This window comes from Simochromis diagramma, unplaced genomic scaffold (genome assembly GCF_900408965.1).
Source record: "Simochromis diagramma unplaced genomic scaffold, fSimDia1.1 OVJJ01000361.1, whole genome shotgun sequence".
Lineage (NCBI taxonomy): Eukaryota > Metazoa > Chordata > Actinopteri > Cichliformes > Cichlidae > Simochromis > Simochromis diagramma.
Window position 1 is genome coordinate 16669091 of NW_024386860.1, and position 143812 is coordinate 16812902.

Genomic DNA, 143812 nt, shown 5'->3' on the forward strand with positions numbered 1-143812 from the left:
GCCACCTGGACGGAAAATGCCAGGGCTCTGACACACACTGTCAGTCTATAAACAACAGGGTCTCCCGGCCATACCTCCAGGGATGGCTCGGTGACCTTTTCACATACAATGTGTGTAGTCGCACAAGTAACACAACTTGTTCTGGCAGAACTCTGTGATGGCCTCCAGGCTGGACACCAGCATGAGGTCCATGTGTGACACACACACACACACACACAGACACACACACACACACACACACACACACACACAGACATGCTGTCACTGTCATCTCTGCATCTCTGGCTGACACACTCTGTGACCTTAGAGGAGACCAATGTTAATGCAAAAGACAAGAGATCAATGGGAAACAACTGTCTTAATAACCATGTGCACGAGTCTGAAATGCATAATATCCTTATGCTCATTAGATCTAACTAATATAATGTAATCTACGGTTGTCTAGACCACACAAACCCTTACAGTTTAATTATCTTTGAAATATTGTTGACAAATGTGTGTCTGCTTCTATCTTAGGAACGCAGCCACAGTAATCATTTTGAATTGTTAGGTTTTTATTTTTGTTACTATAATTGTGTCGATGGCAGTAATGTTATTGCACATCTTAGATTTATTTCTCCACTATAGAGAAATATGTGCCATTTATTTGTCTAGTACCATAGATATCTGAAATGCTACACTCTAACAGTAAAGTGTTAGACTTCACAATTTTAAAAATGAAGCCATAAAAATTAATTTCTCATTCCTGGTGGACTCTTATTGCCAATCCTACTTAATTATTCACATTTATTCTTATTTTTTTTAACATATCTTTTCTAAAGTTCTTAATTATCTATACACTGACATTACAAAGATGTGGGATTAAATGATAGGTCAATGTTTTAATGAGAAAAAATGAGGTTTAATCCAGTGTCTGTTCAGGTGTGTGCAGCGAAGTACAACTACTTCACATGTACAAGTAAGACAATGTAATTGAAAGCCATAATTTAATGGATGTTTATGTGTTTTTGACTTCCTTAAAAACATAAAATCAACCTTGCAGGCTGACAGAAGAGGTGAGTACACCAGGAAAACAGCTGACTCAGACTCATCTGTAACAAAAGCATAACAAAAAGCAACATTTTAAAAACAGGTGGCTGGGAATGTAGTTATTTTAAGCTCTTGCACTCTGAGTGCTGTATTTGTGCATGTTAGGCTTCTCTGTTTCATGGGTAGATGTTGAGATGGCAAATACTAGAAAGCTGAAAATGCTCAGCGCTCAGCCATAAAAGCTATAAAAATAAAAGAGTTCTGAGACATTTTACTGAGCGTGAAAGCCCATCATTGTCTTTTGATTTTCCTGCAGAGCTGACCTTATCTGAAGCAGCTGGTATGAACATTAGTTAGTCCTACCCCCGGTTTCGTTAGTCTCGGAGTGATGGCACACAGATGGGATAAAGCCTTGATCGCCATTGGATTATTAAGGTTTAAATTCCAGACAGTTTTTATTTGCCCACAGGGATATTAACTCCGATAAAATTAACTAACTAATAATTTTTTTTCTTTACAAAATAATTTTAAGACTAATCTGCCAAACTTATCTTGTCCTGATTGCCTTTCTTCCTTTTTATCTCCTTTCGAAACACTTTGCTGTGCTGCTGAGTGTTACTATTCAAAGTGCCTCTGCACTATAACCAAGGACATTATTTCTGTCTCTGGAACAGCTCTGCCTCTAAGAAATGTTTGTATAACTGAGATGCCAGTCTGCCCTTCGACAGCCACCATCAGGATGCCCTTGACCTGCCAGCTGCTCAACTGGAGCTGGACACCAGCCTGCAGTCGTGCACTGTGGTTGTACCGAGCAGCTCCCTGGAGTGAATTTGTGTAAATGTACCACTGCCAGGTATAGTGGTCCTTAAAATGAGCATGCATGCTTGAGAAAGCTGTTCTCCGGGTAAGGGTTGAACTTGAATTACCATTTCCTTTTAAGGTCCATTTGTTGGAATATATACCTCCACTTACGTCCTCGAGTTGAACCTCCGGGATATAAAATCTGTCATTAGAGGAAAGTCTTATTTTGCCAGTCAGCTGAATACAAAAGTCAGGTCACTTCTTGTTTCAGAGAGTAAGGTGAGTCACTTGTATGCTGTAAGAGGAACCCTTTGATATATTGCCACATTTTCTTAAAGTTTGCTGTCTGTCAAACAGAGAAAGAGAACATACCACAGAGCACATGTCACAGAGTAATTTTAATTCAAAATATTCAAATCAAAATTATTTAGCATTTATATATTTCTCCTGTACTTCTTATCTAATGTAGCGCCAGCATTAAACATCAAAGATCTGAAAATGGTGGGAAAGAAGATTATTTGTACATATCAGTTTTAATTAAGTAGCAATAATCTGATGCAGAATATGATTTTTACAAGTGTTAAAACGCTACCAACAGGTTTTAATCAAGGAAAACAGAAGGTTTTTTTCTACCCTGAGCTATATTCATCACTCCTCTTCCTCCCTGTCTCTGTCTGTCTGTCTGTGTGCTGGGCAGAAGACAGAAGTGGGATCATTATATGGTGTGGTGGCCTGTCCATGACCCCACAGTGGAGTGCTGTGCCCTACTGGGTGTGCCACGGGGGGTGGTGGTTAAAGAGCCAGCGCAACCTCTGAGATGTCTGGTGGAGTGTTATGTTATATGTGCAAAAATGTGTGTGTGTACTTTTTTTTTTTGTTTACACGTATATTTGTGCGTGCGGATCACACGTCTTTACGTTCAGTGTGTTTCTTTTCTACAAGTTCACAAAGCCCTATGGAATAACATGTACCAGCTAAAGAAAAAGGCATGCAGGGTGAAGGTCACGGCTAACGTGCGTGCAGTGAGGATCAATATGTGGATGTTTGGGGTTGTTTTTGTGCCTGTGTGCAAATTAAGTGGAACTGGAATAGTTTTAAGTGGATTTGTTTACGCTACAATGATGATGAGGATAGAATTATTGCTGGGTAACACTGTAAAGTGTGTGCGCTTATTGTCAGCTTGTACTGGATGTGTGTGACTGTTGTGTTGTGTGTGTGTCTGAGTGAGCATCATTCTGTGGGCTAGCTGCCGCAGTTTGTAGCTCCCAGGGAGATCTGTGATGCTCAAGTTTAGGGTTCATCTTCAGTTCAGAGAGAGGTTCAACTGCCGGTCAGCGGGCCACTGTTAAAGCTTGTTCTCTCTCTCTGCTTTGATTCCCTAATACCAACACCCCCCCCCCCCCCCCCCCCCCCAACCCCAACACCACCACCACTGCATACTTTCTCTCTCCCTTTCTGTACATGCAGCTCTCTGTTTTATTCAAATCCCCCCCTCTCTGTTTCTCTTATCCGATAATTTGCCTTCTGTTTGAACCAGGTTGAGGGCCAATCAGCGGGCAAACTAGCTCAACAAAAACAAGATGATGCATTTTGTTAGGCTACCTTCTTAGCTGAGATCCTAAATGCTGCCAGTTTGCTTCATAAGGCGATAGTCCAGATTTGCCTCGTCTTAATATAGCAAATATGGCTCTTTAAGAAAGCAAATATGTGCGGGTCTCATGCACAAAGTCCTTCACTGCCAAGTTATTTGGTAAATTAAGTGTATCTGTTCATGCCTTAACATGTTTTCACTCTGACTTGCCCTTTTCGGTACATAAAGCATAAGCATAAAAGCAAAGTGCTTTTCACCGAAAGCCAAAGGTTTTGATTTGTTGGCTTGAATTGACTCAGCATTAATCCCTTTTTTCAGGTCATTTATCCACATCATACAAATGGACCTGAAAGCTTTTGTTTTGGTTTTATGATTGGAATTTTGATGAGGACATACAGTCCTTTTCTGCTTCACTAACATGTGCCGTGAGCCCGATGACCGTTATGTCTGCAAAATTTAATCAGAAACCCCTTTGTCTCTCATTACAGGAGCTGACCTCAAACAAAGTGCAGCTGAGAGTGTTGAGACTCGATTTGTGGGCTGAGCCACGTAAAGTGGCTGACCGGAGCTGGCTCACAAGATTAAAGCCAAATGGAGCAAATCACTTTAAAATACTGCGAAACATTAAAATCTATTCAACTATGTGTTCTCTACTTATCTCTACTGATTCTGTTTTTCACTTTGCAGGGTGTGCTTTGTTGGTGTCAGAAGCTGAACAGGTGTTGCCCTTGTTGACTTTATCCTGAACGGTAAAACAGACTGGTTTTCACCTATTTCTCCTCTTGATGTTAACGCAGCTTCTGCCCAAATGCAACCGCTCTATGTGCAATAACCAGGTTCATTATTTCACAGCAGCTGTTTCCAGTCTGAGCAGAAATGTTCGGACAAATGCCGTTATCTCAGACCCGAACACAGAATAAAGATTTAATCAAGACTATTGTTCCAAAGCATATAACATGAGAGCACTTACAGAACAGGACCCAATTAAATCATTTTAATTGGTCAGGTGTTTTAGAGATTACTTAAGACAGATGACCTAGGTGCGTTTGAATGCAAAGCCTTTTGGAGATTATCTATTATGTCCTGACATTTAACCTGTCATCTGGCCTTTTCTTTTGGACAAATTGAGCTCCACTATGTTGCTCTTGGGTGAATTTTGTCACCATCCCTGCAGCTGAAAAAGTACTCAGTGAAGAACAAAAAGGAAAATCTAAATTATGTGTGTATGTTTCTCTTGTCAGTAGAAATGCCTTCCTTCTCTTGAATAGAAGAGAACTAGAGGTCTCTTCTGGTGCTTAACAAGTTTTCTAAAAAAATCCAAAACCTTTGTTGTGAGCAAATTTGCATAGGAACTATTTCCTTTCTATTGAACTACACCTGCCAAAATCCAGAGGTTAAGAGGTCCCTGGTTGTGACAAGATGTTTTAGAAATGTTTCACTGATGCTTTGAGCACAATTTAGGTGCATTATATTCAAAACTCATTCATATCCCTGCCACCCCCAGTTTTTGCCTTTTGAGAAAGGCCAGTGCTGTTTCAGCTTCAGCAAATCACAGCTAGTATCACAGCCAGTATCACAGCAGGCTTTGCCATTACATACAGTGCATATTTGCTTGCTGTGCTCACCCTTCACCTCACCTCTCCACCCCTCCTGCCTCCTGCTTTTCTGCCCTGATGTGGCCTGGCTTGTTAAACCAGCCCACTGGCTTTCATCCAAGAGGGATAATGCCAGATTGAAGGGGTGAGAGGCAGGGTAAGAGTTTACCACATGATACAGCCAAGATGTGACAATGGACAAAACAAACCCAGTCTCACATTATTGGCTTAGTTAAGATGAGATGCTGGACTCTTAATGCAGCGCACTGTGGCACTAGTGTGCAAAACAAAGAGGGAATCATACATAATATTCAATACACTGGTTTATTTTCAAAGGTAAGATATACAAACAACAACAACAATAACAATGCCCACCAAAATATAATATACATTTTGGCATGATTTTGAGTTGACAGTTTTGAATTTTAATGAAGCATAACATTACATCAGCCAGGGCGAAAAGTCATCACAAACCAGCTGATTTCAGTGCATGCCAAAATCAGCTGACGGCTCAGCTACACATTCATTTAGCAACCTAAATGCTAACATTTGGCATTGGTTCAACTTAAGTTGGTTTAATCTGCAAACTGCTTTGCAACCTACACCCACAAGCTAGTTCTGACTTAATGTCAGCTACACCACTGATCATTGATGTTTGGTTTATCCTTTGCTCGTGCTGCAAACGATTTTTAAAATATTGAAAAAAATGATTATTGATAAATTATTTTATGATAATTGTGCGTACAGACATGGAAACTTTATAGGGAGATTTCTTTAAACATACATTTTTAGTTCAGAATGAATATTTCAGAGTTTTAGGCATGCAGATTTTAGACAACATGCAAACATTATTCCAAGTCATTAATTCGACCACCTCTATGCACAGGCAGCATTTTGTGGGGTTGGATCAAACTATGGGCTCAGCATTGGCACCTGGCGATGGCGTTGAAGCCATCTTATCAGAGCGCAACCTCTGCTGCCTCTGCTCTTTGGCTCCCACCGTGATATCGTATTGCTGAGTCTCACTTTGCATGAGAAATCGAAGTGCTGTCCTGTTCTTTATGGCTGCTGCCCGCGACCTTTTTCAGCCCAGCGAATTAACCTAGAGGCGTATCAGCTGCGCTGGCCCTTTTCTCCTACAGCCCGTCCTATTAACTGAGTGAGCTGCACGGTGAGGGTCACACTTAAGTAACCTTATCTTGTAATTGGGTTCAAGGTTAAGTGACCCTGGAGCATGGAGGTCTGGGGGTTAAGGTCACAATGTCAGGCAGAAGGGGGAACTTTTAATCACTGATGGGGCTCCAAATCAAGACCCGGGCTTCTGCTATCTGGGTAAGCCTGACCTGCCACCCCCGTCCCCTCAAGCCTCACCCTCACTCACCCATATCCCACACAAAGATGTCCATGCACACTGGAACAGGATGGAGTTTAGGGGGTCGCACAGAGCAGTTGCCAGGCAACCCATATTTAAACCAAGGTCTCACAAGCTTTTAACCTTAGCGCAAATCGATATAGACAGCAATTGGTCTAATATTCATCGAGCAGATGGGAAAATTAGGTGCAAGTCTGCCTGCAGGAGAGGAGACATGCTGTCCACCCAACGGTCACTGCATCGTTCAGTGTACTCAAACTGAATGTTTCTGCAGCGAAAGAAAAGTTTGAAAAGGATGACAGCATGAAGAAGATGTGCTTTTTACTAACGTGGCATCTCATCGGGTTATTGCATTTTCTTTTTCTCCTAAATTGTCTTTCTTTTCATCATGCATATGACTTTTCTTACATCACCCCTTGTTCCTCCCTCTTCTCTGCTGTTACAGCCTCATTCATTTTGTATTTCAGCTTTCCTGTTGAGATTCTATGAGATATCTAAGTTGTTCTTTTTTTCTCTAGGTGAAATTTTGCTTTTTCACAAAAATTCAGAAAGGATTAGCAATAAATCTGAGACTAATTAATATCTAAAACCCCCTCATTTCTACGTGTTTTAGTTTCGGTTCATTCTGCAAAATTGCTTTGTGAGTATCAGTCAACTGCTCTCTATACAACATTTCACAGCTGTCTTTAAATTTTTCTCAACCACACACTCGTCCCTCCTTCCCTCCCATACCTCTCACTCCCTGTCTTTTAAAAAAGGAGATGGATGACCACTGGTGGAGGGGTTCATGCAGCGTGACCCACAGACCTATCCATTGCCAAGGGCGAGGAAATCGCCCAGATTAAAGAGCTTGTAAATAATGGCCCATAAACATCTGCCTGTTAGTTTGGCCAATCCATCTCCGTCTCCCATCTGGTCCTCTCTTTCTCTCACACTCTCCCGCTTTTGATTTCCTCACTGTGAATGGTCCACAGGGCAAATGCATCATCAGACCAAAGTCAGTCATATTCCAGTACAAACAAACACTGAGACTGACCCCGGGGTCAGGTACAGTTCACATCCCCACCAGTCGATGCACCCGTGACTCAGCCCAAAGATAACAACACAGAGGATTAGCTTTGTTTTCTTTCCTTGGATTTCCTGTGTATGTTGTTTTGTTAGAATAGCTCATATGGTAAACGTGGATGCATGCATGTATTTATGTGCAACTAATTATTACTGCATGATTACAGTTATTTTTTTAGTCCGCCCTACTCTTTGCCAAACCTTGACTGGAGGCCTTGTTAACAGGGTTTCATTAGAACCCCACCCTAATTAGTAATTAGGTATTGTTAATGTCTGGATCCCAAACATCTGCCTCAAGGACTGACCACTTCATTCTCAGTTCACGATGCAATCTGGCTCGAGCTGTGTGAATAAATCCCCAGCACAGATATTAACTACCTCAGATGTGGCCCAACTGCAGGTGGCAAATTAGACCAAACAAAGGGCAGATTGCCCACAGACTGAGGCTGCGTTCCAGCCGAAAACCCAGTAAATGCTTTGCCTTTTCTGTTGCATACAAGTTCTGAACAGTTTCCCAGCTGATTCAAACATTGTGTTTTGTATTTTTGTCAAAACAGGCACAAAACACCAACAGCTATTTGAATTTTTTGTCCAGTCTTTATTGGGCGGGTAAACAGCTCCCTGTGGTACGTGTATGCTAACAGCAGCTGCAAAGGCCATTGATGCTTTAACAAATAAGTCAGCGAGGCTCGCATTATACTGAGCATTTGATTTTGTTTACAGATGTGCCAGTGGGTCTGTGGGGTTGTACTCAAGCACACCACTGACCTAAACGCCAAGGCAATGCTTGGATGTTACAACAATGACAATGATAACATGCTAATCTTTAGCAGGTGTTACATATTTTGGTTTATGGTTTTCTAACATCTGCTGTCTAACACGTAACACAGTATAACTGAGGGCGATTGCAGTTGATGGCATTCATTTTGCAGGTGTTTGTGGATCATAAACCAATGTGGGCAACATGAATGTCTGCTCCAAAGTTCACACTAATCCTAACAGATCATTGTAACACAATGCTGCAAACACACTGTTGTTTTACAGTGATATAGCGTTATCTGATATTACAGTTCAGCCTATTTTAAAAGTGTTTGTTTGTAATCACTTATTGCAAACCACAGTATCCTTTTTGTAAAATGTAAAATAAGTTTCAGTTAGCTGCCACTACAACCTCAGCATTGCAGTGTCACAAAAGAAACTCATTAACATTGGGGGCCACAGAGACACACTGTCATCCTCAGTGGGACCAGTAAAACTCCCCTTTCTGTCGGTGTAAATAGGTTTAGCTGCACATTTAATCTCAGTAACCAAAAGAAGTGCAATTTCAACAGCACGCCTCCGTTTTACTACATGATAACGAAATGCTGCTCTGATGTTCTGGTAATTTACTGCCCAGAGAAAAAAATCTTATCTATTTATTTTACTGTGGACACATCGTAAAACACTGAAAGTTGTGTTGAAAAAACAGAATTTTTTCTGTCATTGTTTATCTATTACACTGTGGAGTTGGAAAAGCTGTTAATTTGATCAAAATACAGTTAAAAGTCCAAAATGTATGCCCTCCACCTTTTCCAAAGGTGTCCAGTTTGCTGGGCTGATTCTGACCTGCAGGCCTTACGCTTGACAACCCTATAATAGAGTAAAATCACATCCAAAGTCCTTTGACAACCATCTATGACTGCATCTGTGTTTGCAACAGTTCATGAGATATTTTATACTGGACCAAATAACCAGCCAATATTTGTTGCTGCTAGTGTGGTTGAAATTAAATACAAAGCTATAAATTAGTGGAAGGTGTGTGAGATAAAATTTGCATAAAATACGTGTCACCTTACATCACAATAACTGCATGTGCGTGCACACACATGCAGTTATTGTGCTTACACTGGCAAAGCAGCTCATTGGCATTGGAGGGGAGTGGTGTGGAAGTAAATGTGATCTGCAACGCATGCAAAATTGAAAATGAGTGAAATGCAAGCTTGGAGAATCATCAAATAATGTATTGATCTCACTGAACTTCTTAATTGTAAAAGAAGCAATCTTTTTTTTTTTTAAATGGCTCAGCAAACGGTGTTCAACTCGGTATTACATGTTAAAGACACTTTTTATCTGTCCTGTGGAAGAACAGTTATCTGACCTAGGCTAAATACATAATCTAGAATTAGATGTTAATTTCTGTTTTACTTCTGTTAAGGAGCTTAACAGGAACCATGAAACCATGTTTCACAAACACCCCTCAGTAGTTTTAAAAGAGCCAGCCACTTATCATTCTGCTCTCTGACAGTCAATGTCACAATTGACAGCACACACTTACCTCAACAAGACTTATAAGTTTGAATGGGAGGCAGATTTTCCAGGCAGGTGAGCTGCAACTAAAGCTTCATGATCTCACATCACTGAGGGGGACACTGTCCTTCACTTCTCAAATGAGCCCTCTAACCTCACACTGTCAAAATGACTGATATGGCATCTTAGCTCTGGGTCTCACCCAAGGTAAGGTGTCCAATGATGACATCTTATGTGTCTTGCCTTTATTCAGCTCAAAAACTGCACAGTATTCTGCTCCAGATAGTTTAACTTTTTTTTTGAAACGTCATCCAATTTTTCATTGTGAAGCCGCTTTCTCCTCCAAAGCCCCATCTTCTCACTTCCCTCTTAAAGTCATGCTTAGCTTCAATTTATGAGGTGCCATTCGTGACCTAGTGAGTGACCCCACACCTTAAACACATTCCAAAGGAGCTAACACATTTATTTGGCAGATAAATCATTGCTTACCCAATGCTGGTTGTGTGCAAGGTCACAGTTGTGGAAGGGGATAAAAATGAAATTATAGAGACAGTAGGTCAAGCTGAGTGCCAATATCAACGTCCTATGTGTTGGTGCTCATAAACAGTTCAGAAAGAGGTTTGATCCTCCCACTCTTTTCTATGGATTTAAACAAATGAAGCTAACAGCGAGCAGGTCATGGTCGGTGTCCTGTTGTAGAACTGAGCCTCATACAATAAACGACTACCGTATTGATCTTGATTTGACTGCATAAAGCAAAATTAACACATTAATTCCTGACACAGGCACATTTTGAATTTTCTCCTGCCCAACAGTCAATGTGACTGAACAATGGACTCTAACAGTAACTCTTTAGTCTGTTTCATATGAGAGCTATATATAGTTGTAATATAAAGACATGTAAAAAAAAAAAAAACTCCAGATATTTTAATTAATGAAATCACAGGAGATATATATTTAATCAGGCACATAACACATAATTTCCAGCTGCAGCTAGGGCTGGCTCTTGAAAACTCCCAGTTTCAGCCTTATTTGCATTTTTCACCTTGGCTCTCTACCATCACCTGTCTTACTGATTAATATTTTTCGCGGTTGCCATAACTCTGGTACTCTGACGATTTTCTAATGCCAGTGCTGTTTCCTGCCGTGACTCAACCACCCCAACTTCTTTCTCAGTCATGAAACAATTTCTGCCCTTCAAGGGAGCTCTGTACTCTATAATTGTTTGTAATAAATGGCTGGTTGTTATAAAGCGTCTCTGACTGAACTGTGGGAGGAGGTGACTAAGAGTTTGATATCTACCACATTACAGTTGCTGTATAAACTACACTGTTTTTCACTTGTTGTTCTTAGGTTTTTCTCACAAGTGAGGCGATTGATCTAAGACGCTGTTCACAGAAGGTGGGCCTGGCCCAAAGCAAACACCTCATTATTATTTATTTGACTCTTAATGTTTACAGAATTTACAAAATGAACACTGTGTTCTATTTAATAACATTTTAAACCAGCGACTGTCGTACATCAAGTGGACAGTAGGGTCTTTCCCCCATAGACTATCTCTTTTATTTGTGTAACCAAAGCCCCCCACCCACCCTGTCTGGCCATTTAAGGCACTTCCATTTTGGCTTATTGGACCTTAAAGTACTCGCTGTATTTAAAGTAAGTCACAAGCTACATAATCATCTAGACTTCTTTCCATAGCATTTTCTTCTTGTCATCATTTCTTCTCTTTAGAAATTTTTGAACTGATACTTGATTGTGAGCTTTACAAGACTGCTATGAAGCAATGCTAATTGAAAAAGACATTGTTTCCTTGTCATAAGCACAGCATTACCCATGATAGTAACTGGTTGCATAATTATTATGCAATACTTTTTTTTTCTCGAAGTCCCATGCTGTGGTTTGCGTGCTGTGGTAAGCTTATTCTGACACTTGTGAAAGTAGATCATCCTCTTCCAGGGACAGAATGACAAAGCGAGTAATCCTATAGCTTTATACATTATCCTGTGCTGGTAAAAACCCTAGACTACAAATACTGTGTTATGTCTGAATGATTGTACCATTCTCGGTAGAGCTACAGATCAAGATCTACATGCATGAATCCACCTCACCTCATTCTTCCTGGGTGGCGGTTTGGGGCGGGATCACCAGTGAATGCTAATTTGATTTGTCTGACCAATCACCCGACAGCATGGCTTATCCATGACCTCTGAACCAGTGAGTTTTCCAGTTGGCTGATCACCCCGACAACCTTCACTTGACCCGCTTTAGCCTGCATGGTAAAATGGTATACTTGGGGGAGGGGCACTGATCAAACTGGGTCAGTGCAGCAGAAGCTGAAGCCCAGTAGCATAACTCAATTTGGGAATGTCCAAGTAACATGATGTCTGAGAAAAGAACACATTTTTATTAATCTGATTAAAAGAATTTCAAAGTGCAAAACTGCAAAACTATAAAATGATTACACATGAGACTAATATTAGTGATTTAAAAACAAATGTTAAAGAAGATTGGACATTTTTGCCATATGACATGCTGCAGACATCATGCAGAAAGTCCTGTTTAAATGCCAGCATGCTTCTAGCTTACGTACAGCCACAAGCAGCAGTTAATGACCAATCTGTAAACTTATCAGCTAATCAGCTGACTCAGCCTCTGGGAGAATGGCTGGAGAACAAAGAGTAAATATCCATTTCAAGACTTTCAGAATGCAAATAAAATGTAATAAAAGGCTAAATTGTTGTCAGACACTAGCTGATGGTTTCCAGATTCAGCAGAGACTCTGGCCAGAGTCATCCCTTGCACCTGATTTGTACTGGCCCTACAAAATGTAGCCTCAAAGCTAAATCCCCACCCTGCATCTGATATTAAATGCATTAATGTAGTTTTTGTTTTCCTTTTTGTTTTACAATTTGTTTTGTTCTTTTTTCATTTGCTCTTTCTGTTTGTTTTCAGTCATTTTTTCACAATAAAAAAAAAGTTTTAAATACGCCCCTTCACAGAGGTCCCTTGCAAACCTCCACATATGATGAACTGGGGGTAGCAGACACCTTTCATCATTGCCACAACTTAATGTACATGTCAGCATCTGCATAAAAAGCAAGAATCTACTGCACAAAATACAGAGATGTCTACTGAGGACTGGAAATGAGAACTGGCTGATGCAGGCTACGGTTAAAGCTACAATATTTTTTCTATTTGCAGAAGACTGTACTGAAATAGGGGAACTGCTGCATCCAACTAAAAAATACCAAAACATAACCATAACAAAAACACATTATATAGGCACACAATTGTAAGCACAGACAAAACAATGGATGTGTTCGAGGATGTGTATAATCCTCTGCCCGGTATCGCTGATGATCGCAGGTATACAGTACGAGGGATTTCCTGGTCATAACTCCAAAGCCCTGAGAAAGCACGCACGGCTTTACATGGAAATGCTGCGATCAGAGTGCTGGCACTCAATTAGCTACTGTTGTGGGTGGGGGTGGAGAGTGAGCAGAGGTCCAAATCCTTTCTTGCAGGCCCAGCTGGGGGGATTAAGAATGGTTCCTGTCCCGTGGCTGACCTCTTCAAAGCCTGTGCAGATGTCTTGATGCCCCCCCACACACACCCACACCGCACTCAAAAAAGCCCTCTTCTTTAAGCTTTCCCTCGACTTCTCAACCAAAACAAAGCACTCAGGTGACACCTCTTATCACCCGGTGTTTGTGTATCTAATATCTCATCTGCTCCCGCATGTATCTTGCTCATCAGTTCAAACCAATTTAATTCAAAGATGCTTTTTTGCCCGGGATGCAGACATTACATTACTAAATTGAGCACATAATATTTTATGTACAATTAAGTAAAATATAACCAAAAATGTAGACTTGCAGTTGAAAGGATGCGAAAAGAAATAATTAAAAACAATATAAACACTGAATATATGGAATTTTTTAGGTATACAAACATATTTAATGATAGGGTTGTTGTTTGTTGTTATTTTTGTGTGTACAGTAAGAATGGTCATGATTGATTTCCACTTCTTAAAGTGGCTGCACATTTCCAGGGTTAAACTGTTGAATAGTTTTTATTTTCATTTCCTATCAGTTGGCCTACCCTGAGCTTTCTCTGCCTGTTTCTGTCACAGCTTGTGTTTGGGAACTTATCACAATATCAACTGGGTAATTAAGTTGGAGACAACAAAGATGGACGGGCTGGGAGGTTTTTTGGGTTTTTTTTTTTGGAAGTTTACTTTACTTACTTATAGGTAACAACAAAGTTCTGTGTGATACAGTAGAGTAATCCAAAACACAATAAAATCCTAAGAGCAAATGAATTGAAAATAAATAAATAGATCTAGCAGCCAAAAACCATAAGAGGAACTCAAGAACAAGAAGCAGCTGACTAAATACACACACCAGGGAGTGGGAAAATAAGATATGGGTGCACTTGAAGTAAAACGGAACAAAGGAAGTAAAAACACAGAAGAAAACAAAAAACTAAGACCTCTACAGAAATCCAAGGAGAGTGAGGAATTTGGACTGAATGTAAGAAGCATGAAAAAAAAAATCAAATATCAAAAACACACAGATGATAAGCACAAGCAGTGGCAGTATTGGGTAGTTTTCCTTGTAACACATGGTTTCACTTCACTCTGAAGAAGTTCTTCTATCTTCTGACTTTTGCTATCTCTGCAGCAGGGGCTAAGGTAAAGGACCAAGCACAAACATATTTGGACACTGCCCCCGGTGGCAGTACACAGCTACAACATTGAGACAATGGTTTGCTAATGTCAGCAAAGGACAACAAACACACAACCATCACAGGCTCTTAAGAGTCTTTCTGCAGGAGGACGATTCTTTTCTTTTCAGTGAGTTAAATTTTAATTCTCTCTTTTGAAAAGGGTATTTAAAAATGTAATGGGAGTCAGAACTTTCAGTGTTCTGGCCCCTCTTCAAGATTAGGGTATAAACTTTCATTACTGATAAAGTTTATTGTTAGGATCGGCTCAGGTGACCCTGAATCCTCCCTTAGTTCAGTTGCTATAGGTTTCAGCTGCTGGGGCTTCCACTCAGAGTGTTTCTTCTTCACTCACATTTCACTTTCACTCACTATGTGTTTATGCACCATTCTGCATTTAATTATTGAATATTATTAATCTCAGGCTTTCTTCCACAGCATGTCTTTGTCCTGTACTCCTCCCCTCACCCCTAACCGGTTGCGAGAGATGGCTGTGCCTCCCTGAGCCTGGTTCTGTGGTTTCTTCTTGTTAAAAGGGAGTTTTTCCTTCCTGCTGTCACCAAAGCGCTTACTCATAGGGAGTCGTATGATTGTTGGGGTTTTCTTCGTATTGTTGTAGGGTCTTTACCTTGCAGTATAAAGCACCTTGAGGTGACTGTTGTCTGGATCTGGTGCTATATAAACAAAACTGACCTGAAATGAACTGAAAATGGAATTGAATCTGTATAACTTGTAGGTATTTTGTAAGTTAGCTTGTGAGCCTCTGACCTTGCCCCCAAAAATGAAGGAAATGGAAACAGGTTCTGTGACTATACTCTAATATCATAAGCTAGTTTGTGATATCCAAACTGATGATCCTTTAATCCAAGGATCAGGTTTTGTTAAAGTAGTACAAACTTTCTTTTTCTTGATCCCTTTTTGTCCCTCTCTTCCCAAAAGAGGTTCCTTCCGGCCTCAGCTGTCCTTTAATACTGAGCATGGTCAGATTTCTCAATGACTGTAGCATGGAAATGAGTCTGTCACTTTCAATACACTGCTGCCCTTTGGTTTAAGTGTGTTTTCAAAAAAGAAGCCAAGGTCAAGAGGCAGTGGCAGAAACACTGAGTGATGCTGAAGGGCACATCTAGGAAATAAACACTTTCTATGAAGGTTGCTGAGTGGCCCGCTGAGATCAGGGGCTACGGTCATATGTTTACTAAGATAATGACCACCCAATCGGAGCGCCATTTAACACTAAGACGGACACAATGAACAATGAATGGATTTAATCCCTTTTGGGTGGCGTGGGGGCACAATCCCAGATTACTTTAATCAAAAGACTCTCACGAATCTGAAAATAATCCAAATGTGAGATTAGTTATGTAGAAAATTATGTTTCGTTTAAGTCCCTGCCTCGATGGGCTGAGACTTTACCCCCAAAGATTCGATAGTTGGCAAATGTCAATACACGATAATTATACAAAATGTCAAATTTTGTGGTAACAGTGAAAAACCTGCAAATAATGTTCACTTTCCGTACTAGTAGTACATGAGATCTGTGGTTAAAGTGAGGGACATATCATGCTTATAGTTGAAAAATGCTGCAGTCAAATCGCATGTCATTACTTAATTGCCACTTGTAGAACTTTAAATTTAATTTAGGTCTTTAGTTTTTATGCTTACACTGAGCTATCTATACTTTTGCATCTATACTTGTTTAATTTAATAATTTGTGCTTTGTTTTTTATGAATTTGGATCTGTTCACTACTGGTAAGCACCAGCGTTCAAGTTAAACAAATATTAGTGAAGTCTGGTCATTGTTTTTAGTTAAGCTGTGTTTAGATTTTGATCGCTGTGAAGTGTGAGTGACTTTGTCACTGAGAACAGTGCTAAGGTTGATCCAAGTGACAGGCATAACTGTAGTTCCTCTAATGGCCACTTGAGAATTGGCCCAAATGTCAGTCATTTATCAATTCATCAATTTAGTATTTAAAAACTGTAACTCTAGATTATCCTTTTATATCCCATTTGGGTGATTTTTTTTAACTGACCCGTTTTTTAATGGTTTAATGTTAGGGTCATGGCCAGTATGACTGACAGGCTGACTTCTGCTAATTTGACCACTTTGGTGGTGTGTTTGTGCGCTTTGGAGTATTTTTTTTTAATATAACTATATGACAAAGATTATGGGTTGCTATAAAGTACAGATCATCCGAGAAATTTACACTTCAGTTTTTGTGAGTGATTGTGGTTTCTGGCTCTAAGAAAAACAAAAACAAGTAAACAAAAAAACATGGAAACAATGGCCCGAGGCTTTAAATTGGTCATCCCATTTTATGTATATAGTCTGTGGGTTTAGCTAACGACTGGCAGCCATGACCAAGATTCTTGTAGTGACCTCTGGCCTGGTTTCCTATTTGTGGCTATAGATCAAAAATTAATTAAAGCATCTCCATCTCACATTATCCCTGACATCCTCCTCTGCCACACCAACCCTCTGCATGTCCTCCGTTGCTACAACCACGAAGTTTCTGTGGTTTCCTGTTTTCCTCCTTCCTGGCAACTCAATGACTTAATAACTCAATGTCCCTCTGCACACGTTCAAACCATCTCAGTAAAGTCAATATTATTTACTTAGTATGTTTAAAACCTTCACATTAAAAACAAAAAGAAAAATAAAGACAACGCTGTAGTCATAGTTTTTAGATGTAGACTACAATACATTAAAAATATTTAGAAAAAACTCTTTGCACCTTTGTCTATTTATGAGCAACGGTTTCTCTGGAGAAAAAGCCCAAATGAAGAGAAAAGACACTGCAGAATGTGGACATGACGGTGAAGGCAAGGATGAGACAAAGTCTGTCCAAAAACAGTGACTCGGCCCCATCTCTAACAAAAAAGATGAAAGCATTAGCATAAGAAACACGAGTTCCTGCTGTAGTTGGCCAGTTTAAAAAGTAACAAGTGGGTTTTAAATAAAAGGTATGCAAACATCTCGTCTTAGTCAACTGCAGTAAGATGGTGAGTCAGATAACATGTTTGCTTTTAGTGTGCACTTCAGAAATCGTGTTGCCCTGAATCCAAATGATTTTTTAAATTTTAGTCTCTCTGTCATTTGTCCAATGTCAGAACAAAATCATCTGAGTTTTTCTCAAGGTTACGATTGACTCAGTCATTTTGATCATTCGCTGTCAGGTGATCACATTCATGCATCATATTAAACGATCATGGCTCAAGAGTTGGGTGTTCGTCTTGTAATCGGAAGGTTGTCAGTTCGAGCCCCGGCTCGGATAGTCTCGGTCGTTGTGTCCTTGGGCAAGACGCTTCACCTACCGCCTACTGGTGATGGCCAGAGGGGCCGATGGCGCGATATGGCGGCCTCGCCTCTGTCAGTCTGCCCCAGGGCAGCTGTGGCTACACCTGTAGCTGCCTCCACCAGTGTGTGAGAGTGAATGAATAGTGGTATTGTAAAGCGCTTTGAGGGGTCCCGAAAAGCGCTATATAAATGCAATCCATTATTATTATTAAACATGTTTCACATCAATAAAAGCTTTTGTGTCTCAGCTCATGAACAAGGTGACGCTGAATCATGTGAGCATGTCATTTTAAGTGGGAGCAGATGGAGTTGGAAACACTTCTAGAATAATTTAGAAGTGCAATATACAGATCTCTTGAGTGCCTGTCTCTTCTCCTTCTGATCAGTCGTCAGCTGCTTGTTTCTCTTCCAATCTATCCATCTTCACTTTCCACTGTCACTTGCGTGTTTGTAGCGTCTGCCGCTCCATCCGTCCATCTCTGCATTTTTCCTCATTCCCTCCATCTCTCCCTCCCACCCCTTCATTACCCCCACCTCAGCACAAGGCTGTCAGAGTTTTAGGGATTCGGTGAGCTGTGAAATCGCACAAATTGCTGTTGCTTTGCGTCTGGCCCAGCAAGAGAGAGAGAGAGAGGGAGAGAGAGAGATTTTATGCTTCAACACTTCTGAACCTGAATCCCCCCTCCCTGGCTGACCCTTCCTCCCCTTATTCACTCAGACATGGACAAGCACACGCACAGCTGCAACACCGCGTTTCTGCCCACTACAACCCAAACACCCTCCCCCGGCACACACACACACACAGTCAACTTCTTCACCCCACCATTACCACCACCTCTGAGCATGTAACAGCACCACCGCCTTTGCCACCCTCACGGTAAAGACACCTCCACCACTTTGCTTTAGTGTGCGGGTCACTTCACAGAACAACTCAACGAGAGCCTGCAGCCCTCGAGAGGGATAAAAAGCCTTCTCAACCTGAGGAGTGCTGTTTCAGCCACCTCGACTAAAAAGAGCAAACTCCCCCTCAACCTCACCCCCCAACACACACACACTGTGCCCCCAGGAGCACCTCTCAGATATGACAAAACTGACAAAGGTCACAAACATACATGTTGTAACTGTTTTTGAACTCTTTTTTAAATGATTTCTTTGGTTTTCTTGTTGCCATTGAGAAGTTTGTGCCACAGAATGTGGACGGGCATAACTTACACTTTTTGGTCTCTGGTATTCTTTTGTTTATTCAAAATACTGTGAGTACTACTTTTAATTTACAGTGTCTTAGTTAGGTTACGTTTGACCTTGTGCAGCAGTGGTAAATAAGACACAATGGGCTCAAAGCAACAAATAACAAACATTACAATTCAAAGTCAAACTAAAGAAGGAACAAAGTCAAACTAAAGAAGGAACAAAGTCAAACTAAAGAAGGAACCAGCAGTTCGTGGATTGTTTTCATTTTTAAAACGTTTTGAATTAAAATAAACACCCCCCATAAAAATACTACATGAAGAACTTTTCTTGTTATTCACTAAAATAAGCACGGCGGTGTGCTGATTAGCACTGTTCCCTCACAGCAAGAAGGTTCTGAGTTCGACTCTCCCACCTGGCCGGGGTCTTTCTGTGTGGAGTCTCCATGTTCCCGCCATGCCTCCGTGGGTTCTCTCAGTGTACTCCAGCTTCCTCCCACAGTCCAAAGACATGCAATTAGTGGGGTTAGGTTAACTGGTGAATCTAAATTGCACATAGGTGTGAATGGTTGTGTGTCTCTTTGTGTTACCCCTGTGACAGACTGGTGACCTGTTCAGGGTGTACCCACCTCTCGCCCTATGGTAGCTGGTATAGGCTCCATGCCCCCTACAACCCTGTTAAGGTGAAGGGGAAGAGAATGGTTGGATGGTAAGTCTTGTTTTCAGTATCCTGTTACTGAAAAGACACTTTTCCTCTGTTTTGGATCCTTTTTCACTATTCTGTGTGAAAAATGAATAAAACCTGAGTAATGAGTCACTGGAGCAAACACAAACTATTAAAATAAACAATTTAATTAATATCTGTGTGTATGCACAAAAAGAAATAAAGCTGTAAAACTACTTGTGGTTTTACTTCCCATAAAACAAAACTGTCTATACTGCCACCCAGTGGAAAAAGTTGTCTACTGCTCCAGGCGGAGATCCTGTCACACGAAACTTTTGCTTTATGGTAGCTCTGAAAGGAAAAGTCTGAAACATTTGAGTTTGAAACACCTATTCTGTCTATTTTTTTTATTATCTATCTTATTAACATTATCATTTATATATGCATGTATAAAATAAGAACTCTGCAGACTTCAGGAAAAAAATTAATGAAACAATGAAGTTGATTAGACTTTCCAGGAGTTTCTCTGACTACTGTTCCGCATTTATCGTCATGAAAATATTTTTAACACCTCCAAATAAAAATATTTCAAGATTTTTTAAGAACTTCATAAACCTGCAAGTTTACATAAGTAAAATTTAAAGGGACGAGCAACGGTAGATGCGGTTATTTGTAAGTAATCACTTTCAGGGACAAATGATGAGCACACATAACATAAACAGAAACATAAAGAGCAAAAGCATTTTAACAGATGGGATGGTGAATCGTTTAAGACATATCTACTACCGAGATGCAATGTTCTTCTTCTTCTCGTGTATTATTAACAGTTTTGTCACATGAAAGTTTGGGGCTATCCAAAAACAAAGGGACAGAGAAGGGGAATAACATCGCCACAAAGGACATGTCACGAGTTTCCCTGTATGACTGGGCATCAATCTTTATTTATACAGGGAAAATTCCCAAACCATATTTAGTTTTCTAGTTTAATCTTTTTTTACTCTCTTTCTTCAGCAGCTCTAAGACTGAGCTCAGCACTTTACCAAAGTGTTTTTGTTTTGTTTTGTTTTTACTATAGATAGAATCATGAAATGGAAAAATAACACAATGACAAAAAGTATATTGCTGATTGGTACACACAGCAAAGAGTGTTGCACCTCCAACGTGGAGGTGCAACACTTGCAAAGTAAGAAGCAAGCTAGAAAGGAAAGGTGCAGCAGAAGGAGGAAGCTGATCTCAAGAGGTGAGGTCTGAGAACCTCTTTACCTCCCAAATACATGTGCAAGAAAAAATACAAATCATGACTAATATATAGTATAATATTATCAATTTTTGCTTCAGCACCACATTAACTTAGTTTAACTGACATATTAATTAAATGTTTAATAGACATTAAATATTAACTTTTACTAGAGTATTTTATATCCGTCTCCAGACATGCCAGAGTCTCCTGAATGTCTCTTACTAATAAAATCAAAGGTTGTCAAGTTGTTGCTGACTTATTTTGGCCCGTTTGTTACGGTGGAATTGGGTAACTTTAAGGAATGTCGTTGCTATAACGAGACTGGACCACACATGGGCGCTGTGTATTTCATATAGGGTCTGTAAACTGATAAACTGATAGGAAGGGGCTGGTACGTGCACCAAAGGTTCTCTTCCACTTTTTGGATTCTCAGTCTCCAAAACAGTTTGGAGTCAAAAACGTCCCAGAGTCTCCCGGTATCGTGTCTGAAAACACGACAGAAGAGGTTCTCTTAAAAAAAAGCTGCTAATAAATTGGTGAGTACATTCAACAGGTAATTACGTGAAATTACATGAATGTCAGGTGGTGGTGACGGGATGGGGGGGGGGGAAGAGAAATTATAGAGCAAAATTTTAAAAAATTAAAAAAGAAAAGAAAAGAAAGAACTGCTGGGACAAAACGAGTCTCAACATGAGTCCACAAAGTGAAAACGAAACGAGGAAAACATCGTTGCGGGCTTCCCCGGTGAGTACATGGACCATATCCAAAATTAGGTCTGCGCGTACTGTAAGAGTGTGTCGCGCGAAAAAAGGCCCGCCAGTAAAGTCACGCATGCATTAAAACAAAACAAAAAGAAAAACAGTTTTACATATTTTATTATTATTATATTTAAACTGTTATAATATGATTAAATGCAATTTAACCGCTGGCTTTTACAGCCGTGGTTTGTGTGCTGCTATTTTCACATCTCTGATAACTAACATGGTGGCTCTTTTAATGTGACTCCTGAACGCCTTTTATAAGCTATAAGCTGAACCTTTTATATTTGTTCGATAAAAACGCAAATGTCCACGTAAAAGCCGGGAAACGCAGCAGAAGCAGATTTCAAGTGTCGAATTATTTTAAAAATAAGCAGTACAAGTCTGAATTCACTGCCTTTGCTTTTTTGCACATTCTCTCTAGTTTCTAAGGAAAGAAGAACCAGAACTCAGTTAATGTGTTGGTCAAATCAGCAGTTCACATTAAAACCTGGGGGGGCAGGGGGGTTTAAAGTGACGCTCATGTACAGCGCCCTCCAGTGACTATGGAGCGTTTGTGCAAGCCTCAGCAGCTGCGTGTAAACATTTCCTGATCAATCATTTTTCAATACAGAACAGCAGAGCAGTTTATTGGATTTAGGTTTTGAAATTTACAACAAGGTAAAATATAATAATTAAAGTATATTTTCTGACAGAGCAAAAATATGAAGAACAACCTTGTGTCTCGTGTTACACTCGGTCACAGCCCAAGAAGAGGCGAGACCAGATAAAGTGGTAACTTCAAAAATGATACTTTATAAAAACATAATTAAATAAAAGAGTGTGTTTGTCAGTGGTGTAAAGCGTACACGTACACATGGCAGAGTGTGTCTAAAACACAGAATCGTGCTGTTGCTAAGCTGGTGAACATCTGAAGGCTGGCTGTCACTGCAGGAAGGAAGACGCTTTTATATTGCTGCTCAGTTACCTGCTGCAAAACAAAGCACAGAACACAACAAACGAAGTGGAGATGCCTCGAGGTCAACACAGCTGTTATATGAATGTGATACTACCCGGCACATCTGTATACTGATGATTTTCTCTTGTATCAAAAACGTAAAGCACTTCTCACTATAATGCAGAGCTCTGGGAAATCTAAAAGGCCAGCAGGCCCACTGCAAAGACAAATCAACTGTCTTTTAGATTCATAAAGAAAGCGATCTATGTGCAAAACACAACAGGATTGTCCTGTGCCGCTGAGCTGGAGTCTGAATTTTTATAAGTAAAAGGTCTAAATATACTATTCGTGTTGTGTGTTAGCAAAGAGGGCTGCACATCAGCTGGAAATTTGTGCCCGGTGTTTTCACTCCCATTTTCTCAGCTGCATGATTTCATAAGATTAAACTTGGTAGATTTTGTCTAATCATGCTGAGAAACATGTGGACAGACAGACAAACCACACAGGAATTACAGGAGCCATCGTCACTTCTTTTCCTATTTACATTTAGGTGTCTAACCGCTAAATGGTGGTTAGTGTTTTGTTTGAGAGTTGCACTTGAGGAAGAGGAAGACGAGCAGTGCTGCTTTCAGTGAATGCTCGGTTTGCTTGTCAAAGCTCCATTTTGCTAATAATTTGGCTTTAGCCCTTACTAACCTTTAGACTCTTCAGACAGAGTAATAAAGAAAGATATATGACTGTGCAAATGTATTGTTTATTGTATTATGCACGACTTCCCTTGCACATCTTTTGCATCTTTCTTTTTTTATTTTATTTGCCTGTCCTGTCCGGCACTGGAGCAATCAGAATTATCGTCTGAAGGCTTTAGAAGAAGTCATGGGGTGAAGTGATATTTTAAGCTTTGCTCTGTTCCACTGACTCTTTGTTATTTTTTTCACTTTTGTCTTTTAACCTAGTTAAAGACACTGCAGATGCTTGGCTTTGTGTAATTGTGTGGTAAAATGGCATTTGGATTTGACTAATATTGATACACTGACATTAAATAGACATGTCTGCACACCCACACGGTAATGTCAATCTGATTACACCCCCTTGATATAAAGCTTGATACTGTGCTCTTTTATATTTAAGATAATAAACTGTTTACACCTGGAATGCGACTCGAGAAAGCTGCTATTAAATGGGTGAGCTGCAAACATTTAGAGCTAATTTGATTACTGAAAGCGAGTGCCGAGGGGCTCAGCATCAGCATTATGACTCATATGGCTAGACGTATTGCAGTTTGCTGGAATCTTCTAAAAAAGCCCCAATTAAGTGTTATTAGGTGGTAAGTAGGTGTGTGTGATGGGGTCTTTTGGAAGGTGTCAAAATTATTACAGGAATGAAACATGTTTTGAACAAATGATGCATTATTAAAGTTATATTATTATATGATATTCTTCTAAGAGTAAAACATTTTACGACAGTCGGTAAAAGAATAAAATGTTCTGGGGTTCTAAATATGCTAAAATGGATTCACCCCTCGGTCTTCAAAAATCTATTTTTGTCCTGCTTTTTGTTAAAATTAGGTGACACAAATATGGCAGCATTGTCTTGATGATAATTTCAGTTTCCTGTTGACGTTTTCTCTCTAGTTATCTGTTGCATATTCATAGTGGTGGGAAGCACCACACTGACTCTGCTCAAAGAGTCTGAAACCACATCCTTAGTCACGCTTGTGACTATGACGCCCGACAGCCTCAGCTTTGTTCCGCTTGGCGTTCTCACACAGACATCAGCGCATCTGTGACTCTGACGCTTCGCTCACCGGTAAAGTTGCTGGAGTTTTAATTAGAATACGGTAAGATCATAATTTATTTTTCTCAGTGAAAAACTGAAAATGCCGAGATTATGATCATCCAGTATTAATTTGATTATTTTTGGATTTTGAATTTGTTAAGAAAAGTATACGGTGTAGTGTTCTTGCTAAACCTGACGCTCATCTCGTCAGATATTCATTTTTAGCCACTTACTCACTTTGTCCAAGTTTAGAAGTCAGTTACAAAAAAGCTATTTATTTATATCTTTTTAAAACACTTTTTTTCTGCCACACAACCACAGCTTTTTCTAAATTCTTCTGTGTTTAATGCAGCTGTTAGCAGCGGGTGGCCCCATGGCTCCCCAACATGTGTTCTTTTTCTTGCTGTGGTGCCTCGCTCTTTTCCTTCATGGAGGTAAGCAAGCTCTTTGTAATCTTTTTGTTTTCTTACTTCATTGATTTCTGTAGTTATTGATCCATTTATTGTATTTCGGATGCGCTGACTGTACGCTGTGGGTTTGTCTTGTCGTGGTTTTTGTGGCTACATTTTTTATTAAAATTAATTTCTTCAATTGAGTAAAACTGCAAAAAAAGAAATGCTTTGGTTTTGAAGAATATTGTTAAACTGGAAAACTAATAAATGTTAATGTTTTTTTTAGCATCTACATCATTTTGCAATGTCACCTGCTGGACAGACTACGATGAGTTGTTGAACTGTTCGTGCGCAGCCTCTGTGCCGATGAATCCCCTTAACATCAGTGTCATTTGCAGGTAAAAGTTGCAGTGTGGCTATTTATGCAAACACTTTGTGGAGGCTTGTTTGAAATGATTGATTGGTTTATGCATTACCAGCTTCAGTAACTTTTTTATGGTATAGATGTGTTGTCAAATCGTCCAGTTTTAGTGCATAAACTGATTTTCATCTATTTGCCATAGTTGGCATGAGGAGCTGATCGACCAGTGTTGCATTTATACCAGTGTTTATGAATTAAATACAACAATAATAGGCTATCTTAGACTTTATTTCTTGGTCAATCTAACCACAAGTGGACACATCAGAACTTTCTTGTGTCTATATCATTTGGGTCCAAAATTCCCTGACTTTTGGTGTCATTTCAACTAGAAGGTCGAGGATCTCCCCTGCACACTTTGCTTAGGGAGAATTATGCAAAAAAGTTTTCCCATCTAATGTGTGTGTAGCCCTACAGGCCACTCCAACTGGTGACACTGACATCGCAATTTGTGACTTGCAATAGGGTGCAGGAGATGCCAATGAAGGACCACCACGTCCTGCACTGATGACGTATTTTGTTGTTGGGGTCTCGTTGGGGACACATCAGGACACATTAGCTGTTAGTCTACAAAGCAACCCTTACTTAGCCTATTGGTGGTTGTTTACACTTGCACGAACAGCCGTCTCCGTGTGAACTGATTGCCCAAGATGGGTTTAAAACAAGTGTAAGCCTTTAATCTTTATCTGTATGTCACAGAAAACAGGTGGCACGAACAAACATTTTTAGATTTATGTCTCATTAAAGAGACAGTATGTAGCATACAGTGTATGTACCAGAGAGACAAACTGCACTCCCTGGCGGCGACACTGTTTCAACACCACTGAAGTTTTAATCGCTTTAGTTCATATTCATTATATTTATTAAATATTTAGCGCTCCTCAGTTGATCAGTTGATGCTTTTCTTTTTCATATATGATAATACAAATAAAAAATGTTTGGGTTTTTAAAAATCACTTTAAATATTTAACAGTGGGCTTCAAAAAATGTTAATGGGCTAATGAATATTTATGTTTTTATTCAGGTGTATTTTGCTTATAGAAATATTAGCGCATGACTGAACCACCTGCAAATCATCAGGACACCATTAAAAACAGTCAGTTTTGTTTTTTTTTAGGGGTGAAGATGAAGACGTTGATGGCAGCTGTGTTATCCGACCGCCTCAGTCCTGGTGTCAAATTTATAAGCCTTTTATTGATGTTGCATCAGTTGGAACAGTCTGCAGCACAACAGTCAGTGAGGAAGGCAGCTCATTCATAAATGAGTCATCCAGCTGGAACCTGAGTGAAGTGGGTAAGTAAAACTGATAACTCCTCAGTCTGACATTTCACTATTTGTCATCTCTGCTGAACACATAAAAAAGTCATCAAAACTGTTACAGAAAACAGCCTGTTGGTCCTCCAGTGACATTTCAGTCGCATCAAAATGTGTGTTAAAGACAAATTAAGGCATGTTAAATATGTTCCCTATTTTGGTTATAGGCGTATGGTTATTGATCACCCTCCATACATTAAACAATTTTCAACACAGATTGAGAGTTCAAAAAATCCAGAAGTTACAAGAATCATTCTGGCAACTTTCCCAATTTACCCGAATTGTTGTTTGCCGGTGAATGCCCACCTGTCTTTTTTATACTCGAAATTAAAACAAAAGCTAAAAATAATGTTCAGCTGCCATTTCTGGGCATGCACACATTTTCATAATATTCCCCTGGGGCTTTGTTTTCACAGTGAAACTTAAGCCTCCTTTAAACGTTCAAGTTGAAAACGCAACGGAATTCTACAACATAACCTGGAGCCATGACAACACTGCCGACTGCCTCAGATACAGAGTCCGCATAAGAACGAGCGAAAACTTGTTGAAGGTAATAGCAATATAAAAACCAATAACTTGGACGTGAGATTGGAAAAAAAACATTACTGTGAAATTTCTCAAAAATTCTCACAAAATTCTGATGTTTTTTTATTTTGTTCCTAACAGGATCCAGTTTTCTCCAAGGAAAGAGTGTCAGAAATGCAAATTCTGATAAACCACAATGAACTACAACCATATACCAATTACACTGTGGATGTTCAAGCCACATTTTGTCCTACATATGCCCTTCAGGGTCCATGGAGTGAATGGAGTTCCACTAAAAACTGGAAAACAGAGGCGTTAAATGTCAAAAGTAGCCTTAATGTTCAAAGTAGCATCAATATTGAAGGTGAAAACTTATCCGAATTTATTTGAAAGTGTTTTATGCGTTTACGTTCTGCATGTGTCTTCGTGCATACACTTCAGTAACAGGAAGGGTGTCATTTGTTTGTCTAAGACTAAAAATTTTAAATGCCTTCTTTCCAGGTACTTGGTTGTACATCTTCCTGCCCATCATCTTGGTCTTCTTTTTTTCCCCGTGTCTGTATCTGTGTTATTTACAGAAAACGTAAGTATTTGAAACACTGTTTTGTTTGTCTTTTCTTTTTTAAACCCCAGCAAACAATCACGATTAAAAACGTAATCGTTTGCATTGTCAGATTTCCGCTGAAACTTCATTAATTGCACAAAAAAGAAATAACTCAGCAGAGTTGAAACAATTTAATACTGGAGGTCAACAGTAACGTTTCCAGTAAATGATTAACAAAGCTTTAATCTGCATTTTCCTGGCATCACCTCCCACATATAGAAAAACCACTGCAGCATGTACGTGTGCAGCTCTTGCACTGAAAAGGCTAGCAGACATAGGAAGTTATGCAGAGCATCAGTGTCAGAGAACCGAGAACACCTCGCTTATCAAGTGCACACGGTTACAAGAAACCTACACAAGTTCACAAAAGCACATGAACTCTGTGCTTACATTTGTTCTGTTTGTTTTTTTGCTTTCTCTTTCTTACCTGTTTCAAATAATGATGATGAAATGTTCTTCTCAGTGGAGTGATCACACCTTTTGATATTGGGTTTTTGAAATTATTCTAACGCATCTCTCTCGGGTACAGATGAATGGCTAACACTGTGCCAGTGGCTAACACAGTGTTAGCCACTGGCACAGTGTTAGCCACAGCTGAAAGTGATTCTACACTGATAAACCTTGAACGATCAGTTTTAGTAGAAACTGTTTCAGGGACAAACTGTTGGATTCAGCTTTGTTTATTTTAAACCTGTGGCTTGTTTTATACCGAAAAATGCTCCAAGTGACACGACATGTGACACTATGTCACATGTCATAATTATTGCAGAGAGCTCTATAATAAAAAAAAAGTCCTTTATTATCATTCCAGCCCAGAGAATCATCTCAGTTTAGGCAACAAACAACGCTGAAACGTGCGTCAAAGTTTTCCTCGTCTTACGGCGGTAAAGAATCCTTTCAAAGAATAAATCTAAATCCAGACAAGGATTAGTCGGGTCAAGTCGCAGCGCTGTTAACAACTTTCAAGTGTTCATTTCATAGAAAGGAAAATTTTCTCCACTACTAATAAACTTATCATTATGTCTTATAGATAACAAATAGTCAAATAGCAAGATGTGACTAATGAATTCTGCTTAACTCTGTACAGTCTTTCACATGAAATCTGTTGTGTTATCAGCATTTCTAGTTTGTAGCTGTTGCCTTTGACCACAGCTTCATAACTGCTCAGCTCACGTACTGAAAACGAAAATCACCTCCATAAGACGTGACACTGAGCTATAAATGTCATTTTCCCTTCTCTGCCTGTTGTTTGGTTTTAAAATCATTTCACATTTGTCTCAGGTGTTGTCAGAGAAAACTTCAGGTGATTATGTACATCCCGAGCCCAGATGAGTTTTTCAAACCCCTGTATCACAACTACGAAGGGAACTTCAAGGTAAGACAGCAAAACAAGGTCACTCATTGCGTTTTGTGTGTAATTTCCAAATTAGGCCAGCAGGTGCTGCCACAGGGGGGACTTTCTGCACATCTGGACCCTGTTTTGTGGGACTTTCCCCAGACTTCACACTAAGGGACTCCGTGATGTGAATGAGTCAGTGTGTAGGGGCTTCAAGAACCTTTTCAGATATCAGTATGAAATCTTGTGGGTTGATATTTGTGTATAAAAGTCAAACCTGTTCCACCCCAGTGGAAAATACCACCGGTGAATCTATTTTGATCTTTGATTTGACATAGTATTAGACTAAAAACAGCCTGCTCTTCACCTGAAAGGCACACAAGTGAAAAGGTTGTGGTTTGCACTTTTGAAATAGTTTTGCTGTTTCTTTATGAATCGCTTCATCTTCTATTACCCTGTGTATTTACCCTAATGTGATTTATGCTATTTTTCTTTCTAAGCTTAGGGAAATGTTGATCGTTATTTCTCCCTTTTCTTTATGTTAACTCATTTCAAATCCAAGCGGATAGAGTCTGCACTGTATTTCTAAATAGCTGGGTTAAAATGTCTCTTACATGAAGCACCTTATCATGTCTGCTTTTGCTTCTCATTTGCTGCTTCTTTAGAATAAAAACAATCCAGTACAGCAGCTTCACCACATCTCGCTTATAAAGGAGTGTAGAGCACATTGAAAGAACCTGCTAGTATAATTTAAACATACCTTTAAAATAGACCTTTTACCGCAGAACGGTTCTTCCATTGCAAATGTTCCACATCCCCAGAAAGTATAAAATTAGCCCCGCAGCAATCTTGGTGACAGACCAAAAAAAAAAACCACACCTCCGCCTCAGTTCTCACTCTAGTTGATGAATTTCACCCGAGTACGAGCAACAAGTTGAATTTATTAGCTTTGGCCATGAATGCAGTTGCACACATTGTTCAGTAGAGTGCGCTGCTGCAGCAAATGTCAGAAACAACATCAGGCAAGAGGAGATTATTCTTACTTGGTTTGATAAACAGTAATTCTTTTATTTAACTTTGAGGAATGTAGCTGATAACATACAAGATATAGTAGTTTAAAATTACAACTTTTAAGTTACTTATTTAAACCTATTTTTACAGTTACTTTTGTTTTGGAAACAGAGTCAATGTTGACTGCATACTGTCCCGCTGTAACTCTTTATTTGGAACCAGTTCTTATCAGAAGGTGGCAGTATTGTTATTGGTAATTGAACCTTTTTCAGGGGGGGGCTTAAAACACACTTTACTGCAAACCACATTCACCTATTCCCACACGCTTTCATATAGAATGCCTAGGGTGCTTTAAGCACCAAACAGAGTTGATTATTTTGCTCAAGGAACATTTGAGGAGTGGGGCTTCGCACTGCTTCCCTTCTAATTGTTGGGTAACCCACTCCACCGCCACTTACCCACTTTAAGTTCTTAAAAACAATCTTTGATTTTAAAGACAGTGTAGTCTTTTTCCTTTCTTTCCGTCCTTCTTTTTTTTGACTCTGTATTACGTCTTTCTCTCAGATATGGTTGTAGTTTGTTTGCAGTGTCTTTCACCCTTGTGGTGCAGAGTGCTTCCTTTCTCTCAGCGATTTTAAAAAGATTGTCGTGCTGAAGAGCTTTTTTTCCAGGATGTGGTGGCCTATGCTTTGAGAAACTGATTCATGCTTATCTGGCCATCAGCTTGCTGCAAGCCAGTGGTAATTGCAGAAAGTTTACACCTCATTGCCACATATGGGTTGCTGTAAAGTAATGTGCATTTTAAGAAAGAGACATACTTTAATAGTGCATTAAAGTAAGAATCACTAATATTTTCTTAGAGGATAGGACATATATGCTCCTTTTGAGCTACTCCTGCAGTCTTTCCACATGCGACTAGTCACAGCTTAATTCCTGTTTGTCTAGTTTGCTAAAAAAATAATGATTTCTAATGGCTAAAATGTCAGATATTCTCAAACTGTATTTGTATTAGTAGGAACAAAAAATTTCAGGACCTGTACCATTTTAACATTTCTGGTCCTGGCACTAACAGTTAAATCTTTTGATCCTGTGAAAGCCCCAGACACTTAGGTACTTGTCCGGATGTCTCAACCACACTTGCAAAAGAACCTAAGATAAGGACAAGGTTCTCAATATTAAAGCAAACTTGTTTTGCTTTTTTAAAAGGTGATTTTTAATTAAGTATTAGTTCTTTGGTAAAACATGGTAACAGTGAAAATACTGAAATCCATTATCTACCACAAAAGTCAAATGAACTGATATTTCCACCAGCAGTCTGGCAGCTTTGCTCTCCTCTGGGACCTCCCCATCCTTCCACATACATACACTGAAAGCTGGAGGTGGGGAGAGAAACGGCAAGACCCCCACACATTAGAGCAATGATAATAGATATGATATTCAAATGCAAACACTTCCTGAGTGGAAAAGTGGATGTAGTGGGTTGTAAAGCAGCTTCTGCACAACCTTTTGGATGTGCAGAAGGGTAGCAGCATGCTTGGCAGGCACTCACACTGCAGCCAGTGAATGACACTGTTAGGAAAGAGAGAAAGACTTTTAATTCTCATGCAAATCTTTTGGTGCAGACTGTTTCCTTGAGAAGATGACAAAGCACACTCTTAAACATTAAGCTGACACTTTTTAGCATTTCTTTAGTCCAGCATGTTGATGTTTTCCCCTTTTTTCTCTTACAGGAATGGGTGAAGCCTGTATTCAGTGAATATGATTACCTGAGGATCAGTCCAAATGTTCAGATGATGAGTGAGAAGCAGCATGACATACTTCACTGGAGCGACGAGAAGCAGCGAGACAATGAGGACAACGAGACGAATCAAGGTGGCGACATCCACCACATGCTGCAGCCTCACAGCAACATGCTGCTGCACTTTCCAGACGGTGACAGTTCACAGGGCAACAGCCACTCCACTGGACACATCTCCATCCATACTGTAACCTTATCTGGAGAAGATTTTGATGAGGAAGTTACATCACAGAGCTCCCTCAGAAGTTACCAAGATGGAGCAAGCTTGGGTTCCTTTGAGGAAGACAACAGAGAGCATGCCAGCTATGATTTAGAGGAGCCTCACATGTCCAGGATGAACAGACAAAGTGGGGTATTACCACAGCATGAAAACCGCATATCCAATGACCTACTAGTGGAAAACCTAAACTTCCAGCCTCATGATCAGTTTAATGAACCAGAGAGGGTATCCCTTGACTCATTTGAGCAGTCAGAAGATGGCTACCCTCATGTGGACCTGGACACAATTGATAGTGGTTTTGGGGAGTGTGGCAGCCCCGGAGCATCAGACTCAAATACAGCAGATCAGATCAACTCTGATTTATTTCATCAGCACACGAACTCAAATTCAAATTATGTCAAGCAGTGGATGATAATGTAGCACTATTCAAGAAGACTCAAGCCACCTGGAGAATGAACTCCATGAATCACAATGATTCAAAGTCGACTGACTGCTACCGTTTCAGATTGTTGGGCTGTGGGGCACACGTTTATTTAAGACTTGGATTTGTTGATGATATTTGAATTAGAAAAAGAACCTAGTTGAGTGGTCATGCTGTAATGTTGTGTATTTTTTATAGTTGAATGTTTTTTTTTCTTGCACTATAGTCTTGTTCCGTTATTTTAAAAGAACAGCTCCAAGGGAGAGGAGAGAGAGAAAGAGACTCTATGCCTGAAAATATCAGTAGATAAAAATAAATGAAATAAATAATATTTAATAAAAATACAGTGATTCTGTGAAATGCAAATTCATTTACATACATACTTATGAGTGTTGATTTAATTTAATAATAAAATGCTGCAAAAGTCTGATTATTTCCATGCTGACTCAACAGAATTTAACAAATCCTCAATCAAAATTCTGCTTTGATTTAGATTGCCTGAACATTTTTTGAAATCCAATTATTTTCTCATGGTCATGCATGCTTTGTTAGTTTGTTACTATCAAAGCATGGTTTGTTAGCATGCATGCTGCCTTATCAAGATATTGATAATGTCTGTTTTCCTTGCAAATGCATTTTGGCAGAAACCACTGAAAGTCCTGCTTTGTGCAATGTCAGACAAAAGTGCAAATTTGGAGCAAAATGTTATCTGAGGATGATTATTTCACTGGTCTTCATCTCATTCATCAGCAGGAAGGAGCCAAATGCGTCAGAAAAACTTCATCTCCTGTTGTAAAGAGTCTGCTTGTGTGTCTTCTTTCTTCAGACATTGTGTTTCACTTGAAAGTGTTAAATGTAACTTCATCCATATTTAAAACAGTTTAAAACATTGATCAGTAAAATAAAAGTGTCAACACAATCAATGAATAATAGATGAGATGTTCTATGGTAAATGTTTTTGCATTGTTACGGAGATGTCATTGCACCTCAAAATTTAATACTGTGTCAATTTTGCATCATACAAAGTTTAAGCATGAAAGTGCAAATTTTCTCAGACGTAAGTCTGAGAAAATTTGTAATACATGTTACTAAATTTTTTAGTATCTTCTGCAAAAATGTATTGGGTTAAAGTAAATATCTAGATAAAGTTGATTAATAGTGCAAATTCATGGTTTGCAAATCACCGTGACATTGTGTAACTTTTAACTGATCAAGACGGAATCAAATAAGTTAGAAAGGATATTTAAAGATGAATTATGCTGCGATCACAATATTGCTTTAGCATGTCATCTTTTAGCATCCATATAATTTTCGCATTCTATCAGTGATAGCCTTGAGGCGCTTTTTACTGTGACATAAAGACCCTGCAATATTAGAGAACAAGCCCCAACCATCAGAAGTTCCCCTATGAGCATCAGTTAGAGACTTTGTGAAATAAGAACTCCTTTTTATTGACAGCATCTCCAGCAGCACCAGGCCAGAAAGGGCCAGCCAGAAAGAAAAACAACTTAAAACTAGAGAGTGAGATTATACAAATGCTACTGGCATGCAATAGTTGCATATAATGGGGCTACAGATGTAAGGTACTTGCAGTCATATAGCTCTTTTCTATTCTTATTGACCACTCAATATTTGGAATGGTAAATGGACAGATTCTTATTTAGCTCTTTTCTACTCTCCCAGAGCACTCAAAGCACTTTATACAACATGCCACATTCACACGCATTCATCAGAGAGCAACTTAGGGTTGCTTAGGTTAGTGACTTGCCCAAGGATATTTGGCATACAGACTTGGGGGAGCCAGGGGTTGAACCACCAGCCAAAGAGAGCTCCCGAGCTACAACCACCCCAGTGGACTGCAAGTCAAGGTGAGAAGGTTCCTGGTTTGACCCCGGCTGGGGTCTTTCTGTGTAGCAGTGGTAGAACATTTTCTACCACCTTGCCACTCGAGAGGGAAGTAGGCATGAGTGGAGTAAGGCTTGGTGCATCATGGTCCCCAGTAACTGAGAAGCATAACTACGGGATGGTTCAGGGTCAGTTGATCCATTTACATATCTACTATTTGCTCGATGATATTCGAATGCAGTTAATAGGCTTGAAAACTAAAATAATACTTTATACACAGAGTTTTGTGTTGGTCATCCCATGAAAAACCTTTACAAGTCAGCTGATTTTTATTTAATGTTTTTGTACAATAGCTTTATTGAGTGTACCCATGTAAACATTTACCTCCACACTAAATATTTTGAGTTACAGGTTCTGAAAGTACATGTGAATGGGTCAAATTTTTAAAACAACTCTTGATAAGTACAGGAGACTTTTCAGGGCTGAGAAACACTCTGTTTAAAAGAAAAACAGTGCAACCAAATTTACACCCACTCCAAGTATCACAATCTGAAGCCAAAATCTTGTTTCTGTTCAGCACGATTATTTCTGTAACCGACACTGAGCATCAACATCATGTATATCATAATAGTTTCAGAATCAAAACATAACCAGTTTTTTAGATTTGTGAGGGGTGGACTAGCAAAGCAAGCACTGGTATTATGATCATTTACTGGAGCCAACTTCAAAAAGTGTATTTCTGAGTATGAGCATGTCGTACTTATATGTTACTGCAATTATATATGAGAGTAATGTTTGGTAAAGTGAGTACAAGAGACACCACCTTTAGCAAAAGGTAAGCCGAGCAGGTAATGAAGCAACAATTGTGAATTCACCATCTAATGGTGCACACTCTTCTGTGTGTTCAAATTGCATTCAGGATTTTCTCTGTGCATTTATCAAATCAGAATGAGTGATGGACATTAAAAGTGAAGTAAGTGAGGGAAAGGAGAAAACATGTGTGACCATAGTCAGTCTAATAGTTGCTTCAACAGGACTTCAACAGTGCTTGCTCAGAGGTGGTCTCATGATTGTTGGGTTTTTCTCTGTATGTATTATTACAATACACAGCCCCTTGAGGTGACTGTTGTGAGTTGGTGCTGTATAAATAAAATTGAATTGAATTGAATTAAACTTTCAACTGAGGCCACAAGTGAGTGAAGGATAATAAAAACAATAAAGATTCTGAGTTATCATTGCCGTAATTGCACGTGTTTTCTTTATCAAAACACCTGGAAAAATATGTGAACTACTGATATTTTTAAAAATGCATTTAAAAGTTGTTCAAACTTTACCCTGGAGGTTTTCTTTTGTTTTTTTTTAAAGAATGTGCTCACAGTATCTTAATTTTTACATTTAGCTGCATTCACACTGTTACTTCTGTTTATTATGAACATTTCTGACTTTTCAATAAATGTTATTTACCTTTTATAACATAATGAATTAACAGCAAGGCAAAGAAGGCAAGAAGAAATTGTTAACAACCATCAATAAACAGCTGCTATAAGAGAGCTGACTTCACATTCTGATTCATGAACCTTTTTCTGAAAGAAAATCAGGAAGGAAAAACTGGGAAAGTGTGACTAATTATTAGTGCCACATTAAGAAAAAAATGTTGTCCCTTTTGAAATTTTAAAGTTAAACATGAAATGGTGTTTTCAGAGAAAAGAGGGGAGGCTATTTTGAGGAAAGAAAGTAAAAATATGGAGATTACAGATTCCTTTCAACCCTAACAAATGCCACGGCTTGAATAACCTCTATAAAAAGACTTGTGTCCATCTTATTGTGTCTTGTGATACATACATCCCCTTTATTTGTTGTTAGCCAGAGGGGCCGATGGTGCGATATGGTAGCCTCGCTTCTGTCAGTCTGCCCCAGGGCAGCTGTGGCTACAACCGTAGCTTTCCTCCACCAGTGTATGAATGCGAGAGTGAATGAATAGTGGCATTGTAAAGCGCTTTGGGTGCCTTGAAAAGCGCTATATAAATCCAATCCATTATTATTATTATTATTATTTATTGCACTAGGGTGTAACCATCAATATTAATGCAACTGTCCATTGCCAGCGACATCAACGCTTTCGTTCAGAACTGAGGAGAAAAAGTCAAAAATATCCACTTTTTGTTTTCTTCCACTGTAGGTCCAGATTTTCTGTTCCAACACATTTACAATGAAGCTGAATTCACTTAACATTACAGGAAGTCTGGTTCAGCGCTCTAATTAAAAAGTCCTATTCTGATTCTATGAATATTATGGCAACACAGAGTTTAGATGGAGCCTAAGGATGGGTGAGGGGATTCACCCAGTACTAACTGCCCCTGTTACCTACCCTGCCACTATGGTAAAAATGAGCAGAGAAAAAGTCAAAAATAATAAAACCAACTTGTAGGTCCACTATGGTTGGGTGGTGGTGGCTCCTCTGGCACTACCTGTTGGCACTACCATTTCTAACTACGGACCTCAGGGACTGAATCTTCAGATGATGTCTTCTGCTCATCGCAAGAACTAGATGAAAAAGCACAGCAAATGCCCATTTGCCTCCCCATCTCTCTTTCCTATCTCGACGGTCACCGATGTCACCTGATATCCAGCCACACTCTATCATCACCTCCATCTTCGACCTTTCACTTCTAACTAAGACAAAGGCTGCTTCATTGATATTACGTCATTACGTTTTACTCTTTTCCATGTTATACTTAATAATTCGTCAAGTCAGTAACTATCAGTCACATATGAATTAGGATTATGTATTATCATTACAACACTTAATACCATTTCTCTTATTCAAAATCATGTATAATGACAGTTTGGCGACAAAGTTCTTATATTTTCACATTCCTGCAGACACACACAAATCTACCAAGGTCAAAGCTGGATCCTGTCCACACACAAGATTAAGACATTAGAACAGTGATTTTCACATTTAACATATTGGCCAAACTTACATTTTGATTATATATTTGATTAAGAATAAAGATGATTTACTATTAACAAATATGGTCGAGGTCGTTTTTAGCATCTGGTATCATTTCAAACATGAAAGTCTGGATGTTGTTTTAGACTCTTAGATGCAGGGAGAGGAAAGCTACAGGGCTTCAGCCACTCTCTGTCCCACCTCTCCCGATGACCTATCTGAAAGTGATACTTAGGTATTTCAGTGATGGAGTGCCTTCAAACAGTGATGTTGATAGCTTTGGTATGACGCTTGACCTTTGATTCTAGTCTAGTGTTTTGATTTTCTGTGGCTCATCTGCATGCATTTGCAAACATGCAAACAAAGCAAAGATTTTTTTTTTACATGTACTGAGCGATGTCTGTTTACTGTGAATGTGTCTTTTCTCACAATCTGATGTCTATCAGTTTCCTCTCCATGTCAAGTTCTCGTTCCTGGTTTGTGAATTGTTCAACAAATGAAAACCTGCTCTTTGTAAAGTGAACATCCAAGTCTAGAAATAATAAGAAATTAAAGGGAAACCAGTGGAGGATCTCAGTCATCTGTCAGGATTATATAATAAATAAAATAAAGTGTCTGATGTAGAGAGGAGCAAGTGTATTTAAACTTTATAGACAGTGAAAAGAGCTTTTGAATAATTTCCTACAGTTGCTTAGTGCAGCTTCTTTAGCTGTGGGGAAGTGTGATCCATTTTATGTGCTTGACAGCTAGAATCTAATTTTTGGAGAATGCAATTTTTGTTTTCTAACTTCTCCTCTCTACACCAGATAGTGCCAGATAAGTATTCCCAAGAAAACTTAACAAGAAATGCATCTTGGGACTTCCTGTTTACTTTTATTTGTGGTTGTGAAACGGGAATGTTGAGGAGTTTAATTGTTGAATTGTTGTTAAATATGCACATAACTCGTTGAAACATATTGGTATAATTGCAGTGCAGTAGTAAAACGTCGGTATTTTAACAAGATGATGTATTTCTGAAATGGATGATACAAAGGACCTGTATATGCAGCGCGGAGCAGCCATTTTCTGGCGAGGTCATCTGTGTGTTCCGGTATTGCAAGTAAACGGAGATTGCTGTGGAATATAAGTGTTTATAGAAAATGTATGTAACACTTCCACATTTTTTAAAGGAGCCTTGTGTGATTTAGCTCTTTGTAATTTGTTCTGCACAGAGAGAGGCCACTGCCGTATTTTTGTGTTTGTATTTTATTTCATTTCCCTTATTCCTCGCACTGGCGCATCTTTTTATTTATCGTTTTTTCCTGTTACTTTGCCACGTTACCTCTCATACTGTTGATGTTCAGTACAAGTCCATATGGCTGCCGTTTCACAAAAGTGAAGGTCAAAGGACATTTTTGTTTATTCAGTTGCCATTGGCAATAAAAACTGCACATTAAGAACCCCAGTAATTGTGTCCTGTGTGGCTAAGCATTTCCCAGGCTACATTTAAAGGACCTTGTAATAAGAATAAAAAAGAATCTAAATCTAAAGTCCCCGCCAAGCTTGTTTTTACAGTTTTTGCAAACAGCTGTGTTGTTGTTCAAAACTTTTTCCACACCAAATGAGATTTAAATCTTGATAAGGAAAAACGTTCAGAGACAGCCATCCTCTCGAGCCTATCTCTATCAACTTGTGGTTGGTAGCTTCACTGAAGTGTGAGAAACCCAGCAAAAGTCACAAGCAAACCAGTGCAGTAGTTCTCAGATTGGTATTTGTGTTCAGAGCTGTGTCCAGGATCTTCACTTGTTCTAGTGCTTAATTATCATTCTAACATGAAGCATTAATTCTTGTTGGGTTTTTTAGTTCCCATTTATGGGTTTGTAATTGTTGAGCTTTGGATGCCCATTACTTTACTGCACCAGCCCTATTTTGGAGTCTTTGAGTATGTTATAGCTCCCTCATGGTTTCCCTCAGTGTTCTCTCTGTCTCATCTTCCTGCTTCCCCTCTGATGTGGTTCATTCATGTTTCATTCCTTGTTTCATTTATCTACGCTGTTATTTTCTTGTTTATTTTCTGATAACTTCTTTCCTCTTGTGCTTTGTTCAGAGTTTTACTGGAGGTCTGTGCCCGTTCCTTAATCACCGTTTGTGTGTACACCGTCCATTGTTTTATCCTGTTGGTTCTGTGTATCTTTTCTGGTTTGCTCTCTATATTTTGCTGAAGTGTTTGACTTGTTTTGTTTTGTTTTTGGACCTTGGACTCATCCTTCAGCTTAATAAAAAGCTTTTTTTTCCTGCATTGGAGTTCCTTATTCTGTAACCTACAGCACACAGAAATTACTTGTTTGGCTCAATATTTGAAACCTTAAACAAGCATAAATTGTAAACTTGTTGCACTACATTATGGAAGACCATCAAACCACCAAAAAGTAAATACATTTAGGAAGAATAATTATCTTTTTTTTCTTTTTTGACAAAATTGATTTTTAAAAAAAGAAACTTGCACGTGCACTAAAGCGAATAAAAATGCAACCCTAAGTGACATAAAACAATGTCTCTTTAGGTTTTGTATCACGGAAAAAAAAACTTTAAAGAACCGGATAATCTTCAGAGACTGAACAGTTTTATTAGTACAATGAAACTAAATCAAAAGCACGTGCCCAAACCAAGAAGGCAAGAGGGGAAAAAAAACCCAATGACGTAAAAAAAAAGACTTCCTGTGATGTGATTGATAAGTTTAAACCTCAGCTCTATGTCTCATTCACCGTCTGAGACATCAGTGGCACCACAGAGCTGAGGTAATGGCACATTTACTAAAATATCACTGAACTCATGTCAGCTGGTGAATTTATTCATTATGAAAAGTTATAAACTTGATGCATTTTATTTTTTTATTTTCCTATGACAAGTGTAGTTTACGAAAAGATAAATTCCAATCTATTGTAATATAGATGAAATGGTACAAATTTCATAATACTGAAGAAGTAGATACATTGTAATGCAAAATTCAAAGAGGCTTTAAACATATATGTTTTATTCATATCCACAGAACGATACCTGTGTTCAAAAAGACATGAAGTGCTGGCAGCTCCTGTTTGGGCTTTGGTGCTACGGCATCCTTGCAGTGACCAGCGGGATCGAAGGTATTGCTCATTTGTATGGAGATGTTTTTCACTTAGCTATGGGAAGTCATTAGTAAGGCAGCTTATGGTTTATCTCATCTTGTGGCTGTATCATATCATCCTTTTCTTCCTACTATGATTAACTGCATAGCTTTTAATGTCATACATTCCAGTTGTCAGTAACAGTAGGAGGTTCAGAGGTTATGTTTAAATGTCAAATAGTCACACATGTTAGCTATCATCATATCACATGTTGTTGGTTTTGAGCTTTGATTAATATTTTGATTATTAAATATGGAAAGTAGCTTGATGTTTATCAAGTAAAATTGATTTTTATTTCTATTGCTGTGGAGAAATGATGTACTTTTTTACTCTGCTACATATTTGACAGCTGGATATGCTGGTTATTTACCAATCAAGGTTTTAAATAAAAAATAAATAGAGTGCCTTCTTAAGGATTGAACCTTTTAAGGGAGTGTGCACATGGGATGACTGAGCTGCTAGCAAGAGATTTACCCGCTAAACTGGTGATTATCAAAATTCAATCAATCAAAATTTATTTATATAGCACATTTTAAAGACCGAAGTACACCAAAGTGCTTTCCAGTAAAAGCATGATACAGATAAAAAAATCACAATATAAAATATAAATTACAGATATAAATAAAATAAATAAAATATAAAATAATTACATAATCTAAATGCAAAGCCAGATGTAAATTACCCTAATTAGCCCTGAATGCCAGGTTAAACAAATAAGTTTTTAGACATGATTTAAAAGACTGAATGGAATCTGATGCGCGAATATGAAGAGGAAGAGTATTCCATAAGCTGGGTGCAGCAACGGCAAAGGCTCCTCTGGTCTTCAGCCGAGACCTAGGTTGCACCAAGAGCAGTTGGCCCGATGATCTTAGTGCTCTCTGAGGGCTATACAGACAGAGGAGATCAGCTAGGTAGTCAGGTGCCATATTGTTTAGGATTTTATAAGTAAACAATAAAATTTTAAAATCAATTCGGTATTTAATAGGAAGCCAATGTAAGTTGGCCAGAACAGGGGTGATAGAATCATACTTTCTAGTGCCGGTCAAGAGACGTGCTGCAGCATTTTGGACCAGCTGCAATCGCTGAAGAAGAGAAGATTGGAGGCCCAAGTAGAGAGAATTACAATAATCCAGTCTTGAAGTGATGAAAGCATGAATGAGTTTCTCCAGATCTTTGCGTGGTATATAAGGTTTAGCCTTAGAAATTAGGCGTAGTTGGTGAAAGCTGGTTTTTACCACAGTAGAAACCTGTTTATCTAGTTTGAAGGAACTATCCATGAAAACTCCAAGATTCCTAGCAGCATCAGTGAGGTGGTTAGCAACAGGCCCGAGTGTGCCGGTCAGTTGTCCCAGAGGCATATTTCTATCAAAAACGATAATTTCTGTCTTCTTTTCATTTAAAGTAAGAAAGTTACGTGATAACCAGTCTTTGACATCCCTCAGACAATCAAACAGAGGATGTAGTGAAGATGAAACATCCCCAGTCAGGTGGAGGTAGATTTGAATATCATCAGCATAGCAGTGAAAAGAGACATTATGTTTTTCAAAAATGGAGCCCAAGGGCAGCATGTACAGAGAAAACAACACAGGACCCAATACCGAGCCCTGGGGCACACCACAGCGAAAAAGGGCAGAAGAAGAGGAATATTTTCCCATCATGACAGAGAACGACCTCTCAGAGAAATATGATTTAAACCATGATAGAACATTTCCAACCTTGCCAAAAGGATATCATGGTCAACCATGTCAAAGGCTGAAGTCAAATCCAATAGAATTAAGACCACAGAGCGCCCAGAGTCAGATGATTACATGGTTAATTGTATAAGGCACAAAAACATAGGAGTATCCAGTGTGTGTTACCTTATCATACACAAGTATAGCATTGAAGTAATCAATACCAGAAACTGTGAAATAATAATTGAATATTTCTTTTCTTCTACTTTTTCTTTTTCTAGCTGATGTACCGTCATGGATGTGTGTGACTGACTATATACACAACATTACTTGTGTCTTCAACAACATCACTGCTATTCCATTGGGAAAGAACAAAACGAACTACAGCCTATATTTCAAGGAGAACTCCGAACACAAGTAAGTTTTTCTTAAATAAATACATAAAATACTTGATTCTTCTTACAGAATTGAAAGTGTGTGTTTCTGCTTCTAAATTCACAAACATGTCCATGTTCTGTTTTTGCTCCAAAAGCCCTTCTTGTCCACTTGTGGTGATGAATCACAGTTACTACTGTGAATGTCAACTCAACAATAAGCTTTGGGCGGATTATAATTCCTATGAAATTGACATTTGTGATGAATCTCAATGCATCAATTTAGAAAATAAATTTTATTTAGCAGATCACAGTAAGTATGAATTACACTTGTAGTTGTTGATTTTGTCTTAATATGTTAATGTGCTTCATTTTTAATGATAGTCTGAAAAAAATATTATGCACCCCCTTGATGCTTAGAGGAACATTTTGATATACCTAAATATGATTTGATTGATATTTCTAATCAGTTCAGCTGAAACCTCCGCCTGAGCTTGTGGTCCAAGAAACAACAGAGACTCTCAACATTACATTTAAAAGTCGATATGATAACCATTTATACCTTGGTGATTACCTCATGTATGAAGTATTACTTCAAACACCTGAAAGCAGTGAGAACAAAGTAAGATGAACTGTTATGTGCAGTATATTTACTAAGAATGTGTTTTATTCTAAAAGAATCAAACAATAATTGTTTCTTTAAACGTTTCCACAGAGTTTTACGGTTCCACCCCAAAAGAAGTTTGAATCTATTAATCGGAAATTGCACCTGAAAAATAGTGAATATTGCATTAAAGCAAGATATAGACCTCAAACATATAGTGAAACTTGGAGTGAATGGAGTCAACCAATATGCTGGGAAAACAAAGCAGAAGAAGGTAAAGGACACATTTTTCATAAGTAAAAAAAGGCCTCTGTTATCTGGAGCTTTCTAAAAATATGCTAACAGTAAAATTCAACTACATTTGCTTTAGCAATTTTATGACAATGATAAAGGAATGGATTTTTAGGTTTATTTAATGCTATTCATAATCATAAACATAGGTGGGACGCTGCTCGTGTGAAGCAGCCTTTTGTTGTCTTGTGAGGTGTTTTCTCTGAACAATGTTTATCAAAAACAAGTGCTGCTCTCTTCCCTTTCTCTCAGCACTTTTGTAAAATAGCACAGATACTTGATAGATAATGGACTTGCTGCCATCTTTGTAGTGTGAGTCAATAATTCTGTGTAATTTCAGAACCAGCAACTTTATTATTATTATTGGCCAAATATCTGTTCCCACTGTGTCTGGTTTTGGGAGCTCTGCTGTTTGTATTCTACAGTCCAGCTGCAAGGTAATTCATCTAAGCTTTGGAATGATTGCATGTCTGATGAGGATAATGTGCCTCTTATTCATATTTTGTGTCTGTGTGGCAGGATGAAGATAAAAACTCTGTCCCACACGCCATCCCCGGCTCCTTTCTTTCAGCCTCTGTATCAGCAACATAAAGGTGATCTCCAGGTGAGGAGATAACATGAGTGATTTCTGAAGAAGCTTAATTTTAACTTCCAGCTTAATTAAGTGCAGGAATCCTAACATAAGGGTCACAATGGAAGCACAGTGCAAAATGACACGTTAGAAATGAGATGTAAGAAGACCACATAATTAATGATAGATGTGTACAAGCTTTATACACATCTATCACATAGTAATGATAACTTCACAGTGAATTGGTCAAGGTCCATGGGTAGGCAGATAATCTGCTGTGGTTACCCCTAACAGGAACATCTCTGGCATCCTTATTTATTTGATGTGTCAGTCAAAGACAGCGTTCATAGTGTTTGTGACACTTTAGTAACATTCTGATGCTGCAAAAAATGTGAATACCAGCATATTGTCAAACTAGAAATGCAAACATGCTGAGTTTAGTGTAAGGATGTGTTCTGTCTATCATGTTGACCATCTGGTAACTGGTGATAAAAGAAAGCATTCAGCAAAATAGGATTTTGACAGTTCATCAGTCTTACTGAAATAAACCCAGTGGCTGGAAAGCAAACCCTCAATCGTGTGACGCAGAGCTCCAGATCTTTCAAAGGATAAATAAACTCTAACTACAAGTGACTTTAGATAAAAAGTCAGCGCATCATTAAAACATTCGTCCTGTGCTACCATATTCATACCAAGTTTTATGGCAAATCGACAATTTTTGCTAACACGATTCAGTTAAAAACAGTTCATGGAAGCACAATACTCAACTCTGCACTAGAAATATGAGTTAAAGAGTTCACGGTAATCCCCTCAGAAGCAGAATGAGACCTTTCAGTCAGAGCAGGAGTGGATGGCCAAATGATAACAAACAGTGCTAAAGCCTCACAAACAAGCATGAGAAGTCTGTTTCTGTTCATGTAGCGGTTCTACAAATGTCCCTCCTTGAGTTAGTTGTTAGACTTTATGATACTGTTTATCTGGCTGCTGTGAGAAAAAGCTTTCCCCGGTCAATAGGACCAGAAATGAACCACTCAAATATGGTTGCAATGACAGATGGTAAAAACTGCAAGTAAAAAAATAAACACCCTAAGTCAAATTTGTAACGGCAGCATGTTACCGTGACAAACCATTAAACATCTATACTGCATTGGTGCTTCATATTCTGAGAGTGCAGGTAGTACACAAGTGTGCTTTTTTCTACTGCGTCACACCTGATGCATCTTCATTTTGTTTAATTTGCAGGAATGGCTTTCTCCGAAAGGTAAAAATGTACTAATGCACAAAGCCGATGAGGGCATGATAAGTGATAGCGTGGCTGTTGTGCCAAAACCCAACACGAAGGACCCAGAAGAGACCCAGACCTTCCTAAACCCTCCAGTGATTCAGCTGGCATTCCCTCAGTGCCAGACCTCCTATGTTGGCCTGCCTGGGATGGATATGGCTCCTGCTCCTATAGCTATGGTCTGTCCAGCTAACACCTCTTATACTCAGCTCCCCTGCTCCGTCTGGGAGAGGGGCAGGGAGGCAGAGATTGCCTCCTCTCCACCTGAAGATGTCCTGGATATCAGCTGTGTTGACTCTGGCTGCAGCTTTGAGGATGTGACACAAAGCCCAGAGTGCAGTTTACCAAGCAGTCCTGTTGTTGAGACTCTAGCACCATGTTACTGTAGTGATTACTGCATTCTTAACAAAACAGCTGAAGGTGTTGTTCCTGTTTTATTGTCTAAAGAGAGCAATGTAAAAGTTTCATCTGATTCCCAGCATGAGCGCGAGAGTTAAAGCAGGAAATGGTTCTGTCAGTTTGTTTGGAGCCAGAAAAATTCATAAGAGTGGTGGCACTGACAGCCACGGCTGTAGACCACATGGCAGGAGAGATTCCATGAAGTGGCTTGAAGCTGGCCAGTTCACTTGTTGCAAGTTGCTGTGTGTTCTTGATAGCAGCGGGTTTGTGCTTGAACTTCATACAACATTTACATCTGTTCAAATGTATGTGATTATCATTTTTTATGACAAAAACATAAAAAAACACCATATAACACATAGAGTAGGCTTCTGCTTTGGCTGATTTGCATATGTTAACACTTGACGCATTCTGACTGCAGAATGTTAAGACGTGAATGTTTGTGAATTCCACTAGAGCTTTGGGTGATATGATTTTCTGTAGCTGTATGGGGAAAGTGTTTTGTTCTGTTTTTTTCAATTTAATCTACCTTATTTGCAATATGTTTATACTTTGCATTTAGCTTTTACTAAGAAATCAACAATAAAAGAGATAAAGATCCATATCTATGCTTAAATCAGTAACTTTGTTCTTGTTTTACTGACTTATGAGAGATGTGTTTGGATCTTTCCTGGATCATTATCCATCTCCAAGTTGTTGTGCAGGTGATGCAAATATTCAGTGGAAACGATTGTTTTGAAATTTTCCTAAGGGAACAATAAAGTGTAACCTCAATACGAAAGTTTTACTATTTATTTCTCCAGTCAACATAACCAGTGCTGTTTTTGTGGGTCTTTTAGTCTAAAGCAGCTTTAATTTTTAGCCTGCAGATGACAGTCACCATGGTGGACTGGGATGCTTTGTAACAGCCATGGAAATTGCTTTTTCATTTTATTCAGCACACATTGGTTTCTTTAACTGTCACTTCTAAGGTGAAGAATGATGTTAAATGTGACAGATTGAGAGGATACTCTTTTCATACACATGCGTACAGCACACGGTGACAAATTTCTCCAGTTTTTCGCACCAAAATGAGATCATTCAGAACAACTTTCTATTGATTTTCAGTTATTTCTACCATTTAATGGGATAAGTGGCCCCAAATAATGCCAGCAAAATTCCCACTCACAGCATAACAGGGCCTCCAGAGTCCCTCATAGTACTGATAGATTTCTCGTCTCTAATTAGTATGTAGCTTGGGCAGCAACACATATGTACCAAAAAAGTCCTTCTAGAAACAAATAATAATCGCACTTGCAGACCATCCAGGGGCAGAATTATTAGTTTTAGTGTATTTTATGTTTGTTTTAACTTTTGTTTTTAAATCACGTTTGTTTCAGTTAGTTTCCAGAGTGGATCTTCTTGTTTCAGTTAAGTTATTTGCTTGAGAATATTTAGTTTTAGTTAGTTCAGTTTAGTCTTCTTAATCATTACTGTATGGAGAATATATGTCAGAGGTAAGATTTAGGAAAATCTGTAGCTATTACAATAAAGAAAAGTCTAACTTTTGAAATCAAGTGAAGGTAGTTTTAATGTTTTAGCTTTTTTTAATTGTATTTTTTAATAAACTAAAATATCATTCACATCTAGTTTTAATTTTCACCTCGGCTTTAATTAACTATTACAACTTTGATGAGAGCATATACAATCCATTTGTAGAATCACCATCAAATTGACTTTAGTCACAAATAAGGTTTTGATTTTTTCCCATCCTGAAATTATATTTCTACCATCATTCACTGATGTTGTGCGAGTGTGTTAAAGATTTAAACTTAAAACTACAGTTCCCTGTGACTCCTTCGGCGGCTGCGGCCGAGCGGACGTTCAAACACCACCGAAGAAGAAGTCATTCGGCAGAATGGGTGATTTAAATGTGGAGGTTTAACTGAGCTTTATATCGTATTTCTGGCCTCTCTAAGAATTTCAACACCAGACTGTGGCTGTAGATACTTTCCTTTCCCCCGGTGCTGCTGTCGGCTCGTTGTGTGAGTAACTTTGGGTAATAACAAGCCCGACTTCTGCGGTTGTACACCATATTTGGCCGAAGAGGAAGCCGCGGCTGTAAACACTGTGACCCACGTTATCTGCGGCACCTGAAACAGCAGGGTGCAGGAGCACCAGAGGATGGTGGCCGAAAGGGACAAAGACATAAGAAAGCTGGGGTCCAAGTCAGACAAAAGTAAAAGTGAGCCGAAGGTGCTGCGGCTTTAGGTGGGCAGAGTGCGGCAGGATGAACTTTCCTGCTCTGTCAGCAGCGCTGAAAACAGCCGAACAACCACTGAGTCAAGTCTGGTGGTAAGTACAATGAGTCGATATTGAATTAGATGGAATCCACCCACTCATTTTTCTATTCATCTATCTTTTCATCACATGTAGGTGCAGCTGCTCCTGCACAAATTTCCCCCAAATGCCATGACACAGTGGCGGCTTTTCCCCGTCAACACGCCCACTCTGGTGAGCCCTCACCTGTTAAACAGGACCCCAGTAGCTATCATTGGTTGCAGGTGTGTGAGGCCAGTTTGCTGGACCAGCAGGGAGGGTAAGCATCAAGCCAAGTAACATTTCTCAAGAAAAACTATAAGAAAAAGATAAGCTGGGGCTGAGTGAGTAATAACACTGACTAGGCAGAACGATGCTTCTCATGCGTGTTTGCAAAGTAAAACCCCCAGATAAGGCTGTTACAGTAGAAATACATTACGTGAGAAACGTGATTCGTGGACAGACGCCTGAAAAAACAGTCAGGTTTTAAAACGAACGAGGTAGTAACAGGTAATTTAGCTTCCCTCCTACACAACTACAGGTTTCAGTCGTGTGTGGTTGGCAAAGTGTGCATAGATTTACCCATGAAGAACCTGGGGCAAAACAGTGAGCTGAGACTGATTTACTGATACTGCAGTTTTAATGCCAGTCTTTAATCAGTCCGAGGAAGGACCTCCAAACACACTAGAACTTATCACATGATTTTCACTACACAATACTGCCCAAAGAACCCTAGAGAAAATCTGCAAAAAAAATTTCTACTAGTCTAAATTATCCATTCATTTATTCTCTTGTGTGTAGATGCACTGTGTCGTTGTGGATGTGGTGCAGGTTATGTATGAGGACGGCAAGAAGGACAGTTGTGCAGCAGAAGTGACAGATGGATTCAAGGTGAGGTGGGATTACATCAGGTTTTCAGGTCTGTAGTCAGATTAGAGAGGAGGTGGAGGTATGCACTGAGGAGAAGAGGAATGAAAGCCAGCAGAAGCATGACAGAATTCATGTGTGCGAATGAGACATGGTGTTAGGGTGAAGCAGCAATGAGTAAAGATAGCGAAGGTGGATGAGTTTAAATACGTGGGGTCAGCTATCCAATGAAACAGACAGCACAAGAAAGGTGAAGAACAGAGTGCAGGCAGGTGGAGCGAGTGGATTTTTGATAAAAGGATAGCTGCAAGAGTGAAAGGGAAGGCTTACAAGATGAGACCTGTTATGATGTTTGGACATGGCCACACTGACAAAACACAAGAGGTGGAGCTAGCAGTGGTAAGATTTTATTGAGTAACCAGGATGGATAAGATTAGAAATGAGTACTTCAGAGGGACAGCTCAGGCTGAAAATTTTCAAGACATTGTTAGAAAGGCAAGGCTGAGATGTTGTTGGACATGTGCAGAGTGGGTGTAGTGGATATAGTGGAGAAAGGATGCTGAAGATGGAGCTGCCAAGGAGGAAGAAGGAGGACATGTAGGGGGTTCAGTAGCGGTTTTTGATACGGGCGGTTGCCCGGGGCGGCATCACGGGCATCGGCAAAAAAAACAAACAAACAAAAAAATTGCTCGTACTCATGCTGCCCCGACATCAGCCAGCGCGTATTGGGAATGGCATAGGCACCGATCGGTTTTCTATCGCCCATTTGCTGGGAGTAAGGGCGCCCTCCGTTTGCGAGGTGCGCCTGCTGCTTGCGGCACAGGAAGGAGAGGCCGGGGCGGCGGGGGATTCTCTGGCTGGCTGGAGCAGCATCTAATAACCAACTCGCAAAATAAAAACAAACATGAAAACACCAGACATCATGATACAGACTTATAATTTGCACCGATGTTTTTTCGAAACGTGAAAAGTGAGCGCGAGAGCCCTCGGTGCGCCTGCTTGCTGCTGAAGTCAAAGTAAACTTTATTGTCATCTCCGCTACATACAGTGAAATATATAGAGAGACGAGACAACGAGGCTCCAGTTACAGCAGTGCAAGTAAACAAACAATGTATATAAGAAGAGTAAGAAAATAATAATGTTTGCCCGGGGCGCCAAACAGGCTAGGACCGCCACTGAGCAGGGTTGGTGTGGCAGAAGAGGATGCTGAGGATTGAGTGAGGTGGAGGCTGAAGAATAAAAATGAGAACTTAATGTATGCAGTACTCATTTTATACAAAAATTATCATGAAGCTAAAAAAGAGCATCGTGACAGATATCTTGAATGCTAGGAAAACAGGGAAGTGGAAAGAAAGGGAAACGAAACATGACTTAAGTGAGCAGCAGTCTCCAGTGCTTCACCTAACGAAGCAACAGCTGAACTGTTTTTCTAGAATTGTCTTATCTCACGTGTAGCAGAAAGGAGGAAATAGTCTGCTCAGACAAACACTTTGCACTACTGGCATCACTGTGCATGGTTTAGGCCAGGGAGCGTTCCCAGTGTGCTGGGAGGGAGCTCAGCAGGGGTCATGGAGGTTAAAATCGGCTAATATCCGATTCAACCGCACTGGGTATTCACGATCTCTCTTCAGGTAATGTTTAGAAGACTTTACGGCTGCAGTGAATGTGTGAAAACTGCTTTCGAGTAACATTATGAAACTTTTGAGGGAAGTACTGAAAGTGGCTTCTTCATTTTAATGATTCATCGCATCGATGCTGAAGCACAGACAGCGCTGTGTGTCTAGGTGGAGGCTTTTCACACCATCTTTGAGTGCGACCTGCCAAAAGAGGTTTTAGCACAAACGACAGCGCTGTTGAAAAAATATTTTTTTAATGTGTTTAGATAAACATTTCATCCTCATAACTGTGCCCATTATTAACGACATTTTTTGATCACTTTAAATACATAAACAGCACATCAGTCAGAAGGAAAACATAAGTACACTTCTAGATTTAAATCGGAGTCATTAGTTCCAGATTAGGTGACACTGTCTAATTTAAATAATGTGCATCTAGGCTTTACTGCCACTTTAAGGTACTGGGGGTAAAAAAGTGTGGGGGCATTTCTTAGAATCTGGTCAAGAGCTAATAACATGTCTAAAATATATGAAACATATCATGACACTGTAAGAAACTCTTTCTTTTGGGCTGGCTTCGTTAACAATGTAAATTTCATTAAAATGTTCCAGGAGGATTTAAACAGCAGGAAGAAAATCCTCAAACATGTTGCAACAGAGACTGGTGCACATTTATGCAAAAAACTTCACAGAAATTAGTGCCGATTGCTTTCGTGGAAATAACCTCTGGTACCAAGAATATACTAAAATGAAAAATGTAACATGTGTTTGTGTTTTTGTTGAAAACAAATTTGAGAATATAAATTTCTCTTGCAGTGCCATTTAACGATCTATAGGCACTGTTTTAAACAGAATTATCAGTTTGCTTTTCTAGTTGTGGTAAAGAAGCCAAATTTAAAGCCGTAGGATTTATTTCTTTTTAACATAGCTGAGTTTCAAACAGCTCAGTTTGTTTAAAGCTTATACGTCTGACACTGTTGATGGCTGTCACTGTAAAATCAGCCTGTGAAATACATCGTCTTTAAGTCCAAACCTCTAGAAATGTAGCTTGAGGAGTTAAGTCACCACATGATTGTAAAACAGTGGTAACAAAGACATTTAAATTATAAACATAATGCACAAAATATACATTTTTAATTCAGTTACTTGTATATTTTTTAACTATCAGCCAGAACTACAAGCACCACTGCAGAATGTGTAGTCTTTAAAGTAATCTTTGTGTGTTATTTTTGCATTTCAGGTATTAGATTGTCAATACAAGTATCTAAAAATAGTCTTTTTTCCTGCATTCCTTGAAGTCCTTCAAACCTTTCATTTCAGTGATGTGTTGTGTCATTAAAAACAGTGATCATGGAGAAGCCTGTCACTGAGAAATGCATCCTTTCTTTTCCCAGTGATGCTAATGACATATCTTTACAGCCTTCTTTCTACAGCCCGGTGCACAATCTTCATTTATTTGAGTTTTCGTCAGGGTTTTCTCTTTATTGTCTCTGAATATTGAGTATTTTTCTTCATCACTTCGATGAATAAGTCACTGTTGCTAACAATCGGGCTATCCTGCCTACTGCCTTTCTAGCTTGAATACTTGGAAAAAGAACGATGATGGGCCCGCTTACTTACCCAACAAAATTTATTCTACCCTTTTGACATTTTCTGAGTCAGAAAGATGTAGGTTGAAACCTCTTTATCAAGATGCCTTTTATAAATTATAAATATTTGATTCATAATTAGCTTTGAAACCAGCTAGTTCACAGAAGATGTTATCACAGTCACTACTTAGAAAACCACCAAGTTACTGTGCCTTAAGAAAGAATTCAGACCCCTGTACTTTAAAAATAAAAATAAAAAAATTCTGTTTTGGTTTTAGTGACAAAGTGAACTCGTGTTTTTAGAAATGTTTTGCAGGTGGCTTTAAAGGTCACAGGTCACATTCTGGTTAAATTCTGGTTAAGTAAATTCAACCAAAAATTAAAAAGACATCATCAAAGCACAGATCTCTGGTGGTTACAACACCATCACAACCAGAGATCTGTGCTTACTGTTAAGAAATAAATCATGATACCACTACTTGTTTAGATTCTCATGAACACTGATCAAGGCCCATTGATCAATGGCCATGACTACCATTCACAGATACTCTGAAGCTCCATTTCATAGATTTTTTTTTTTTTTTACTTACAAAACTTTTTGTATGAGGTCACAGCAAATGAATCCCCCCAAAATGGGCATATATAGATGTGACTGTGAGCACAGCAGCTTGAGCCACGTGCTTTTCAAAGCTTCTGTCTGTCAAAATGCTTCAGAGACGATAAACTGAGGGGCGTGCTAAGCCCAGTATAAAATAAATAAGGATTATTTTGAGCACTGAATAATCAAAAAATACTGCACTGTACAAAAGTCTCGAGTCACCCCTCATTTCTTTATCCTTTGTTTCCAGTAAGTCGGGCTTCCTTGTGATGGTCATAAAGTGGTCTCGAGTGATGGATCTCCAGGTGTTTTGAAGGTCTTTCCAAGTTTTTCCTTTTGACATTGGCTGTTTGTTTGTTTGTTTGTTTTTTTTGGGGGGGGGGGGGGTTGGCTCATTTTAAGCTCAGTTCCTATACCAATACATTTTCAAAGGAATGTTTGTCATCACGTAACAGACGGCTTAGCAGAGATCTATGAAAAATGCCAAAGATAATACAGTATAACAGGCATAAAATAATATTTTGGCATCAACAATGGATTTCAACAGAGCTGCTAATCTCAGCATTGTGTCCGTCGTGTCCTTGGACAAGTGGAGAACAAAAGAAGAAGAGGGCTGGTCTAAAACGCTGTCTAGGAAACAATCCACCAAATATCTGACACAGAACCTGAAAGATCCATCTGACCCTTCAGATCCGGGGTCCCCAATCCCAGTCCACGAGGGCCGGTGTCCCTGCAGGTTTTAGATGTGTCCTTGATCCAACACAGCTGATTTAAATGAATAAATTAACTTCTCAACATGTCTTGAAGTTCTTCAGAGGCCTGGTAACGAACTAATCATGTGATTCAGGTGTGTTGACCCAGGGTGAGATCTAAAACCTGCAGGGACACCGGCCCTCGTGGACTGGGATTGGGGACCCCTGCTTTAGATGATCCATCTGCTGTTCACTAAAGCCTCATCAGTAGAATGATGGTTGTCAAGAAGCCATTTTTAAGAAAGTGGGTTACGTTCCACCCTTAAAGGACTGGGGATAAGGGAAAGTTACAAAAGGTTTCTGTGTTGAAAAAAAGGAGACAGGGAGCCAAAATGGTTCAATTAAAGGGTTTTAGTAATGTTTCTATTAGTAATTAACCTAAAAGAGATAGACAATCCACTATCACCTTTTAAAGAAGGAAAACAAAACCCAGGAGTTGGTCATTAAACTGAGAAGCTAAAAAGGGTTAGTAACCAAAAACGGACTCCTCTCCACAGAGCAAACAGCCACCACGCACAGCTCACTAGCTCAAAAAACCAACAAGGCTCTCCAGTGCTAGAGCGCACCTTTTTCAATTAAGTACTCTTAATTGCCGATTAGTCAGCTGTACAAAAAGGGCATCGCCTAAGGCAGGAGAGACGGTAGGACACGCCCACACGAGTTGTGTCATTTATAATCTTGGCTGTATTCTGTGTGCTGTTGTTATATTTTTAGTTCTAAAATTTTTTATTACCATGAGTTTTCTCAGTTAGTAAAAAAAAATGTTGGTCTTGTTGAGGGTGAAAGGTAAGTTTGTATTCACTGTGTAACCATGAAGACTCTTTGTGTTTCCCTTCTGTAAAACCCTTTGCTTGGCACTCAGACATGATTCTCACCTCCTCGGGAGAGTTTGGATAAGCCATTCTTTAAATAAAGCTGTATAATGTATATCGCTATTGTTGTTTTTTTACATTTTCGATGATCAGGATTCAGTGCAGTAGCAAATTCTTTACTACTGTTTGTTTCAGTTTGATTTTTCTCACAGGGGTCTGAAAGACTGAAACTCCTGAACTTGGTTTAAAGTTTTTCTAAGAAGTGCGAGTAGGTTTGGTTTGCTTCCTCTTCCTCTTCTGAAAAGGTGGTTACTGTGCTTCCTGCCTTTGCACTCAGAATACACCAAGCAAAAGTGACTCAAGGATGTGTACTAATTTCATTCAGAAGTAGTAATAATAATAATAATAGTAATGGTATGGTTACTGTGTTTAACCATGAGTTTGTCATGTCTTATGTTTTTAGGTTTTCTAGAACATGCATATATTCTGTGTTGTCCACAGTTGATTGTCTCTGTTTAATTTATTTGCTTTTTATTCCTCCTTTTTATAATTTTTTGGTAACTTTTAAAAAAAAATTAATGCTGTTTTTAAAAAAAAGTTGAATAAAAATGAAATGTAAAAAACAAAAACAAGCATATTTTGAATGTAAAGTGGTTATTTTTTTCTGAGTTTTCTTTATTGTTTTACTTATTTTACCTAGTGAATAACATTTATTACTAAAGATCACAACCTCTAGATCCTCTCTAGATATGACTAAATGTAACTGCTGGTTCAGATTAGAGTCTGTATATCCTGTAGTTACGCTGTACTGATAGTTACATTAATTGTTAACTACATGTCCATCCATCCATTTTCTTCTGCTTATCCGGGGCCGGGTCGTGGGGCAGCCCAAGCAGAGAAGCCCAGACCTCCCTCTCCCCAGCCGCCACCTCCAACTTGTCCGGGGGAACACCGAGGCGTTCCCAGGCCAGCCGAGAGATATAATCTCGCCAGCGTGTCCTGGGTCTGCCCCGGGGCCTTCTCCCGGTGGGACATGCCGGAAAACCTCACCCAGGAGGCATCCTTGCCAGATGCCTGAACCACCTCAACTGTCTCCTTTCGATGTGGAGGAGCATCTCCCGAATGGCCGAACTTCTCACCCCATCTCTAAGGGAGAGGCCAGCCACGGTTTGGAGGAAGCCCATTTCCACCGCTTGTATCCGCAATCTCGTTCTTTCGGTCACTACCCACAACTCATTAACAGCACAGTTAACAAAATGTAACAAAAATAATCCAGATTAATGTCCTATGGGGGGGGGAATGAAATAAACTGCATAACCATGTGTTTGTGCTAGCAAAATGCTATCAAGTATCAAACCTGGTGATAAATGTCTGTTAAGTAACACTTCTAGCACGTTTTTAAATGTTGACTGCTTATTGGTTCTATATTCTAAATCTAAATAACTTTTTAGACTGACAGACTGAATGTGAAGCAAAAACTCCTCATTCTCAGACAAACAAGTTGATGTGTGAAGGTACTGCTACAAGAGTCCGTCTGAATTATACCGGATCACAACAGCTACGGAGCACAGCTCCAACCGCTCCGTATCATCAAACATTAATGCACAATAGACCTTATCATGTCAGTAGCAGACGTACGTCCCTATGTCAGCTCCACAACCCATGTGTGACCATATCAGTTTATATTATATTTTTGCATCATTATTCTGTATTTTGAAATCATAATGGATTAGAATTGTTGAGATAATCCGTGGTTCTGTTCTTACAGCGTTACTGTAACATCAGGTTTCCTTTTAATTTTCAGGCATGCAGAAGTTGGACCCCAAAGGCCTTCTTCCTTTGAACACAAAGCAGTGGACCTCCACTGCTCACAACAGGGTGGACCCTTGGCTGCTGGTTCTTACCTTCATGCAGTTGCTCTGACCCCTCAAACAGGACCAGTTTGCCTCGAGAGCCCCTGCCATCCTCAAACTCCCTCAGAGAGTGGAGCTCTTTGGATCACCCTGACACTCAAACCCCTCTTAGAGTACAGCTGCTGCTCCGTTTGAGATGGTCTGGGCATCTGCTAAGGTGTAAGTTGTTTCAGGCAAGTCCTGCTGAAAGGAGACAGATCCAGGACAGACTGAATGGATTATGGGGCACATTTACGAACAGTCTGCACCAGAACAAAACCCTCTTTGGCTGTTGAAAATCTACTGTCAATATTTACTAAAGAGCTGCAATGTCACTTTTCCCACGGCAGGATGGTTCAAAGCTCTGAGTGCAGTGCCTTAGCTTTGGCTGTGCCCTGTAGCGCTTCACTAATTCCTCTTCCTGAGTCTTTAGTTTGGTTTCCTTTGTTTAATGCATTGCTTGCTCTCTTGCCCTATCAGTGTTGTGTGAATTTGCCCAGCTTAGTATATCAGGACGTGCATCTTTTGCCTGTGCATTCTGCTACAGAAGCTGAAGTGACAGATAGGCAGAGGGAGGTCAGACTGCTACCTCCATGACTGGACTATTGTTCCACATAATTCACACATAATTATCTACTTTCTCCATAACCAACCAACCAAATATAAGGCTGCTGCTACCTGTCAGTCACAGCTTAATGAAACTGCAGCCAAACAGGAAGGAACATTTACAAATACGTAGTACTTTGGTAGATGCAGCTCCAGTCAGTCTAAGAATAGCACATAAAAGGTTTTCTGGTATCTGACAACACAAGTGATTATGTATCTCTTTTTTAAGCAATACTTCTAGAGGTTCTCGTTTCACTGGAAACCATCAAAAAGCAAAACAGCACTGTTCTAAAAATACTGCGGTCACGAAATTCATCTGCTGTGTGAACCTCCAGATGCTGAGACGCTTCCTCTCCCGCTGCAGTCGGTACAGGATTTAAGAACCTTGGATCACAGACTCTGCACTGAGCCACAGCTGAAGAAGAAAATGGTAAGTATCACCAGATGTTGGAATTTTATCAGTTTTAACTTGTGTCAGTTTTCACTAACGTTTGCATGTGATGGCTGGGAAATGTTTTCTCTTTATAAGGTTTATTGATAATTTTAGAAAACATGATAATTTGGGCCACCTTATAGTGCAAGTCTTAAATTATATTTACTCCTCAGTTGTTTTTGTAGTTGTCCTTCGCTCTTATAAGCCAGTGCTGTTTTTTGGTACTTTAGCATTTTGCTTGGTGAAGTCTGATGACTGGTTGATTCTCATCTTGACTTTCTGGGCTTGGCGGGTCAAACTGAAGATGGTGTAACTTTAATACAAATAAGGTGGACTGTGCCACAAGGAGGGGAGGGAGTTGTAATTAGGGCGGCTGCTGTGTTCGCTTCGTATTACTCCTCACCCCCCACCCAATCCTGTGGCTTGTCATGTCTTTCACAAAGTTGTGCTGTGGACATTTATGTGCTTTTTGTGCAGAGGAGTTTTTTTGTTTCTTGTTCTTATGCTGTCCTACCATGGAAGCACAGCATGAGTAGAGGTCTCTTTTTTTCCTCTTGTACTTTCCCATTGTTGTGTATATTTCAGTGTTTTTCTGTAACGCTGCCGATCTCCGACTTGTATCCCCATGTAATGTCTGTGTTGTGTCTATAAGGTCGGGGGGGTCCCATTTCACTGCAGGGCAACCTGCATGTGGCGAATAAAGCTTTGATTGATTGATTACTGTGAGACTCTTTCTTCCTGTGGTTCTGCATTCTGGGTCTTTGTCAAAATAAACTGAATTTTTACCAATAAACATTTCTCTTTAATTGTAATAACAGTTTAGCGGTTTATGTACTTCTGCAAATGTAAGCAGCTGTTAGATGTATTTGTAATGGTGTGTTGATATGGAGTAGTATTAGTCTTGTCATTTTTTGTCGTATTCTTTCCTGGTTGATATGAACCATGTAGGACCAAAGTTTGTTATTTATAGCAATTATTATATATAGTTTTTTGGGGAGGGGGAATGCCACATGGCGTATATACTAATGAGTTAATGTGCACGTCATTCTTTCTGTGCAGATCTCTTACTTCGACCTGTCTGGAGGTTTGTCCAACAAACATAGTGTGTGGAGGACAATGACAAAGCTTTTTACTAACGCTTTGGCCAAAAACATCAACTGGAGGGGAAGAAATAACAAGCACAAAGTAGAGAACCTCACCATCAAGAGAGTTATCCTCAGTGAGTGTGCTTCTACAGGACACATAAGAAAATATGGTGTATTTTAAACAGTTAAAGCATTTACTTACTTTCATGTGTTCACTTTGCTCCCCTTTTACCCCTGCAGACGCAGTCAGGCAGAACTCGTTCTGTAAGGATGCCGTGGACGAGGAGATAGAGAGGTATATAAAGCGATGGCTGCAGCTGGCAGGAAACCGAGATGGAGGAAGAAAAAGAAGACAGGAAAAGGGAAAGGAAGCGACCAGCATGGGGAACTACTGTGTAGAGTAGCACAAAATGCATCTGCAGCACATGTTATTTTGACTCTTACATCTACAGCATGAGATGAAAAGAAAAATACTATCCCTCCAATGAATGCTCACAAGGCTGGACTCATCATGTCGTGTTTGCCTGTCATGTGATGCTACATGTAAGTTAGGACCTGATGGACACAACCAGAAACACAAACACAGTTACTTTTTAAAATATTATTTAAAAAATGGTTGCACTTTTACTGTTATAGCCATTGTAGTTTGTTCGAGTTCATCATGCATTACACTACTATGCATTTTAATCATATCTCAGCATCAGTTTATAATGCCATTTCCTATAATCATAATCATATTTATTCATTTTACTCTAAAGATTATTAATTTCATGCAGGTAGATCTTGTAGTCATCACTATTAAAACATTTATTGTTTGGGACGTTTAAGGATGCTGTCTGTTTATGTCATGTGTGAGCATGTCAGTCCTAGCCACGAAACGCACTAAAGTGGTGATATCAATAAAATTACATCTTGTTGTTAATTTTTCTACATTATTTGCTAGTTGCTTATATTTTCTTCATAAAAAACGACTTCTCCTTTTGCACTTGGTTTCAAATGTGCACTGTGTGGAAACTAGTGACATCCAGCGGTGGATTCGTGAATTACAACAACCCAAGCATGTGGTAGATTATCTGGTGACTGTTTATAAGTTTCCACTAGTGCCATCCTGGTGTTCTCGATGGGAGAGATTCTGCTCACTGTGCAGATATGAAAGGCTCATTATCAGCTTACAACAAAAAGAAGCTCACCAGTATTTTCAATTATGTTTAATGTGACAGCTGACATAATTGAAAATACTGCAGAATTATTATCACTATATTCCATTTATGCTAATAGAATCCTAAATCTTACACACTGTCTTCTTTTAAAATGATCCAAGTGCCAGTCAGTCTGCATCCATTAAGCCCATATTATCAAATTAAAAATGAAAATTAATTCACCCCACACTTGTAGAGTTTCCAGGTAGAAGCTTTGAAGCTCCCTCACATTGGACAGGAAGTTTCAGCTCTGAGGAGTCTGCTTGTCCCAGCTGCTGAAAAGCATCAGTATAGCACGATGCTGGCTCACAGAGTTTTGCACGTTCGCTCATGCTTGTGCAGATTTTGTCTGGGAGATTTGGCTTCATCCATCATCGGAAAATGTCATAGATTGCTGCTACCCAGGACACTCAGAAGAGATCTCAAGAGTTTCACGTCATGGTAAAATGAATGAAGTTTTATTTTTTATTTTTTTATAAATTCACAAATGTGCCAGGAGGATTTCCAGGACTTATACATCGGGGGAAACCAAACAACCTCTGGCGAAGCGGATGGCACAACACAGAAGAGCCACCTCGTCAGGCCAGGACTCTGCAGTCTATTTACACCAGTGATGAGGATGTAACATCCTGGACAGGGAGGAACGCTGGTTTGAGTGCGGAGTCAAGGAGGCCATTTACGTGAAAAGGGAAAGACCATCTCTGAATCGAGGAGGGGGCCTAAGGGTACATCTTTCGCCATCTTGCAATGCTGTGATTGCAGCCATTCCCCAACTCTCTGTGAATGGTACTCATGGCCATTGATCAGTGGTCATTGATCAGTGGGTTTTGGTCAGTGGTTGTTGATCAATGGTCATGAGAATTTGCATAATTAAGATTAAGGAACTGACCTCCCAGCCCTTTGTTCCTTCAGTGGGCTGGTTTCAGTCATTATGCAAATGTCCTGTTTATAAGATTGGGGAAACCTGCAGTCAGCTGAGACTGAAGAAGTCACTTGGATGAGTGACGAAACGTTTCTCCCACAAAACGCTACGTCCAGATGAACAGAATCAACTTTTGGAGATTTACTTTCCTGGATGATTGAGATTGCATCAAGAAATTCACAAATACTTATAATTTCAGAGTGCATGGATCATTGCAGAATAGTTTGGCCAAATGAAACCAAAAACAAGCGAGGCCTCTGAAGCAATTATTGGCAAAGCAAGGCACATTAATTTATATAGCTCGATTCAAACACAACAATAATTTAAAGTGATTTACAAGAAGAATTAAAACAACTTATTTTCTTTTTAGAAAATAAAATATATAGATTAAGAATAAGTAGAAAAAAAGTTCCATCCATTCTCTTTTGCTCCTTTGCAGTTAAACAACAAACTGATCTGGATGATTTTACTTCAGAAATATTTTAAAGATTGCTGAAAGATTTAAAAAACTTGACAATAGTATGGGTGATGAAATTATGCTAATTCAAAAGGATTAGGACATAGTTTTATCCCCAAAATAAACCAAATAGTGCTGGAAATGTTGATAACCTGTGAGTTTTGGATTGAGTTATTTCCTTAACTATGAATTTAAAAAAAAAAAAACAGTCCGTCAGATAAATCTCTAGGTTAAAGAAAAACAACTTTATTTGCAGTAATGTCATACCATTGCTAATAGTAACTGTTAGTGTAGTTAGTCAAATGACCAGTAGTCGGTGCTATCACCGTCAAGTCAATATTTATTGACCGCCACTTGTAGGCGAAGAAGATAATGATGCCCCTGCTGCTTCTGTTGTTCAGCTAGCGGTAATAGACACGGCATCAGTGACATTAAGAATGTAACACTATCATTTTATATTTTTAATCACTAAAAAAAAAAAAGCTTTAATTGGTGTGTTAATTGTTGTTTTTTTGGAGGGCGCATGCGCGCGGCTTATCGCTTCAGTGAGCCAGCGCATCCTCACATCTAACGCTAGCATCGCCCTCTAGCACAGCCTGTCAGTACAAGTCAGTTAAAGGAAACATGGATTTGGTCAAAAACAGAACTTTGCACCCACATCTCCGCGACGACGAGGCTCTGGTGGTGGAAAACGCCATCCGGCTGGCCATAGACTCTGTGATAAACGTTTTGTACGGCGTAAACAGCTCCAAGAATTACGAGTATGAGCGGATGGTGGCCGACAGGGACAAAGAGATCCAGCGCCTGGAGTGCAGACTGACAGAGATGGAGCACGAACTGCAGGTGCTGCGCCGGCAGGGATGCACTTGCGGGCTGTTCAAGAACGAGCACAGCCTCGGCAGGTCCCGGAGCTCCGGTGACCGGCAGAAGGGAGATCAGAGCGACTTTGATCCGGGATGCGTTGACACCGAGCTGACAGCGGAGCAGCAGGACTGTGAGACGAGTTTATCGTGTAAGTAAACACGAGCGTCACTTCTGGCTTTGCAGGTTTAGGCTGGTGACAAATTACAGCCGGCCAGCTGTTGCCTTGAGTCATCCCTTTGTTAGACCCACTACAGGCCACTAGTTCACAAGAAGATGAGAAGTAATGTCTTTGACAATTCATAATTGCCTGTAAAGTCCTCGGGATCATTGACCCCGAAACGCTTCCAATCCCGACTGTCTGATTGGGATTTGAACTGAGAGAGGTTTTGTTGGAATTGCTCCATGAAGGAAAGTAGTTGAGAATATTAAAATGAAGAAAAAGAAAACTGATCTTCCCAAAGGCCAATGGCCATGTCCTTTTACCCCTGCACTTCATTTGTCAGGGCAGGCTAGAAAAGAGCAGCTAGTGGATGCTGTGCAGATAAATCAATTAAAAAAATTAATCTACTCTGGATGGTATGTGGTGCGCTCCTGCCTCTCTTCGCCTTCACAATCTTCTCTTGCAGTAGGCTGAATATGATATGTTGTTGTCCCCCCCCCCCTCTCATTGCCACCCACCACCTTATTACAGAACATTTCTATAATTTCCTCTAAGATTTTGTCTGCTGTTGGGGACAGGAGTCTGTGACCTCTATGTCAAGCACCGGTTATGCAATCTATATGAGACTTGCTGTAATGTCAAGGGGCCATCCTGGGCTTTCTATTCATGCCATATTCATGGGGGTTAGATTTGCAGTCCATACTTGGAGTGGCTGTAATTCTGGAGGTAGAGCAGGCAGTGTTACTGCTGTTAAGAGAAGGGGTGGAGGAAGGCTAGACATTATAGCAGGAAGGAGAAAGCTCAGAGGAAGGTGTATGAGCTTCTGACCCCCTCTCCATTATATGAAAAATTGTTTAATGTAGGGCTCTGAAGTTTTTAGGCACTATGATAACTAGAAGGGGAAACTAGAACCTTTCCAGTGAAATTCATACACACCCAGTCCCACACACACAAGCTAAGAGTTTGAGTTCTTCCTTTTTGCTGTTGATTTATATAATTAATATATAGAATAGAATTCAACTTTATTTATATACTAAAAGTGCACTAAATCCTATGTCTCCTGTCTTTATCAATTCACTTTCAGCCATACTGAAGTTGGGCAGATATTATTTTATTTATTTATTTTTAGCATGAAACCGAAAAACAGGGCAATGCTAGCCACGGCCACCAACCATGTAGTCAGCCAGATTTTAGAAGAAAAAAAAAAACAGAGCCCACAGACCACAGGGAGGTGCTCATTTCTGAAGGTAGCATTAATACCATACTGAAAATGGGTTGAAATTGTTTTTAATATGACACCTGAAAAAACTACCAGCGGCCACAACTACCAAACAAGTGGTTATAAACTGAAACTAGGCAACCGGGTTTGAGGAAAGGAAAAAACAAAAAATCAGAGCACACAAACAAGTGGGAGGTGCTCATCAACAAGACTGCCATGGAAAGATGATTCCCTTCACAGGCTGGTGTCCTCTCTGACAATTTCAGAGCCCTAGCTTACACATTTTGCCCTTTTCAGGCTCCTCAAAGGCTTGTCCTCCTCTCAGCTCTCATCTTCTCGCTCTCATGTCTGGTCCTCCTCCACCTCGTCTCCTGAAGTATTATTCCACTTCACAGTTTTGAGTAAAACCATTTCTCACTGAGCCCTGAGATTTTTTTTTAAATATATATAGAACATGAAAATCCATTGTAGTGAGTAATGATTTACGAATATCAGAAAATTGAGTGATTTTCTATAGAAGTCTTTTGGAGTATATCAGGGAAAAGGTGCCTGTTATTGTCATTTCAAGCTCTTGTTTTTAATGCTAAACTCTACTCACACTGAGTTGCATGTTTCATAATTTACATGAATCCACAGTTGTGTTATAAGCCCCCCAGTTCATCTTCTGTGTAAAAGAAGCTGTTGTAGCTCCTCCCTCTTTAAGGAGTACTGCCTTTTGATTGGTTGCATCTAGAAAACACAATGTTTGAACGACTTGAGTACATGTGACTGTGGATATTATGGAAATATAACACACAAAATAAGCCTTTGTTTGTTTCCTTTCTTTACAGTGGGTTTTTTCACAAGACCCCCCTCACACGTTTCCTCCCACAGCCAGGAGTCAGCTCTTCCATCTTCCCCCAGCAGAATGGTCCTGGAGCACAGCTGCACCTCCCGCTCCTCCGAGGTTTCGGGTGTAACAGAGTCAGCCAGAAATATGCCGACATCTCCCAGCAGCCTCGTGGTCAAACAAGAGCCATGTGACGTCGACACGGTCTTAATCAAGTGGGAGATGAATGAACATCAGCAGAGCACGGGCAGTCCGTGTCAGGACAAAGAGAGTCTCAGTGTAAAAAGTAATGCACTCTGCATTTAATTTATTCACATTAATATTCTCAGCACTGGAAAAGCAAATCCTCTACTTCTCTTTGTTTTGCTGTTTGCACAAATGAGAAATATTATATAAATATAGGGCATTTTTTCCACCCGGTCCTGTCACATGGTGCCGTTGGGGGAAAATGACTCGTCTGTTTTAACAATGCTAAACTCGTCAGTATCACTGTTTTCTAACTGACCCATCAAACACTGAAGATCTAACATGGAAGTCTGGTTTTGGAATCTAGCAACAGAGAAGCTTGAAAATAAAAACAGCCAAAGGAAAAAACACTGTAATTAAATACAATCATAGTAAAAATAATATCAACATTGGAGTGGTACGACTAAAAATATGTTCATCTCTTCTGATCCATGTAGAAAAAATGGAGACCGGAGAAGGAAGGGACGTTCAGGGAGAAACCACAGGCAGACCCGGGCGGAGCTGCAATGACTGAGGCAGAGCACATGAGGTGAGTTATATCAGAGAAACTAATGAGCTGATGATCCAGCGACGCCTCAGAGGGGATGCTAATACAGAAACATAATAATTATTTACTCGGGGACTTGATGATTTGTTGTATTTTTCTCTATAAAGTGTTGAAACCAAAGTGCTTGTTTTTGTCTAACTAGCAGTCAAAATGCAAAAGATTCAGTTGAATAAAAGAAAGAAAAGCAGCAGATTCTTGATTCATCGTCACTGTGGGAGTGCAGACTGAAGTTCTCTACAACAGCAGTGTGCAGCCATCACCTTTAAACTCATCTGTTACTGAAAGTAACGCTGTCAAGGCTGTAAAGGTGGTTGTGAGAGTTGGGCACCTTTGATGCAATTGATTATAATTTAGTATCCTCTCATTTTGTTGAACTTATGAACTCATTATTATTATTATTATTCCACGTTTCTTATATCTGTTTCAAATGAACATCTCTGTAAGGTTTTACTGGAGACAACCTTTTACTTCTTTATTAGGCTTTTATTGCGATACTTCCAGGAACGTGTTATGCACCCTCTGACCAACTTTATTTGAAGAGATATGGTGCATTAGATCATCTGTGGACCCTCTGACGACAACTTAAATGTTATTCTACCACAACAGAGAACAAATGAGTAAGAGAGCGAGAACTGGGGGAATATAGGGCAACCTCAGCGGTGCAGGAACTTAACACATACAGGGTGTTTCCTGTCTCAAAACGGGACTTAGTGGGATGATTACGCACGTAAGCACAGTTTCTCTGCGGGCTATGAGTCTGTGTTACCCTACTTAACCGAAGTCCGTGCCTCGTATCTTTTTTTCTTTTTTTTGGCTTTCAATTTTAAAAAATGTTTAAAGGTAATTCCTTGAGACACTGATACAGGACTACAGCTTGGAGGCTAACCAAGTAAACGCAGAGCACAAGAATTCCCAGGGTGTTTTTCAGTTGATTAATTTATAACATCTATTAGTTTAGAAGAGTCTAACAGAAATAATTTTGGTGTAAAATCTTTTACCTCCTCAGGAACAAGAAGAAGAGCGTGCCAATGTCGGACCTGCCAGAGGAAGCTCAGAGACTGAAGAGGGCAGCCTGGAGAGCAGCTTCCAGACGATATTATGCTCGAAAGATAGCTCGCCAGCAGGCAAACCCATCACGATCCAGCCCCTTCCCCCACATCGCAAACTCTCAGTATTCACAGCCCAGCTCTTTTGTAGATAAGAGGAGGAGGACACTGATATCGGAGCTACCCGAAGAGTCTCAGACGCTGCAAAGGGAAGCTTGGAGAGCCGCATCCAGGAGGTACTACGCTAGAAAAATCGCTCGGCACCAGACGGAGACGACACAGTACAGAAACCTGCTGGAGAACATAAACCCATCTGGAGACACGCAGGGACCCAACAGGGAAGGACCTCACATGAACACTGGAGGAATAATGTGCAGCTGATAGACAGCAGTTTTACATTTTAGATGTTTCTGTTCAGCAGATTGGAGGGTCCTTTTTACCGCGGTGTGAAGAATAATGAAATCTGACTGTTTGTGTTTTGGTGGCTTTGAATTAATAATGATGGGAATTGTCTCAGGTCTGAATAACATGAACCTGGTGTTTCAAATGAGTCAGCCGTGCATTTCCTCAGTTCATGACCTCTTGATGATGTGTTAGGCAGCAGGATTCATCAGAATCCTAGTACTAGCAACATCGGACCTTCTCATATCACACATTTCAAAAATATATCAAACAAAGAAATATTGGAAGAAATTGTCTTGATGTTCTTTAAAAATTATAAATTAATCCGGCTCCCGTCATCCTTCTGCATCCAGGAATTTTTGGTGGAGTCATGCAGTCTCAGACTGTTATTGAAGTTAACCGTCATGAGATCAACTCTACATTCTGATCTGTCTCCGTTCATGTCAGCAATATTTGCATGTACGAAACTCTTACTGGAAAAGAGCCTGAATAAATGTATCATGAGGCAATATGCATAAATCCATGGCACTAACTAACATGGCAGAACAGCGCCCCTGGAGTGTAACATCTGTAACTACAGTGTGAGTGCATCAATTGTGGCTACAATTTTAGCTCAACATCTTTGACTTCAGTGTCGGGTAAAGAATTATTAGTTCAGACAATGCTGGTAAACTTTAAAGTGTATTTTTGGACTTGGTCAAATATTAAAAACACGATTACAAAAACTGTCCCTCCCCTTTTCCCGTTGAAATGAACTCTCACCAGTTTCTGGGTTACACTTCAGTATTTGAAGCAGGCAAACGGTGAACACAGAAATGTTACATTTCTCATTTTGCAGTAAATGTGTACAATAAAACAAAGTGACAACGTTTCCATGTTTTTTGTATTTATTTATTCTAGAATATTAAACACATCCGCAAACAATATCTGTCTGGTGTCCAGCACACAGAGCTGCAGTAAAGCAGCTTGTTTAATCTAGAACATAAGAATGGTGACACTGTACATGAATATATTTCGGTGTTCTGTAGTCGAGCCTCTGCCCCGGGGCTTCAATATTGTGGCTTTCAACGTGTCAACAAGGCGCTCCTCCTGCCCCCAGCTAAAAAAAAAAAAAACCCCAAAACAAGGTCTTGCAACAGAGGTTTGTCACCGCGGAGCGTAAATATTACGCACAGCTGATCTTGCACAAATGCGGTTACTAGAGTATAGTATATGTCTGCGTGTATTCATCACACAGTCTGAAATGTGAGCCGACTGACAGCTGCGGTGGCAACTGTTCACTGAGGACAGGCGTGCGTCCGGCTGCAGTTCCGCCTGCAGCTGCGGTGCTGAATAAAGGCTGTACTGGCTCACAGACGCGCTACTGTACCACCAGCACGCCCTGAGCGTCGATGCGGACCGTTTTCCCAGCAGATAACTGAAAGCTTTGTCGTTTCTAGTGAACAGTCGGCTTTTATCTCTATTTTTCCCACTTCACAGCGCGGGGAGGACAGGGATTCTCTTGTGTTGCTGCTGCCTGAGGCTGGATGTCTCAGTGAGGGGATGCGGGGTCTCTAACCCACTCGCGGCTTGCTCAGGTCTGGACATGCTGGGAGGCAAACGCCCATCCTAACTGTGGCTGTGTGCTGCTCTAAAAAGCGACGCAAGGAACAGCCGGGTTAAATGAGGAACAAGTCTGTGCTTTAACGCTGTGTCGTGCTGGTCGCTGGCAGCAGGATTTGCATGATGTTTATTTTGGGGGAAACAGCTTCAACCGTCGGCGCAGCAGGCTGATCCTCACACCAAAGGATTCACCGGATTTGGCTGCACGTTTTTTGTGCCTAAGGTTTCCATTTATTCTTATTTAAGGCCGCATGAAGGACCAAATCATAACTATACACGATTACTTTGGCGCACTGAATGGGAGCGCCTATAGCTCAGGCTTTTTGTCTGCTAGATAGCCCTTGTTGGTCAGACAGCTCATCTAAATTTAAAAACATGTTCTACGGTGCTGTTAGTAATAACAAATGTATTTTTCAATAAATTATGTATTTAAATAAGTTAGATTAAAAAAATATTGTCGACAGTGCCATTGCGCATTTTAGAGCATCTTTCTGAATGCCCTTCACCTGTTTTAGTAGACTTTAAATTGGACATTTTTAAAATGCAACTTTTAATTTGTATGTAAATTTGGCAAATGTTGGTTATATTTAGGATTATATTTACCTTTTACGCTGGATACAATTTTCTTTTATACTCCTGTTGCCTCTTGAGAGCTCCCTGAGCATTTGGATACACCTGTGCACTTTTGGAGATGTCCATTTGGATTCGCGGCTCACTTTTGGTTTTGTTGAATTTTATTCACGTGAAAATAGTTTTCTTCGGATTCTTTTGATCTAGTCCATAAGAAAAGGGTCCGTTTTACCAATTAATCCCACCAATGGAGTCTGTGTAGCCTCTCAGAGATGCTCCATGACTTGGCAAACGCACGAAAAGCAGCAGCAAGTTCCTAAGAGTTCAGTTGCGCACTCACGGACAATCCCTCTTCAGTATTAACTGTATGACTACTGAATGGACCAAAATAAGTTGAAACCATAGGGGTAGAACAGTATATTTCTGAGGAGGGGGCTTTACCTTTTAATGCCATTTTTTAAATTATTTTTTAATGGGATATTGGAGGTCATGTTTATTTAGGGCCCAAATGGCCATTTTTAGATTTGGGAGACTTTCTGGGCTTTTTAGAAATGATTTTGTCAAATTTGTTCACCCCCACATGAGCTACAGACATGGAAGTGTCCTTTTTGCAGGGATTGCTGGGAAGAAGAAGGAGGCTGTCGAGGTTGGGACTTTGGAGAGGGAGGTATAGTTAGAGCCACTGTCTGAAAGGTAAGCAATCCTCTGTTCTGATGTGGCCAATGGTGCCTAATGTTGGCTGGAAGGCAAGTAGAGCCTCTATAGTCATTATTTAGACAGAGAAATTTAGGTTTTAAGATGTATTTTGGTGTTTTTACTGTATAATAGATCAGGGAGGGTCAGGGCATTATGGTGTGCAGTAACAAGGAAATATGGAGGGACTGCTAGGGGGAGCCAGAGCTGGGGCAAGAAGGCGGTGTGCCGGGCCTGTGCTGTTAGGAGAGGATGTTATTCTTGTAGAACTACTTACAAACACGGACGAGAACTCCGGATGGCCCTTCATTGTTGTATGTTCCTTATCAAAGTAGTTGTTTGGCTGTGTTGGCCATCAAGGGAGCACTTCCCCAGAGGAAAGCCCCACACAGGCTGAGCTCTGTGAAGGGAAAGTATCCTGTCATTTAACACGAATAAGTAGCACAAAAATAATCAGAATAAGCATTGAAAATGTAAGTGGCGTACATTAGGAATAATATTATTGGAGTTTATTGTGTAAATTTGTGCTAGCCTAGCATTGGTGACGTTATAGAAAACATTCAAGATGGCCTCTCCTCTGCTTGGAAACAGGTGAGAGCCGTCTGACATTTCCTGATTACGTCACAGAGCTGCTTTGGTTACAAGGTGTCGCCAAATGTTTCTTTAAAAGTAAAAATAAATAAATAAATAAATACAATTATTATAATTGTTCCTTTGCTGGTTTCTGCTCAGACACACATTAATGCAGAAGCTGAGTCACAACTACTGAATCACAGCTTTCTGTCAGCTCCTGAGAAGTGTGCAGCCTGCTGGCTGTAAGGCCCACGCTGCCACTCAGCACTGATTGGTTAACCCTTTCAGAAGGCTTTAACCTCAGGAGCTTTAGCTTCTCCACTTTGTTCACATTTAATTAGGAGTTTTATTAATTGTCCTAAACTTATATACTTAAATATGATTGAGTTTCTTCTTCAACTTACTACGAATATCTTAGAATGATGGAGACCACTTGCTAAGAAAAGGTCAAAGGTCAATATAAGATTAATTTCATTAACACAAAGGGTTAATTTAATGCCGCTAATAGAAGCACAGCAGTCGTGCTCTTTAATTGGTGCACAATTCACTGAGTTTGTTATTAATACAGCTCAGATTATACAAATGACTTCACATTTTGCTGTAGTATTAAATAATCAAAGCTTTAAAACTGCAGTTAACCCTTTCATTACCTTCATTGCCTCGTGTAGCTTGTTGTATTATGTTGTGAAATGGGGCATCTTCTCCTCCAGATCACCTTCTGTGAAATTAAGGACACAGGTTGGAGACACAATACGACATCAGTGCAAATTTAGGAGGATTTAATTGCCATCAGATACCAAAAATGAAGCAGAATAGGCCTTTTATCAACGTCATGGTAGGAAAACAGAAAGTGGAGGGACATTTACTGACAGAAAAAAATGTATTTCAGCCAAAAAATGAAAAAAACTAACCACTTAAAAATTGTAAATTCCTGAAAAAATGACATTTAAGAAAGTCTTATGAAGCTCTAAAATCATTCAACGTGATTTTCTAAGTGCAGGTTTCACAAGTACTTAGATTAGTCAATCGTTTCCTGTTATTTTTGTTGATTACAAGCATTTAAACTGAACATTTAAAGTTATCCTAAAGCTAAAGGGTTAAAAGTGAGCGTCAGTGCTTTTAGTCCACAGTGGTGGTGCTGAAATCAGAAGGATGGTTGCTATGGGCGGTGTTTTTATTGTGGGCATATTACCGCCCCCCCCCTGGTGGTCACGGGGATTTACAAAGACAGGAACGAGACCGTGCAGTGAGTGTGGGGCCTGTTTCCACTCGCTCAGCCTTCTGGTCACCACAGCGCCGCTGATGTGATTAGCTATATTAATTTGAGACGCCACGGCACCCAACAGGTCTTTTCTGACAATTACAGGAAAATGAGAGGGCTGAGAGTGCAGTCTTTGTAGAAAACACCCACATATAGTTCTGTTAATAACAACTGGACGTCATCAGCTCTTTACAGCAGTCAGTTTAAACTTTAAACTTCCACAATCTTCCTCTGAACTGAAGACTGAAAGCACTTCCAGAGAAGCTGCTGTTACACAATGAACGGGTTTGTCAGCTCAGTCGGCCGTGCCATGTTTGTTTTTGTTCCTGTACTGCGGCTGAAGAGCGTCTCTGTCCCGCCCTGAAGCTACTCCGGCTGTCTCGGTGCGCGTCCCGTTTGCTTCTGAGGAGCTATCTGCTCGGGCCATAGAAACGCAGAGAGAGGAGCCTGGTGCTGAATGCAGCTGAAAGAGAGAGAAGCTGTTAACTCCTTCACTGCTGAAAACTGTAGCCAGCGAGGGACAAAAATCTGTTTACTTCCTGGTTCAGAATCAGTGACATGAGACGTCTTTGTTGGATCCAAGCGTGCTGTCTGAATCTGTCTCTCTGTCTTTTGTTTCAGGAATCATCTTCATCAGGACCAGCATCCATATTTTCATTGTTCCAGTGTGAACTTGAAGAAAGGAAATTTGATGTAAGCTTCAGCAGCACCTTTGTGTCACTGTCGACACACAACAGTCCTCTGTGACGTTGGAAACTCTGTGAAACTGCCATGAAATGCTTATTTTCTGTGGCTGTCACAGCACAGCGAGCGGCAGCTGTAAATAAATGCTGCTGTTACATCTGCTTTTCTATCAAACAGCTGAGACGTTAGACTTCTGCTACACCCAATTTGCCTGGTGAATCACAGCCAGGGGACATTTATTATTATTATTATTATTATTATGAATGAAGGATCCACACTAGGCTTCTATGACATAAATTATATTTCACTGCATTCTTTTGCACTTTAGCATCACTTAAATGTGTTTATACAGCATTATATTTAATTAGTGTACTACAAATTGTTGACGGGTCAACCAGCATAATATCACCAACCATGATCGGGACATTTTATGTCTTTGCCTCAGACTGAAACAATAAGCTTTTTTCTTTATTAATATATTCATTAAATTTTACATGAATGTCATACATGGGAGCCTAAATATGTTTGTTTTATTAAAAGTAAAACTACTTTAAAAAAATCCATCATAGTGGATATCAGTGAGAGCAGATATCCTTGCTCCACTCAGGTATGCAGCTTTGGTGATAACCACACAAGCACCACCCACTGGCTGTTGGTTTGGGTTGGGGACATAGTTCACAGTCAGTCTAACTGTGAACTGAGGGAGCTACACAAGATAAACACGAACCCTTTAGAACTGTGGATCATGCAAAGCTGCTCTGGTACAGGCTAAGGATAAGACTGAAGTTGGAAATGAGCAGAATAATGAAAACATAATTCCTTATGTTTGCCTTTTTAAATTTTGCATGTTCACCTTTTAGATCCATGGCTCTCTGACTCGTAGCCAGAAACTTCTGCTAATAAAACAAGCACATTATGTCGATAACATCCTCTCATGTCTGTCATATTGTAGTCAGTCTCATTATCAAGTGACACAAAGCCCACTGCAAACCAGGGTCGCTGGCCCTGAGAGGTTTGAAATCCTCTTCTTTAGCTAACTCAACAAAATAGATGGTGTTTTCTTACCTTTGTTTAAGAAAAATATTGAATGTACCAACTACAGATCAGGGAAATCTAAAGCAAAAGCACAAGAGTATATTTATGTCACAGTAAATTCAAAGAATGTAATAATCCAACTCTGAGGTCAAACATGTAATCTAATCTCTGTCACAGATCACGTCCCACTTCTTGACTCTGACCTCAGCACCTGCACCTCAGCCATGATGGATGAGGAGATCATCGAGGAGAAGGCCAAGCTGAAGCAGGGTCTGGTCAAAGTGCTTCAGTGTGTGGCCACCATCTCTTCAGCTGCTGCTGTAGTTAACCCCATCTTTGGTGTTGCCGGTTCCCTGATCCGGGTGGTGCTGCACCACATCGATGATGAAGACATTCGTACTCTGAAGCGCGAGTTTGCGTCAGTCAACCGAGGGCTGGACCAGCTCTCCCAGCTGAACCGCAGCACGCTTGTGCAGATCAAGAAGGAAACGCTGGACGGCCAGTACAATCAGGTTGAAGAGAACCTGAAGCACCAGTTCAGAAAGTTCATGGAGATGGTGGAGGCGCGGCCGCAGCACCGCGAGCGCAAGAAAGACGACTTTGAGGAGAGTTACGCCAACGATCTGGGTGACCAGAACCTGCACACGCTGTACGACGGCGTGGTGGGGAAACGCAAGCTGTTCAGTAGACCCATCCTGGAGGTCTACTTGAAATACTCGCAAGGCGATCGCCAGACAATGGAGCGACTGTGCACGCGCCTTACCTACCTGTTCTGCATCGGGCTCATCGCCCTCATGGGGTACGCGGCCGTCATCGGAGACGACGAGGAGGGCCTGAGCGAGGAGTGGGCTGAGAAGATGGAGCACGTACAGGAGAAAATGCAGGAAGCTCTTAGCAGGTGCAAGTGAAGAACCGTGAAGAGTCGTCGTCTCTGCTTCATCAGTGCTTTTCTTCAGTTTTCGGACTCGCCGGTCCACATTCCTTCTTTCATTTTCTCTCCCAATGACAACGTCTCCCTTCACTGCTTTAAAAGCCTGGTGATTGCTGCACATGTGAGCTGTGTGTGAGACGTGAGCATGGCCCGTTTCCTGCTGCTTTGACATCGACTGGCTGATTCCTCAACTTAAAATGTTACTGCAGTGGTTTCAGCTCATGTCAAGAAAAGATATGTTAATCATCCATGGGTTCAGTATGCTGCGCTAAAGAAATTGCACACACATAATTATACAAAAAACATTAAAAAGTACATTTTCTTTTCATTCCAGGGCATCAAATACTCCCGTTCTCAGTTGCTCACACAAGGTGTGCCAGACTTTGCCAGATAGAAGACTTTAGTTCATGTCCTTCATTGGACATTTTTGCTTGCTGATTAATTTGCACTTGGCTTAGTTTAAGCAAAGTCCCTGTGGTTATTTAACTGGGACCAGTCTAAGCTGATTTAAAAAAAAACACAAAAGACTTTTAAAAAGTTTAACAACTTGACACCAAAATAAGAAAAAGCTTTAAAAAGCTTTCCCTCCATTGAAGTTGCACATATGTCTCTGAAATTTCTGTTCAGGATTCTTTGAGCACCACAATCTTAGTTTGGTATCTCATACAGCCCCCTACCCAGTGTGTTTAAATGTGACACTAAAGTGTCCTTTACAAGTATCTGCATGTGACGTGTTGACAGTGAGTGCGCCGCCTCGTTATAGCTTTAACCAATGCTCGTTCACATCTGCTCTGTCTCTGGGAGAGTCTGGTGGCTTTGCGGGAAAATGAACAGAAGCATTTGAAACCTTTGGAATGAGAGCTGACTGTCAATGCATCAGCTCCATATTTAAACGTAATCTATTGCAAAGCTTCCCACAGCTTTACATGCAGTCTATTCCAGCCAAATGCAGTTTGTGAAAATATATTACACTACAAGAAAATCAGTGTGACGGCAGGAGAAACCAGCCTTCAGATGAAAGAGTTCAACTACAACTAGAGACAAGCATCTCAAAGCCTCATATCTATGAATCTAATAACCGACTACTGTGATATAATCCTTTATTGAATATAATCAATCGTGTCATCTTAAGCAAATTATCAAAATCTGTGCCACAAATGTGTTTTACTTGTTCTTACGTTCAATTTATTTTACACTAAAGTGATGCTGCTGTGCTGAGTTCTTTATTTTCTTTCCCAAGTGCAGAAAATATTTGAAACATTAAGACACTACAGATTTTTCATGCAGCACTACAGCTGCCAATAACGAGCACTTCACTGGAGCAAGAAGCACTGAATATGTCATTATTTACCATTTATGAGGTCAAATTAAGCAATGGCTGCAGTTCAGTTTCCCCAACCTGTAATACACACCTGTGGTATTTGAGTTTCTAACGGAGCTCTCGTTCTGTGCAGCTGTGCCACTCTTACTTTTCTATTTAATGTGCACTACAGCTTTTTAGCGATGCAGGAAATGCACCAAGTATGTAAGGAGATATCAGAGGGTTTCTTTGGTGGGAGGTTTTTAACATCTGTTGAGCCGTCATTTTCTTTAAGGCCATCCTGAGCAACTATGTATCATTTTTAGCGTTTTGTGTCCTTTCCTGTCTGAACAACAGTGCCTGAATGTCCCGTTTTTTTTGTATTTTTTATTAAGGGGTTTGTTTTAATGCAGTCTTCATGTTTTGAACAATTTCTCTTATGTTTCTAGAAAACTGGTGATGCCAAGAGTATCAGATGGTTGGTGGGTTTACTGCATTAGAACACAACGTCAGTTGTCACAGTGTTTGTTGGAAAAGTTATCCAGTAACACCTCAGTTAAAATTATTTTTTTAGTATATATATATAGCCATACTTTTCTCCTACTTTTTAAACACATAGACTCTGTTACAGACTGGTTTATGGTTCTGTTGCAGTGTGCCGCCATCTTGTTACAACACTATATGCTACAACACGTAAATATAGTTAAAATTCTGTTGATATTTTGGGAGATCATATGGCCCTCTTTTTTGGTATGCCCTGTATGTGAACATGTTGCCTTTTTGTTCTGCAAATTTGATGCCTGATTGTATATGCACCATAAATAAACAATCAATAATACTGACTTGGCATACTGAATTATTTAACAGCATTAAGAATGGATCGGTGTGTTTGTGATTAAGAAAAAGTCTATTTTCTTATGTTAAAAAGCTCCTGCCACTATGAAAGTGTGCATGTAACTGAGTTATTCGCACATACAGGTGACCAGACTTCCCTTTATTTGTGGGACGCATCATTTTTTTTTTGTTAAAGCTCATCTGTTATCCTACATTTTGATTTGATCTAACAGTCTCTTTTCTGAGTTAACACTGCTGTGAAAAAAGCAGGTATGACACGATCAGGTTAATCTGTCGCCCTCTACAGCCAAAGGGAGAACATTACAGGTCACCGCAGTGTCACAGGTTTTGCAGTTTACAGCAGAACATGATGGAAACTGTCAGTGCGCCCCAGGGCGGCTGTGGCTACACTGTAGCTTGCCATCACCAGTGTGTGAATGTGTGTGTGAATGTGTGTGTGAATGGGTGGATGATTGTGTATAGTGTAAAGCGCTTTGGGCTCTTTAGGACCAAGTAAAACGCTATACAAATACAGACCATTTACCAAACACCATAATAAAAGACAAAGCTACAATAAACCTAGAAACCTACTTATAACTGAATTAACCTATTTTCTGATATTCGTGGATGAAACAGCAGATTTGCTGTATAAGACATGCTCCTCTTTGTGCTGATTATATTTACTTGGAAGGTTGGCAAAGTTAGTCTTTTTGAGTCTCTGTTGGATGTAGGAGGACTTAGCTGGCCTGCACAGAGCCCTGACCTTTTACCCAGTACTGGATGTGATTTACTTTCTACAACAAGGTTCTGCAATCTGATGGAAAGCACTTCCAAAGTAGAAAAGGTTTGGAATTCATTTAAAGAAATTTTTTTCAGCAGATTTGGGACGATTTGGGTCATTTTTAGTTATTTCTTTTATTTCTTTTACTCTTTTGTAGTCTAAAAATGCTGAACGAGCCAAAGAACTGGTTTAGATGTGTAATAAATTTGGCATTTAAAATATATAAACTAAGAAAATGTGTTGTAGGAACACAAATGTAATAAATTGAATGCCATAAAAAGAACGTTTTTGGTCCCAAAAATGAGATTTTAGATAAATTGTTAAAGATATACAAAGAAAGGTCATTGCTCAGTTACATTAAGGTGTGTAGTGCACAAAACTAAATAAAAAAGATCAAAACTGAAAATAAAACGCTTTTTAGTAATGTATCTGTGACATGAATTATTGTTTTGTTCCAGTTTCTTTTTTTTTTTCATTTTTGTGAATATTTTACTCTTTAATAATGCTGACATTTTTTTTAAAATGTATTTAACATTTTTTTTGAGTTTTTGTTATTTTGTCCAAATACATAAAATCAAAACCATCCATCAATCATCATCATTTCCTTACACAACGTGTAAATTTCCCCGAAAACAAGTTATACCTCGTTTAATTTTAGCTATGAATAAGAACTTTGTTATTACGGTTCCTCTGTGCAGCAGGCGTAAACTGAAGTGCAGTTTACTCATTTGTACGCAAGAGGGCGTTAGTACTTCACTTGTGTCACCATTACACCTGTTTTCTCGGCGCTCCTTCAGGGTCCACGGAGTCATATCTGTGTATCAAAGCTGTCAGCCTAATAAAAGCTGTTTCCATTTTTAGAGGCCAAATAACTCTGCTGAAAAACCCGAAATTAATTTACAAACGAGTGAAAAAAAAATCGCTTCAGGTGAGGTAAGCAGGGCGCATAGTCCCAGCTTAAGTCCCTCTGGTATGGCCCTCATGCATTATTATCCAGATGAACAGGTTTGACTCACAGCTCAGTGTTGGGGGATCAAAACAGGAAAATGCGCATTACGGGCATTTGCAGTGCGGATTACTGAGACACAAAGATTTTGAGGCGCTTACCTGCGCTGCAGATTAATGAGTGCTTGTGAACCACCGACGCACATCCTCCGTCATGTGATGGAGCTTTTTCTTCTCCCCTCTTCGTGACACGAGGTCCTTTCGAAGAATCTAAAGAAAATTTGTATTATTTGAAAACTGTAAGAGCTCTCCGTCACATAGCGAGTATGAATCCGTACATATGATGTTTTAGCCTCGGCGCTCAGGGCGCGTCGTGTGCGCACTGAAAAGGCGGGGGTGTGAGGTTTAATTTAATCTCAGCCTCATGAGAATGATGAAAAATGACCACATATGGTCTTTAGTTTATAAGAGATGTTTCACGGATGTATATAAATTTATGGCAAATCTGAACAGAAAATGATGACATAGTGATGCGCAGTAGTTCTAAAAATACACAGTGGGTAGTTGTCAGATTCCCCTCGCTGATTATTTAAAATATCCTTTACCGTGATGACATTTTCACAGCATTATCAAAGCTCTTAAAGGCTCTGAGCATTGGGGTTTCTAAACCTGCAGAAGGTCAAATAAATTCGTTAATGATCCGAAAACGCGGTTGAGGTGAAAAGGAAAATCAGTGCATCGTATTCAGACGCTAAAGAGACAAAAGACAACAGTTTTTTCGATCGTCTTACCTCAACTTCTGGATCATTTTCACAGCAGCTGAGGCATAAAATGGTGAAATATCTGCGACAAGTGTGCACGAACGCTGCCCCAGAACAAGAAGAAGAAGAAGAAACGCCCACTAGAAAAGCAGTTTGATTAATTTCCGTTCTGTTGAAGAAGTTAAACCTTCCAGTCATTGTGACCTGACTGAAAAGAAAATGGACCCACCACACATTTCACCCTGCGCAGTTTTGCGCTCTCCTCCTCCTCCTCTCTCTCTTTCCATCTATCTCTCCTTCTCGCGCGCTCTCCCCCTTTGCAGGCATTCAAAGCGCATCTCCGCTCTCAGTCCGGTTTTGGACCCTTCTCAGCAGTGCATGAGAGAACCGTGGGAATTTTCTCAAACTTGAAGGGGGGAAACGTGTCTGCAGCTGTTGGAGCTTATCAGCCGCGAAGGAGCAGTAGAAGCATTTCATTCAGGTACAGAAAAAACACTATTGCTATAAGAATGTCATGAATGTTTATCTTCCTCCCTCATCAGAAGGGTTAACATGCTCCAAGGTGTGTCCGATCCTCTGAGGGGATTTGCGCGTAAAAAGATCCACGTTGCGCATTTCTTTTGAGCGCGCATGGCAGATAGAAATGGTTCAGTTCGGGCACATGGAATTCCCATCCTTAGAATATTTACTTAAACCTTGTTGTTCATAGTTGGTATCTTATTGCGCTCATGTTTGTCTTTATTAATACAACAAATTACGAGGCCTTTTAAAATGTAAACAAAATGAATGATGATTTGTCGCAGGTTGTCGGTGACGCAGATTCGAGTTCAGACACAAATATCGTCTGAACTGGGATTGCACAGTAATTTATACATGTCAGACTGAAAGATGAAAGCGGGTTTTTAAACATGGTTTGGCCTTGATCTGCGAATCTAAAATGAGTCAGAGCCAAGGGCATCTTCTCATCCAGGCCCCCATTTTGTTCACATGACATCATCATCTACATCCTTTTGGATGCGTAGTTTAAAAAAATGAAATGTAATCCAAGGACATAATGGTGCCCATCAGAGCAGGATTAAGACGCAATGTGACCAAAAAAACAAAACAAAACACCAAATCATGCTCTAAAAATACTGAATTTCATCTTGAACTCAGATTTCTCTCCTCCACTTGTGAAAGAAAGAGTCTTTGACATAAGATTAAATAATAATAATAATTCAGTGACATATTGTTAAAATAACAAGCATTCAGCAATGTCATTTGACTTGTTTGTCAGAAAATGTGTATTTATAGCATCAAATTGATCTTTTCTACTATTTACAAAATAAATATAGAGAGTTGGCTTTAATATATTTAGAAAAAAGGTCCTTACCAGTATGAAGCAACACAGTATTAAACTGTAGAGCATTACTGCTCTTAAATTCAGTGTACACACTACAATTACTAATCAGGTAAAGTTAAAGCTTTTATTTGAAAGCAACACCAGTGTCCTTCATTTTCACACACATGCAGTTCAGTTGAGCTTTGTTCCTGCAGCATCTGTTGTCTTAATATTAAATGCAGATACAGAAGCGACTTTCAAAGTAAGGACCAGGGACCCCCAGGGGTCTGCAACAAATTGCTAACAAATCTGGAAATTGATTTTCTATAAATAATATTCCAACAAAACAAACTTAATGTGTCAAATAGTGTGTTCCGACCAACACAAAGCTTCACTTTGCATTGGACCATTTTGCGCTCCATAATTATTCTCATCTAACAGCCAGTGGGGGAACCATCGCCTTTAAAAGTACAGCCAACAGCTGGAACAGTAACATTTCCAGAAGTTAGAAATGTTCTGTACTCTTCTGGAAGCTACCGCACTTTTCTGCTCTCTTTATAAAAAGGGAAGTTGGATCATATTTCTATTTTTAATTCTTGGTAAATCCAGGTTATGAAAAAATTGCAGCTGACACGAGGTAAAAACAGTCTGAAGAGAATTATTTGCTGAAGCTGGATTATTTTCATCTAAGCAAGCCGTTCAACAACTTTTGGTCTGAACAGTTAAATTCATTTTTATTTATATAGTGCCATATCACAACATATGTAAACATGTGAGCAGAGTGCAAAATGTAGAATCCCACGCTTAATTGGTGCTTGGATTTTTCCATCCTTTCTCCCTTGGCCCTTTCTCTCTTCTAAAGGACTCATTGCACAACAAAAGGAACTTTTCATTCACAGTGTGGGAATTTTTCAGAAAACTAACAAAAAAACTGGAAAAGTATTTTCATGGTGCAGAGATTTATATTCAGAGCATACTCCATCTAATCTTTGACTACTGCACTACCAGTTAAATAATCTGAGAGACACTTTACGGTTTCATGGCAAAGTCTGAGAAATGACCACTTTCTCCTCATCCTAATGAAGATCATAGATGGAAAGATATTTTTTGTATGATTATGATAACAGCATAAAGAATCACCGCTTAATTTCTAAGTTTCTATCTATGTTTGACATATTTTGCTTCTCTGTATCCCAGAACATGACTAATCCACTGGAGAAGGTTGTGGCCCAGAAGAAGGAGGCCATTGAGGCAGTGATGGATATGTTTCAGAGGGGGGCCGAGGTGCTGGCCAGTGCTGTGGGTGAGCTCTTTCCTCTTTGCGAGGCTGCTGCTCCTGTCCTGCGTCTGGCCTTAGATAATGTTCAGAGCAAAGAGGTCTTCTATGTCAAAGAACAGTTCCTGACAGTAAAGAACAAACTCGATGTGCTCTCGAGTCAGCTGGAAGACATAGACTGCGAGCTCAAGAAGGGAAGACTGGACTCCCAGTACTTCTCTTTTGAGGAGAACATTCGAAACCAGTTTAGGAAGTATATGGATATACTGGAAGCAAAAGAGCAGTTTAGGGAGGTGAAGAAGAGACTTTTTTTGGAGCACTTTGCCAAAACTGGAGGAGAGAAGAACCTGCTTGTGCTCTGTGATGCTCTCATGGGGACTAACTGCTTTGGAGAGCCCATTTTAGATGTGGTAGAAAGGTAAATTGTTCCATTTTGTCACATTTATGCTTCTGGATTTACAAATCACCACTGCACATTTCTGTGGATGGGATGTCAGATGAAAGTATGATGAAACTGCTCTTCTGTGTTGTAGGTATGTGGCACGGAACCGCCGCCTTCTGGAAGATTTCTGTGTTCGGATGAAGGAGCTTCTCTGCTTGGGTCTGATTGCTCTTCTGGGTCACTGTGCCTTAACACAGGGCCAAGAAGAAGAGCAGGAAAAAATCCAAGAGTGGAGCAGCAAAATTGAAGAAGTTGAATCCAGGATGAAGTCAGCCATTGAGTCTTGCATTGCTGCTTTCCCAGAACAAGCAAAATTAGACACCGAACGCCTCCTGAAGGAAAACCACGAAGAGAATCTTCAGGATTCAACTCAGCAGCTTTTAGAGTTCTTGGTGAAAAAGTACGACTGGGTCAGCTGGTCAGTGCGGCTGATCAACCATTCAAGCAGCACCTATCGAAACTGGCGAGCAGGGGAGCATTTTCACCATGTGGCAGGGCAGAACTGGTTCGAAGTGCTCCAGGTGAACAACATCAACCTGGTGGTGTCCTACAGCACCAAACCGCAGCCTGTGCCCCACGACTGTATCAGGCAGGTGATGGAGGGTCAGGGGAAGAAGGGAAATGCCCCAGCTGTGGTGGAGGTGTTGGAGAAGCAGCTGTGCGGGTTTGTTGTTCATGCAGTCAGTCGTCACAAGGAGTCCGCGGCTGCGTGGAGCTTTCCGGAAGACTGTCATTACTGGGAGAGGCACAAGAATGTGGCTGTGTGTGTGCACTCAGAGTAAAGCTGCTAGATAATCCAGGTTTTAAGATTTTAAGGCAGAAAGGTTTATCCGAATGAAGACACTTAACATTTTTGTTGCTGAAGGAAAAATTGATGATACACTGCATTGATCGTCAGATAATTTATATTAACACCAATCACACAAACGAAGCATTTTCAGGTATTAAGCCCAGACCTAATGCATTAGTCGTGTGGGGAGATTTACTCATATTCTTGCTGATTATTTCCAGTTGATCTACACATTAAAGAATACGTTTAAGGGGTGAAGAGATAAAAAAATGAAGTTGAAAATATTACAAAGCACTTTTGTTGGAAAATAATTATGTTGCTTCTATGCAAACTGAAATGTGCCAGCGTCTCTGACTGAAACTACATTTAATACAACAATTCTTTTAGTTTCAGCTGTAGGGTTTGTTTGTAGTGACAAACAAAGACTGAATCAAACTGACACTGTTGCACTTATTTTTAACATTCATTTTGTGAATGGAAGGTTTAATAAATGTGAAAGATTTCAGAATGCAGCTTATGTTTTAAAATCTTCCTTTTTAGTCTAGAGGTGTTTTTTTCTGAATGAGTTATGCCATAGTTTTACAGTAAAGCCCATTTGAGAACAGAATTGATTTGACACTCCTACATTAGAGCTACACATGACTGGATCAGTGCTCTGCGTACGCCATCACCCAAACCGACACGTTAGAATCAATATTGGAAAACATCCGATCAATGCAGCTCGTTCAGAAAACTTCGTTTCACGTTTTAATGTTTTGTTAAAATAATATAACCACAAATGCACTTGCAGAGCTGCGCGAGCTCTTAGATACTCTCGGATATTTTCTACATAAACGTAGTTATAGCTCTTTAAAATCACTTGCATATTACAAACTGTATTGCTACATGTCTATCCATAATGCTAACAGTTTACTTCAAAAGCATTTTACCTCAGCTGCATGCAGTAATAACACCGTCTCCCTTGAGAAACGGCTTCTCTACCTACTTACAGCTTTCAGGAGATGGTTTTGCTGAGGCTGCATCTACAGCTCTCTGCTCCCTTTTTGTCCGTGCTCAGCAGGCTGGCCTACATAACCCTGACAGGGAGCGGGGAGGTTACTTTTTCAGGCGTGAAAAACAAGAGGCTTGGAGGTTGGAAACACGACAATGTGCCTTGTGTTCTAAACACAGTGAAAGCCCTCGATGTCGAACCAGACGCGCACTGCCGACCAGTGCTCTGCCTAAAAATAATAACACGAATTAACTGCTTCACATAGATCTTTATGTTTTATGTATCATTTCACCTATCTCAATGCAATTTACTTGCATCTGTTAGGTATTCTTCCTGACATTAAATATTCAGTTGTTTTGTCTGAAATTTAAAAATCAACCAAAGATTTTCCCAGGAAATTTTTATGAACTCAGTTTTTTTTTTTTAATCCACAGCATTTAGATAAAAACTATTGCTTGCTTAAACCGCATCTGCTTTGTTACTCATACCAAAACATCTTAACCCTCTCAAGGCAGACGTTGCCGATTTGTAACAGTTAAAAACTAACAACCTGATTACCCCACACACATATTTTATGAGTGTTTTTTACTCAGAAGTACCACTGCAGGACTTGGTTGTGCATTAGCAACAAAAAGTTTAATTTGAGCCTGAGAGGGTTAACAAAATTAGTGGATAATGAATGGCTAGCATGTCTTTTTATGCTTTATGATAATTAATGAGTAAAAACAAAAAGCAAATGGATGTGTAAACACGTGTAATCTAATATCTGTCTCCTTTTTCTTGTATAAATGTGATTTATGTAGCACTGTCAGTGCCTGTGCCCATTAAACCGAAGCAGTGCACCCTCAGCAACACTGACTCTGGCTAATTTAATTGATATTTACACATAAGTCAGCATTTCCTGACTGCAGCTCTGCTTTGATAGTCCATGAATAACCTTTGGCTGAGCTAATATCCTGCAGACGAGCAGCAAAGTGCTTGACTTAGCAGGATGGTATCAGTCATAATGCTCAGAGTAGGTGCAGCGCGGGTGGAGATGCCCTTCATGTCATATCTCAGTGGATCTGCAGGGTCTTTAGCTGCTCGGCTTGTGTGTCGTAAATCAAGCCTGTCAGAATCCATCAAGCGCTGTTCCTAAGACCCAGTGCAGTGCAGCAGGAAGTAGACAGTGTTCAAAGGAAAACAACTGATAATTCAGCTGATCAAATTGATGTATATAAAAAAAGCTAATTAAAAAATTACGTATAGAAAAGCCTAATTAAAACTATTTCAGAGACTGTTAGGGTGCAGACTGTGGGGGAGGAAACATCAGACAAGATCAGAACTAAAATCAAATCAAAAATAAGTCAAGTTTCTCCCCTCAACAAAAAAATAAAATAAAAATTAAAAAAAGTAAAGTAGAGACAGACGAGGACTCCAATGTGACCTATGTAAGAGGATTCAATTCTGTGATGAGTGTTTTTCCCAACATCAGGGCTTCATGAAGTCAACATGAAGAAACTTAATCATTTATTAAGTTGAATTGCATAGAAATTGATAATTAATTGATCATAGTGTGCAATGTGTGTTGCACTTCAGATTTACTATTTTTTTTGTTATTCTAATAACAACAGCCACATTCCTTATTTTGTTCATATGTCTAAGACCAGTAGATGAGGTCGAGGCTGGATGCTGTGATCATTTTCCACTGGTGGAAATCCTGATTGGATGCAAGAGTAAAAGAGCTTGACCAGTCTTCTCCAAAGCTTTGAACATTTCTCAAATTAATTAGTAAACCAGCACTTTACTTGTCCTAAAACAAAAAAGTAATCTGACACATAATCTATCATTACATTTCTAATTGGCATTTTAGGAAAGAAGATTAAGAGGTTTTAATAAGCAGTTTATTAAAGTTGAACAGTTTCCCTCAGTTTCCTACTGTTTGAACCCTGGATGCTACCCTAAAGAAAAATGTCTCGAGACTGTAGCTTCATATTTACCCTGCAGCAGTGGTATGTGTATTACTGAACACTGGAAAGTGCCGCACTAGCATTCAGTCTTTAACCTCCTAGAATCTGGCCTCCACATATGGGGACATCACATTTTGGATTGTCTCGACCATAATACCAAATCTTTCTCTTTCAAATGAGCCATATTGCTGAAAGGGGCACAATTGTTGTTTCTCATTAAAGAGTTTTGCACATCTTTACTCAGTTGTGCCAAATAACAAAGAGAAATTAAAAATGCATGCCATTAAAGAGTTCAGGTCTTAGGGGGTTAAGCTAAGATGTTAAGCTTGGCAGTGGTATCGACTTAATTTTTAGACTTTAAGTAAAACAAACAAACAGAAAAAACAGGTTTTAGATTGGGATTGTTTCTTGTTGGGCACATCTTGTACCTGTCACTGGTCTAAGATCTGCAGTCGTCATTTAATATGGATGAGAACTCAACTATAAATAGCCTTAAACCACAAACGTCTTCACTCTAAATCAAAATGCTGGAGAACAAAAACAAAACAAAGGAAAACATATCACAGACTTCCCCGTGATGCTAAACACTCCACCTGCTACCTCGCTGGCACAAAGCCTTTTTTGTCATTACAAATCCCAGACAGGTGACTAACTGTTTTACCACCTTTGATCTGGCGCTGAAAAAACAGAAAATGTGGAGCAGACGGGCGGATGGGTGTGCCAGACAACAGTGCAGCCCTCAAACACTCACAGACACAGAACCAGTCTCTGTGTGCAGACCACTGAAACGACAACACACAATAAAACAAACAACAAGCTTGCTAACGTTACACCTGTGTCTGCTGACGGTTAGGGGGTTAGGGTTAGACCGGTTTGTCTGTTGTTATTGTGCTCAATTTAAATTTAAAATAATCCAGTCATGTTATATTCCCTTTTTTGTTGTTTTCCTCTATGGTGGCTGGATTTGGATGTTAAAATTAACATGACCACCAGCAGTATTTAACATTTCCTTGGTTTTCTCCCCTGTGGAGAAATGGAAAGCAGATGCAGCCGGCACTGTAAGGCAGTGGATTCATTAGTGGTTGTGTGGGCTTTGCCTGGGTAACAACTATTGATCCAAGAGGCTCTTCTCCTGCATAAAAGGCTCTTGCTGTGGTAAACAGTCAATCCTGGCTGTCATTATGTGGAAGACGGAAAGCATCTGTTTACTGACCAGGTGGCATCTTGCAGCAGTCAGACTTGTAGTGTTTTGTGGTTGAAAGGAGGTTAACGCAAGATTTTAAGAATGAAAGAGTGAAACATGGCAGGGAAATGGTGGTACTAGCGGTAGTTTGCAGACAGAGGGCGCTATCAGCAAACTGATCTGAGGGTAACTGTTCCAAAAGCAGTCTGTTGCTGCCACGATTTCAAATAAATTGCTTTTTCACCCATTTGTCATTGTCCATTTACAGTTCAAAGCTTTTTCTGTTTCAGTATCTGGTGAACATTTCATTTCTCTCACCATTTTAAACTGACTTTTACAATTTGAGATTAAAGTCGTCATGGATGATGACCCAAAGCCCAGCCTTAACGCCATGCTTTGGAAGCATGTACTAAATTATGCAAGTCAGTTACAATGATTGCCCAGACTTTAGACCCCCCCCCCCCCTTTTTTTTTCTAAGAAAAACAACCAAACTACATGCTCAGTTAGCATATCACAGATGATGACTTATAGCAGGGCTCACAGGGTTAAGAGGAAACATTTGCAGACATTTCCCTTTTCTCTGCTGCTCCTACAGGCTGTGACTCATAAAGGGACTTTTAACAGCGGAAAGATGACTTTATAAAACAAAAAACCTTCATGGCGAAATTCCGGAAATAATAATTCTAGAAACTTGAAAATCAGTTTACAAACCTCCCTAAACAAAAACTCTTCCCAGCATCCTCTAACACAGTCCTTTCCATCAGGCTGACTTTCCTCATCTCCAAGAGGAGATACCAGCCAATATCAATATTTCATAAACAAATGAAAGACTGGATGGAGGCTAACATCAGGCTGTCCCTGGAGGAGACAGTCAATCGATGGATGGTAGGATAGCGCTGTGAGGCGGTGTCTGCCAATCCTGTCCACGCAGGATAATGGTATTACCCATCAGTCCGAGTGGCCCATCGACCAGCCTGCTGCTCTCTGAGTGGACTAATTCAATAAAAAGCATTAAAACATTTGTTCAGTGGCACACCGACTGCAGGTCCGAACCCAGATCCAAGAACTGAGTTTTTTTAAATGGTGCTGCCAGGTTTGAGTTTCTGGCTATTAATGTTTTATCCATACTGTCTGCAAAATGAAGGATCTGAATTCTGACCAGTAGGGGGCAGTGACTCTGGATGCAGTAAAAGTCTGGGTCTATAAAAGTCTGAGAAAACGATCCTACTTCTCTCTTCATTTTTGACTTCAGGACACATTTTTCTTATTTGTTTATGGTCTCTGTGCTTTAGTTTAAAGTGTTCTCACTACCGTACGATATAACTTAGAAAATTATGGGCAGTGGTTGAGTGAAACTCATGAAAAAGCATGGGTACCTTCTGACTGTGACTAAGGTTGCATCGCTTGCTGTCTTCTGTCAGTTATCCAATTTGGCCATGGCAAAAAAAAAAAAAAAGCTGAAGTCTAGGCTTCCACAAACTATTAGGACTCAAAACACGGGAAGTTAAATGAACACAGCGGCTTTATTGCTGGAAAAACTTCCATAAAATAAACCACAAAAAACAAACCAAAACCCTGAACATGAGAATTAAGAACTGAAACAATGGGAAACTAGAACTTAAACTAGACCACAAGAAAACAAACCTAGAACTGAGAACTAGGCATTTAGACAGGAACACAGGACAAGGAACTTTCAAAATAAAACAGGAAACCGGCATGGAGACACGGACTTGACAAGGAGCGACGACTGACCGGAGAGACACAGGAGATGAATGAACACAGAAACACGGGTGACTCAACAAGACACGAGGAACGCAGGAAAGGCCCAGAGAGGGAGACAGAGACTAAACACAGGCTGAGATAAACTCTAAGAGAGGGAGAACGAAGATCACTGAGACTAAAGAAAACCAAACCATGAACAACAATAATCAAAGAATATAATTCCAAAGTCGGAAACAAAAATACTGGGTCGCAGGCCCAGTACCATGAAAGCTAGTCAGTTTTTTATAAAGAGTAAAGAGGGTCTGTCAGAAACAGGTGTTCCAACAGATGTGATGAGTCAGTCAATAAATGCATAACTCCTAATTTTTGTTCTATTAACCTCTGTGTAGTGATACCAAATATCACGAGCAACATGGGCTATTCTATGAGTCTCAGTGGATCTCAGGATTCAACATAGAGGCCACATAAAGGTGGCATTTGACACATGCACAAAGGTACATCTAACCATGTAGGAATGCCATGCCACTTCTGTTACTTCAGGCAATATGCAGCTGCTAGCCACAGTTAGCCACATATTAGAAACGAATAGCTGTGCAGCTAGGTCTACACACTCAGTATTAAAATTTTCAGAATTAAAAAAATATTCAGAAATTACCAACATTACAAGCTTGTATTTTATTATTTACAATTAGATATTAAATAAGCTTCATCTGGAAAGAGGAATAAATAAGTGGTGCAACTTTCAAATATGTAAAGCTCATTAACAGAAGGCTTACACTTCTTGTATTCATAATATAGTTTATTTATAATATATCTTATCTTATATTACCTTTTTCGCTGGAATTATGTTTCTGTAACATGTTAGAAGATTTTTAGGTTTAGTATTTTAGTAGATGTTTGTTTGATAGTCGACACAGATTCACAAATTTTTCAGTTTATGAAAAGAATGTATGGGATGGTAACATCTCATGCCTGGAAAGTCTCATACCAACACTCATGCCAAGCAGGTTCAGTTTCAAAGTTTTCAGTTCAGTTTTATTTGAGTGCAAACTGTTGCCACAGCAACAGTCGCTCGCGCCACTCTGTAGATTAACCTAAAGACCCTGCAGTAATACAGCGAAAACCCCAACAATCAAACGATCCCCTTTGAGGAAGCAGGCGTTGGTATTATAATTATTTTTGTATGTTGTTTGTTACACAAGAATTCTTAGTGTTTTCCAACAATAAGTGTTTAAAAATCTCTGCATACAATTCCTGACTATACATTACTTCTCTGTAGAGTTGTTGCAGCTTTTATGTGCATGTTTTAACATATTGTTGCAGCTTTGCAGCAATGTGTGATCAGTCACAGAGGTCTAACTTTTTTAGTGAAAGCTTGAGGACTGTGGGAATCTATTGAAAATCTAAAAGATTTCATCTTTACCTGTTTTATACATCTGCAAAGGACTTTAAGAGTCTGAATGCATCTGGGGAATCCATCTGTCAGAAAACCTTTTAAATGGAAATCCACTGGGTGGTGAACACGTGTCTTGGCCATCTGCAATGCCTCAACATTTCCCTCCCGTCTTCCAACACTCTCTTTTCTCCTCTGATACCAGTCTCCCTCTGCAAGGCCCCATGTTGTCTCACTCAAACCCCCAGCGTGTTGCAGTCTGAACTCCCCCCTCGTGCACTCATACAGAACCTCAGATTCCTTTCCTCCTCCTTTGCAGCAGGTCAGCGACCCTTTCAGTAATGAAGAATCTCAGAAAGTGAATCTGTTCTTTTGCTTTCACTCTGTGTTTCTGTTGCTGACTTACCTATGTTTGCTTAATTGTGATCTACAGCTCTTTAGCCATATGTCCCCTGATTGTTAATTACATAAGCTAACCCCCCAAAAGCTGGACAAGTTTTCAATCTTATGAGAAACAAAGAAAAAAGGACACTTGTACAGAATGTACTTATCAGGAGGATACTGATAAGTACTGACTGTCAGTGTGGGGATTATATCATTTTATATCATTTTAATATCATGTTTATTCTCTTATATCCTTTTTTATTAAGCTTTGATTAGTGGCATTTGATTAAAACATTTATTCAATATATTACACATGTAGTTTCAATCATGTTATTACACATATTGCAAAAATGTGTTCATAAAAGAGTTGGCCTTCTGTCTGGTAAGAGGTTACAAGCTTTATCTGGTGAGGTGAGAGGTGAGACAGAGTGCAGTGAGGTCGAGACAGTTCGCCTGCATACACAGACAGTATATAGATTCATTTCTAGGGTAGAGTTAAGACATATTTTGCTTGTAACTACATTTTGTGCCTGCATAAGTAACAGTTTTTGTAGAATGTGTTTCTGATGTTCCAGAGATAAGCGAGAATAAGAAGATCAACAGGAAGCACCTGGGGTGGAGATGGAGAAAATGTCTCTTTGAGTGCGTGTCAAAGGTTGTCAGCAGAAGAGCTGTGGTTACTGTAACTTATGCATGTTGTGTATCTGCTTTGACACATGAGGGGGCATTATACCCTGACATATAAAAACATTTTAAGTATGCTTTTTTGGGGGATTTATGCTGAGGATTGTGATGGTGTATTTCCTCCACACATGTGTTTAATAAAATCATTGTTTTGACGCACTTGGACCTGCAGTCGTTTGTCTCACACCTCAATCATGAATCGGGACATCAGTAATTTGAAACATTTCTTGGATTAATTGCTGGTTTTAATGTGCTGACAGAAAGCAGTAATGCTTTTATAGTTCTAAAGAAACTTTGATATTGACTAAAAAAAGCACATCCTCTTTCTTTTGCCAAATCTGTAACAGCAGTAGGCGAGTGTGGCTGTGCAGCATGATCATGAGAGAGGGGGGCGGTGAAGTTGTGTATCATGATCCCGAGGGAGTGGGAGGTAAATGAGTAAAAGCGTGAGAAAGGGGAAATGAAAAAGAGGAAAACCAGGAAATGCCACGTCACAGGGAGCTATTGCCTTCAGTGGGCTAATCCCTCACAAGCGAACTCAAATCCTCATGAGAAGACCAACAAATGCAGTGAATCAGATGCAGGAGCAGCCTTAATGGTTTAAGGGCCTCAGGGAAATACCAGCATGAAGGCCTCCAGTTTTAGAATAACTGAAAAATCTGAAGACTTGATAACTGGTTCATGTGCCAGTTTACAACTCTACCCAAAAAACTGTTTAACTTTCATATGTATTTGTGTAACATTTAAGTTAATATAATGTTTGTCTCCTGAATTTTTTAGAACTGGTAAAAAAAAGAAATTTCTTCCCTCATAAATATATTAATTTGTTTTAATAAATCTGTAAGTTTTATTCTAATAAATCTTATTTTTGCCAGAATCATGCTAAAATATATTTTTAGGGCAGTGCAGTAGTTAGCATTGTTCTGTCACATGAAGATGGTCATGGGCTCAAATCCAATCTGGTGGGTCTTTCTGTGTTCTTGCTGCGTCGGAGTACTCTGGATTCCTGCCACAGTCCAAAGACTGCAGGCAGTAGGGTAAGGTTCATTAGTAATTTATTAGTGACTTGCTCATAGTTGCGTGTCATCGGCCGGTTGTGTGGCAAGCAGGAAGTGGACCTGAATGCTGGACTCTGCAAACAAGCGTGAACTCAAATCACAACTTTTCTGGCAGCTTTAACAAAACATAAGGCAGAGCAGAGCTGCAGCACACTAACTGGAAAAACTAACATTGGCAGACAGAAGGGAACATAACATGAGGAGAGATCACAACAAGGGACTGAAGTAAAACTAAGGCCTTAAATACACACGAGGTAACCAGCAAACTGGAACACACCTGGGAACACAGGTAAACTGAATCTGACTAACGAGACAGAAAAAACAAAACTGAATGCTCACGAGACAGGAACTAACAGAATAAAACAGGAAGTAACACACACACATACACGTTATTAAAATCAAACATTTCAAATTTAGGATTTTTTCTCATACATTGTGTGTTATCTGATACTTTTTTCTGATGAAAATGGAAAGTTTGTTTTCCTCTCAGAAATTTGATTTTCTTTCTGATATATTCATGAAAAAAACTGGAGAAGACTTAGCAGACGATTCTTTTGCAGCGATCGTCTTTCCACTTTGTTAAAGCAGATTTTGAAGGAACAGTTTATTTTAGTTAGTGTGGGAGGGGATTCTGTAGCAATCACACTGTGGTTTCTTTAAGCAACAGTATAATTTAGGAGCCAGGCAGAGCATGGTGATGTGTAACCTCAACATTCAGGGAGGGGCTGGAAGAGTATAAATTGTCCCCCCAGGCTTATTTTTGCATCTGCAGAGAGATTAGTGACTTACCGTCGTAATTCTGTATTGAATTTCCTATCCTGTATGTTAGTTTCATTTTTAAGACCTCAAAGCTTTGACATGGAAAAATAACATATGATGTCTAATTGTCGTTTCCTTTCACAGCTCCAAACTGCAATACCTTTCAGAAGTCAGTGGAACCCAACAGGAGGCTATAATGACCAAAGTAACTATAAACCAACTACAGAACAAGTTTTTTGAGGTTTTCAGAGAATTAGTAGTAAAACTAAACGATTGAGTGAAATGCCGCAAGAAGTAATTGGATTTCCAATTTACATGGAGCTTGAAGGTGGTTTGGCTCAATTTGTAGAAGGGCAATTATTGACTTGAGGTGAATTTTCTTGCAATCAATACGCTGCCTACTTTCAGCCTGTGATTCCCCATCTATTTCCTTAAATCCAACCCGAGTTTGTATTGATCTGCTTGAGCAACAGATGGATTTTTATCAAAGAGGACAGCCAGACAGCCACCAGAGTCCCTGTTGTGCATACAGATTGTTGGTACGTGACTCAGACTGGGCAAAGTTCACTTGTGTTATGTAGTGATCCTGTAAAAACTGTACACACCAACTCAATAAAAAGAAGGCTGGGAATAGATCAGGGTTTGATTCCAACGTTTTGGTCCACTGAATGTGGTTATTGTTAATTATTAAAACTCAGATTAATCTGAGACACTAAAATGTCTCAAAGTAACAACTAAGTCTTTGTCCACATGGTTCAAGTTAAGCATATTATTACTATTGAAAATGAGCAAAGGGGAACTGGTAGCAGCTGGGTCGCTTTCATTTTCCATGAACATGAAGTGAGGAAGTACTTGTTCCTCTGTCCTTGCTCTCTCTTGACTTATTTATACCAAAGAGATGCTTCAGTCTGTCTCTTTATGCCCGCTTCTCTGTGACCTGGAAGCATCTGGACCAGGGAGGGGAAACCCAACATTACTCAGAATGCAGACGTGAGCTCCAAAACCCACACTGGACACATTCCTGTGCAAATACAGTGTATGCTGACATTCTGGGCTGACTTCATCACAAAACCACCCTGAAGGACATTTAGATAGAGAAATTTCAGGCATCTCTGAAATTCCAGGCTCAAGATGGTGTTTATATGTAAGTGTGTTTTAACCCAAACAAGCTGCATGCAAGGCGCAGGGAGCTGGTTGGCTGCTCAGTGCACTGCTTTGGCGAGGGGTGAAATATTTTAACAAATTTGATCTCTCAGGCACCACCATCACGTGCCATTAAAGTGATGATCCCTTTGAATTGTTGAATTAAATTATGCAGATGTCTTTGCATCACGGGTCAAATTCTCTGTTCATAAAAAACCCAAAACAACAAAAACCCTCATTTAATTCTCCAGAATATTCTTTTTGCAATGAAGTCTCCAATAGACTTTTCATAGAAGAACTTACTGTCTCCATCTCCGCTCGTTTTCAATGATCCAACCGCATTAAAACCCCTGAAATGTAGACACCATGGCAGACATAGCATGTCCAACATATCCAACATACCTGCTGTGAAATATATTTATATTTTCCTTTTCTATCCCCAGCTTTTTGGTGTGCTGCTACTTGCTCTGATAAGTAAATGAAAAGATCATTTTTGCATTGGACAAACAAAAGAGTTCAAACTAAAAAGGGGCACACACACTTTTTATTTCCTTCTGACTTCTGATTTTTATTGTCCTCCTCTGTTTATCTTTAGTTTTATAATCTCCTTCATCATTTACCAGCACTGTAAGGAGCAGTGTAATGAGGTACCTAATTCATGTTATCTAACAGCTGTTCTAACAGAAGTTTTAAAAATTTGATTTTTTTCCTTTTTGTTTATCACCTTTAGTATAAATCACCTAAAACAAAACCTCCTGCTGGGCCGTAAATTGGCACCTGCCCATTCACCTTTTCCTCCAAACAGCTACCAATGACGGTTTCCACTATATATTTTTTTTCTCCTTTAGTCAGTAACCACAAGACTTCGCAGACATCTCGGTGACTGAAAACCAGCTCGGCTGATCCTACTTTTCAGTGGCTTTGGAGGACTCAATAAAGACCAGTGTTACTAGGATTAGCTGATAAAGGAACAACCACTTAGTCTGAGATGTTTTAAGTATAGAGATGTTCAGTGTTAAAGGAAACAATGCCATCAGCTGTCCAAAGGATTAGGTGATTTTGAAATAGCTTCAAACAGCATTTTAACTTGTTGGTTGTTGCTTTTCCTGATAAATCAATCATAATGAATCATTTGCAGTTACATCTGGCATTACGATCTCCAAATGAGTCTGACTGGCTTTGACAGCAATAAGGTCATATTATGGTCTACGTGCATTTGTGGCATTGACTGTGTCTGTCTTTATTCACACATTACGTCACATAATGTGGGATGTAGCTCAACTATAACACAGTTCATTATGAGACATTATGGACAGTTTTAAATCGCTCATCTCTGTTTTTACTGCACCGAGCTCTTCAAACAGCTAAACATATCCCTTCCTGTCATTCAAATACACACAGCGCAGAGAGAAAAGTTAAAAGGTGATAATCTGGACTGGAATCAACTTTCTTTCTGCTGTTTCGTCCCTCTGGCAATATCTCACAATCAAACATCCATCTCACCAGGAAACACATTTCAAAGGACCTGTCTGCCCTGCCCACCTTTATTTTCCCACGGGAGTCAGCCAATGACGGTTACTAAATCCTGTCTTTCCCACTAAACAACTTTCTATTTATGAAGCAATCCTTCGACATACTGAGCTCATACTCTTGTGTGGATTTTCGGGACATGGTAGAAAATGGCCGTAAGCACCTTCTGTCTTTTTGATGTGAGTGAATCACGTTTATCTTGAGGCATGTATTCAACATTTTCAGAGGTTTGCTTGTAGCTCTGCCAAAATGAAGTCTGAATTTCAAATTAAAAATCGTTGGCCATCTGTCTTGTTTGTATCGAGCCTGTGTCTGCACCTCTATCTATAGTTTAATATACATAATAGAAATCTTATCTTCTGAATAAGTGCTTTCTCTTGTCTCATAATTAGAGCTATTGATATTTTGAAACACTCAACCCTTCCCAGAAAATGCTGTGCATCTTCTGCCATGAGATGAACCAATGGGGGCTTTTCCTGTGAGCTGAAGAGACATCTTGTGGCGAGGAGAAAACACTTGTCATTGACCAAGGTCAAAATGATAAAACATGGCCATGCTTCCTTGAAAAAAGACAGCCGTTTATCATTTTAGCTTCCAGACATAAACAAACTCTGTGATTGGATAAGTCAAGGTAAGACAAAATGGTCATGAGCTTTGTTTAACATGCCAATAATGCATAATATACAATCTACACAAGCTTTTTACTTGTGTTTTGCTGATTCAAATATTATTCAGCAGCAGGCAATGAAGTGCAATAAGCCCAAGTTTGTACTTTCATTAAAAACAAAGGAAGGCACAACTTTCAAAGGACTTCTCATTACACAAAATCAGGAATGAGACTCCTAAGTCAGCTTTCCTAACATGCAGTGTAAAGAGATGAAACGGCCTCTTTCCCCTCAGCTGGCTGTCATTATCGCAAATATTTCACCATGTTTCCACCTGGCAAGCCTGAAACCACAAACAACAAAGGCCAAACTTTTCTACAAATTCAACACTTTCTATTGATGCTGGAGCCAGACTACCTTTAATAGGCCGTGTTGTTTGTTCATTTGAAAGTAAATGTCAGGACACAGTGCATGTGTGTGTGTGTGTGTGAAAGAAAAGAAAAAGCAGCATCAGAGGTCTTCCAGCTGAGCGACGTCACGCTCAGGCATCTGCAGCGAATGTTTACCAGCATCAGTCTGTACCACCCATCACACCACATACTGTTGAGTCCCTGCGAAACCTACTCTCTGGTTTCCGATGGTCACAATTAGTTCAAGTGTGAGATGTGACAGAAGGACGACACAGGAACAAGGAAGCCCAGCTGACCAGCTTCAGTTTGTCACACAGTGCAGTTTCTCTTCTTCCTCCTGCCTCTTTATCGTGCCTAAAGTGGCACAGATGACTGCTTTAGAAAGCACAAAGGCTCAGAGTGAACTCTGAATGTCAGAAACACAGACCGCCTGTCTGTAGTCTGCGCTGTGACGGACTGATTCTGAAAGTGCTGCCCCTGCAGGGCAAATGTCATCCCGATTTGTAAAGCTTGACTCCACAGAGCTGTAACTTTCTATTGCTAATAATCAGATTTAAAGTAAAGTAGGTCAACATTTATAAGATCACCTAGAAGTCTAGCTAACTTGCTCTGGATCCCAACTCGCTGGGAGAACAGAGAGCTCACTTTGGTTCTCAAGCATGCAGCGTCTCGCATAAGTTGGGGGAGCCGGTGCAGTGGCCATGGCAACCTTGTTCGAGCCACAACAAGAGGGGTTTTGTGCTGGTGGGCCACGTAGTTGAGCCCTACTGTGACTGGCCTCCTTTTTAGTCTCTTTCACACTGCCTTTGTCTATCTTTCTCTTGCATTCATACTCACGCACACAAACCAGTATTTTTTTTATTTTTTTTTTATCTGTTCCCAGGGTGCTTGGTGTCCCTGCATAGGGGAGTGTTTACAGGATGTTATCTGTGTCAGCGCTGGTCTCTCATCCCTCTGAGTGGGTTATTTTATGGAATGCTGGAACAGGATAGAGGAGTTGCAAAGGGGGAGTGACAAGAGCCTAGACAGAGAGAGAGAGAGAGAGAGAGAGAGAGAGAGAGAGAGAGAGAGTGAGAGAGAGAGAGGGAGAGAGAGAGAGAGAGAGAGAGAGAGAGAGACTATATATATATCCTAAGGAGGCTGGTGCTCACAGGCACAGCTGGACTACTGGATAACTGGACTGCAGCCCATTGGACATTTAACTAAAAAGGTGAGTTTTTTCATTCTTTTCTAATTATTTGTTGAGAATCTTCATCATTTATTATTATTTTAAAGAAAGAAAGGAAGGAAGAAAGAAAGAGAAACTCATTGCCTATATCCATATAAACATTTACATTTTTCATTTCATGCTCTAAACATTAAATGAAAATTTTAACTGGAATGCCACAGGTAGAGTGAGTCTTTCAGAGGATGTGGGCACTTGAAAAACCACATCCTAAGTGCGACAGAGCCGTTAAGTCTCCGTCGCACTTAGAGGAAAAACCGGAGTTTGATCAAGTGCCTGTGTGGGACTCGCCTTTTTCTCCTCTCTTTCTCTCACCAAAATATGTTTGATGTCAAAGAAGACTTTTTGGTTTTACAAGGGAGGTTATTACCAAGTAATTACCAAGATGTTCAGTAAATACTTACTCCCTGTTTTTGTTTTCCTTCATTAGAATGGAATCTAAATCTGTTATTTAATTCCAAATTAAAATTTTGAAAAGTTAATTTTTGTTGTTTGTCATTTGACTCTCATAGAAATGCACAAAAAATCTGTTGGTATGTTACCAAATGAAGTAAATCTAATTAGCACAGTGATAGGAAAGGCTGTAAAATGACACCACTGATCTCATCACTGCAGCAGTCACTGGTGAGCTGATAAACTGTTGTTACATATAAACTTGTATTTTTGTGGTTTTTTACACAAAAGTAAATCCTCACAAATATTACATCTGGGTGCATTCAATTAAACTGAGGCTGTAATGAGGAGGGAAATGTGGTTGTATTACTGAACAAGTGCACTGGTGGGGAATTTTCTTCTCTCAGTCTTGGGTGTGCCTTTTTCTGAGCTCCAGGGAACTAGAAATTAGTTAGCTCATCTCTTTTGGGTATTTTACATAGAAAAATATAGAATCATCATCGAAGTAAATCCCCTTTTTTACCCATGTTGTGAACATCTGTGTTTGCTTTGGTTCTTGGCTATTGTTAGAGAAGTAAAAATGACATCCCAAAAGGCCAGCACTGCAGTGTTGCACAATATGTCCACGTCATAATTCATGAGTACACATACCATATTTGACATCTGTTCTGTTTTACCATCCATGACTCGTTTGTGTACTTTTTTTTTTTTTTTTTTTTTTGGACCTATGTCAATGCCACCAGGACTTAAAAACGAGTCCCTGTCATTAACTCATGGTCTGAGGGCGCGGCCTGAAACTGGATGCCTACATGTGCTGACATGACCTGCTGTTTGCTTTTATTGTAGAGTTTGTTTGTCAGGAACATGTTCTTAGAGAACCTATTCCTGAGACTGCAAACACTCTCCTACACAGGAGCACCATGCATGCTGAGAAAGGATTGAAAAAGACAGAGAGAGACTTTATGTTACTAATATTTGCTAAAATAAAGAAAAAGCTGAGCCATATTTTATCTGAAATGCTAAAAAGTCTCAAATTAATGAACTTCACAAGGGTTTCGTGTTTCTTCTCCTTTCAGGCACCAGCAAAGCCTTTGGAAATCCTTTTAGATTAGTTACTGTGAAACATATAGTTCAAAGATGAACAGTGTGGCAGACTGGCTCGTGAACAACAGGGACAAGATAGAGAAAGGTGTGGAGATCATGGGGCAAGCCTCTGAGGTGCTAGCTGCCACTGTGGGCCAGCTACACCCCGTCTTGGAGGCCGTGTTCGTGGCCTCAGCCGAGCTGCTCAGCAACCCGGACAGCAAAGAGGCTCGCTACTTAACTCAACAATTCGAGATGGTGAACCAGAAACTTGAAGGAATCCAAGATGAGATTGATAAACTTGCCCTGGAGCTGCAGAGGACGTCGATGAACAAGCAAAACTTTGATCGAGAGGCACAGATGATCAGCCAGTATGAGAAGTTTCAGGTCTTTGTCAACGCCAAGCCAAAGTTCAAGGAGAAAAAGATGGAGAAATTCATCAGCCATTATGAGAGCACCGATATGGATTTAAACTTGGATGCCCTCTACAATTCTGTCACTGGGGAGAACACCTCAGGAGACCCTATGCTGGAAACTGTAGTTAATACAGAGCAGAGAAGCAGAAGAGCAGTGGAGGACTTCTGTGCTCGACTGAAGAAGCTTTTTGTGGTTGGCATTATCGCTGTCATGGGTTATGCTGCCCTCAAGGAAGGAGGAGTTGGGGAGGAGATGGTGAAGAAGTGGCAAGGACGAATGGAGGAAGTGGAAAAGCGAATGAAAGCAGCTGTGGATGACTGTACAGAGAACTTTGCCACACAAGCCAAGGTGGACATAGAGCATCTAGTTCAGGAGAACCCGGGCCCTGCCGACCAGAACTTCACCAACACCATCTTGGATGCTCTTGCTAAGAAATACGACTGGGTGAACTGGTCCATCAGGGCCTTTAATGACCGGGAGCGCATTTTCTTTTTTAACTGGCTAGCTGGAAAGAAGTACCATGGAAGTGGGGGAGCCAACTGGTTTGACCTTTTGACCAAGAACAAGATCAAGATTGTGGTCTCTTTCTGTGTCAACCCCAAGCCTATTAACAAGAGTCAGATCCAGGAGAAGATTGAGCAGGAGAAGTTGAAGGGGAACATGATGGCAGTTGCTCTGTCTTTGAACAAAAGCTTCCCCAACTGCCTGGTCCATGCTGTCAGCCATTACAAGGCAGTGGTGCAGTCCACCAACTTCCAAGAGGATTGTTACTACTTTGGAAAACACAAACGAGCGTACTTGTGCATTCATCCTGAGTAGGCCAATGAAAAATGTAATGTGTACCTTCTTATTGATGAATTTATGAATGTCTTTATCAGAGACTTGAAAATATCTCCATTCAATATAGAAATGTATTCCTAAATCTTGCCTCTGTTGATGTGTAATCAGCTCTGTCTGGGTTTTGCTATGTGACCCATTGTCTAATGCAACAATTTATATTCTTATACATACATATGTGTAGCTTTGAGGTGAGAAAATTCAGAGCCAGATGTGTCCATGCCAGCTTTGTCTTAGCATTAGGGTTGTGAATCTGTTCCCACTGAATATTAGCCTGCTAAGGGTGGATGACTGAGCAATATGTGTTTGTGAGCTTTCAGAGATTTTAAGATTATATGTGAAAATCTACCCTTGGAAAAATGCTGGCTTTGGATGTTCTGAAGATGACATTCGTGACTATCAAAACTGGGTTTGGATGGGATTATTAGTCAGCGACTTGGTTCTGAATAAAAAAAATATTAAAGAGGTGTTCAACAATTAAAAGAATAGTTCTACATTTGGGGGAAATGTGCATATTTGCTTGCTTGGCCTTCGATTTCTACATTAAAAATCGAAAGAGAAATCCGTCCATTCATTTTCTTCTGCTTGTCCCTTGGGCATACCTCAGCTGTCACAGGTGAGGGCCAAGGTAACATGGATCACCGCTATATCAGACAGAGATATATTCATGCTGAGAACCACTTAGAGTCACAATTATGTGTACTGTGGAAGGAAGCCAAAGCATTCATGAAGGCTTTAAGAATGATTTAAGTTCACATTAGAGCAGTAGAGCTCGTCTAATCCCAACAAAACAATCAAACAAACAAAAAATAACCACTTAAAAAAATTCAGGTGCCCTGTTATAAAAAGATAAGATAACCTTTGTTAGTCATACAGGTGGAATTTTTTTTGTTTTGTGTGTGCACAAATGACTAATACTGTGGTAGATAGTGCAATTAATATTACCCACTCTCCAAATAAAAGCCTATTTTAAAAAAATCAAATATTTTGCTGTGTTTGGTGCTGTGTGGGAAACCTTTCACATACGATTAAACTTTTATGCGTGTTTTACTTTCATCCTTAATAAACTAAAATTACGGATATTTTGTCATCCTTTGTTATCGTCGTTACTCTCTTATTTAAAGGCTCGTGTTGCGTTCAAACGAACTCAGTCAGATTAGCTCTTTAACAGTTATAATGCTGTAATAACATGCCTTTGTTTATTAGATGGGTGGAGGCCGATCTGTATACAATATCAACAACAGTCTATTATGCTCACAACTGATTTTCCCTCCACCACCCAGGATTTTTTCTTTTTTCTTGTGCTTCTTCTGGGTTTGACTGGGTGTGTCTGCTCTCTGTAACATGAGAGCCACATGACCAATAGGAAGGCAAACAGTCTGGAAGTTAGAGTTCTTCCGCAAACTTTATGAGGTGAGTCCGTTTCTCTTGAAAATGTTTCATAGTGGACAGGCACATTTTAACTGCGTGCGAGCAGAGGCATTATAAGGGTCCTGTGGCGGTAGTGTTAGTGCTGATGAGTGGAGGATCGATTCAGCTTAATCGACTTCATGCCACTCTCGTTACATAATCGAGCTGTTTTTTTTTAAAACCCGCTTTTTGTTCACTGCTGTTAAAAGTCCTCGTATATTTTGTTAACGCGGGTTGTTTTAATAAAGCGGAGTGGGTGATTAGACGAATCTGCAAAATTTAATGCAGTTCAGGCAAAACTTTTATGGGCGTTGGTTGCCAGATCTGGTGCCACCGCTTTACTTTTTCCAGGAAGTGCTTGTGTTTTTTTAATCCACTGCCGCGGCTGCGCTGTAACGCAAACCTAATCTGTGGTGTGAAGCTGCTGTGTTTGTTTGTTTCTCTGCCCATCAGATGTAAAACGATACAATTACAACCCTCGCGCGCGGACTGATCGATACTTCATCCATTAAGAGAGCGCATTTAACAGAGCGTTAAGTTTTTTCCCTGCTCAGTGGTCAGACTGAGTGGTCAGCTGTCAGATGGAGGGTTTGTTCTACTGTCCAGATGAAGCTGGCACTAAAGTCAGTGCAGATAGCGCATGCGCGTTGTGCGTTTCTTGCAACTGCACAGATCCTCATATAAATTTGCCATTGGCATATCACAGTGTTTAAATTCTGCACAGTAATAATAGATGAGAAGAAAACCGTCACCCTGGCTGATACTTTTATTATATTGCTCTTTGAGACCGTATCAACGCATAAGCAGCATATTATTGGTCAGTTCAGTCCTGAGCTGACAGAGCTAAAGCTTACGCCTCTCCAGTGGGTCACACACAACTGAGTGGTCATCATAGTATTAATGTAATACAAAAAAGATAAAGACACTTTTATAATGTTTGCTGATTTGTAGAATATACTGTATTTACCCTCCTCTTTGGTCTTTGAGTACTTAAAAAGGCAAATTCATGTTTGTATAACTGTGAACAACTTAAACATACCTGAAATGTAACTAAATAACCCAAAAATCACAGAAATCATTTTGCATTTTCTTTAGATTTTTAGTGTAAAAGCTTGATCTGAAAAGCTCTGGAGTTAGAAAATATACTGGTCAAATAGGAGCAGCAGAAGAATGACTAAAACAGCATCTAAATGGCAGTACAGACTGCGATGTGCATCTCTGTTATGTGAGCCGCAGCAGCTCTTTGTCTATGAAAATGTGATTTCTTTAAGCACTTTTATGTTTGAAGCATCTGCGTGGAGGTGTTTCATGCACTCAGACTGCAGTTACAAAACCCACGAGACCCCGAGAAGTAGCGAAACCGAGAGATAACATCAGTGGAAACATTTTTTTATGCGTAAATCAAATGAGATGCAGTAACTGGAAATGCTCTAAACCTCTGCTGGAATTTCCTACTTTGCTGTTTTTCTTAATTTTTAGAACAAAATTGCACAAATATAACATCCTACATATGTTATATTTGAGAAACAGCCAAGTGAACAGCCTTCCTGTTTCCTCTTTGCTGTCTGGGTTGCTGAACATATCATATCCTTTATATCACTTTTTTTGTTGAAGAGGTTTGTGTTTGTTTATTCACAGGTGTGGCACTTTGAGGATAGAGTTCTTGTGGAGAGTTAGATGAAATTAATCATATTTCTCCATAAATATGAAGCAACTGATTAGCTTAGTTTGTCATAAAGACTGGTAAACAACATGTCTGGCCCTTTCCCAAAGAATTCTTGGCCGGGAGCAGTGACTTTGACTCCAGGCCAAAATGTAGCCAATAAAACATAGCTAAACCCCAAATTCTTTTGCGTTTAAGTTTTTGTATAAATTAATCAAACAAGATGAACATTTACTGGGCACTTTATTAAGTACAAGTGTAAAAATCTAATGCAATCCAGTGCAACAGCTTTCCCCTCAAATAAAGTTTGAATGTGTTCAGTATTTGCTGACATTGTCAAAAAGGCAATATGTCTTTTTTTATATATTACTTAGGTTATAGTCAGAGATGATTACATCTAAGTTTCTTTCATTTCCACCACCCGTTGTGCTGGTTATAACGTTGTTTTATTGCGAGAGGATAGCTTCTTATCTGCATCCTGCCAAGAAAAAAGTAGGTGTGTTTTCATAAAAGGCCAAACTATTCCTTTAATCTGTGTTCAGATTTGCTAAACTCTGATCACCTGTCTAGACATCCTTCATGCTGGTGTCTGATAGCTGCAGAGGTGTGAGATGCATCAGCCTGAGAAATGGGTGCTATCTACTGCAGTTTAGCCACATAAACCCCCCTGGGACAGACTTGACCTCAGCAGAAAGATAAATGAGCTGACAGATTATTTTCCATTGTCTTGTTGCCGTGGTAACTTGCTGAGTTTCACTGGAAAACGCACCCTCGCCCAGCAAGTTTAACCTCTTTACGCTTAATCACTTCCCACGCCTGCTGCTCTGATATCGACTGAGGAGAAACAGCACTGCTGCCTCTCACTCAGCTCCAAATGAAACACACCATGTGAACAAGACCAGAAAGCTGAACTGAAGAGTGTGACGGCAGATTCTTTACCGAGAGCTGCAAAATAAACAGTCACAGTGGACTGTTTTTTTTTTTCCACACAAATGAAAGTTTCTTCCAAAATTGCACATTTCCAGATTTGCACCAAGGACATGTCTGAACATGCCCAGGAAATCAGTTAGTGTTGCTCATGCTGTGAGTCCTGGAATTTGGAAATGTTCAGACTAAGACTTTCCAAGTTCAACAGGGATCCGGTTTTTAGGCTGAAATGAAGGGAAAACTTTTTCCCCCTGCATATCAATAAATGCCCAGCATGCTTTAATTTGTGGAAGGGTTATTGCCATCTTGAATTTAACCCTTGATTTTACTTGCTTGATTAGATTTAGGAAAAGTTCACTGCTTCGACAAAGTTAGTCCTGCATGTAGAAAAGTGAAGCCCATCCAATATATGAGACTAAGGGATTCTTTACAAGCCCTCATATGTCTGTCATGACCTGTTTCACTTCTATAAACCCAGAGCATCGAGCACACACACCTTATGTGTGTCGGTTAGCAGCTTTGGTGCTATGGCCATTTTTAACGCTTTGGAAATGACAGACTTTCACTACTCAAAGTGAAGCTTTCAGAAATATCACACCGTCTTCCTTTCTTTCAGCTTTTATGGGAACTGATCTGTTGCCAGAAGCTCATGAACTGTCCTGACTTCACGTGTTACACTTTTAGAGACTTCCTGATAATTTTGGCCTTGAGTTTTCAGTTTTTCCAGACATGTTTTCAGTCTTTATGTTAAGCTAAGTTGCTGGCTACAGCTTCATTATAATGTTGAATCTATTTTATAATTTAACCCTTTGCAAAAAAGGCAACAAAATAATGGATTTCAAACTCTTTCGGCATTTAATTTTACTTTTAACTTGGAAAACAGCCCATTGAACAGTGTGACTTAAAGAGGAGATAGTTGCATTTAACAGTCCAAGTACATAATTTAGTTCCACATGCTTTTATTCTCTGCAAGTTTGCCATGGTAAGCATGTGAGCTCTGTGTTTCTCCGTTAGGCTTGGCTTGGCTTGAAACCAGTCAGTGCTCCTCCATGTTGTCTTTGCATAATAGTCACTCTGTTGAGGAATAGCTGTTTAAGTTGAATGTAAATGTAAATGTTGAGCAGGTACATTTTACCTCCCAGCGGTTAACATATGAATAACATGCAGCAGTTCAGCCCATACCAGTCGTCCGTCATTACTGAACTCTCTTAGCATTGTTGAGTCATTGCTCATTGGGTGTGACTAGCAGCCAGCACTGAAGCTCACTTGGCTGTTTCTCTCTTTCCTTATCAGTGTTTGCTGCGTAGTAAGAAGCACAAGGCCTACAGTCTACAGTCCAACAACACTGGAAGAGAGCTGTAAGTAGAGTTAGAAGACCAAAAACCGACCCCTCAATCTCTGTTTTACTTTGACTGTTGTTAATATTACAAGAGGATCAGTTCTGACTGTTTCTAAGAATGTGATTGTTTTTCTTCGGTCTGAGACAGACGTCAGCAAAGATGGCAAATCCACTACAGAAGCTTGTGTCTGAGAAAAAGGACATGGTGGAGACAGTGATGGAAGTGTTTGAGCAAGGAGCTGAAGTGGTGGCCAGCATCGCCGGTGACCTCTTCCCCGTCTTCTCCATCGCAGCCCCGATTGTCAAGCTGGCTCTGGACAACGTGGAGAGCAAAGAGGCCGCATTCATGAAGGAGCAGTTTCAGAAGGTCAGAGATCGGCTGGATGTAGTGTCTGAGGAGCTTCAGCGGATCAACGAGGAGATCAAGAAGAGCGGAGTGGATTCTACGTACTTCCCCGTTGAGGAAAACATTACTAATCAGTTCAGGAAGTACATGGACATCCTCAACGCCAAACCTAAGTTCCGGGAAGTGAAGAAGAAGCTCTTCCTGGAGCATTTCGCCAAGACCGGAGGCGACAAAAATATTAACACCCTATACAACGTTGTGATGGGAGAAAGTTTCTCTGGGGAACCTTTGCTCGAGATCATCCTTAACTATGAGGAGAAAAATCGCCGGGTGATGGAAGACTTTTGCGCCCGTCTGAAGAAGCTCTTCTGCATTGCGCTCATTGCACTGCTGGGCCACGCTGCTCTGAAAGGATATGACGAGGAGGACGATCTTCTGAAAGAGTGGGGTGAGAAGATGAAGGCTGTCCAGGGTAAAATGAACGCTGTCATTGAAGACTGCATCGTCAGCTTCCCTAAACAAGCTGAAGAAGACTCCCGACGACTGGTGAGAGATCAGCAAGATTTAACCAACCAACAGCTAGCTGATGCTATGGTAGAGAAGCTAAAGAAGAAGTATGACTGGGTGGGCTGGTCTGTGCGTATATTTAAATCTCCTTCAGGCCTGTTTGTCAACAGGAGGGATTTCCAATGCGCAACGGGAAAGAACCGCTTCCAAGTGCCTTCATCGGATGAGAAACTGAACGTGTGGGTGTCCTACAGCTCCTCGCCTGAGCCTGTGGACAAGAGCCACATCCAACAGCTGATCCAGTCTCAGAAGAAACTCACAGTGGTTGGGGTCGCTGAGTTCCTGTTCGAGAAGTTACCCGGCGACTGTGTGGTTCACACAATCAAATCCACCAAAGACCTGGCCTGCTCGTGGAGCTTCGAAGATGAACTTCACTACTGGGAGGAGCACAAAAACTTCTACGTCTGTGTTCACTCAGCTTGATGTTTTAGACACTGAACAAAACTCCAAAAGTCGCTCATTCTGTGTTTGTGTTTGTTTGTGTACCACATCATCATTTCTGCACAGATAATTGGTGCACCTTCATCTTTAACCTTCATCTTGGTTGCTCCTCTGGGCAGTTATTTTGAAGCCCTTATCTAAATGAATGGGTACAAAGCCAGATTATTTACTTCAGTGGTCATTAGAAGATAAAAAGACCTTTCTTTCAAAAGAACGGTTAAAATGATTTGTTCTCAGCAGTTATGCTTCTACTAATGAAAAGTTTGATAATGTTACAACTCATTTAATTGCTCCGTCTGGAGTGACGACACAATCAGTCGCTGTTCACCTCACCAGCACACGGAACAGACATTTTGCATATATAAAAGGAGAAGACATGTTTAAACAGTTACAGTGGTCATGAATATGGCTAATATGTTTCCCAGGTGTTGATTAGGGTCAAAACATCTGCAGTCTTTGCCATTAAGGAATTTCATAGACTTTCATAGATTTGTATTCAGGATTCTTGTAGTACCAGTGTCTGATATTATACAGTATATGCCTTCCCAAACTGCACTTCCACAATCATTTTTTTATGCTGAAATGTTCTTTTTTCTGACATTCATCCACAAGAAGTTCACATAAACTAGACTGGAGAAAAGGCACAAAGAATTGTGAAAACAAAAATACAGAGAAATGAAACAGCAAACATGGTGGTTGATCCACTAACGAACCGATCAACGGCTGAAATGTAGCGGAGCGTGATGTTCCACAGTTCAGGTTCATGATTGTGTTTAAATTGTGTTGTGGGAGGCATATTTTTTTGTTATCTAGTAAAGCTATAGGTAAGTGTGCCATTTTCCTTTTTTTTCCTGCTAAATCCAAGCATAACGATAATAAGTGTTGTATATGTGTCACCTAAAAAAGCTTAAAAGTTTTTTAAATATTATTTTGGGACAAAATCTCCAAACTCAGGAAGCATTTTCTTGCTTTCCCTTGACCACAGAAATGAATCCTGAGGCTCTCGTCCTGTTCAGAGAGAAAGGTTTCAAAATAGCCCAAATGTGTCTGAAGGCGTTGCTAAGGTGGCTGCAGAGTAGTAAGACTTTTTCCAGCGTTGACCAAACACAGCTGAGCTTTGTTTCTTTCTCAAGACAGATACAAGTGCTCACCTCTTGGCTTACTTTGCATTAGTGTAAATTGTATCATTTTTTATGAAAGTTGTGGGTTTGAAAATTTTTACAGAAACTTTGCCAGGAGCTAATCAGCTAATATTTTCCACTGTTATGAAATTTGGGAGGACGTGGGACTTTGTTGTTACGGTTCATCTGTCACAGAGAGATTGTGCTGGTGCTGATAAGTGCTGACGCCGCCCTGTTGAGGACATCTACACCAAAGCATTTGAGAGAAAATGATTCCAGGCAGAGAGACTGAAATAGAAACTATCCTTGTTCTCAGTTGGTGAAATAATAATAAATGTCTTCACTTGAAGCTGTACAGCACACAGCACAAGAGCTCACAAAAGAAAAGGGCTCAGTTTTTATCCACACACCTTGTTACTGACATGCTGAGGTGCTGTTTTGTTTACAGACAGGTGTCTAAAATATTCTTGTGTCACAATTTTGCCTGTGAGGTTGTGCAACATAAACTGGAAGTTTGAACGTACTCAAAACCCGACCTTCACTTTGTTGAGGGTATAAACAGTTTTGGGTTTTTTTTTTTTGTGGGATCAATCTTGGGTTTGGGATATGAAATTAATAGATTTTTATTTAGATTTTAATACATAAATTGTATAATCTGACCACTATATGGACTCTACTTTATAAGGACAGTAGCAGCTGCTCATAGTTTTCCACACCACTATAACCAATCTGTGTTTCTTCTGTTTCTTTATTATTTTATGTTATTATATAAGTCTAATAAATTCTACTAATTATCAATAAAATTGTATGCAACACCGATTTGAATGTAAAAATGATTGACAGAAAATTCTTATGTTGCACATCTGTGTCATATTATTTCCATACAGTGTTTTGAGGAAATTAGTGTCTCAGATCAAATTTTATGCACAAAAAGCACCGAATGTAATAAATCTTCCAAGTAAACATAATCATGCATCTTTTCTTTGTTTATCATCATTAATTTCTTGCAGTTGCAGTTTGCGTGTTCGTTACAAGATCCAAACTGTTTCTAACTGGCAAATGTTTTAATCTGGGATCGTTTTGGCTAATTAGTGTTAAGTTCTACAAAATAATTCAAGACCTGATTTACTACTAAAACAAACAACATTATTTATTGACTCCAATGTTGTCAAGACATTTATTCATCAGAATATGTTTCTGTTACTCAAACTTTCTATATTTTTATTGAATACTTTGCTGATTCTTGAGGGTGAAATCTCACTCAAAATCTCAATTAAAAAGTCAGCATCAGCAGCAGACTGGCTCCAGCTGACACTGGTACTTCAGCGGTCATTCGTACTGCATTTGTTGTAAAAAAACAAAACAACAAACAAAAAACTTGAGCACTGAGCTATTTTTTTTGTACTTTAAAAAAAATCAACTTGATAAAGACATCTTCAAATTCAGTCACTAGTAAATATGAAGATGTGAAATCAACATTTGACTGGTCCACAGAATGAAATGTGAAGCTGAAACACAATCACCAAAAAACATCCTGATAAAAGTTACAGTTTTACCTCGTTCTAATCACAAATGTAAATTAGAGAATATGTATCAATCTTATCAAAAAGTCCATAAATTTTGATCTTAGAGAATCTGCTCTGAAGCTCCAGCTCTACTAAATTTAATGCAGAGATGAAGCCCTATTCATTAAATGTTATAAGTAATTGCGTTATTAGGACAAACCCAGTGATCTTGACCACTGCATTCTATATCTTGGTATGGAATAATTTCATCACACCAGCCAGTCCATCCATTCATTTTCTTCCACACAGGGAGCTAGAGCCTATTCCAGCTACAAAAAACAGGAGACATTGTGCACAGGTTGCAAGTCTGTTGCAGGGCTAACATAGACAACCATTCAGACAGACGGAATTGAGAATCAACCTAACCCAACTAACTACATGTCTTTGGACTGTGGGAGGAAGCAGGAGTGCCTGGAGAGAACCCACACAGACACGGGGAGACACGGGAGAATACACCAGCTGGCCATCTGCTGACGTAACTACCGTGCCACCGTGCTACCTCCACACCAGTCAAGATCTCAGGTAAGCAGCAGAGAGAGACCTTCAGTTAAAGAGGAAAAGAGGTAATATTACATAAAATTCTGCCCCATTGAGACTGAGTAAGATATTTAACTCTCAGCTGTTCTGTGGCTATTTTACAGCTTAGAAAAAAAGGAAGGATATTATGGTTTTCTAGTTTGGAGACACCCAAAGTGCTCTGCAATTATGTGGTTGTGGCTTTTCTATCTTCGGCATATAAACACTCATGTCCCAGCAGTCCTGCAACACATTGCACTGTGGGTCAAGTGCCCCAGCAGAAATGAACAAGTGCAACAAAATTCCAGTGTGTCAACGAGATATTTATAGAGTTTAAAAAAAAATAAATAAATAAAATGAGTAAATGGAAACATAAGGAGTGTCACAATATATGATGCTTTACGCTTATTTTAATGGTTTAATTGAGGGCTGTCAGAAACATTTTAATAATTTATAGATGATGGAGGAGGAGGAGGAGGAGACCAAAGACAGACTGAAGTCCAACATTCAAATCTTTAATCAGTAATCTGAAAGTCTCAATGATTTTTGCTTAGCAAAGCGGGAAGCCATGGAGAACTAAACAAAAACTAGAAGTAAAACTAATGTGAAGGTGAATGATTTCAAAACAAAATGATCCAAGAAAACAGAGATGAAGAACCTTTACCAACTGCTAAAAAATGAAGCCCCCACACAAGTCCAAAAACCTGCAGTTCCTCCAGTGTCCACTTGAGGTTGGCTCCAAAACTGAGTCAGTCCCCCACAGACTCCTGTGTTAAACTGTTGAACTTTACAATAGAAAAACAACTACCTTACAGGGGAACACCTCTGAAGAGGACAGCTCTCATTAGGGGTGCAATCTGGGACTCTCCACCAGCCGTTTTAAAACTGAGGAAGCAGCTTGGATGAAGGCAAAACATCTACAAAAACCAAACGAAGACTACTATTACCTGGATGACTGAGATCTTAAACAGACCAACTCTGAGAAGGTTTTACTGATCTTTGCTCAAAATGATTAAAACTCATAGAAAGATGAAACCTTTGACAAGAGCTTGTAAATTAGTTTGCTTAGTCTAGGTTGGGAACATGTGGTCTGGTGTCTCAGTCCTGTCTGTATATGCATCTACTCTTTATCATGTTTACGTTCAAGGTCATGAATTTAATACGAGCAAGCTGCAACAGACTTTGATAGTAAAATGAACGGAGAGAAGACAAAAGGATACAAAGAGAAGTTTAAAGAAAACTCAAACAAAGCAACTGATGCAGCAAAATTTTACACAACACTGCCTGTAACTTGGATTTAAAGCTTATAATATAATTTTAAAAAAGGTCATGGGAGAAAATCAGAAAGCAGAGAGAAAACTATAATTGCAGCAGGAACTTTATAATAAATTTGGAGGGCTCAGATTTTCTTTTGTTTGGCTCTATTTACCAAATCTGACATAAGTAGCAGACGGGGCCTGTTGTCTGGATACCTGTTTGCCAATGGAACAAGACTGAGACAGAAGGAGCTTAAACTTTCCCTCTGCTTCTTAGCAAACCAAATCTCTCTTAAGTGTTTTCCAAATTTCCACTGGCAATGGACTCTGTTACATCAGTGAGCTGAGACCTCACAGTCTGCTTCATCAGCAACTTCATCAGACAGTAAAGCCTGAAAATGATCAACATGTACTGAAGGGTTGGCCTCACAACAATAACATATCTCATTTTACGTTGACCTCGAAAACTTGTTAGCAAATAACTAACAGACTGCACTGAAGGAGATATATGAAATATGACAACCAGTGGTAAATGGGGCTGATTTAAAAGCCGTTTAGTAAATCCGACAGAAACACAATAAAATCATCATTATGATTCTCATCCAGTGAATGCAAGCTTCAGTCTTTGCTCTGTACTAACTACTACTAACTACTGACTGAAATGTCTGCACCTTACAGATATGCTCATTTACTCCTTGCTAACTGTGGCTGTCTTCTGCTTCTGCTGTTAAGCACCTGGCTGGCTGCCTGTAGGGGCCCACAATCAAGCTAAAACAGCAAAATGCAAACTGAGAAATGCTTACGTTGTTGAACTAGCACAACTGAGCTGAAAGAAAATGAATTGCCATAATTCTTTAGGTTCATTGCTACAGGTACTCCTTAAAAAAGGCACATGAAGATTTATATATGCTTACCAGCCACTTTATAAGGTTAACCTTGGACCTAGTTTTTGCTTTCAGAACTGCTTTAATTCTTTGTGGCAGAGATTCGACAAAGCGTTGGAAACATTCCTCAAAGATTTTGGTCCATATCGACATGATAGCATCACACAGTTGTTGCAGATTGGTTGGCAGCACATCAACAGTGCAATTCCCCAGTTTCACCACATTTCAAAAGTGCACCATTTGAGTATATCGTTGACTAATTTTGTATGTTCAAGACCTCCCTTCTCACCTCACATCTCCTTATCACTAAACTAAACAGCATAGCTAGCACGTATGCTGAAGCATTTAGTAACAAAAGAACCAGATATGTCTTTTATAGGTAGGTGCAGACCAAAAACTGAGCTAAAAGAAAGTAAAACTGGACGTATTCATCATGTGGACAGAAACACAACTCCAAAAGAACAACTATATGCAAAGATTCAAATATTTGCAAATAGAATTACTGCAAAAGGCATTTCAAACTGTATCCATGACCCTTGCCCATTGTCCTAAAGTGGGCAAAAATGAAAAATATGCTAGTGTAAACAACTACACTGTATTTTGGGGGAATTTTACAACTTGACTTGACCAATTACTATAAGGAGAATGACTTTATCGGCTCATTGGACAAAGATATTATAAGTAAAGACATCCAATATAAGAAACGAAAAAGACATAGTTATGCTAATTACTTTCTGAGGCAGTGATGATTTTTTATGAAACCCATATTAATAAACAACTTTTGCTACAAAATTATGATCGAAGCTCACAGTGGAAAACTGTTAGAAATAAATATTTTCAGAATCACAAGGAGCTTTTTGGCCTTACACTTGTGTTTTTTCACTTCTAGAGGCAAGTTTGTGTCTACGCCCAGGTAGGTTAAAGGGGCTGCTGACCCAAAACAGTTGAATAGGCAAAGTGATGCTTTTAATCAGACCGGAATTACTCTTCCATGAATATGATTTGGCCACACAGCCCTGCATTGAGGCTGAACCATCAGGTGATCTCAGGAACGCAGAAAAACATCACGTGGCCATGAAAAGATTCGCCCGACTTGCAGGAATACATTGTGCTGCTACCATCACCTCGGCATAACCCACGACTCTGACTTAATTCAGTCTCAATAGAAAAAGAGGACATTTTGGTTTTAATAAAAGAAAAAAAGGTCAGATATTTTAGTCAGGTGGTGCAGCTCAGATGGTGAGTGGGAGGGGCTAAGCTCTGACATGCATCCTCTGCTTCAGGGTCCTGATTGCAGCTCAGTTGAAGATTCAGACATGAATATGTTGTGTTTGTGTCATGAGACCCTGAAGCAGTGTGTCAACTTTAAACCAAGTGGGAGAAACTTCAAAGAAAATCCAATGAAGTTAGGCTGTTCCTTCATGTAGTTGATGTCTGAGTCCATGGAGTCTCATCTCCTTTAAGGGAAATCTTTGTGGGTCAGCTGCTGTCTGCAACGTCCAATTTTACTTTTCTTACTCAGTTTCTATTAAATAGTCTGGCAGTAGCTGGGTTAATGCTGATTAGTTTTACAGCTTATTTTACTTCAGAAGAGCCCACTTACTAGCATCAACAAGGTTGTGTTTAATCATCTTTTTCAGTGGGAGAAAATATCGGCTGTTAATGTCAGGCTGTGTAAAGTTTGTATAGCCTTACATTTTACCTAAACATGGCTTACATTTCAGATTCATGGCTCAAATTTCTTTTTTAGTTACATTTAGAGTTATTACAGTGAAACCGTGACTGTTTAAAATACTTGAAAGTTATTCAGCCATCGTATTGCAGTTGCTTTGAGCGTATAAGTGGCTTAGAAGTGGCTTACAGCTTTGCATTTAGATTTGTTAGACGAGCAACCAACATTAAAAATTATCTTTATAAATACAGGAACTAGCATTATTAACTTTTAGCTCTGATTTTGTCTCCACCAGCTCTTGAATGAATTGTCATTTTTATTAACTGCTAAATACTCCTTTAGGACCGTCTAATGGCAACATGTCATACAGCTGATCCATTAAAAGAATCACACAGTGTATGACTTATTTTAAATATTAACAATGGAGCACACAGTTAGTGGAATATGACTTTAATATTTGGACATTTCAGTCTTGTTTGGGAGTTTTAGGTAGTATGTCCAGGGTGTGTTCAGTTTGCTGTGCTGTCACCATGTGGCCAGTGGCCACAACTCAGAACATTAAGATTTAAAGGTTTTGATTATTTCCAAACTGATAAGATACTATGGTTCTGTTTTGTGGGTAAAGAAACGCAGATCACTTGACTACTACTCAAAGACTTTGCCTCCACATCTCCTTGTCCCCTTCACCTACTGTAATGTCCTTTCTCCTTACATACCAATGTCTAGGCAAGAACCAGCATGCACATGTGGCACTGCTGACTGGCTGTCAAAGAAAATTCTTTACTACTGAGTGTTAGAGGTGGTATTGTTTCTTTGGTTTTTTGCCCCAGGCTTCAGACTTTTCTCCAATTTTTAAATGTCTTTTTTAATGTTAACTATAAAAAATACACAAATAGCTCCTGGCTGATTAAATAGAAGATTAAGAGACAGTTTCAGAATAGCTTTTCATACAAGAATAAGCTGGTATCATAACTGACAAATAGAATACCTGAACAAAGCGTGCTCTCATGCTCTTATCTAAAAGATAAATTGTGTCTAATTGTTTCTAACTGTAAAAATTTCAATGAAAATTTCCTATTTTATAATTTCTAAAGACATTTGCACTAACAACTAAATTTATTTCTCCAGCATTTCCAAAATACACACTCGGTTGCCATGACGCATCAAACAAAACAACTGCCCACTGTATACTCTGACTAAAATAAATGTAGGATTTGTGGTTTCTCATTTTTTATTACATCATGAATTGTTGTCATAGACTGATTCATTTTGTTGTATTTATAATTTTTATTGTTAAGATTATATTTTTAAGATTTGAAGGATTTTTTAAGCGCCTCTCATAGATCATTGGGTTGTTGATTTTCACAGAAAGATCATAAACTGAGCAGCATTGTTGAATAGTGCAGTATTTGTGAGTGATTCCAACCTCCAATCCTGCATTCATTCTTTAAATACCACTTACAGAGACTTCTTACACCTCATCATTACATGAAAACACAGACATACCTGTGGTTCTACCTTAAGCCTCTCTGTTTGTAACCAGATTGTGTAACAGGCATTCAACATGAACCAACAAGCATCTCTGCAGCACCTGCTGTAATTTCAGTGGAAATTAATCTGAATGTCCTGATCAGTGTTTTGTAGACACATTAATTATTTCCACAGAATCCATTATTTTTGCAGGCAGTTGAGTGTTTCTATTTTAAAACGGGATTAGTTTTAATTATTAAAAGTGGAATGACTTGTTAGTCAAAGTCATCGTGTAATTTTAAGCTGATTTAAATAAAGAAACTGTGTGATGACGGTTGCTGAATCAGAGTTCAAAGTTACGTGCGACATTTCACACTGGCTCACATGGTTAGCTAAGATTTGGAAATTTTCTGTTAGTTTTGCTTTAGATGGAATAAATACATGATTGAGTCATGGGCTTAAATTGTGTAAATCAGTTCAAATTGGCTTGGAAATACAAAACTGGATACATACAAAACAACTCCATAAACCATTCTCTCATTCTTAATTTAATAATAACTATAACATTATTACTCAGAGATCTTCAGCAATAATTTTTCTTTATTATTTTTCATGTGTGTTTTTTTTTAAATACTGTTCTAACATTTTGTGCTTATGCTTAGTTTAAAGGCAAAACATCTGACATAGTATCTTTTAAAAGATTAATTAATTTAAAAAATCAAATAAAAAAAAATTATGGTTATCTTCTCAAAATAATGAAACTATGAGCACAGCAACTCACAGTTCTGCATGTGATATGCGGGTATACTTTGTGAAATTAGGACTCCACCTAGTGGCCATCAGTGTCATGACAAACTCACTATGAAAGAAATGCGTAAATATGTGCGTTTCTCTTTTTCCCTTCAAGCTTACAGGGAACATGTTCTGCCTGGTGGTGTAGGGTCCTGATTACCCCAAGTTTGTCTTCCAGAGTGTGATGGGAGTCAAAGAGGAGTATGGACTGAAATGAACCACGTAAAGAAAGCTTTTCAAACACGTGGATATCCTAATTGGGCTTTCTTTAAGTCAGCAAAGATGCACAGAAAAAAATATCAGACACCAACTAGGGTGGATCAGAAAGACAAATGCAACAATATTGTCATCACCTATGTAGCAGGTTTATCAGAGAAACTCAGGAGAGTCTTCTCCAAGCAGAACATCCCAGTGTACTTCAGATCCAGCCACATCCCAAAGATAAAACTCCCAAACACAAGCTTAACAACATATTGTATGATGTACAGTGTAGGGAGGAATGCCCAGACCTCTACATTGTAGAGACCACACAGCCACTTCATAAACGCATGGCACAAAATAGAAGAGCCACCTCCACGGGACAAGACAAAATGTGCCAAAGTTCACATTTTGGACAGAGAAGAAAGGTGATTTGAAGGATGAGTAAAAGAAGCCATCTATGTCCACTGTGCACGACCATCTTTGACCAGAGGCGGTGGTTTATGACACCAACTGTCTGCCATCTATAATCTAGTTCCCAGATGCTTTTACTAGGGTGTAATCTAAGGGGTTAGCGAGTAACCAGCAAGTTACCACAGTTGTTTCAAACTATAGAAAAAACACTGTAATGAGTTTCTATTGTGTCTCATGAAATAACCATCCCATTCCATTCTCATTCGTTGCACACACATGTGCTCAAAATCAAGAAAGAACTGAACAGGGTATTGTAGAAATGCCCTGCAATAACCTGTCCCACAACCCAATTTATTTCAAGTACATAAAATCATTAACATTTTATAGGACACTCATTTGATAAGATTCATTTCCTTCTATTCGCGTGTATTACCTGCACCATCACACAGCTAGGCTGCACTCTGTCTCAAAACTGTAGTCTGTGGTTTTTGTGCTCGCTAATAAATCATCAAATAAAGCCACTGACATCTAAAGACTTTGTCCTCCATGTCTCTATACAGAGCACTCCCAGGTCATTAGGCACTCGTCAGTCATGGCTGTTTGCAGGTGATTTTTTTAAATTAATTCGAGTTTGAAAATCTCAGTACAAGCTGCAGTCCACACTGGTATTGCAACAACAAGTGGGCTGATATTTCTCTGAGTGTACTATGTGTGCAAGGTTGTAATTATGAATACAAAGTTAATTTCTCATTGAGTTCATATGGTCTGCTGCTGTCAGTGCAGGTTAAAGAGAAGTTGAAGTCACTTCAGGCTGTAAACACATTTTCTGTTTAAAGTAGAAAATGAAGAACAGGCAGAATTTTAGAATGAATGATCACATGTTGTAGTAAAATAATGGCTTTAGGGTGGACCCTAACTCTAATTAGTTATCAAACCTGAGGCAAAGTTCTTAGACTTTAGACTTTCTTAGTTAAGAAACAATTTATTGCAAAACAGACAAGAAGAGAAACATGAACAACCGTGTTTCAGTCTCTTGAATACATTCAGCGTCAAATCATCAAGCATACTGGCATCATTCAATAAAGACAAGAAGAAAACTGGTGAGTTTCTCAATTTATACAAACCCTACCCTTTATTGTGTAGCTTCAACAACAGAGCCTCATGCGCCCTAATTCCAAAAGTGGAGAATGGATTTGTAGTCTATCACATCAATGTTGTGGCACCCATCCCGATCATGCCATGTTTAGAATGACATGAATTATGTAAAATTTGACTCTTTATATCAATATGTTTGGTTTAGAAATTTTTAAGTGTGAAGCACACAAACCATCTCTGAAATGGATGCGGAATCATTTTAGGAAAAATAGTTGTTGTTTTCCAGCTGCCTTCATTATCCATTCATTTGCTCTCTTTTACAGTCTTTCTGTCTTTTCTCCATCTTCCCCAACAGTCATGTGACCCCCAACGAGCACGCGCTTTTGTGACAGTGAGAAGGAAAAACTAATTGCAATGATGTTGTGTGTATTGTGTTGCTCTCTTTTTGCTTGTTTTCTCTTTCTTTTTCTCTCAACGGGTGATCCAGGTGATTTTTTCTTCTTTTCTTTTTTTAAGTGTCATCTCTCACTGTCCCTCTTCCCCTGTGTTTTCCTTTCCCTTCCTCTCTTTCTTTCTCTCTCCCTTTCCTATCCCCCAGTCATGTCTGTCCCGTCTGTAATAACTTAAAATAAAATGAATAACAAAGGTCAATCAAATGGACCAATGCAACAAGGCCATGACGATCCGCTTGGTAAAGTAAATCTGTTGGGCGTCTTTCCCGCCCTTCAGACAATAGTTCTGATGGCTGAAGAACCAAATGGGACAGGCAAAAAAATAAATAAAAGGAAGAACCCTCCAATAGAACCAGGGTCAGGGAGGGGGCGGCCATCTGCTGCGACTGGTTGGGGGTGAGGGGATGAAGACAGGACAAAGACATGCTGTGGAAGAGCAGAGAGCCAGAGATTAATAATAACCAATGATTAAATGCACAGAGGTTTAAAAACACATAGTGAGTTAAAAAGGTGACTAAACATCAAGCCCCTGGAAGCCTGGATCTATTCCAATCTAAGAGAGGATTCAGGATCACCTGATCCAGCTCTAACTATATGATTTATCAAAAAGGAAAGTTTTTAAGCCTAATCTTAAATATAGAGAGGGTGTCTGTCTTCTGAATCCAAACTGGGAGCTGGTTGGAGTGGCGAGGTGGGTGAAACAAGACGTCCAAGCCTTTTTCTCTTGACCAGCAATCCAGAGGTAATCAAGGAGCAGGAGGGCAGGAAGGCCGTAAATGCTAATCTGCTGATTGCTGCTTAATGGCTCACAAGCGGTGAGCAAACTCTGCCCAGAGGGCGTAACCGGGATACAGGAGTAATAATGGAAAAACGTGCCAGACACCAGACACTCACTGGGAACCATCGATTCACACTTTGGAGCAGCATTCCGACACATCACGGCTTCTGTTTCAGTTTGGCACACTTCATCTTTACTCATTTCACAAACAAGTGGGCTAAAAGTTACAATTAGTTGTGCTGCTGATTAAAAAGGTGATGACTGCATGTAGGTTTCCTCACAATGACTGATCCCCATCCATATTTCCACTCTAGTGGCAAACAGCAGAAAAAGATACCTAGTTACCTTACTAGCCTTTAAACATCGAGGAGTATTTAGCACGTGAAGAGACACATTTCATTCAAGAGTTGGTGGATATCAAAAATAGAGCTCTAGAGTTATAAAGATAATTATTACTATTATTAATTAATGCTGATTGCTTAGCTAATAAACATGACAGCTGAGCTATAAACCACCTATCCACTCCAAGTAACTGCAATACAATGATTTTATCTTCTCTCAGGTTACTTTGTGATCAAAGTCTGTTGAAACTTGCTTGTATTAGATTGCAAGACCTTGAACATGAACTTTATCAAGAGCATGTAGATACACACAGGACTGTGGCAACAGATCATATGTTCCAAACCTAGAATAAGCAAACACATTTTTACAAGGTCTTATCAAAGGTTACATCTCTCTATGAGCTGTTATCATTTTGAACAAATATCAGTTTAACCTTGTCAGAGGTTCTTGGTCATCCAGGTAATGGTAGTCTCAGGAGCTTAAAAAAAGGCAACTGGACTTCTTTAATTTTTTTGCCTCTCATCCAAAAGGCTTCTTTCGTTCTGGAGCAGCTGGTGGAGAGTCCCCGGTAATAAACCCCTAGCTCTTTGGAGGTGGTTCTAAAAGGTTATTAACCCACTGCTGATTTTTGTGAATCACAGGAGCCAAAATGTAAAAAAAACAAAACAAAACTGCATTGATCATTGCTATCACTGGGGCTGACAGGTGAAACCTCTGTGAGACATTGCCACACCATCATGTGAGCTATTGTGGCCACTCGAATGGACAATCTGTTTCATCTCATCTAATCACAGTGTACTATTGGTGTGTAATTGTAATTTTCTTGTACAAAGAGAGTTTGATAACTATAAGCTGCGTATGAGGTCACACATTTTATTTGTCCTCATTATCAGGCTGGTGTCTACACAACTGTGAGAAGAAACCTCACAGCTGGACAGACAGAGATTATGTCGACACAATGAGTGTAAAAGAGCTGATTTTTTTCCTTCCTTTATAAAGGAAGGAAAAAATTTTTTATGAATTTCACAAAATCAGTATGGTTCCAACACTCATTTTATTTTTAACACTGATTTCTTAAGTGATTTCTTCTCTGCTTTCATGCTGATCCAGGCAAATCTGCAGGTCAACTCAGTGAGTTTGAATGCGTGCTTTCCTCAGAGCAAATTATTGAAGAGATGAGTGCTCAACAATTGAGGGAAGACAGAGCCAGTACTGAAATCTCAATTGATAAAGAAGAGTGGGGAACAAGTGAATTTCCCCCGACAAGGGTGAAAATGAATTTTTTTGTTTTGCTACATAATTCTATATATCTTGCTTCACATATTTCATGTCTTCAGTATGTATCTACAATGTAGAAAGTAGTAAAAACAGGTCTGTCCAAACTTTTGACTGGTAGTATATATATTCTGTCATGGCTGTGTGCAGGCAGGCAGGAAAACAGGACCAAAAATGGAGGACTCACAGAGGCAAACTTAACTCAAAATACTCAGCTTTATTGCAGGAAAGCAACTGAACAAAAAACTAACTAAACTGCAAATACACAACAAACTAAACAGGCAGGCAGGCTGGCAAACAGAACACACAGTGAAAGTGAGGGTACAACACGACAGAGAGCAAAGGAAAACACAGGGCTCGTATACACAGGGGAGTAATCATGGAATGGGAAACAGGAGGAAGACACAGCTGGGAGAGATTAGGGCTAACAAGACAGGGGGGAAGTAACACTGAACACACTGACATCAGACATGAACCTTCAAAGTAAAACAGGAAACAAGAAACAATTTACAAAGACGCAGACTGACACTGAACTAAATCTAGAATAATAATCAAAATAGCACAACTAAAGAACCAGAACATAAATCATAATACAGAAATATACCAAAATATAAGAAACTGAAAAAGCTGGGTCAAAATGACCCATAACTGTGACATATTCAGTTACAGTGTATTATAAATCTGCATCAATGATTTGTGTCCTGAAATGACCTCTGGATCTTCTTTCTGCGGCCTTTGGGTTAAGGAGACAAGCAGAAACGACTTACTTACTTACTTAGTTGAGATTTAGAAGCAGGTAAAACAAGAAAGGACACACACTCACACAGAACGCATTGCCAACCTTGTTATTGTTATCTTTGTGTATCATTCAGCATCACGCAGCACAGGCACTGGTGAAAAAAACTAAGATATGCAGTGGTCACATCTTACATCAGGCTTAGTTGGAGTGTGCGACACTCCAACTAAGTGATGTGCAGATTGAGACTAGCTGTGTCCCAAAACGTCGGCTGCATCCTTCGGAGGCCGCATTTGAAGGCCGATGACTTCACAGCCAGGCAACGAAGGCTGTCCCAATTCGTCAACTCCTTCAAATGCGGCCGACAAATGCGTTCTCCATTTCCCAGAATTTGAAGGATGGGTCGGGTGTGTCCTTCGTGGCCCACCATATCCCAGAATTCATAGCGCGGCCCAGCCAAACTCCAGTTTCCAAAAATGGCGGCCGCTACTAAGTTTTAATATTACTCTTATTAATCTTTCTGGGTCACAAGATAAACTTTGAACATATTTTCAGGCGAGAAAGTAACCATGTAAACTTCAAATATCTGCTTGGTTTATCAAGACATCGCATATTTTTCAAAAGTGCTCTGACGTTTTCGGAGACGTCTGTTACCCACTAGCTCGATAGCTAACCGGGGGTTTCAATGGTCACTCGAGCCAGCGAGAGCAGCGGACCCCCGGCTTCATCGTTTTCAGACCCCCACTGTCTTTCGCTACTCAGGTTAAAGATGATATATAAGTCACTTGGATAACTTAAAAATGTAATTGTTTGGCTTTTTTTTGGTGTTTTATTTGTTCCGGAGTAAATTAGTTTAGCAGAGATCAAAGTGATTAGATGAGATAAAATAAAACTTTATTAATCCATCAGGTGGGTTCCTCTGGGATTTTTCACACAGCTGAATAAACGTCAAACAGAAAATTGATTAAACAGAAGTGTGAGACGGTCGAGAATTCACACCACTGTCCAGTGTATTATAGATATCAAGGAGCAGACGGCTGAGTTTATTAAACTCTACCGAGACAGCGGTGACGCAAATCTGAAGGCTAGACTGTCCCATTTCACAGCCTCGCCTTCTCGGTCTTCGAAGGACCCGGCTCACGTAGACCGCGAAGTCCGGGTCCTCTGAAGGGTGCGGCCTACATTTTGGGACACAGCTACTGTGTTACCCAGAAGGCATCAACAATGGAACCCTGACAGCAGCTGTTTAAACAACTAGTCTAGTGAGGCTTGAGAAATTGATTATGTTTTTCAGTTATCTGTGATTTGTCTGGTCATTTTTACACATGATAAATATCTGCATGACTCTACAAACATTGAAAACAGGGAAAGCTTATATAAATCACTCAAGGCATTCCCTTGCTGAGAGTTTTAATTCCTTTACTAGCCCTGATATTATCAAAAATACTGTGGCTGATAGCTGTCAACATGTTCTAGACCTGAGAACAAAGCTATACACATTCGGGAGGTTGTCACAGGAAAATTTGCTCCAGGACCATCAGCAGCAACTGTAACAACACAGGGGCTAGGGGCCCCTTTGTGGTCACAGTGAGTAGGTGTTGCAGTTTATTCTTCTTGACCTCACCAATCCATTTGATATCCCAGCTGGAGAAGAAGGGTCAGATGAGGCTGGAGTTCTTTTCATCACAGCTTTATTACCAATGCGCACTGGGAGACCTCTCTACATGCAGTCACAGCAAGCATCAAGTGGATCTGAGGACCCGTCCTCATACACACACCTATGTTACTATAGTGATACTATAGGTAACTGTTGTGGCTTAATGTTTATCTAGCTGAGGTAGCTTTTACTCCGCTTAGCTTTAAGGTCACATGAAATGCTTTGAGAATAAATGTCCACAATTGTCCTTTAAACAGGGGTGACAACGTCATCCCAACAAAACACACACTTACGAATCATTTCTTGTTCTTCTGATCTCCAGCCACACCCTTTTATCTAAGCAAACCTAAATACATTCTATTCTAATCGTTGTTTTATTCTACTCACATAGGGGATGTTGACTATGAAGTGGTGCGGTCAGACAGGGCTAGAGCCACAGATCATTTTTCCCCTCCACCCGGTTGCACCACACTCATAGAGCACCATTTTGATACCCGTTCCGGAGTGTTCACACCCCTATAGATTACCTAAGCATAAAAGACACATTGGTTAGTCAGAGTCCAAGTAACAGCCTTCTCCCCTATGTACACTCTGTACCAATTTGTCACACTTCTGTTAGGCATGTTTGGAGCCCCTGCCATTTTCTAGCATCTCATGAACTAGGTTTGGACGGAGGGAGGTATAGCAGCTGGGGTACCACGCAGGAGGTAGGCAGGTACGCCCCCAAACAGACAAAACAGGGGTTGACTGTCCTGTTGTCTACCTCAGCTAGAAATTGTCAGACGGAGAAACCAGGTACAGCACCAGGTAGAAAAAGAAAGCCTGGCCATCCGGTGGGTAGTTGACTCCCTTTGTGATTATCTCCTGGGGCATCCATTCACCCTCTGTTCAGCTCATGCACGGCTGAAAGATGCCAAGACCCAGAACACCCACTGGTGTCTGGCTCTCCAGCCTTTTAAGTGCAACGTGGTGCAGATGGTCGCAGCTACACCTAGAATAGGAAGGGAGCTGAGACCACATGGTTCTGCGTGAGCAGTAACCTACAGTGAGAGACAGTCGGTGATTACAGCCTGGAAAGGCTGAAATTGGAAGTAGAGAGTGTTGCACCTTAAACCCCTATGTGTGCATGTGTTGTGCTGGGTAACATAATATCAGAGCATGTTACAACCACAGCCAGCAAATTCTGTTTCTTTTCTATCAGGATGTACTGGAGAGCATCATAAGGTATGGGATATCACTGTGATATGGCAATCTCTGCATTAAAGCAAAATATAAGCTGTCACAGTCTCCCATGAACCTGATGGGGAGGACTGAGGACCTCAAAATGCTGTCTGTGATACCAGCAGTGACCTGTGGAATTTATTTTACTTTCAAGACTTTGGGGGTAAAAAATTGATTAAATAACTAAATAAAATCTATAATTGAAAGAAACGTGTTTTTTAAGGGGTTTTTTTCTAGCCCAAACATTCATTCTGTGAATAATCAAGAAATATACTATTATATATACTACTATATACTACTATAACTATGCATAATTTTTCCGAGATTCCTGTTGGGACATGATCATCTGAGCTCCTCACACCACCAAACCCACCGTCCCCTCCCCACCTACTGCCCCCCCCTTCAATTCCTCACATTTTCTATTTTTATTTCTCTCAAGTCTTGTTCTTAGAAATATTAAATGAATGTACGATATCATTATTGGAAATGGATTTGTGACTCGAGTATATGGATACTAGATTTAAAAAGGGAAATTGTACACTTAATTAAACTAAAAACATGAGTTCTGCAAGAAAACCTGACAAGATGGAATTTAAAAAGTATTTTTTCCGGTTTCAGTGAGTAAAAATCTATAAAAGAAAAACAGTCGAAAGATCCTATGCAGTGTTTGTTGTATGTTGGTTGCAGAACTGTGTAACTGACATCTGCTAATTCATGAAACATGAAAAGGCAAGTTTCTCCTGTAGGCCATTGCACACACAGTGACAGTTAAGAAAACAACTGTAAGAACACGAGCAAAGTGAAAACATTGTTCATGCATGTTCAGTCAAAACCTTTTGACCCTTTTAACTCCACTGGCATCACCTCTCCTTAGCTCGGTATTCCCATGTAGAGAGTGAGGAGGTGAGAAATATATCAGCTATCAACTCTGGTTTTAGACTAACATATTCAAATCTATTCCTCGTGATTCCTTGTAGGAAATAAAAAACTTACAACAATAAAACTGAAGGTATAAAAATACATTTTTAAATTAAATTTGTTCTTATCTTCACTAGAAAAAATCCTTTTTGCTCTACATCCATATGAACAGAATCAACCTTTTGGGATTTCCTTTCCTGTGCGACTCAGCGTGCATCAAGACATATGCTGTTAAAAGTTTATTGAAAAATATACACCCTAAACCAGGTCTGCCATCAGGATTACATGACAACAAAGTGTGAAAGATGAGGGAAAAGGAATATGAAAATACAGTTGTAACCAAAAAACAGACACTTGTTGTTACTGCTGAGTAAATTTTATTGTGGATCTTTCCTGAAAATCAGGTTTAGAAGTTCTGCTGAGTCACGGTGGAGTCAGCAGCATTGTTGGCCCTCCCAGTTTCATCTCCGGTGAAACCTATCCAATAACTGTGTCATTTACGGTCTGTGTTTTTCCACTCACTGCAGTAATGGATTACCTATAAAATAATAATTTAATTGCAATGGAACTTCTTGTATTGTTGCTGGTGTGTACTGGTCTGCTGGGGCTACTGCTCAAAGACATGCAACTCACCACCCTGGGCTGAGGCCTTGTATCTACAGGGAAAAACTGATATGTTTACCACATAAACAGGTTCTCAGCTGTTTTGGGGCTGAATCTTTTTCGATTTTTCCAGCCTATCCCCAGCAAACTTTTGTTTGTTTGGTTTGTTCTGCACACTGCCAAACAGTTCATTCAAAAATGAATATTTAAGTCAGTACAAGGTTTTTTTTTCCTTATTTAGAAAAAATAACGTTTATCAAGTTGCCATAGGGTGATTATGACTATTCGCAAGTCCATTTCCCGTTGATTAATGCCTTTTAAATCGGAAAAAAAACATTTTGATGGTTTGCTTAGCAAAGAAAAGAATCTCTACTGAAGTTTATTAGAAACTATTATGCATGTCATATACTGTGACATTGGCATTTATCCCCCGCTCTCGCTCTTTCTTTGCTGAGTTAATGAAGCTCACCTAGCAGTCTTTCTTTCTAATCTTTGTGACATCAATCATATTGAGGAGAAAGAAGAGGACGATAGACTATTTATTATTTATCTGCTATTTGGATCTCGGCGTTTAAGTGGGTTTTTCTATTCAATTCAATTCAATTTAATTTTAGTTATATAGCGCCAAATCACAACAGCAGTCGCCTCCAGGTGCTTTATATTGTAGATCGTACAATAATAGATACAGAGGAAAACCCAACAATCTTATGAACATATACTGGTCTTCCCAATTCACACCCCCAAAAAACAATTCCATTTTCCTTTACACACGCGTGTGCTCTGGTTTGTAAAAATAGGAATCCCGTCTCCTCCTCCGCCTGAACACAGTAAGTCACCTTTGGGAACTCCATGGTTACGTGACGTGGGTGTATTTACTCACGGAATTTCAAAACATCTACCGTTTCTAAACTCGACATGCTGTCGAAACAGAAGTATCGAGCGTCGCATCCCTAGTTATCAATTACTGGCACTCCCAGATTTACCTGCAGTGCTCCACCCCGCTCGTCGGTAGTACTGTGATACTCTGTTTTGCAGTTTTTCTTGACTACAGAGAGGAGTCGACTGGAGAATACTTTTGTTGCAATGGCTCTTCCTGTGTTGCTGCTGCTGTGCACTGCTCCGCTGGTCCGGGGCCACGGCTCAGGTGTGGTTATAGACAGCTGTGAAGACATGGAACTCCACCACTCTGGGCTGAGCCCACAGACTGCACCGTCACCCTTCACTGTCACTACAGAGCAAAGGCGCTACGGACTCGGAGAGGATGTCATAGGTAAGCAAACATGAGTGAGAGAAAGCTCGACGGCCGTTGGTATGTCACTCGATTCAGTGGTTTATAAGGAAATGAATTATTGGTGAAATTTGTAGTGTGTTTTGGAGGTGATTTTGTGGGAGATGGCAAACCAGCGTGTGAAATATGATAAGATAAGATAAGATAAGATAAGATAAGATAAGATAAAACTTTATTAATCCCTCGGGTGGGTTCCTCTGGGAAATTCGGTTTCCAAAAGCACAGCACCGACAGAAGTTACAGTTACAGAATATTATACACACACACACACACACACACACACATATATATAAATACAGAGACATATATAAATAAAATATACGAAGGGGATAAATAGAATAAATAGGAATAAAAATAAAAATACAAGTGAATTGCACATATGGGGCCAGCAAGGAAGACAGGACGTTCTGCCTGTTCCCAAATAAAAACTCAATAACATAACGTTATGTGTTATGTCTTGATGCATGCTCAATCATCAAGGTAAGGAAATCCCCCAAAATGCATTCTATTCATCTGAAAACGCAACATCCAGATGAACAGAATACATTTTTGGGACTTGTGTATTGTTTTTATTTTGCTCGTTCATAACCAAATCTAGGGAAAACATAGATAAAAAAATACACTATACTATAGTTATAATGTGTTTTATATATATATATGTGTGTGTGTGTGTGTGTGTGTGTGTGTGTGTGTGTATATGTATGTATGTGTATATATATGTATGTATGTGTATATATATATATATATATATATATATATATATATGTGTATATATATGTGTATTGTTGGGAATCAATCAATGCAGAGCAGTGTCACAAACCACGGAGGCCACAGAAAAGTGCAATCAAATGGTGAGTTTATTAACACACAGGAGAAGAGATATCAGCATATGTCTTCTGACAAAAATACACGTTGAGAACACTTATAAGCAGTGGGGTATACGCCCCCCCCCCCCCATGGCGTCAATCACAGATTAAAATAGGTTAAAGACGTTAGTTACAGTGAATGGTACATCTTGTACATCTTTAATGGCTATAAACAGACATAAAACTTCTCTTTTCTATAACACCTTCCATACAAGGTAATAAACTTCAAGCCTTCAGGGTGTCTGAGGGATGGTTATTGACTCCAGTCATCTGTTACCAAGTAGAACAAAACGCAACAGGTTTGCAACAAGAAGCTGAATACATTTGGGCCTCTGCTCAGGCCTATTCCCAGGTTATATGTATTTGTAAGCGTGTATGCAATCAACCTTCTATGCTCTAGTCCTTTCACAATAGACTGTCTGGACTCGCGCCAGACAGAGCTTGAGACCCTCTGTAGACTAATGCAGCAACTCTAAATGAGCACAAATATTTATGCAATGTGTATGGAATACTTCTGGCTGTACCTATAATAAAAGTTAACATAATAAAAGGATCCTTAACACTAGATTTACTAAACCTGCGCAAATTTGCGTAACTTCCCTAAACCCAACACCCCCTAGAATTACTGGGTTTTTTATTTTATGGTGCAAGTCCCGAGGTGTTAATCACCTCGGGAGATTTTCACAGGTCGTCAGCTCGTTTCTCCTCCAGCTTTTGTTGTGCAAACCACCCATTATCCTTGAGGCCTGGCACATTCGCATTTGCTCACTCAAAGTTGCTCAGATCCAAGCCAGGCCAAACCTCTGTGTTACAACTTTCAGAAATGCCTGCCGTATCTATACAAAATATCCCACACATTGACTGACCTGCAAATATAAAAGACACACATCCTTCCTTGACTCTCATCACAGATCTTCCATTGTTCCATTGTCACTGTGTATGTGAGGGAGTGGCATTGCTTGACTACAGCACAGTGCTGTGCATAAAAGCAGACCGACCCAGGAGGGAGAATCGTTTCTTGTTCACTATACAAACAAACTATACAAACATAAATATGGACACATGTATTCAAAAATATTGGTGTGTGTATACACACACACACACACACACACATCTCTCTCTCTCTATATATATATATATATATGGTCAGATTGTGATGCAGCTGGTGGCGACGCAACAGGAGCAGGCAGCAGTGCATCGCAAATGACTGGTGATGCTGCAGCCCCAGGTCGAACATCAGACAGAGGTGTTGGAAAACTCCCCCGCCATTTCCCCCATGACGCTTACCGGATGGTGGAGAAGGAACACCCCTAGGGTGTTTCTAGGGGTCTTTGTGGCTACAGAGGAGGCGTGCCGGTGGCTGGGTAAAGAGCGAACCCTCCGCTTCTTGCCGCTGCTCTCAGGGAAGGCCCAAGCTGTTGCTGTGAGCCTTCCCGCCACAGCGATGACAAATGATGTGATGGCTTGGCCTCCCAAAGATCATTGGCACTGCTTCTGGCAGGTGGAGAAGCAACTGGCAAGGTGACTTCATGATGCCGCAGTCAGGTGGTTGCAGCCGTGGCTCTTCTGTAACTGGCCGGCGAGCCTCAATATTGTGGTGACATCGGCGCCACCCTTCCCCTGGTATAAGAGAGACATACTGGGTTCTGGTAAGGTACCAAGGGCGTACACGCCAGGTGCTGGTGGACCAAAGCATAGACAACATGTGCTGAGTCATGTCGGGTCCTTTCACAGTCTTAGTCGCGCCAGCTTTCTGGAGGTGTGAGTGTGATAGAAAGCGAAATGGCTGCCCTTTAGCCCCAAGCAAGCTGCCTGATTTAAGCATTGTACCAGTCTAAGTTAACAGTTCATCAGCATATTTTAATGAAACTTTCGTAGCTTACGGTAGATGTTTTTCTGTGTAAAACAAATGGCAGTGGATGAAGCAGCTACAAAGTTCACCTTTTTCCCCACGTTGGTGCTTGTTAAACAGGGAGACTGAAGGACTCGAGTAAAGGTTTTAATGGTGGTTACATTTTGAAGTGCTGCTGCTTTGGGCGCTAGAAAAATGTTTTCTTTCACTCCACATGAACCTCTTTGCTCTTTGTGTTGTGTGGAGACTGACTCGGGCTCCATGTTAAATTGTGATAACATCATTGTCACTGCGGCTGTTGTGTTATCAGTTTTTTTGTGTAAACAGAGGCTGCTTGGGCTTAAGGCTGTCATGACTGTTATGCACAGCCGTGCTCCTGGAAACATTTCTATTGTAAATATGTTTTAGCCGCAGATGTGGGTGACACGCTTGCATTTACATGTTGACAACTGAGCTATCCAGTCATGCATTAAATGAAGCATCAACTCCTCCTAAAATCCTTGATAATTTTTTTTTTCCTTTCTCTTTTTTTGAAATAATAAAGGTATTTGAGTAAGTTGATCGTTGCAGCCCTAAAAGTGACTAAGGTTATTTTTCAAAAATCTTATTGTCAAAGAATAACACCAGTTTCATTCTTCTTCATTTTTGTTTTTCTGATTCCAAGTTGAGCTCCAGGGTCCAGCCTCTACACCATTTACTGGTTTCCTATTGGAGGCTAGAGAACTGGGAAGCAAGAGTCCTGTGGGTTCCTTTGCCATACCAGACGGGGCTGCTCAACTCCTCACCTGCAGCCAGAGAGCTGTGAGTATTCTGGAAGTTAATGTGAGCAGCATGTTTATGTACTGGAACTCAAGTCTGCTATCAGCTTGATGCCAAAGTTTTTGCTGTCATTCTTTTTTTTAATATATTTATTTTTAAGTTTTCAATAACAACAGTGCAGCATAAAGAAACAAACAGGCAGGCAGACAGCCCCCCCCCCCCCCCTTCCACATAAAAAAGCCACATACATGGGAAGGGTTCCAGAAAGGAAGGAAAAAAGAATAGGATATATATGACATATATGAGTACATCATCGGTCCAAAAAGGACTGGATCTGGGAGTACCCAAATGTACCCCAGATTCAGACAACTTCACTTTCAGCAACGCTGAGCTGCCAGACTCTTCCGAGGATCCTTATTTGCCACTTTACTGGACTAATTATTTATTATAATAATATTTTTTATAATTATTCTTGTTATTATTATTATTATTATCAATTTTTCTATTATTATTTAATATATGTACTCTTACGTATATAGTTAAATTAATTTGGGTCAATAGAAAAGTCAGCTGCATCAGTGTCACTGGGCCTAGACGTCCCCGAAATCCATGTATCACTCGTACTTCCAGAACCTTACACAAAGTCAGATCTTATTGGTTTAACATATTCGGTCCACTTTGACCGTTGCTCATAGAACTTGTCACTGTGAATCCTCAAAGTGAATGATAGTTTTTCCATGATGTAGTTTTGGTTGACTATATTCATCCAGTCCTCCTGTGACGGTGGTTCAACCTTTAACCATTTCCTTGTAATGGCTTTTTTGCTAGCAATCAATAGAATTGCCAACAGTCTCATATCAGACTTCTTCCAGTTTTGCGTGTTTACATCTCCCAAATATATACACTCAAATGCACAGTGGGATTTTAGATCCAAAAACACAATATATATGATTACACATACAGGACCAAAATTACATTACATTCCCAGAAGACATGATAATGTTTAGCTCCAGAGGTCCCACAAAGCTTCCAACATGAGTCGCCACCTCCTCGGTGCCTTTTTTGAATTGGTGTAATAAAATATCTCACTAAGTGTCTCCATCCAAACTCTCGCCATGTATTGGAGACTGTTGTGGTCTGCTGCAGTTGACACATTTTTACCCAATTTTCACTAGGGATGAGTACATTTCCCTCCGTCTCCCACCTTATCTTAATGTATTCAGAGTTGGTCTCTTTTGTTAACGTGGAAAAAGTTTCCACGAAAGCCCATTTCACTGTTTTCTATTATAATTTTAATTTTTTGATCAAAATAATGCCAGACTTGTAAATACCTGTAAAAATTGTCTTGACCCAATCCATATTTTTGTTTTAATATATCAAAACTCAAGATTGCCCCCTCATGGGTAAGAGAATAATAAGTAGTTAAACCTTTAAATACCCATATCCTAAACCTATTATTGTGAATATTGGGCAAAAAGTCATAAGCAATCATCTCAATATCTTAACTGCTTTCTCCAGCCCACTAGTCTGAATAACACCATCCCAACTATTCAGGAGAGAATCGAGCATAAAATCACCCAAGATGCCAGTTTTATTTCTTATCTGCCAAAAGTGCCATAATTGGCACCCCATTTATAACCGTCCCTTCAACATCTTTCCAGCCTGAGGAATAGGTTGGTGAACATAAACACATCAGGGGTCTTAATTGGGCTGCATAATAATAGTCACGAAGGCATTGTAAACTGATGCCCCATTTTTCTTCCAATAGTTGCATTGTTTTATATTTAATTCTTGCTCTTTTATTTTGCCAGATATACTTGGCCAATATTCTGTCATACCTCAAAATGTTTCTGTGGTATCCAAATCGGTAAGCTTTGAAATAGATACAGTAAGCGACGGAGGACATTCATCCTAATTGATTCCACCCGAGACTGCAGCGTCAAGAAGGGAACAGTTTTCCATCTTTGCAAGTCTTTCTTAATCATTGAGAGCAAAGGGTCATAATTGGCTTCAAACAGTTTAGTTGGATCTTCAGTCAGCACAACCCCCAAATATTTGATGTGGTCTGAGTCCCAGTTCCATTTATATGTGTTTTTAATTTTAGTTGTTGGATGGTAGTTAAGCTTTAATACTTGAGTTTTATTAATGTTAATGTTATATCCTGAAAGAAATCCATAGTCATCTAACAATCTCATCACATTTTGAAAGTGATTCAGTTGGATTAGTCAAGAAAATCAATATATCATCAGCAAATAGGGCAACCCATGGGGGACCCCTGTTATTTCTACGCTTTGTCTTATATATTGACAAATAGAGAAAACAGAAGTGCGGAAGCTCCACATCCTTGACGGGTTCCTCTTTCTAGACTGTTCTAGACTGTTCTTTCTGCCTGTTGTTTTCTTAACCTTATGACAGAAGTTTTTATGCTTTTCCTCCTGTATCATAGTACCGTTGTTTTGTAAACAGAAGGTTCTTTTGAACCTCTTCTATATTTATCGCATCTGTCTCCCTCCGCACTTCCTTTATTTTTGTCCTGACTGAGTTACATAGTGAAACTGAGTGTTCTTTCACTAGTTTTATAAATGTACTTTCTAGCTCTTGTAGTTTTTGCTTTCTGCACTTCTTTAGCACAGAGGAGATACCTATGATCTTACCATGAACTACTGCTTTTAAAGCGGATGATCTGATATCTTCGTGTTGGTTTTGTTCCCACATCATCATAATAAATGTTGTTCAAGGTTCAACATTGCAAGTGACCAATCACCTTGTTGTGACGTAATACTTTTGCAAGCCAAGTGAGTCATTCATTTATGAAATTCCAATGTTGCAAGGACAATATGTATAATACTTACCGTTTATTAAAGAACAGTATCCTGAAATGCAAAGAATTCAGAATTTTGCTGGATCGGCAGACAGAGGCGGTTTCTCGCAAGTTAAGTACTTTTCTTTTTTACTGCGTTTTTTTCCGAAGTTGCAAAAGTATGGCGTCACAACAATGTGATTGGTCATGATGATGTGGGAACAACACCAACACAAAGATATCAGATCATGCTTTTAAAGCATCCCATAGTGTTACTTTTGAAACCTCACCATTATCATTATATTCTAAATAAGATTGAATTTCTAATTTCAAAATGTCTTTAACTTCAGTTGTATTCAGAATGTTTGTATTTATCCTCCAGATGGTAGATTTTGTTTCATTGTTTATATTAAGTGTCAAATACACAGGCTACCTGTTGCTTTTAAACATCAGGAAAAAATCAATTCGGGAGTAAACATTGTGTGCTGAGGAATAGTGGGTATAATCCCGTACAGTAAGGTTATGTTCCCTGCACATATCTCTGTTTCAAATCTCCATATTTTGTCTCCTTCTTCTGTCTTTGTTTCCGTCTTCATTTATTTTTTTGTGCTATTTGTATTTATATGTTCTATTTCTATTGTATATATTAGTCGGCATCTATGGGTGGACAACAAAAAAAGAATTTCATTGCACGGAGAAATGCCTTTTCTTGTGTGACACATGACAATAACATCTTGAATCTCCATATATCCACTATTCCAAGCTCTTTCATGTAATTCTTAACCTTTTTACTAATGCTTTTAGTATTTGTCCTCCCATTAGAACTATCCATTTTAGGATCCAGTCTTATGTTAAAATCACCCCCACATATTGGGCTTTGGGTTGTGAATAGCTCAAGTATCTGTTAGTAAAATCCCCAGTTGCTACCTGGAGGCATATAAACATTTAACGGACTAACTAAGACTCCATCTATTTTACCCTTAACCATAGTGTATCTTCCCTCCTTATCTTTGTGGTCGGAAATGAAATCAAAATTAACTTTATTGGAAAGCAAAATTGCTACCCCTCTACGCGAGGAAAAATATACCTTGGAGTGTCCCATTCTGTTTAATTTTGTATGTTCACTATCAGCGAGATGAGATTCCTGTATATATGCTATCTGAACCTTAGTCTTTGTCAATTGCAATAGCATGTTTGCTGTTTTAATTGGATTAATTATGCCATTTATATTCAAAGAGACAAAAATTATAGGCCTACTAGACATCTGACTGTATTACAACCACAAAATCTCTGGTAGCAATGTATAACAACACACAACAAAACGCATAACAAACGTGGCTGAGTATAGAAAATGTGCAGCATTGTGCAGGAGAGAACATATGACTTACGTGTCCTATATACAGTGTCATTAGTTTTTGTGACAAGTTAATTAAAACTATGCAGCAAGGTATATTGTGTTTGGCATGTCACTTGCACTCTCTCTCTCCCTTTATGCAAATGTGTGTCCAGAACTCGGCTGTGTCCCACACATCAGGCTTTAATAGCAGCTACGTTCAGGTGACATGGAGATCAGAACCATCAAGAGACATCAAAGCGGTTCATTTCTGGTAAATGGTCTATTAATTACATTTTATTTACCAAATCATAACAACAGTTGCCTCAGGTGCTTTATATTGTAAGGTAAAGACCCTACAATCATACAGAGAAAACCCCAACAATCATCACTACTATTAGCAAGATCTTTGGCAACAGTGGAAAGGAAAAACTCCATTTTAACAAGAATAATTTCATTGTCTGCCTTGCTCAAATTAGCAAAGCACTTTCATAAAGCTCAGGTGTTTATACCCCAGTTCACACTGGTTTTGGTGTCGCTGCAGTGCATCCTTTGTGCAGAATTCTACAACATTTTGGATCAATGTGACGAGCCCTGTCCTGACCTTCACTAACGGCAGAGCTGCTAGATCTGCAGGTGCCCTCACTACATCCACTGACAATGGCAGTTTACAACCTGGATCACTTGTTGTAAGTAACAATGTCTGTTTTGAACATAGTTTGGTTGGCAGTTTCATCCTACAAATGGACTGATTTATTATCTGTTGGCTTAGAGGCTGATGGAAGTCTACCATCTTCTGTATTCTGCAACTCCTCTGGGACTGAGCAGCTCAGAAAATAGAGCAGGTTGTCTGCTTAGGTTTTGGTGGTTCACTCACCAGTTTCTCGAGTCTGTACGTCACAGTGCATGTGTGTGAATGGTTATAAGGACCAGTTTATTTACTACAGTGGTCTCAAACTTAAATGAGCTGTGGGCCACTGCTGACACTGTCATCTCATGTGAGGGCCAATTTAGTGTTCAAGTAGCACAAAAACAAACAAACAAACAAGAAAATGCCCACAAATATTTCCGAAAATGTAGCATTTTGTTTTTAAAATTTCCAGTATTGTATAACAAGACAAAACTGCAAATGTGAATGCATTTTTTTCTCACTTTTACCTAACTGAAGCCTTTCATTGAACTACCAAATAAACAAATTGGTACTGTCGTTCTGGCCACACGCCAGATTTGGTGATTTGGTGCCGTATAAATAAAAAAATAAGATTACACAGTATATTCAAAATGATGATGCCAAAGTTTTCTCTTCCTGTGTGTGCAGAAATCAGCTGGACCCATCTCTAGTGCTGACTGTGGGGTCACCAAGGTGTGCTTCAGTCAGCCTTCAAACTGTGACCCAGCAGTCAGTGATAGCTGTTATTTCATGTCAGCCAAGATGTTAGCCGGTGGTGAAGCTGCCCACTTTGAGATGACGGGTCCTTATGAAGGATATATTGCTTTTGGATTCTCTGATGATCAAAGAATGGTAATGTAAAGACAAAATTATCAGTCCCTTGAAATTAAAGTTAGGTTTTTGTTTATTTGTTTGTTTTTTAAGCAATAACAGCAATAAGCCTCTTGGTGTATTTGTATTTAAGAGCACCTGTTGGTGAAAAGCTGCTGTATCGCAGTCATTGTTCACTTACCTCCAATTTGCATATTTCCTATAGGATTAATAAAATATTCTGATGATTCCCACCAATTTTGTGAGCAACGCTAAATCATTCACAACTTGTAAAACAGGCTAATTCATTCCAAATTTGTCTTTCCCCAGGGAAATGATGACATTTACGTTTGTGTTATGAAAAGCAATGGACAAGTTGAGGTGGAACATATGTATTCAACAGGACGATCAAAGCCACAAGTTCTTCCTCTGGTACTACATTTTTTGTGATAGCAGCGATTTATACAAGGCTAGAATGTTTCCATTCAGTTCTGTGGAAAAAGTGAACTGCATGTGTATTTTTTGTGAATTCCATCTTACTCCATAAATTACATCTGAGATTTATGTGTGTTTGTTTCCAACAGGGGAATGTTTATAATATAACAACGTCATTGCAGAACAGTGTCATCAGTTGTGTCTTTACTACCACAAACACAATTTCTATTGAGGGGACTTCTGGTTTCAACCAGGCCTACTACCTCTTGTTTTCCTATGGACCCAGCAACAATGGTAACATAATTTGATGTGTCAGATGGTTTGTTACACCAAACAAGTCAGTCTTTTAAACTGTTTGGAAAGGTCTCTTTCAAATGATACTTTGCAGGTGATCTAATAAGCACGTGTTTTTTATTGTTTACAATTGTACTCCAGTAAATACTTTTACTTGGAACGGTTATGCAGGGCCTTTGACTGTGGTTCCTTTTCCAATAATGTAAAAAGTGTCAAATGAGTTCACTTTTAATACCTCTGTCCCTACCAGTTTATGAAAATGAAACTTGTTTCATAGGCATGCAAAGCTTAGTCTTTTTCCTTAAAAGGAAACCTAACCCAGCTTGTATCTAAATAGTAGATTACAAACTTGCACCTACTCATGCATTAGCTATTAGCTGAATGTATTATATGCACATAAAGCTGATGCCTTTTGGCCATATTCACTCTCACCTTTTTTTTTTTTTTCATTATTCCAACCAATGGGTTTTTTTTTTTCTAGGCATGTTACACTTTTTCTTTTTCACATCAAGTTCAATGTCAGACTATTTCCTTTTATGTATTATTCACTCATGAATCCCACTTTCAATTTATGCCACCACAAGAGAGAGATTGGTTGTGGTATGTGGAAACGTATTCATAGCTTATTCTGTGAAATTTAAATGTTGGTGTGGTTAAATGTTATCCTGTGTGACACTCACACATGCATACACATATACAAGTGTCTGTAAACTTTGATATATCTTTCCTACAGGATCAATAAGAATCCATATGGGTACCTTCATCAGCAATAAAAGGATCAATATAAATAATCCCCTTGTTGTTGGCAAAGGTGATGTTCCTGATATCATCAAAGCTCATGGTAAGACCTTGCACAAAGTGATACATGTAAAATAAAAATGTTTTTTTTAGTCCAAAATAATTTCAGCAAAGTCCTCTGTCATTTTTTGCTAACCTGTTCACAGCTAAATGATTTGAAAGTCCTTGGAAGATAAATGCTACCAGGAACGTCATTTCATTTGTACTTTTAGCACGATTAAAGTGTTTAATCTATAATACTGAGTAGACTTGCAGTCCTTTAAATTGAACTGCACATGTTTCACAGACACAAGTTACACAAACAAGGAACCAAAACAGTGGATGAGGTTGGACACATAGATGGGTGGTCTCTTAACAATAACTGTCCTTTTTCATGAGACAAGGATATGCAAAACAATAATTTATAACAATCTTCAGATGTTTGAAAACTAATAGAATTTTGAAGATGTGAAAAACATTTCTGTGCTGCTTTTCTGCTAATGGTATACCTGTAATTATGGCAATGGACTCAGTTTCTTGGCCCAAGGTTGCTGTTTGGCTGCTCACTTGTCATATTACCTTTGCTCTGTTGACTCATTAGTTTAAATCCAGAATTTGACGACTACAGTCAAATGTTTCTGCTCTAAATTTTTAGTCAGTTGACAGACCACATGTTTACTCCAGGGGAAGAAATTCATCTTAACTCCTAAAACAAAGAGAAGTGGAGAGAATTTCAATATTTAACTGTGTTTCAGGATCACTCATGCTGATTGCCTGGATGACCACAGGATCACTCGGCATGATGGTTGCCCGATATCTAAAAAAAATGGCCAAGGGAAAAAAAATGTGCGACAAAGATCTCTGGTTTATGGTGAGACATCATAGACAAAACCATGTATTATCTTTTCAATGTGGAACCAAAGTTTTTGTAAACTAAACTAGGCTTGAAAATAACTTAAACTTGGTGTTTCCAGAATAAATTTCATGACTAAAAATATTAACTTCATAAGTAATTTCAGATATCCAATCCAATCCAAGATATAATAGACTTGTAAGACAGCTTGGTCCAAGCCTAATGTTATGTGGACAAATGTATTGGTTTAGCTGCCACCGTATCATGCTGTATTCTTTGTGTTCCTCCAGGTCCATGTTGGAATAATGTGTCTGACAGTAGCTGCCACAATCACTGCTTTCATCCTTGTGTTCGTTCATTCTCAGAACTGGTCTGGGGTTAGTACACTAACTCTGCTAGATTCTAAGAATCTTAGTTAAGTTATGGTTTTGTACTATTCATTACAGCGACAATCAAATGATAAAACCGTGTTTCTCTGTGTAATAATATTTATTTTCTTATTTATTCCAACTAAATTTTATGTGTTGTTCACACAGGATTGGGTGTAATTGTTGAATACATGAATGCAAATACTCTCCAAATTATGTTGCAACATTTAATTCCAGTTTTTAAACCCTATATTTAAGTACAAATTTATTTATATATAGCACTTTTCAAGATCATTTCTGCAAAGTGCTTCACAATCAAAATAGTTAAGTTCAAAAGAACCCCAAACGTTCCTCATTGAAGATTTAGTTGATATTGCGTGGACATCAAGAGTTTTAATTACATTAGGCACAAACAAGGACTTTGTTTTCTGTTTGAAGAAAATTGTCAGCCATTCATTTTTTAATAGTCCAAACACCTATGCAAGACCCGTTGCTTAGGAAGTCCAAAGAGTGTGTTTATACACCACTTTGCATTTAATCCTTAGTTACTCTCTGGCTTGCTTCCATAACATTTTGTCTGTCGCGTCTCCCAATCACCTCCAACCAGTTGCAGCAGATGGCTGTATCACCTGAGCCTGGTTCTGCTGGAGGTTTCTAACAGAATAGAAGGGAATATTTCCTTCCCACTAACCATACCAACCAGGTATGGACCCCTCCACCCCTTGGCTTTGGTGTGCAGAAACAACTCCCGTGTAACAGTAGGACCCTCTGGCAAAACCAGACTGAAGGAGGATGGTCATCTCCAGCTTTTGGTTGTGATGTGATTGTAGAAGAGAATAGCGACACCATGTACAACCTAAGGGACAAAATGCAAACTGTGGAGATGACAAAAAGTTGGTGCATATTTATAAGCCAATATTGCAAGTCATTAAGACATAAGGCAAGTGGAGCAGAAGTGCCACTCATAGGGAGGTACATCTAGAAATGATTAAGTTCTCATGGTACTCTCAAAGGTACTCTCGTACTTTTCACTCTGGGGTTATTTGTGGAGGCTTTACCTTCACTTGGGTAGTAGAGCAAGTCATCTATCAAACAGAAGGTCCATAGATCAATCCTCAGCTCCTCCAGTCTGCAAGTTGCATCCACAGGCAAGATTAATATACCTCTTCAAAGTGTTTTTTTTTTTCTTTTCTCTTGATATTCATTAAGCACTCTTTAGTTGTGTGTTTCAGCTCTCAGACTGATATTTATGCCCCATGATTAGCACTGTTAATGTGTTTGGTATCCAGGGAGCACATCCAGTGTTGGGGTGCCTGGTTATGATCCTCTCACTCATCCAGCCTATCGGGGCCTTGCTGCGCTGCGGACCACAACATCACCTGTATGTATCCATCTGTGTGTGTTTAATCAATATGCTATATCATGCCTATACACATTTAAGAATACTCTGTTCAAATATTATTTTAAAAAAAAAATGGCCTCACTTTTTTTTTCTCTACAATTATTTAACAAATTTTGAAAACACGATAAACCGAAGGAATGGGGCAGTACGTGCTTAATGACTAAATGCACTGCTCACTCGGCAAAGTGAGGTTATAAAGTTATTTGATAACCCTAAGAGTTGTATTCATACTTCAGCCATAAAAGTTTTTAAAATTTCAAACTTTTGCAAAGTGTAGCCTGCATGTGCTTTATCAGAGCACACTTTCACACTGAAACACCAAGTAGGAAAATAATTAGCACACGACTCGTGAAAGTTATTCCTTCCTCTTAGTAATAATGGTACTTTTAATAAATATAGCCTGGTTGTAGCTTTGGAGGCCAGACTCAGTAAATGAGATATTTTTTAAGTGAAATATAGATTTAGTAAAATTGTATGTTCAGTAATGATACTTGTTTTCATAAATTGGATGCAGGAGAAATTTTAGACAAGAACTTCAGAAGCTTATGATTTTATAGTTCTTCTCTTTTCTTTGATAGGAGGTATCTGTTCAACTGGACACATTTTTTAAATGCGGTGGTAATAAAATCTATAGCTGGTAAGCTTGTGTTTTACTTCATTCTACCATCTTGTATATACAGTGGGGCAAAAAAGTATTTAGTCAGCCACCGATTGTGCAAGTTCCCCCACCTAAAATGATGACAGAGGTCAGTAATTTGCACCAGAGGTACACTTCAACTGTGAGAGACAGAATGTGAAAAAAAAAATCCATGAATCCACATGGTAGGATTTGTAAAGAATTTATTCGTAAATCAGGGTGGAAAATAAGTATTTGGTCAATAACAAAAATACAACTCAATACTTTGTAACATAACCTTTGTTGGCAATAACAGAGGTCAAACGTTTACTATAGATCTTTACCAGGTTTGCACACACAGTAGCTGGTATTTTGGCCCATTCCTCCATGCAGATCTTCTCGAGAGCAGTGATGTTTTGGGGCTGTCGCCGAGCAACACGGACTTTCAACTCCCGCCACAGATTTTCTATGGGGTTGAGGTCTGGAGACTGGCTAGGCCACTCCAGGACTTTCAAATGCTTCTTACGGAGCCACTCCTTTGTTGCCCGGGTGGTGTGTTTTGGATCATTGTCATGTTGGAAGACCCAGCCTCGTTTCATCTTCAAAGTTCTCACTGATGGAAGGAGGTTTTGGCTCAAAATCTCACGATACATGGCCCCATTCATTCTGTCCTTAACACGGATCAGTCGTCCTGTCCCCTTGGCAGAAAAACAGCCCCATAGCATGATGTTTCCACCCCCCATGCTTCACAGTAGGTATGGTGTTCTTGGGATGCAACTCAGTATTCTTCGTCCTCCAAACACGACGAGTTGAGTTTATACCAAAAAGTTCTACTTTGGTTTCATCTGACCACATGACATTCTCCCAATCCTCTGCTGTATCATCCATGTGCTCTCTGGCGAACTTCAGACGGGCCTGGACATGCACTGGCTTCAGCAGCGGAACACGTCTGGCACTGCGGGATTTGATTCCCTGCCGTTGTAGTGTGTTACTGATGGTGACCTTTGTTACTTTGGTCCCAGCTCTCTGCAGGTCATTCACCAGGTCCCCCCGTGTGGTTCTGGGATCTTTGCTCACCGTTCTCATGATCATTTTGACCCCACGGGATGAGATCTTGCGTGGAGCCCCAGATCGTGGGAGATTATCAGTGGTCTTGTATGTCTTCCATTTTCTGATGCTTGCTCCCACAGTTGATTTTTTCACACCAAGCTGCTTGCCTATTGTAGATTCACTCTTCCCAGTCTGGTGCAGGTCTACAATACTTTTCCTGGTGTCCTTCGAAAGCTCTTTGGTCTTGGCCATGGTGGAGTTAGGAGTCTGACTGTTTGAGGCTGTGGACAGGTGTCTTTTATACAGATGATGAGTTCAAACAGGTGCCATTCATACAGGTAACGAGTGGGGGACAGAAAAGCTTCCTACAGAAGACGTTACAGGTCTGTGAGAGCCAGAGATTTTCCTTGTTTGAGGTGACCAAATACTTATTTTCCACCCTGATTTACGAATAAATTCTTTACAAATCCTACCATGTGGATTCATGGATTTTTTTTTTCACATTCTGTCTCTCACAGTTGAAGTGTACCTCTGGTGCAAATTACTGACCTCTGTCATCATTTTAGGTGGGGGAAATTGCACAATCGGTGGCTGACTAAATACTTTTTTGCCCCACTGTATGCTAACATTTTCAATAGCAGACACACTGTCACCCATGCTGCTCGTCTTAAAATGCCTGCTTCTTTGTGTCACACAGTGGCAGCCATATTTACAGGCCTGGACAGGATTGACAGTGATGATGGGTGGCTATTGAAAGTGATGGGTGGCTTCTTTGCCTGGGAAGTTCTCTTCATCATCATTTTGGAGGTCCATGATTGGGTAGTTAAACACAGAGGTAAGCCTTTTTTTTTTTGCATTTCAGTGACGAAGGAAAAAATCATCACTACCCATATACACTTTTAATGACAAAAACCAATCTACACCCAACAGTCCATTTGCACGGTGAAGAGCCACCTGATCAGTTCAGCAGCATTTAGCTGACTGAGCGAAGAGTATAACCCCTGTACACCTCAGAATGGGGTTGGATGGGTAAAATAAACAGCACTGTATCACAAGATTTTCTGTGTATAATACAGCAGCATCAAATATTGGTATTTATGAATTGATGAGTGAAAACGCGTAAGAATGTCTCAATGGTAGTCTGCTGGAACAAAAGCTGTTACACTTTAACTGTGCTGAAGTACAGCGACAAAGGAATCTTTATCTTTCGATTTATTAAATGCATGAAAATACTCTGGGAATACTATACACGAAGGCTCAGCTCATGCACCACCAACCTAATGTTATCAGAGAGAACTTGCATTGAATTGTCTCAACTGAGACTATCCAATTTTGGACACGTGTAGTTTGACAATGCTGTGGCTCAATGTGTGGCTCAGTCACACAAATTATTTAAAAAAAAAAATATGATCACAACCTCTTTGTGTCTACAAAAACTGGTTAATGTTTGGTGATTTTTAAATAATTTTTTACCCCCCCCGTGCCACACACACTTTCCATGACCAATGGCAACTTGACATGCTAAATGTTTACATAGAGCTTCCAGCACATCGTTATCGTTCTGAAAGTTGTTTTTTTTTTTTTTTCTTCAATCACCACAACTACTCAACTCGACTCAATTTTATTTAAATTGATTTCAAATTGTTCTTCTTCTGTTAAAGCTTAAAACTAATATCATAACTCAACCTGTATAAATAAAATGATTAAAAACATAGCTGGCTGCTTTAGTTCACTTCAGTTAATGTGCCCTGCAATATTTCACTGTTCTTTGCTCTGGGTTTCAGATGATACTGCTGATCAAATGGAATCAGCATTGGTAAGCTGAAAGAAATATAAAAGCAAGCAATCACTGATTGCCACAAGATGGAGTATTTCTAATATAATTTTACTTTTTTTGTCAGGTCAAAGGTGACAGTTACCTGATCGCTGTGTACCTTCTGGGAAACCTTTGCTTTTTGGTGGCACTTCTGGTTGGAATTGGAGAAAAATGAGCAGCAGCAGAATCTTCCAGAGTGTTTCCCTGTAGTTTTGTTGAATTTTATCATCAATTTTAACATACTTGATGAGAGACTGCACTCAGACCCACTGATGCATCAGTTGGCGAATCCTGGAAAGTTTCTCAGTAATGTCTTTAAAAAATATTACTTGTGTTTTTTTTTCTCTTTTGCTTTTATTTGATAATTAAGGTGTACTTTCAATCAGCATTCAATTTCACTGGGCCAAGCATTACTGTCGTGTGTGTGTGTGTGTGTATAATATGTCTCACAGTTGCAAAGAAAGAAGTAGTTTTAGTCGCCTTTAGCCTCCACTCTGGCTGCCAGGTAAACCAGTTTCATTTTACAAGCTGGTTACATTTTTTAAGCCAAACAGCAATTTTGTATTAAAAAGTACTTTTAACAATTTTTCCTTTTACATTTTTAAATCAGGTCAACTCGACCCACATCATAATGGGAGGGTTAAAGCCCATTTTGCAC

At 39.6% G+C, this 143812-nt stretch overlaps 8 protein-coding genes and 1 long non-coding RNA gene across 14 annotated transcripts in view; 8 read left to right on the plus strand and 1 right to left on the minus strand.

Moving 5' to 3' along the window:
• The first annotated feature begins 21231 nt into the window (after positions 1-21231).
• Positions 21232-33290, plus strand: il21r.1 (interleukin 21 receptor, tandem duplicate 1). 2 transcript variants are annotated; one of them, XM_040030823.1, is made up of 10 exons: positions 21232-21390; positions 24184-24389; positions 24681-24762; positions 25007-25118; positions 26256-26431; positions 26869-27002; positions 27119-27341; positions 27479-27560; positions 28863-28956; positions 31659-33290. In XM_040030823.1, exons 3-10 carry the CDS (start codon positions 24702-24704, stop codon positions 32364-32366), a joined length of 1590 nt encoding a protein of 529 aa, XP_039886757.1. In that variant the 5' UTR covers positions 21232-21390; positions 24184-24389; positions 24681-24701; the 3' UTR covers positions 32367-33290. The 2 variants fall into 2 exon arrangements, with proteins under 2 accessions (XP_039886757.1, XP_039886758.1); XM_040030824.1 differs by having other exon boundaries at positions 27119-27305.
• A 6506-nt stretch (positions 33291-39796) lies between these two features.
• On the plus strand, positions 39797-46956 carry LOC120732911 (interleukin-21 receptor-like). The gene is made up of 9 exons (XM_040030825.1): positions 39797-39942; positions 40194-40287; positions 42263-42398; positions 42514-42668; positions 42826-42977; positions 43071-43233; positions 43591-43687; positions 43770-43854; positions 45064-46956. The coding sequence occupies exons 2-9, from the start codon at positions 40218-40220 to the stop codon at positions 45598-45600; spliced, it is 1395 nt and encodes a 464-aa protein (XP_039886759.1). The 5' UTR covers positions 39797-39942; positions 40194-40217; the 3' UTR covers positions 45601-46956.
• A 14045-nt stretch (positions 46957-61001) lies between these two features.
• On the plus strand, positions 61002-65612 carry LOC120732913. 5 transcript variants are annotated; one of them, XR_005695705.1, is made up of 5 exons: positions 61002-61640; positions 63702-63986; positions 64384-64475; positions 64636-65110; positions 65500-65612. XR_005695705.1 is itself a non-coding variant. In XM_040030827.1 (4 exons), exons 1-3 carry the CDS (start codon positions 61253-61255, stop codon positions 64458-64460), a joined length of 750 nt encoding a protein of 249 aa, XP_039886761.1. In that variant the 5' UTR covers positions 61002-61252; the 3' UTR covers positions 64461-64475; positions 65500-65612. The 5 variants fall into 5 exon arrangements, 3 of the variants coding, with proteins under 3 accessions (XP_039886761.1, XP_039886762.1, XP_039886763.1); XR_005695704.1 differs by lacking the exon at positions 65500-65612 and having other exon boundaries at positions 64636-64777; positions 64973-65176; XM_040030827.1 differs by lacking the exon at positions 64636-65110.
• A 1198-nt stretch (positions 65613-66810) lies between these two features.
• LOC120732916 lies at positions 66811-78148 on the minus strand. Its single transcript, XR_005695706.1, has 4 exons — positions 77942-78148; positions 77313-77420; positions 70030-70097; positions 66811-69206 (listed from the first exon to the last, which is right to left on the minus strand). It is a non-coding gene; the product is annotated as an uncharacterized LOC120732916 (long non-coding RNA).
• Positions 68739-75428, plus strand: LOC120732915 (protein rapunzel-like). Its single transcript, XM_040030830.1, has 3 exons — positions 68739-68806; positions 71262-71333; positions 72537-75428. The coding sequence occupies exon 3, from the start codon at positions 72584-72586 to the stop codon at positions 73265-73267; it is 684 nt and encodes a 227-aa protein (XP_039886764.1). The 5' UTR covers positions 68739-68806; positions 71262-71333; positions 72537-72583; the 3' UTR covers positions 73268-75428.
• Positions 78149-78184: 36 nt separating the features above from the next.
• Positions 78185-83971, plus strand: LOC120732912 (protein rapunzel-like). Its single transcript, XM_040030826.1, has 3 exons — positions 78185-78392; positions 80430-80926; positions 81042-83971. The coding sequence occupies exons 2-3, from the start codon at positions 80433-80435 to the stop codon at positions 81730-81732; spliced, it is 1185 nt and encodes a 394-aa protein (XP_039886760.1). The 5' UTR covers positions 78185-78392; positions 80430-80432; the 3' UTR covers positions 81733-83971.
• A 12660-nt stretch (positions 83972-96631) lies between these two features.
• On the plus strand, positions 96632-100069 carry rpz5 (rapunzel 5). Its single transcript, XM_040030832.1, has 2 exons — positions 96632-96762; positions 98247-100069. Exon 2 carries the CDS (start codon positions 98308-98310, stop codon positions 99487-99489), a length of 1182 nt encoding a protein of 393 aa, XP_039886766.1. The 5' UTR covers positions 96632-96762; positions 98247-98307; the 3' UTR covers positions 99490-100069.
• Positions 100070-100705: 636 nt separating this feature from the next.
• Positions 100706-108289, plus strand: rpz4 (rapunzel 4). The gene is made up of 3 exons (XM_040030833.1): positions 100706-100920; positions 104801-104865; positions 104995-108289. Exon 3 carries the CDS (start codon positions 105007-105009, stop codon positions 106180-106182), a length of 1176 nt encoding a protein of 391 aa, XP_039886767.1. The 5' UTR covers positions 100706-100920; positions 104801-104865; positions 104995-105006; the 3' UTR covers positions 106183-108289.
• A 17723-nt stretch (positions 108290-126012) lies between these two features.
• LOC120732919 (putative ferric-chelate reductase 1) overlaps positions 126013-143812 on the plus strand; it is a 19000-nt gene continuing 1200 nt past the window's right edge. The window contains exons 1-15 of the mRNA XM_040030834.1: positions 126013-126435; positions 129836-129972; positions 134240-134337; positions 134608-134752; positions 135382-135585; positions 135874-135975; positions 136128-136272; positions 137006-137113; positions 137805-137920; positions 138193-138279; positions 139560-139651; positions 140251-140309; positions 142036-142173; positions 143123-143154; positions 143240-143812. The exon at positions 143240-143812 is cut by the window's right edge and continues 1200 nt beyond it. Of these exons, the coding sequence (XP_039886768.1) occupies positions 126249-126435; positions 129836-129972; positions 134240-134337; positions 134608-134752; positions 135382-135585; positions 135874-135975; positions 136128-136272; positions 137006-137113; positions 137805-137920; positions 138193-138279; positions 139560-139651; positions 140251-140309; positions 142036-142173; positions 143123-143154; positions 143240-143329 (1740 nt within the window). The 5' untranslated portion in view covers positions 126013-126248 and the 3' untranslated portion in view covers positions 143330-143812. The remainder of the gene's footprint in view (positions 126436-129835; positions 129973-134239; positions 134338-134607; positions 134753-135381; positions 135586-135873; positions 135976-136127; positions 136273-137005; positions 137114-137804; positions 137921-138192; positions 138280-139559; positions 139652-140250; positions 140310-142035; positions 142174-143122; positions 143155-143239) is intronic.

Excerpts from the sequence above, each read along its gene's own strand:
- LOC120732912 (XM_040030826.1), top strand. The coding sequence starts at position 80,433 with ATGACTAATCCACTGGAGAAGGTTGTGGCCCAGAAGAAGGAGGCCATT. Across the intron at positions 80,927-81,041 it reads ATTTTAGATGTGGTAGAAAG|GTATGTGGCACGGAACCGCC; the intron begins GTAAATTGTTCC and ends TCTGTGTTGTAG.
- LOC120732913 (XM_040030827.1), top strand. The coding sequence starts at position 61,253 with ATGGATTTGGTCAAAAACAGAACTTTGCACCCACATCTCCGCGACGAC. Across the intron at positions 61,641-63,701 it reads CTGTGAGACGAGTTTATCGT|TGGGTTTTTTCACAAGACCC; the intron begins GTAAGTAAACAC and ends CTTTCTTTACAG. Across the intron at positions 63,987-64,383 it reads AGAGAGTCTCAGTGTAAAAA|AAAAAATGGAGACCGGAGAA; the intron begins GTAATGCACTCT and ends TGATCCATGTAG.
- rpz4 (XM_040030833.1), top strand. The coding sequence starts at position 105,007 with ATGGCAAATCCACTACAGAAGCTTGTGTCTGAGAAAAAGGACATGGTG.
- rpz5 (XM_040030832.1), top strand. The coding sequence starts at position 98,308 with ATGAACAGTGTGGCAGACTGGCTCGTGAACAACAGGGACAAGATAGAG.
- LOC120732915 (XM_040030830.1), top strand. The coding sequence starts at position 72,584 with ATGATGGATGAGGAGATCATCGAGGAGAAGGCCAAGCTGAAGCAGGGT.
- il21r.1 (XM_040030823.1), top strand. The coding sequence starts at position 24,702 with ATGGCTCCCCAACATGTGTTCTTTTTCTTGCTGTGGTGCCTCGCTCTT. Across the intron at positions 26,432-26,868 it reads CTGGAACCTGAGTGAAGTGG|TGAAACTTAAGCCTCCTTTA; the intron begins GTAAGTAAAACT and ends TTGTTTTCACAG. Across the intron at positions 28,957-31,658 it reads ACTACGAAGGGAACTTCAAG|GAATGGGTGAAGCCTGTATT; the intron begins GTAAGACAGCAA and ends TTTCTCTTACAG.
- LOC120732911 (XM_040030825.1), top strand. The coding sequence starts at position 40,218 with ATGAAGTGCTGGCAGCTCCTGTTTGGGCTTTGGTGCTACGGCATCCTT. Across the intron at positions 43,234-43,590 it reads GGAAAACAAAGCAGAAGAAG|AACCAGCAACTTTATTATTA; the intron begins GTAAAGGACACA and ends GTGTAATTTCAG. Across the intron at positions 43,688-43,769 it reads TTCTACAGTCCAGCTGCAAG|GATGAAGATAAAAACTCTGT; the intron begins GTAATTCATCTA and ends TCTGTGTGGCAG.